General features: G+C 40.5%; 1 protein-coding gene across 9 annotated transcripts; it reads right to left on the reverse strand.

The window, feature by feature from the left end:
- Positions 1-11,889: 11,889 nt before the first annotated feature.
- Positions 11,890-110,897, reverse strand: ZBTB46 (zinc finger and BTB domain containing 46). Of its 9 annotated transcripts, none has more exons than XR_003996565.1 (9): positions 110,748-110,897; positions 109,594-109,816; positions 102,466-102,598; positions 87,807-88,776; positions 50,542-50,817; positions 43,075-43,247; positions 41,802-41,853; positions 40,343-41,718; positions 27,895-27,965 (listed from the first exon to the last, which is right to left on the reverse strand). XR_003996565.1 is itself a non-coding variant. In XM_030533848.1 (9 exons), exons 5-9 carry the CDS (start codon positions 88,741-88,743, stop codon positions 41,126-41,128), a joined length of 2,031 nt encoding a protein of 676 aa, XP_030389708.1. In that variant the 5' UTR covers positions 88,744-88,776; positions 102,466-102,598; positions 108,585-108,674; positions 109,594-109,816; positions 110,748-110,897; the 3' UTR covers positions 35,598-41,125. The 9 variants fall into 9 exon arrangements, 7 of the variants coding, with proteins under 7 accessions (XP_030389713.1, XP_030389708.1, XP_030389712.1 ...); XR_003996566.1 differs by having other exon boundaries at positions 27,925-27,965; positions 41,011-41,718; XM_030533848.1 differs by lacking the exon at positions 27,895-27,965 and adding an exon at positions 108,585-108,674 and having other exon boundaries at positions 35,598-41,718.
- Positions 110,898-112,617: the final 1,720 nt, after the last annotated feature.

The following is a 112,617-nucleotide window of genomic DNA, read 5'->3' on the forward strand; positions in this document are numbered from 1 at the left end:
ATGGGGAAACTGAGGCAGTAAGCTCCAGGGACTTGCCCAAAGCCACGGGAGTCAGTGTGAGAAGCTCTGCCCTTCCCAGCTTCTAGTCTGGTGCTTAGGTCACTGCCTTGTGTTGCTGCTATTTTGTTGTTCTGCTGGCAGCGGCCTAAAGCAGGTCCCGCTCTGCGCTGGCACCCGGCTTAAAAAGCCAAAGGGGAAAGTGATCTTGAGCATTTCAAGGCCCTTCTTGGGCAGGATCCAGCCTCCTTTAACGCCGCTCTCCCTCTGTTGCAACATTGCTTGTCGCAGCAGGGCTGCTGCTGCTTGCGCTGGGTCCGGCCCTGGAAACCTGCAGCGTTCCATTCACGGGTGGGGCAGGTCCCCCGTGGTGAGAACTGGGCTGCAGGGGTGAGCCCCACGCAGCTGCGCTGGCCCCTTGCCAGTGCTTCCTATCTCCAGGATTTTCACAGGGACAGGTGGAAGTTTACATGTCCCACCTGCGTCAGCAGGTTGATTGTTTCCAGGGAGGCGAGAGCTTGGCCTAGTGTAGTGCCGGGCTGGTACTGGGCATTTCGTAACCAGGGAGGATGATCTGATGGGACACACCGATCCAGGTTGTTTTTCTGCCACACCCACGGACTTGCTGCATGGCTTTGGGCAATTAACGTGGGGCGTGATCCTTCTGCATCTGTTTCAGTGGGAGCAGGATCCAGTGCACCTCACCCCTGTGTAAAACAAGGATAATGCTGGCTACCTCCAGGGGACAACAGGAGGCTTAATTCACAGGTGGGTGTCTGGTGCTGGGAGACTTGGTTAGGAGCGTGGCAGGTCAGTGTGTGTCTGTAACTAAGGTGGGGGAAAGGGAGCCCTGAGTTGGGTCTGTAGTGGTGTGAATGCTCGTGGGTGGGGGGAGCTCCTGAATGTGAGAGGTACAGAGCTGTAGGTCGGGAGTGTTAGTCTCGTGTCTGGCTGAGAAGTGACCCCAAGCCTGACTCCATGGAGGAACGCCGTGTCCCAGTTTCCATCCTGCATGGATTTGGGGTGTAGCAATCACCTACACAAACCTGCCCTGTTTGGGTGTGTTTAAAACAAAAACCAGCCATTAATAGAGCTCTGATTGGTGCTAAGCACAGGAAGAAAATGGTGGGAGGGTTGTGGTGTGGGGATTCCTAGCCCAATGATTCCTGACCTGTTGTCGGTGTGGGTGTGGAGGGGTGACTGTGTATGTTTTGGGGGCAGGGGTGAACTGGGGGGATTCTAGTCTGATGATGCTACAGCTACCCATGTGATCAAACGGGGGGTGGGGGAGTTATTTTTAAGTAAAAATGCTGAGAATTTTTTAAAGCATTTTAATGGTTCTCTGACCGTTCAGTGGCATTTTCCCATTGTTGAGAAACATCACCGAAAACTTGGTTGGAAGTTTTGCCGGTTCTGCTGTGCAAGTCTGAGGGGAGGGCTGGGAAAGCAGAGTCCTGGGACACCAATTTCCAGATTGCCGCCATCTTTTACTGCCCCTGAAGAATTCCCCAAGATGGCTGGAGGGACTTCAATGCTGCAACTCCCTCCTGGTTGCTAGGCTGGTGCTGTCCTTGGTTCTTTTCAGGCTCCGCTCATGGGAGCTTTATCTGATCATTCTTGATCTCCTGACTCAGATCTCCAGACCACTGGCTCAGGATGGCTGAGCAATAGCGTAATGGTGGCTTTTTGGGGGGGCGCTCTGACTAGCCATGGGCCTATGCTGAATCCTCCCAGGGGAGAGGGGTTGGGATGCAAACCCCAGATCCAGCTGGTTCCTGCTCTATTTCTCAGCTGATCTGGTGGGATCATAGGAATCTCCTGCCACTTCCAGCATTTCAAAGACCTGAGAATTGAGCAGCATCAAACCTTCCCCTAATTTATCCCCAGCTGGAACCCCTGCCCAGGTGCCACCTTGGCCAGCTCCGGTGCTTGTACTCAGAGCAAGGTGACGTGGGGCTTGGTGCAGAGGGCCCCAGGCAGCGGAGCAGCCAATGGGGTAGTATCCCAGCACGGTTCTATAGAGTGGAGCTCACCTGCCCGCACTCCAGGATGAATCATTCTGAGCTCTAGTGGTCTGGGCTTTTTCCCTCCCTCTCAAGCTCTGTGGATCCATATTTGCGCGTTGCTCCACCGTTCCTGAGCTTCCCAGCCACTCAGAGCTACTGGATCCAGCAGAACCTGCCTTCTGTGGGGGAGCCCCCGGGGGAGGCTGGAGGGTCGCATGCCCCAGGTTTCTTTCAAGGTAGAACACTGCATGATGTAGGAAGGCCCTGCTAGCACTACCCCTTGTCCACTGCCAGGGGCATAGGTTCAGAGCTGGCGCTGGTCTGTAGTCAGCAGAAGTCTCCCTTGGAGGGCTGGCCAGTGGCCTGGGACCCAAGCCCTGCCTGTGGTGTGCCAATTCTGAGGGTAAATCAGGGAGTTTGGGGCCTGGGGCTGGCCCTGCTCACTAGCACACAACTCACTTTTATTAAGAAAGCGAATTTGCACTGTGATTTTCCCCAGGCACAGTGAGGAGGGGAGGGGAGGGGTGCGCCTCTTGCAGCCACAGGAAAGTGGAGAAGCGTAATCCCAGGGAAGGGGCTGCCCAAGCAGCAGGGTCAGTGCTGCTGACACCAGTGGGCCTGGTGCATTAATGACTATGTCTCTGCTTTCTTCAGCATGTTCATCCCCTTTTGCTGTAAGATCTACCCATAAATTCCCAGGACTTCCTCCCACAGGGCTCAGTTCCTGCTTCCCCAGCCCAGATCCTAGCACTGCCCCGGTGCTAGCACTGCAGACTCAAGGATTTCTCCTGGTGTGGGGTGGGGGAGCTTGTCTGGGCCTCGGGCTGGTTCTGGCAGGGTTGCAGTCCTAGTGCATGGTGGGTCTCAGCAATAAGACAATCCTACATCCCCAGTGGCTGGTGTCTTTTAAAGGTCCAACGGGCGTGTCCACTGGATGCTTGAAATAGTATTTATGGGGAAGTGGCAGAAATGTCGCCTAAAGCTGGCAGACTGAGCATGGGACTGGCTGCAGGGGACAGGTGGGACCTGGCTGGAGGGAGCGGGGGCATCCCATGGCTGCTGATCATGCTCTGAAAAGCAGAGGGGAGTCTCTTCCCTGCCCAGTGGGAAAACCCCTCTGTGTTTTGCTGTGCAGGGTCCTGGCTCCTTCTGTGCAGCCTCTGAGGGGTATCAAGTGGAGATGGGGCCCTGCTGGCAGGGCCGTGGGTGCAATGGGGGATTGGGCTGACACACACAGCTGGCTGGAATTGCTGTTGCAGCAGCCGTGGGGGTCCTGCAGTGGCTGCCCAAGGAATCCTGGTGGCCTTTTTCCTTTCTCTGGTGGCACTTGATACAAACGAGCTTGATGCTGGGGGAGAACAGGGCTGCCAGGGCTACCTACCTGGCCGTGGCAAATGCAAGTGACTGAGGCTTCTGCGCCTTCAGTGCTTTGAACGGCTTTGGCTGGCAGTGCCACCCTGGCCCCAGAGATTGGCCACCAGCTCTCTGGCCTGCGGGGACCTTTCACCAATTCCAGCCTCGCTGCTGCTGTTCCCAGAAGTGTCGCCTCCGGCCTTGTGCAGCGAGGGGAGGGAGCATTGCAGCGAGTGCCCTGACAGCTGTGTGCACGCGCGTGTTCTCCTAATGCAACGGATGCGTTCTTTGAGGATTGATGCCAGAGGAACAGGGAATACACAACAGATATTTGGGTGGACCAAAGCTGTGCTACATACTAGCCACACTCCGCATGCCCTCTGTACAGGCCGCCACAAGTCAGGGGACTCGAGCCACCCCCCTCCCTAGAGGTGAATTTAGCTCTGACCTGTGAGAACCTGCTGGTCATCAGCCAATGAATGCAGCTTGTTTCCCTGGGCTGTGTGGTGTTACACGTTCATCTCCCCTGGGGGGACACTGAGGTTCGTGCACTAGGGGTCTTTGTAGGTACTGATGCCTTTTGCAGCTGCACTGAAGCGGGGTTGGGCTGGAGGTCCCTCTGCTTGGATTTCCTGGCCCTTGTCTGGCCCTCGCAGGTTCCTTTAGGAACCTGAGGTCCTGGGTAAGACCACAAAGTTTGGGCAGGAGCAGGTGTCAGACAAGCCCTTTCTCTAGCCCTTGCGTCCACTGGTACCGAGCCTCTGCATTGCACACTAACCCCAGTGCCCCGGCCGGCAGCTGCTCTGCAGTGGAAGACTGCCCCAGGGCCCGTGCATTAGCTAAGCCAGCACTTCCTTCCAAAGATGGCAGAGTGTATCGCAAAGGGGGGGAGGCACCATGTGCCAGGTCCCACGGTGCCCCATTGGCGAAGGGGAAGGCATGATCATGCACTTTGTAGGCGCTCTGCAGCCTAGTCAGTCCTTTGAGCTGTTCAGACTGGAGGGAAAGCAAAGATGAGGGATGCGAGCAGGTGTAGGCCGAGCCTGCGATCCTACCAGCCGTGAGGCTCCTGTGGGATGCACACGTCAGTCAGGACCAGAGCGGGGGGACATGCACTAGGCTGGGCTCGGTTGCTGGGGAAGACAGTAAGAGGCCACGTGCCATCTCCTGCAACTGTGCCAACCCGCCCAGGTTGCTGATTCAAGGCAGCCTGAGACCAAGACGAAATGGCCTGTGGGGATCCCAGGCCGGGGAAAAGTAAGGAAGTCAAACAGCACTTTGAAAAGGAAAACCAAGGTGTGAGAGGGTGGTTTTTAAACGGCCATAAAAAACAAAAGGAACAAGTGGAACCAGCCTTGGAATGACCTGGGCTAGAATGTACCAAACGGCCCCAGAGACTTGCCCTCTGGGACCCAAGATTGTGGCTTTTCCTGGCAGGAGCAGGCAGGGAGGGGCGCAGCTGGGGATGCCCCATTTTCAAATTTTCTTCCAGGTTTTTGCAAGTGGAATTTGGGCCGATGCTATTTGTCGCACGTGTGCTTCGCTCAGGTCCCGCTTGTGCTGGGAATCCTGGGCCCCTGGAAGGGAGGGTTTGTCAGAGACGAGAAATAAAAGATTTGTGTTTTGCAGATTCATTCCTCTGTCTGCCTTTTGTTCGTGGCTCGGGGAGAGTTTGGGTGGGGCGGCTGAGCTGCAGCGCTGGGCAGTGGGGCTGACGGGAGCTGGGTGTATAGTGCCCCATCCCCAGTACTCACCAGTGGGGAATGGAACATGGGAGTGGGTGCCTGCTGGTGTGCTCGAACACAAATACTTCCCTGGATCGGAGCCTAGGGGCTGTGGCCTCTACCCCTGCCACCAATGGAGTGACTCCCGTCAGCTTGCCGAGCAGTAAACTCTTGGACGGAGCTGCCACGGGAGGGCATGTGGTGCAGGGAACCAGCCTGTTTCATTTGCCAGGCCTGGTGCTTTGTTTCCCCACGACCCAGCTGCAGACCGGTGCCGGTCCCTGAGATTTCCCTGACTTTGTAGGAAGGCAGCAAGCCAAGCCAGTCCCTGCTATCAAAAAGGTTGAGAAACACTGAACTTCCTGGTTCCCGGGTAAACTGTACTTGCCGCCCATTGGGTGGTCCCAGCTCCCCTACCGCAGAGCTGCCTCCAGCATCGTCACCCCTTGCAGTCCCAAGGAAAATGGGACAGGAATGGGACAAGTTGGGCTTCCTCCCTGGTCTGATGGAGTTTCCATCCAGCAGGGGTAGGGGCCTGCACCTGACTGTTGGAAGGGTGCAGCCAGGCCCCCCGGCAGACATGCAGCTGCTCAGTTTGAAAACTCAGCTTGCAGCCGGCTGCCCCGAGGCGGAGAACCAAGCCCAGGTCATGAGGAGCGCTCTGCCTGTGTGGCTGAAGCCGTAGCTCTCCAGGCCACGTGCTCCTGGTGTGGACGCAGCTTATACCAACAAAACGTGGCCCACACAGCTTATTCCAAGGAACATGCTCCCACCAGTGCAGCTCTGCTGGGCAAGCTCTGGCTATGATATGGCCTTGTGCTGGCACAGCTCTGTCTGTCACAAATCCCACCTGGGCTGGGCAGAGCTCTGCTAGCTGACACCCCTGGAGCTTGGCCACTTCATAACCTGCCACTTCTTACCGGTGCCACCCCCCTCTTCTGTCTTAATCAGGCCCTGACATCGGTGGATTGTGGCCACATTCTACCTGGGGCAGGATGGAGTTGTAGACAGGCCCCCCTCTTCTGCACTGGGGCGCTGTCAAATTCTCAGTGCCAGGATTATCTCGTGGCTCAAACCATCTTGTATCCCCACCGCCGTCAGGGTCCCCCAACCCCCTGCTTGTAACCACGGCACTAGCTACCAAGGAGAAGTAACCCTAGCAAAGCCTGTACTTCTAGCTACTGGTGTAACTGGAGCTGGGGCCAAGGAAGCGTAGCCAGTGCTGTGGGCCAGCTCTCCAGGGGCTCACCCTTGAGTGGGACCAGCTGCTCAAAGGGCGCTGCTCCCTCCCACCCAGCGCGCTAGCTGGCCCGCAGCGGGCCTGGGAGGAGTGCAGGGTGACAACAGATGTAACTTAGTCAAAGGGAAGTCCTGCCCCACCAGATACCAGGTTAGGGGTCTGCACAGGGGTCCCTGCTAGAGGCCAGAGAGGCTTGTGCTAACCTGCTGAGTGACAATGGCAGCCTGGCTTAGACTGCTGCAAGTCCACATCCGTCTGGGACACAGATCATGCTGCCCCTCAACCAGTGGCCCCCGCATAGGGTCACAGAGGGAGAACCTGGTCCCTCCTGCCCATCTAGGCCAGGCCTCTACGGTGTGGGCTAAAGGAGAATCCTTCTTAGCTCAGGGCCTCTGGTGCACACACCACATGGAGCCACTCTGATTCCAGCCAGGGACATAGGGGTGTAGGTTGCCCCCAACTTCTCCCTTGCTCCCGCCCCAGACAGCTCATTCCAACAGGCCCCGCGTTCAAGGGGTTGTGGGGCAGAAGGCTCAGGGACTTCTCCCCTCCTGCACAGCAGTGCAAGCGTCAGAGGCTCTGGGGAGCAGCAGTCCCTCCTATTGCTTCTTTAACTCATCAGGCACATGCACAGCTTCCCCGCCTCGAACACGCCTCAGCCCATCCCTGGTGCCAGCAGCCAGGACTCTGAGCCATGAGGCGATGAAGCCCAGCAGGTGGCTTGAGCCTCATGGCCTCTTCTAGGGTTGCCAGGCATCCGGTTTTTGATTGGAACGCCCAGCCAAAAAGGGACCCTGGTGATGCTGGTCAGCACTGCGGACTGGGCCGTTAGAAGTCCAGTCGGCGGCGTAGCGGGGCTAAGACAGGCTCCCTGCAGCTCCTGAAAGCAGCCAGTATGTCCCTGTGGCCCCTACGTGCAGGGTTGGCCAGGAAAGCTCTGTCCTCTGTGCCTGCCCCAAGTGTTGGCTCTGCAGCTCCCATTGGCTGGGAACCATGGCCAATGGGAGCTGCGTGGGTGGTGCCTGTGGGCGAGGGCAGCGCATGGAGCCTCCTAGCCACCCTTGCGCTTAGGTGCCGCAGGGACATACTGGCCGCTTCTGGGAGCCGCTTGAGGTAAATGCCAGCTGGTGCCTGCACCCTGAACCCTATCCTGGATCCCAGCCCTGAGCCCCCTCCCAGAGCCTGCACCCCAACCCCTTCCCACACCCAAACTCCTGCCCAAAGCCTACCCCTCCTTCACTCTGAACCCCTTGGCTGAGCCCAGTGCCCCATCCTGCACCCCCTCATTCCCCCCCCCCCCGAGCTCGCACCTGCCAGAGTCTGGTGAAAATGAGTGTGGGGGTGGGGGGGAATGGAGTGAGTGGGGGGAGGTGTGGGGCAAGAGCGTTCGGTTTTTCTGCAAGCAGGAAGTTGGCGACACGAGCTTCTTCGCCCAGTGTAGCGCCTCCCCCTCCCTCTCCCACGAGCAGGGCAGGTCCCGGGCTGGCAGCACCCCGAGCAGAAGTAGGTGGGCACCACTTGTTGCTGGGCACAAGCCAAAGCAAAGTGTCAGGGCTGGGCTGGCTCTGCATGGGGCAGGGCCCAGCACGAGGCCTTAAGTTACGCCCCCCTGCCCCGCCGCCCCAGCACTGCCCCGCCCCAGCCACACAAGGCCTGGTGCTGGGGGGCCAGGTGCCGCTAGGGCTCCCCCTGCTGCCCATCACCCGATACTGCAGCTTGCGGCATGGCAGGCCCCCACCAGCCACTCCTCACCAGAGCAATTCAGGGCATGGTACAAACAGCTCCTGGGTGGAGGCACTGCACAGAAAGGCTGCATCCCTGCCCCCCCCCCCCCGTATGCAGGGATAAGAGTAAACTGCCCCCCCCACCCCGTACGCTTGGGCCAACAGCAGCCTAAGGGGCTCAGCAGGGCTTCTATGTCACTGCACGATCCCAGCCCTGTGGGTGCAGGTCACGCCCCTGCCCAACCACACCGCAGATGACAAGCTCCGGAGGGTGGGCGGTGAGGGCTGTGCACACACATGCTCTGTCTTGCAGCACCTCTGTGGTAGGGCACCTCCTATGTCCTGGTTTGGCCAGGCCAGTCTCTTCTTTAAGCCCTGGCCTGCCTTGCTTGGCAAAACTGGGCATTTGTCCCAACCAACTGCTCACCAGGCGGCAAGAGCAAACTGGACAAATGCCACTTTGCCAAAAAAAAGTGGGGTGCCCCCCCCTGCAATGGGCAATGGAAGACCATGGCAAGGGGAGGGGCAACAAGCAGTAACACTGGCCCTGCACCGGAGCGTGGGCCAAGGAGAGTGGCTTGGGCCAGGCCAGCTGTGCATGGGCAGGCAGCAGGGGGGGTCTTGAGCTGGCCCCATGCAGGTACAGGGGAGAGGGTTGTCGACAGAGGCTTTGGGCCAGTCCTGTGTGGGTGGCAGTGAGGCTTGGGCTGACTGCATGGTTGGGCAGTGGGGCCTCGTGCCAACCTCACATGTGGGGAGAGAATGGGAGGTGTCTGCTAGCCTGAGACCCTTACTGGCAGAAGACAGGATGGGCAGGCTCATTGTGTGTGTGAGGGGGAAGCAGGGGGCTGCAGTTTGGCCCCCGTGTGGTGTCCTGTTTTCCTTTTGGGAAAATAACAGCTCCCTTCTCCGTTGGAGCATTGCTGGTGAACAGGAGCCTGCTAGGACCTTGTGAGCGCGAACGGGTGGTGGTAAGGAGAGATTCATCCTACCCCCTTCTCAGGCTGCTCAATCCCTACGCAGCCCAGCATATACAACCCCAGATAATGTTTTCACCCCTCAGCCATAAGGCCAGGTGAGCAGCTAGGCATGAAAGGAGACAGCGGCCCATGGTTGAGTGGGAAAAGGGATGGGAGTGAATGCCTGGCTGGCCATGGGCCCAGCAGTGCAGCATGCTGTACTCATTTGTTCCCTTACACCGGCAATGCATCCAGGGCTGCACTCCTGCCAAAGCCCCAGCCATCTGTGCCTGGAGCTGCAGCGAGACCCAGGTTACTGCTCACTCCAGGAGCAGGATGTTGGGCCCATTTGCACCATCTGTTCATTCCACATAGAAGATTGTGTACTTCCGCCCAGCTACGGCAGCGAGAGGCCTCCTTTCCCTTGACTCACTTCCACCCCAAAGCTGGAATGGCCACAGCCAAATCTACTAGAGGGCAGCGGGTACCTCTACACCAGGTTACTAACAGGTCAGCGCGTGGGAAGAGCTAGTGGCGTTCTTGCCCATTTTACCAAATACCAGCTCAAGCCCCTCCCCAGAAACCTGGGAAACTAAATGCCTTTCCTGGGCATCTTTAATAGGCAGTACTTCCCCACTCACAAGCATGGAGTCTGAGTATGAAGTATCCAAGGAAAAGGGGATATAGAATCAACTCAGGAACAGTAACAACAGGTGTGTGTATGTATAAAATAAATCACTTACTCCATGGTATCTTTGGCAGAAGATCAGCTCAGTTCCCGAAGGGCTGGTGTGAGCAGGGCCGGCTCCAGGCACCAGCACAGCAAGCAGGTGCTTGGGGTGATCACTGGAAAGAGGCAGCACATCCAACTCTTCAATGGCAATTCAGTGGTGGGTCCCTCAGTCCTTCTCGGAGGGAAGGACCTGCTGCCGAATTGCCGCCAAAGAATGAAGCAGCTGCAGTAGAGCTGCCATCGAAGTGCCACCAATCGTGGCTTTTCCCCCTACCCCGCTGCTTGGGGCAGCAAAAATGCTGCAGCCAGCCCTGCATGTGATACCTGATAAGAAAATGCCCCTTTTAACAATTTCTGTCCTCTTCTTCTTCTTCACTTACAACCTCTCATTGTTGGTTGGTTGTCACAGTCACCTGCTCCCTCTGCTACTGCACTCCACTCACCATTGATTATCCCAGTCCAGAGCTCAACAGGCCCATCTCCAACCCCTAGGGGAAATACTAGGCAGTCTGGCCCGGAGTCCATCATTTAACTCAGCTGTGATTCTTTCAGTATAGTAGGGACAAAACTTGCCCTTTTGGTGTCTGTCCATATTTCACTATCCAACCATGCCAGACAGAGGATATGGTTAGGGTGACCCCTCATCCAGGGCACATTTGGTGCAGTTCTTTTGCCTTCTGTCACCCCACAAGGATAACACCATTTCATTATCCTTTCACCCCAAAAAAGCCTGATTTTCACCACCACCACCACCAAAATTTCACATAACAAAAATGCAAATGAAGTCTGGTTAATTGTCTCTTCTCCCTGATTACCAGTAGATGGCAGCAGAGAGCTGTTTCCCCTACAGAGCTCTGGCATTCTCAAGCAGCTGTGGGCCACTTTCCCTGCTGGCCAATAAATGGTAGCAGCAAGCGCCCTCCACTCTAAATTCCAGGCTACAGGTCTCACACCACATATAAAAAAACAAACAAACAAAAAAAACCACCTATATGAAAAATGTTAAGGCTGTAAACCCAAGGACCCACCATTTAGGGAATGCCAGATTTACAGTTGCTCCCTTAATCCAGACTCCACGTGCCTCCGTCCTGTCCACTAGAGCAGCAGTTCTTAACTGGAGGTCAAAGGCTCAAAGGGGCCTCAGTGCCAGGAGGTACCCCTGAAACAGCAGCTGTCTCCACCCTGGGTAGCACTGAGAACGGAGACAGTTTCCCTGGCCTTCATGCCAGTGCCACAGTGATGTGGTTGGAGGTGGAACAGGCTCCTTGTGGGCGACGTAAAAGAAAAGGCCATACAGAGATGTGCATTTTCTTGCTTCCTCCTCTTTAAATTTACAGGATTTTCAGGCTCCTTTCAGAAACTCCTCCCTGCACCCCCAGTAGGGGCTCACTGAGAAAGCCTGTTCTGAGAACAGCATTCGCTGGGCGGAACACACGTCATGAGGAACCCTCCAAACATGCACACGAAGCACAGCTTTTAAAGCCAGACCTCTTCTCACCTTCTCCCATAGCTCAGTATAGTGCAAAGGGCCATAACCAGGAGTAATGGCGTCGAATTACGAAGGGGAGGCCTTTTGCTTATGATATTAAGGAAAACTTCCCAAGAGGTGGAAAGGCTTCCCAAGAAAGGGAAGCCCCATCGTTTGGGACATTTAAAACTAGACTTGTCAAACAGTCATAAAGGTACAGCTGGAAACATGTGCCTACATTAGTGGGGAGAGGAGTTGGGTTACCTCTGGAATTTCTATTACAATTTTTCCATGAAGCCTAATGGAAAATGGTTTTCAGTTTAGTAAGAAAATCTAAGCTAAGGAAAATATCCATCAAAATGTAGAAATGTTAAAGAAAACTTCAAGCCAGAGTAGCTCAGTCGGACTCCAGATCCACTGATAGGAAAAAAGGAGCTTGAGGAAGAAGGGATTCATGCTTCTTTATAAATCTCCCTGCATGAGCTGGACTTAACATGGTCCCCTCTTATTCCAAAATGAATAGTTTTGATGCTCAGGTGGGCTTCAACAGGGTGTCTCTGTGGAGACAATTTAATGGAGGAAAAGGCCATTCAAGATTCTGAACTAAACTCTCTCAAGTGATATTATGGGACTCCTGGACGTCTATCACGTTTCAATCAGTGTGTGAAAAAACCAAGACAACGTGTTTTAGCAGCAATTTCCCAATTTATTAAAACTGATTGATTTTTGCAAGTATGTCTAAGCTAATCCCGTCACATAAAGTAATCATAATCAATAGGCATACCTTTGGCATGCCTAGGCAGACAAAAAACTGTGAGATCAACTAGAAAATAAGGTAATATTTACCTGAACTACATTTACAGAAAATCAGTACAACACAGCCATGTTCTTCCACTGACTTCTGATTACTAAAATCTCCCCACCTCCCCAAAATATTAAAACACATCTCCAATACAAACACAGGTTTATAATAATTAATATAAAGTCAGTATAATATAGAATATTCCCAGCAAAAAAAATAGTCAACAATCTTCAAACACTGTCTTGGTGTTTTTTTTTGTTATTTTTAGTTTTATTTTTGTAGACAGGTTTAAAGCATGTTGAAAAATAAATATATATGAAAGCATACACACAGCACTCTTACTATGCAGAAATTCTAAAAAAGGCAGAAATTCAAAACACAATATAGAATCTAAAAATAAAAAGAACCATTAAGTATGGCTTTCTTAAGAGTTGCACATGTCACAGAATGAGCTAAAATAAGATTATCTTTCATAATATTGCAAAAAATTCCAGTTTTTGCATTTTCTTGGAGTTTTTTTTTCTTTTTTAAAAGGATGATGTGCAAAATTGGAAGCATTAAGGTGGATCTTTTTCACAGAGGTGCCTATTCAAAGATGGCAGTGTTCTGACCCAACGCTCTACTGCAAATTGAGTCAAAATATATAACTTTATCAGGAACAAGAGTTTGACACATAACCCAAAGTAATAAATTCCCAAACATACATATATATAAAAAGTCAACTGAATGCGATTTTCACTTTGGAGTTGCAGAACATTTAAAGGCATAATTCAAGATACAAAACACAAAATGGGACCTAATGCTAAAGTAGGTTTCCTTTTGATAAGAAAATATTCCTTTGATAGTTCAAACACTATTTATTTTTAAAAAGAGCCAGTCACTTTGAAAATCTTCATGAGACATGTCCCCCTTCTCATTTCCCTGAAAAATCATTCTGTATCTTTGTGAGGTGTTATGGTGACCTTAAACTTTAATATATAAAGAAACAATACTCAAATATATATAAATTAGGATTTTTTAAAAAAAGACTTTTTGAAAGAAACAAAAAGTTGACAGGAAGGAGAAGTCAAGAATCTAAGTTTCCTGTATTGTTCAAGAAAGCTTTTAATGCAGTATTATACAAGGTCTAACCTACTGCATCATTTAGCATTCTCTAGGTATTTATTCTGAGCTGCATAGATAGTGTGTATAAAACTGAAGAAATGCATTCAATCACTGAACTGCAGGAGAAATTAGCAAAGCTGCATTTGAGATGTTCTTTTTAGTCCTGGCCCCGTTTTATATATATATAAAAAGATGAGAATAAGAAAGATTCAGGGTCAGTGATTACACATTACATAGACATTTTTAAAAAAAATTACCTACATTTTCACTGAGATCAAATGTCTTAATTTCATTTTTAACCAAGTTCTTTTCTGAAACTAAATCTGCATTTTATTTTTTAAAGAAAATGAAATTTTAAAAGGGAACCTCAGTAAAATACACACATTCCTGAAGGGAAATATAAGAGTGGATGCTAAAGATTATTTGAGCTAGTGTTGGATAGAACAACATTTAAGCAGAATTTCTTTACACAGAACAGCAAAGATAGAAATTTATATAGGCAGCAAATTACCCAAGTATCTGGACACAGAAAAATGTGAGCAATGGTTGGCAAACTCTAACCTGGTGACCCAAATTTAGAAAGTCAAACATTTGCAGACAGTTGTGCATTTGCTTATGTCTTTGTGGGATGGAGCCTGGGGATGGACCTGGACATTGCTGGTCTCTTTCCATGCTTAATTTCCTGTTTTCAAATTTGATTTCTTTTAATTTTTACATAGATTATCCATGCAGTTAAACACAGTGCAGCTTCAGATTTCAGTTTATAACACAAAAGTGAAGTAACTGGTAAAGTTGTATAAAGAGCCTCCCTTTCCATTTGATGGAAAGTATCACTGTTTTAAAACTCACTGTCTTGCAAAAAGAAAATCCCATGTCTCTCCCCTATGGGGCGTGAAAGTTTAAAAAGAAATTCCTGAAAGGTTTTTAATTTCCAAATCTGCACACCTCCATCAAAAACAAAGCACTTAAAAGTATACATCACATATTAGAATGATTTATTTGGTATATATATTTATTTAGTGTAAATTAGTAATATAGACGCATGTGCTATATTCTAATTTCAACATTATAACAAGTTAGCTTTTTGTGGGGTTTTTTTGTTTTTTCTGAATCCTCAGTTTGAAGAGCACAGAAGTGGCATGAGTAGAAAACATTTAGGAAAGCCATTTGGCTTACTGTCCACCATTTAAAAAAAAAAGGAAAAAAAAAAGGCAATATAAAATATTTCCAAATAAAACACGAAATAAAGCTAAGCACCTGAAAATATTAATACAAAATCAAGTTTGCCCAAAAGGGTGACAAGGACAAGGGAAAAGGTCAACTCAGGATCAATACTTTTTGTTTATCCCTAAAACATACTAGCTGAAGACAGTGAATTCGTATAGTGGAGTCAGGGTAGACAGAAAGTGGAATGTAGAAAATGAAGGTTTGTGGTTTGAGTTTTTTTTTCCTTTCTCCATTTTTAAATAGATTTAATATATAAAAAGCCAAGCTACAGGTATCTTTAAAGTACTGTATGTATTTGTCTACATGTAACAAGTGATTGCTGGAAGTTTAGGGAAAAAACTTAATATTTACAGAATAAATGGCAATAAATCTATAGCCTGCATTCTGCTAGGTGAAAGCAGTCAAGTTCATGAAACAATGGCCTGGTTTTATGATTGGCACAGAGTGGACACAACTGCTGATTTCTTTTGCACTTAGAAAAAGGGATATAAAGGTCCAATGTTAAAATATTGGGTTTTTTTTTTTTTAACATAGTTATAGGGCTTTACAACAAGCTAAAATGCAAAAAGAGCTTTTTACAATTTCATAAAAATGGTTTTATATGACTCTCCCCCACTATTCTTTGAATATATAAAGAATCTGGTTGCCAGTTTTTGTCAGGGAACTTTCTCAATCCTAAAGATTAGTAGCAGTGTAGACAAGTGATCACACAGCTTTGCTTCCAGCTAACAGTAGATTTAAGAACATGGATTGGCTTAGAAAAACATTTTTCCAAATTACTGACAAGTACCAAACTTGAACAGCAAGAATTCTGGTGCTTATGCACAATGTGAAAGTATAAACCACTGTGAATGGAGTCCCAAAATTTGGGGAGGAGGAAAACGTGCAAAGGAAAATTGGTGATTTTTTTTTTTTGTCAAGAAACTGAAGATAATTGCAGAGACAGGAATAAAATACATAACAATGGTGATATGATCCTTCAAATAGAGCAATGCCTAATGGTCCAGGAGGGTAGATTCTTGCATTATCACACTTCACTGGGAAGAGATTCCTGGCACCGAATTGTTGAAAAACCTAAAGATTTGATTACCGGGATTTTGTACAATAAAATCTGCTTTTATTTTACTCCCTGGGTAGAACCACGCTTTCCAATTTTTTAAATGAAACTGCAAGGACTTATATGGTTTTCCCACAAGAAATTGCCTTTCCTACAATTGGGGGGAAAATAGCACCTTTTAATCATTTGACTTCCTAGATTTAACTGGTTGCCTCTTGGCCTTGTTTGTTGCAGGTTTCAAGATCACCATATTCATACAGGTTATATAAAAGTCTGCTCCATAGCAAGAAAACAGTGAGGTCTTCAGCTTTGTTTTTTTTTAAGCACCAAAAGCGTACAGGTGAAAGATACAGCAGAAGCTTTTATTATGAATAGGACACTTTCTCCGAGTTTTTTATTTAAACATTGTCATAGGAAGGCAGCAGTGGCCAATATGAACTGAACTATTTGGAACACACCCGTGTAAACTCTACTTACTGTATAAGAAAGAGGAGACGCTCTAGTGGAGAAATCTGGTTCTCTAAAAGAGAAGGTTTACTTACCTGGAACCAACCTGGCTGAAACAAAGGAAATTTTACTTAGTCAGTTAAACATCCGGACTACACCTACAAATTAAGTAGGAATGTTTTAGCTTGGCAAGGATGAATAATAATATAACTTGGGAGAAATCCTGACTTAGAACCAGGATTTCTCCCCTAATTTCTTGAGTTATCACAATTTGTAATTCATTTTGCTAAATGACTTATATTTACTAAAACTTGCACATAAATATGAAAAAGGCAGTTAGTTGACACCTAAGAGAGAAAGGTGAAAACTTTCATGTAAACCAAGCAACTGAGTACTAAACTATGTGTGTCTTTTATAGCAGAAGAAATCTTATGGAAACACCAACACTTATTTCACATAACGTCCTAACTAAAAAAGGTTGAAAAGTGGATTCTGTTAAGATGCCAGTGGGCCCAAGTAATTTCATGATCTTTAACCTGATGGACTATTTGGGAGTTAAGATCCCATGTTATGAAAGGGGCTCTTAAGGCTGCAGCCTGAATTGCTGTTTGATCTAACAGGCTACATAAAAAAAAAAAAAGAAAGAAAGAAAGAAAAAGATATAAATTAAAAAAATTAAATATTTAAATTAATTCTTTGTGAAAGGCTTGGGTTATATGGAGAAGCCCTCAAACACACAGGTCAGTTTATTTACATGATACTAGTCTGTAAGTAAGTCCACTGCTGCTGTGAATTTAGAACAAACAAAACTTACAAAAAAAATTGTTTGGGACTCAAAACCTCCCTGGTATTTAATTAAGGGTGGGGAAGGTTTAGAAAGGAACATGCTTTACACTGTCTCCTAGTCTCTCCCCCTCACAGTGCTCACATCTTCAGAAACTCTAAGTCACTAGCATGCAATCTGATTTGCTCCCACAGAGAGGCAAAGACAGACAATCATATTTTTCCATGGGGGAGAAGGGGAAGGGGTGTAACTGATGCCACTAAAAGTGACACTTACTAATTCAGTATCTGAATGGTACAGATAAAGGACTTGTTTGTTTAAAAAAAACCACAAACTCCTCTTTTGCACACATGAACAACAACAAGGCTACTTAGTTTTTCCCAGCACACTCTGTCTTCCCTCCCTCCCCCTACAAACAAAACCTTCCCCGTTTCCCTAAGAAATCCAAGTAAAATCCTTGTCATTCTCTCCAGAGTTCTCTTGCTCCTGTGGAGAGTCGACATCTTCTTTGTCATCTTCTAGTATCACATCATCTTGTGAAATTCCTACATCATCTTTCCATTTTATATCATCATCATCCCCCATCTCTTCATCTCCCTCCACCTTCATGTCATCTGGATCCTCCATGTACTGGCCTTCACCAGGATACATTTCATCTGGAGATCCTTCTCCTCCGTTCTGATCTAAGTGGCCTGTTATGCCTCGACCAGAGCAATCGGCACAAACTCCATGGCGGCGGGAACCATGCTTAATTCCCACACTGGCTGCAGACATGAACACTCTGTTGCACACTTTGCAAACATATTTTTTATCTTTGCTGTGGACCTAGGGAAGGAAAAAATAGAAAACAAATTAAGGCAGGGAAGATGAAACAGAGAATTGCAAATGTGGTCCATGAAAGAAGAGATGCTTTCTATTTTGCTGTCAAGGGAAAAAAATAGCGTAGCCAGTAACTGTCACTGGCTGGTATTTGAAACAGAAATGATGTGTCCCAGGTATGACTTTTACTCACTATATTTCTACCAGTATTAGTAGGAAGATATTTTACAATGCAATGGAAAATCTTTTTTCTGAAACACTCCTGACTGTGAAACCAGTAATTTCAGCCTCAGCCTCCTTGCTTCTATTGGCCTATATTTACCACAGGGCACTAAAGTGCATACATTCCCAAAATTCCTACTACATTTTGAAAGTCTGGTACTATCTTAAAATAGCTGTCACCAGATGCTAGTTAAAAGCTACCAAGAAATGTCTCAAAGATACAAGAACAAGAATTTCAGTGTTTGCTATTGGTCAGACAAAGGAACCGTCTACTTTAGGAACATTTTCACTGGTGTAACCAGGTCAGGGTAGCTACACTGTGCAAACTGCTAATGGAGCTACACTGCACTGAAGTAAAGTGAGGTTTACTTTGGCAATTAACCAGATTAAGTTGTGCCTTTGCAAGCCCTCTCTTGGACTGGTGCAGTGCATCTGTGGGAGAGATGTATCCTGCTTTAGTTGCATTGACAGTTACATTGATTAAGTTTTTCAAAAAGGTTCCCCATGAAGACAGGCTCAAAGGTGGTAATTTATCAACAGGTGTCAGGATATTGTAATGCATCAATTTAGCAGTCTGTATTCCATCATTATCACCATCACCACAGGCTAAAGAATAAAAACCTAGCCAATGTATCCACCTAAAAAACCAAACCAAAACAAAAAAACAAACCACCTTCTAATGCACATCAGCTTCAAAATTCATGTCTATTTTGACAGCTGAAGAAGGTTTGTCACAAAAGTTTCTGCTTCTTGAAAGAGTCACACAGCATTGTGTGTCTGAACATGGCATTATGCACAGCTATTACAGTTACAGAGTACGAGCAGCAGTGGAAAAGTCATCTGCAGAATTTATTCAGAGGGAGAACATTGTTCTAACTGACCCAAACTTCACAGTATAATAACCAGAACTAAACACTTGAAGAGTTTGTGTGTTTAAACACAGCTCCATCCAAAGTACACTAATACATGTAATCTCTGCCTTAGTGCATTTTCATTTTAGGTAAAGCAAGGGAGCCTATTTACTCATTAAGCTCATTTGCTACACTCCACTCCTAAAAAAAAGAACGTATCAGTGGGGTCAGGGTTACTGAACTCTACTTCAATGGAGTCACACCAAAAATAATACAGCACACGCAAACACGCTTTTAAAGGTTCTTTCTGTTAAGATGTTACAGTGCCAAGAGGTCTCTGGGAACCGCATTCAAATCGACTGTGACTGTCTTTTCTTTGAATTGATGGGTCTACCGTGTCCATCAGAGAAAAGCTGTTTTCTGTTTGAGGGCTTTAAGGCAATTAAAACTATGCTAGCTATGCCACAAAGTTATTATAGTAAGGAACGGATAAAAAACACAAAATTAATAGTTAGACTTTGACCTGATAATCTGAGTTTAGAACAAATGCTTCCTCACATTCAAGTAAGGTGGTGAGTTGGCTTTTCCACACAAAAAGGAGATACGGGGACAGATGTTAAAGCAGCCCAACTTTCATCAGGCATAACTTGATCCAAAGTTTCTGCATGACTAAATCTGAAATTAATCTGAAACCAGTCAGGAAATGTGCTGCATAGAAAATGTCATTGAGAGAGAAAAAAATGAACAAGTCAAGATATAGCTGTGCAATAAGGCACTTTGAACGGGAGATGGCAGTCTTGTAGCTGAGGCACTGCTCTGGGATTCAGATTTGGGTTGTATTCCCAAATCTGCAGCCGACTGCCTGGGTGAGCTCAGACAATTCACTTCATCCATGTGCCTAAATTACCCATCTGCAAAATGGGGATACTACTTATTTCCTTTCTCCCACCCTTCATCTGCTCTGTTTGCTTCAACTGTAAGCTCTTTGGGGAAGGGACACAGCCTCTCATTACATATTTGTGCAACAGCTAAACCAGCATGGCCCCAGTTCTGGTTAGGGACCCAGGCACTATAACAACTTGTTTGTGGTCCCCAGGCGACATAAATAATTACTAAAAACAGACAGCTGGAAATCAGCTAATTTTAGATAAAAGTAAGAATTCTTGTAGCACAAATCAAGTGTACATAACAGACTTCTTTCTTCTTTTGGTGCTTTCTAAATTAACTGTCTGTAATCAGTACAGCTGGTACCATGGCTAAATGCACACAAGAGGGGGTGAACGGCCCACACTCTTGCTGTCTTCAGGAGATGATGCTAGCTGTGCTGGCAGGATTGAGAACTGTGACTAGGTTTGAATCCCCAAATATATGTAATTTCCTATCTCAGCTCAAAGAAAAGGGGTTTCCTGAATAATTCTCATCCACTGTAATGCAGCTGACCACCACCACTAAGGCATTTGAGCAGACAGAAAACTGTGGGAATGTAACGCCAGACTCAACAAAAACTTCTCTCGAAACTTTATATCTAAGAGCAACACTTCCTCACAGTCAAGCACTCCACTCCAGTGGAACTAAGCTCTCTGATGATTTCTGTTTCTCAAAGTCCAAGGCAGCTGGGAGTACCAAGAACACAATGCTTCTAGTCTCAGAGTTAGGGTGTTTGAACAGACTGTCGTCATTCTCTTTAGCAACACTTATGGATTATGTTAGGTTTCCCGACTTGGGTAAGGTGCATGAGAGGAGCAATGGAGCAATTAAAGCAGGACCAATTTCTCACTGCAAACATGCTGCTAGGGGTAAAGAAGTGGGCAGCCTCTCTGGCCCTGTGATGGGCCCTCATAAAGCTGCCAAGAGATACAGCTCATGGGTGGGGAGTGCAGGCTCAGAAAGCAGCTTGCTGGTCCAATCTGTGTGTGTCGCCCCTCGCAACACACAGCTCAGTTGTGAGAACAGGCGCGTTGGCCACATGAAAGCAGTCAATATTCACCTCCATCACAGGCAGCGTGTAGCTTTCTGGTCATTGATGGAAAAGACAATGGGAACAAGGGGAAGGGAGAGAAAAAACCAAGAGAGCAAAAACTAATAAAAATGGACAGGAAAAAGGAGGAATGGGAGTAACAGGAGGAATATAAAACAGAAACAAACAGACAAAAAAGAAGAGCAAAGTGAGCAAACAGAAAAGTTAGAAGCACAGTAACTCAATCAGAAGATAGCATGGAGACATAGGGAGGAACTGCCCATATACTGTGTGTGCTCTTGACATAGTTGCATATAAGATATAGCTACTGAAAGGGGGACACAGTGGCCCAAAAACTTGTAGCAAGGACAAGCATAATCACACCTTGGGAAGTTGAGATCCCTTGAGAAAAAGTTGGCTGAGGACTATGGATCACTTTTAATTGTCTGCTAGCAGTTCTCACGGTGCTGGCTCCACTTCCTTGCTCCCAAAGGCATTTGGGCTCATCAACGTAAAAAATTGTTTTTACTCAGAAAGGCGGCCAATTAAGCACATTATTAACTGAGTCACAGAAGATCTACATTTCCTGGATCTGATCACCAAACCAGTTGTTCTATGGCAATTCCTATGTTCCTAAAGGTATCTGGAGAGAGAAGAAACTGACCAACTTCACCCACTCAACATACTGCTAACGAAAAGTTAGGGCTTGTCTACACTTTCCGGGGGTTCGATGACCGCTGATCGCTTTCCCATCGACATCGCGTAGTGTGGACCCCGCAGTAAGCAGATCTAAGTTAGTCATCTTCAGCTACATTAGTCACGTAGCTGAATTGCGTAACTTAGCTTGAGCTCTCCCCATAATGTAGACAAGATGTTAGTCATGCTTCTGCTTTGATCAACACTGAGTTCACCAAAGCCGGTGCATTCTTACTCCTATCAAATCACACGTTATTCCATGCTCTGAAATATTTTTCAAGATGGGTTCTTGAAAACTATTTGAAATACTACTGTATTTATTACCATAGGTATATGAAGCAAACTTTTTTTTTTAAAGTTGGATAGTAAACCCCTGCTAAAGAAGGGATCTTAAAAGCCATTTAAAATAATCTATGCTGCATCCATGTATGCCAGTCTGTGTTACTGAAAAGATTTTCAGGAATTAAAACATCAGCACCGTCTCGGGAGAGGGCAAAATAGGTGGATGAGGTCAGGGCCTCGAGGCCAAGAGAGCATGAGTCAGAAGTGACACAATATGCACCAAAAATGAACCATAACTTCAAACAGAAAACTGACCAGCAGCCTAAACTTTTAAATGATTCTTCTTCTCGTTCCCCCACCCCCTTTTCTACATGAGATAGTCCAACTGGAATACTCAAAGTGACCCACCCTAATGGATTTTGCCATCAAAACATACTATTTCCATTCCCCCAGTTAACTCAAAAGATGTACTTTCTAAAACAAAGGCAGATATGCTGTTTGTCTTCACTATTTGAAATTGACCACTTTCCTGATAGACAGACTCTATTCTTATTGTATTTGATAAATTATATTGGAGGAAGGGATAACTCAGTGGTTTGAGCACTGGCCTGCTTAAACCCAGGACTGTGAGTTCAATCCTTGAGGGGGCCACTTAGGGATCTCAGGCAAAAATCAGTACTTGGTCCTGCTAGTGAAGGCAGGGGGCTGGACTTCATGACTTTTCAAGGTCCCTTCCAATTCTATGAGATAGGTATATCTCCATATATTATGATAAGGATATTCACCAATATTTCAAAGGGGAATAACTGCCCTGGCTGCAACTCCACCAAATCCTAGTGTGAAAAAGAAATTTTTTCTCCCACAGAACTAAAAAGATCCAGGGAACCAGCTGGTATGACAGGGTGTCTACAATGGCAAAACTAACAACAGACCTTGAAATCTTTGTGTCTGCAGGGGACAGAGCCAACTGCTTGGATGTACCTACTGAACACCAGAAGACTAATGCCCAAAGGAAATAATAAAGGGACATCTCAGGGAGCAGTTGGTCCCAAGGCCAGATGGCTGGGCACTCATCTGAATGGACACATACTCATGGAAGGAAGTAAAAAATAGCAGGGTTTTTGATACCACAGCAACTGATAACATAAGTCCCTTGATCGTTCTGGTTTAAGTGGTATGGGCTAACTGCCACCCTGTGTATAAACACCACCATTTGGCAAGCTAAGACAGGACACTGGCATCTGCTGTAGACAGACAACTGCCTACCAGCTGACTACATACAACTCTTCCCAGAAAAAGGAACTGAACATCGGTTCACACATGCATTCTGAACCAATCAAGCTGCATTCACAATGTAATTTCTATACTCAAAATGTCAGTTTATATTTTTAAAAAGCTCTAGCTTCTACAAGGAGTTGGGTGCTCAGCAACAAGGGAAACTGTTATTTTTCATTCACAAAGCCACTAGATTTAAGTAATTTCTGGTCACTATGGACACTGCAACTAGCAGGGGTCAGAAAATTTTAGCAAACACGGGGACAATCCAAAGGGAAAAACAACAAAACAAAAATCCCAAGAGCAAACAACAGCAGATCAATACTTTTTGCTGAAGCCGTTTAAAAATATGATTATAGGACTTCACCTTTTCCTTCCAAGGTGGACGTCCATTTTTGGATACACAATGTGCATTGCAACCTCAAGGAAAGCAAGTGATAATGTAATATTAACTGATACCACATTATCCACTGGTTACTTTTGCTATTACATCTAAGCTCTCCAAAGTAAATGGTCGTTTAAAAATAAAATAAATGAACCTCATTTAGAGTATGTATTTCTCAGTACACGTGTAAATCAAATAGAAGAAAGGAAATATCAAAGAGTTATTTGCCATCTGAGGTCATTTGTGTGTTTTTCAGAAGCACAGCTGCTGATTTAACTCCTCTTTAGACAGAAATCACACTGGTAAAACTAACTTTTTATAGACAGTGTTTTAAAGAGACAATATCTGATTTTAAACCATATTTTTAAAAATTAATGTCCTTACCTATGTTAACATTGCACACATTACTAAAACTAGAATCTGTGCTGTTCACACAGTTTGTATTTCTCTCAACCTGGACAATGAAAATATATCTGTCATTTCTGTTTCTAGTTAATTTCACTTTCAGCTTCTTATGCTCTAATACAGGAGTAGGCAACCTATGGCAGGCGTGCCGAAGGCAGCATGTGAGCTGATTTTCAGTGGCACTCACACTGCCCGGGTCCTGGCCATCAATCTGGGGGGCTCTGCATTTTAATTTAATTTTAAATGAAGCTTCTTAAACATTTTAAAAACCTTATTTACTTTACATACAACAATAGTTTAGTTATATATTATAGACTTATAGAAAGAAACCTTCTAAAAACATTAAAATGTATGACTGGCACGTGAAACCTTAAATTAGAGTGAATAAATGAAGACCCGGCACACCACTTCTGAAAGGTTGCCAACTCCTGCTCTAATACAATGGAAAAGTAGCTGAGAACCAAGAAATGAAGGGAAAATCTTATTTGTTTAAAAACTTGCTCTGGATTTTAAAAAGATACAGCATAGAAACATTTCTATAGACCTGAGGTTATGTAAAAGCTTGCTTTTTTTTTTTAAATCTTTTTAAAGCAAAAAATTGGGCTAAACGTAAGCTAACCCAGGCCCTTTAAACCTTGCACATTGATTGAGGAACTGAAAGAAGCAAAGGCTTGGGTGGTTTAAACACATTTCCTTTTCTCTGTTTCAGCTTTTTACTCTGAAATGTATGTCTGGAAGTTATTTTTTAACAGGTGCAGTCTGCCTTTGATGCACATCCACATTCATCTCCACAGTTCTACCTGAAAACTGGCACTAAGAAGCACAAATAGCAGGAAAATAATGTTACAAGACAAATAAGCACAAGGCACAAGATCCCGTGGGTTTCCCTACCCATATTCAATTCACACAACCCACAACATCTCCATGTAAGTGAAGATCAAGATACTGATTGAACTAGTAGCCTGTGGAAAGGATGCTGTGCTAACAGGAAAAAAAAAATCCGATGAACATAAAACTATCCATTTTCTTGAGTCTTCTACACGATCCTTCCCTGTAGGGCTTCCACTTTTGTGAAAATATTCAGTCAGTGGGTTCTTCTATGGAGATTTTTCTCAGTATACCTGATGGGTCCATATTGTAACATCCAAAAAGCAAAGTGCACCTACTTATTGCCTCTTCATAGAAGGAACTATGGTCTGAACACAGAACCAATCATGATTTTTAATTTATTTTAATTGTGATTTTCACTGTCCAGTTCGGGGCACCACACCTTAGGGAAGATATGGATAAACTGGAGAGACTTCAGAGCAGAGCAACAAAAATAATAAAAGGTTTAGAAAACCTGACCTATGATGAAAGGTTAGAAAAACTGGACATGTTTAGTCGTGAGAAAAGACGACTGAGGGGGAACCTGATAAGCTTCAAGTACGTTAAGGGTTGTTCTAAACAGGACAGTGATCAACTGTTCTCCATACCCACTGAAGGTATGACAAGAAGTAAACCGTTTAATCTGTAGTAAGGGAGATTTAGGTTAGATATTAGGATAAACTTCCTAACTATAAATGTAGTTAAATTATGGAATAGGCTTCCAAGCGAGGTTGTGGAATCCCCTTCATTAGAGGTTTTTAAGAACAGGTTGGACAGACACCTGGCGGGGATGGTCTAAGTTTACTTGGTCCTGCCTCAGGCTGGAGGCTGGACTTGACCTCTCGAGGTACCTTGCAGCCCAACATTTCTATGATTGTTAACTCAACCTTTAACTGATTTATAACTAAACTGATAAATTCTTTGGAATAACTTTGGTAAGTAGTAATGTATTTTTATTCCAATGTGACACTTTTTCAGGACTTTATTCCTTGCCCTACAAATCTGCACACACAGTTGGTACTTTCAAAACAAGCCATAACTGAATTCCGAGGGACAGGTTCAACTGCACATGAAGAAAAGTTCTAGATCTCACAGAGATGTCTGATACACCTCCCCACGTATATACTAAAATCATTTTAACACCATTTCAGTACACCATGGTAGTGACCTGCATGGTCCTTCCTTATAGCAAAAATGGCAATCTAGGATGGATTTGTACAAAACTACCCCAATTTCACCTCTGAAAGACAATGTAGTTTGCTTCCTGTGCAAGAGAAAATAAAAATATGCTACATTTAACCTGTTTAAAACTATCCATTACAACAGGAAAAAAAACTTTGCAGGATATTTCAGGATATTCAAATGTGTTATATTTAATTTAAACTATCATTTTAAATCACCTTTTCAAAACTTGGTGATGGGAGAGAAGACTCTTTTGTGGATATCTGCCGTTTGAATTATAACCAGTAAAACATAAATCAGTCTCAATTTATCTTTTGTGATACCTTAATTTACATGTACTTCACATGGAATCCACAACATCCAAAAGGAAAAACTGTCTCCAGCTCCAAGCTGTCAAAACCCATTAAGGTAAGGTCTTTCTTAGCCTGGAAGATTTTAGTCAGGTTTATAGCCCACAGTCAAGAACTGTTGTTTCTGAAGGCAATATATTCCATTGAATTCTCTAGTAGTTCTATCTATTTGCAAATTAAAAATTAAAAAGATGATAAAAGGTAAAAACAAACAAGTTATTGAACAGAGTCTAATAATTTTTTTCAGTGATTTATCAGCCCAGCACTCTTTTTCCCTTTCTCTCCCACAGTGTTACAAACCAGTTGATGTATGAGAAAGTATTACTATGAGGCCGCCACCATTCCTAAAATTAAAGCAGAAACTGGCGTTTGTGCTACAGACCTGATTTAAGAGGGAGAGGGACAGTGCTCGTCTTGGCTGTTGAAACTATTGTGCTAGAAGTTGACATTAAAAAGAACAAATTTTAACTAAAACTGTTTCAAGGGTTTGTTGTTGTTGGAGAAAAATGTGAGTTAGTTTTAGATTCCTTTGTGTCAAATTCTAGCCCATTCTGCTTAAAAATAAAATAAAAAATAAACTTGGCAAGTGTTAGATTCTAGCACTTCTAGTTTGCGTGTACTGAATTTATGATAATAAATAGAAATTGCCAGGATATTAAGGTTTTGAAAAAGTAGCTAGTGATTATGAACAACACTTATTTGCTACAATGATATCTAATTTCACTATCACCAGATGGGACTTCATGTCATCTGTACTATCCCACAATATCACCCCACACCATCAAGGTGAAGGCCTGTCAAGTGCAAGTCTATAGAAATGATGCTAACAAATACATGGAAGGGAAAATACTACCACCTAAGAAGGAAATTTGACAAAAAACCACACAGACAATGTCGTGTGTTATAACCACACTGCAGTTGAGACAAGCCAGCAAGTTATAACAGCACACATTGACCTTCTAGCATAGGGATCGGCAACCTTTGGCACGCGGCTTGCCAGGGCCGGGTCAGTTTGTTTACCTGCTGTGTCCACAGGTTCGGCCGATCGCAGCTCCCACTGGCTGTGGTTCGCTGCTCCAAGCCAACGGGGGCTGCGGGAAGCGGTGCAAGCCGAGGGATGTGCTGGCCACGGCTTCCCGCAGCCCCCATTGGCCTGGAGCAGCGAACCGCTGCTAGTGGGAGCCGCAGTTGGCTGAACCTCTGGATGTCGCAGGTAAACAAACTGGCCTGGCCCACCAGGATGCTTCCCCAGTGAGTCGCGTGTCAATGGTTGCTGATCCCTGTTCTAGCAGCTCTCTGAACAGCAAGCAATTTTTAATGAAATTATGTATTAAATGATAATTAAGCACAACAGGATAGTGGTAGGCCTGGAACAGAATTTCCTTGCTTTTACTGGGTGGAGTATTACTTCAAAAAAAATTGTTCCTAATTATTCAGCCTTTAGGCCAACGATCCTAAAGATAACATTGCCTCTTGTGGCTTGAAGCACCAAAGCCTAATGGGTCCTCCACAGCAGTCTATGTTGCATTAAAAAGTAGTTTAGTGCACTAGGAAGTGAGGTTTGAGATTCCAGCTCAGTCCCTCACCTTGGGGCCAGGAGCACTAAACAGGCCACTTCAAATTGTTCTTCAGCAACTCCTCTGGCTGAGTTGGAGGACCTGTTGTTGAATAACTCCAGAGGAATAATAAGCAAGACACTGGGACTTTTAAAGGTGGAGAAAACCGTAGAGAGATCTTCTGCATTCCATAAAAGACTCAGAAGAGCACCATGGGAAAAACAGAACACAAATTTAAGTCAGGTGAAGTTCCTTTTCTCCTTAATCACAACAAACCATCTTTCTGTTTTCCAACTGCTTCAAATACTCCTACTTACCAAGGTGTGCCGTTTCATGTGCTCCCTGCGTGTGAATTTTTTCCCACAGATTTCACAAGGATAGGGTCTTTCTCCTGTATGGGATCGCATGTGTCTCTTCAGGATACACTGATGCATGGCTGAGAAACTGCAGTATGGGCACTTGAATTTTTTTCTGATGACTGTGAATTCATTTACTGAAAAAGAGCAACCCAAGAAAGCAGGTTACAACTTAAAACATTTCAAATAATCCATTTTCTTGCTTAATTTTCATTAATGTTTTTGCTGTCAGACCACATTCCCACTGTTTTACGCTCTGCATAAGGAAAACATTTAACAAGTTCAATTATGTTACACTGTCTTTCTAATGTCTGCCTTATTAAGCGGCAGATTTTAACTAGGGTACTTATACTGTGTCAACACAGCTGGGAACTTCAAGTATCTTCCCCAGAGAAACTTGTTGATAAGATAGTACACCAGGCTGTCAAATATTTAGCAACAGCAAAAGAATGACCCAATTTCCTTAATGTCTGTTAAAGTACAAAACAAAAGGGGATTATAATCTGGTATAATGCTAAATTATTTTTAGGAATTAGTTGGCCAACAGAGAGAGCTGTGAAATTCAAGCATAGTTCTAGTTAGTGACAATGCCCTGATGTACTGAAACAGCTACATGCAGAATCAGGTCAGAAATAACTAGCTGTGAAGAGAGGATCACAAATGTGACCTGTTGATAGCAGTATGTAGAATTTCTCTTTAAACTCCTAAGTAAAACAAATGAGTGAAATGCAGTTTATAATAAACCAGGTGCCATGGCAGTATTTCCATTGATGTTCAAAGATTGAGGGGCATCTTGAACAAATACAGAGTTCATCATGCAAGCATTTAACAGTAACCATCTTTAAAGTGGTATTACTATAGCTGCAAGTATAGAGAATCACAGAAAGCAAATACAAAATGTTGAATTAAAGCACAGTTCTTGAAAGAGTGTTCACACTCCAAATTGTATAATTTTTGCTAGATTAATCTTCTTATCACATTCTCCTGAATGATTTGGAAGAGAAAGAATTTTTATAAGCTATTCCTGTGCTGCCAATATTTCTCCTTTTGCCATCCTTTTAGAAGTGAAGTGCACTCAAACTGGACTCCAGGGATACATACAGTATTGACAGCCTAAGGGTCTAATTTGCCAGCAGAATGCACACAGAAGCTGTGTTGATGTTTTGCCCTCCCAATAAAAATGAAAGTGGAACGTGCAAAACAAAGCAGGGAAAACAGAAGATCTGCTACTCCTTAATGGAACCCACCCATTATACATTTGGAGGTCTTCGTTCTTGTGTCTGTAGTGTTTGATATCTTCCCACTAGTAATTCTCTTAGTTGCTATTACTATATGTTAAATATTACCCACTTCAATGATTATCTTTGCCCCAATGAGCATCTTTTATTGCTGGCAAGGACCTGGATTCTTAAGGATACTGGTTTGCATTTAATAAAAGTAATTTCTAGTTGACATCTTAAACCTTGGTGGGCTTAAAATATGCTATTGTTCTAGGTAGATGGCAAACCAGTGTTGTGTTTTCAAATGAAGCGCTGCATGTAGGAGAGTGAAGGAAACAAGGGAAGTCTAGTGTCTATTATGGTCTTATGTCATTGAAGGTACAGAGTTAAATTATAAGCTACTAACTCAAATATTACATCCTGCAAAGATCCCACTAGCTATGTCAACATTGAGAGCTCTCAGCATCTTACAGACTCACGCCCTTCAAGTGCAATTGTACTCTGAACAATGATCTATTTTAAAATGCCTTTTTTTTTTAAACTCATCGGCTTACTCTGGTGATCAGTTGTTTTTAAAGATTTACTTTTATTTGCATTGCAGAACAAACGCAACGAGAGGGGGGAACTAGGTTTGACTCCTCATGAAAATACAGTGATGACAATCCCGTGAAACCCCATTGATTAGTATGGGGTTGCACAAGTGTAACTGAAGGCTTAATTTGAAGATTGTGGAGTTGCACAGGAACACATGGGAACAATTTTGGCAGAATTTTTATTACTGGAACTGATACAAAAGAAGAACAGAATTTAACTTGACTGTCTCATTGTTAAATTTCTAGGGCTAGTAATTGGAGAACCAGTCTTCTTAGCTGTAAAGTGTGAAATTCAAAATAAACATCAATTAAACAAACATGGAACCACAGTGGGTTGTTTCCCCCGCCAACAGAGAGACTTTAGGCTAGAACCATACTCACATGCAGATGGTTACTTGTAATCTACATAACTTATTTCTAAGCATATAGATGGAAAATCCTTCACTTTTTTTGGTCCACATTTAACTATTTATGTGCTGTGCCCTTGATGACTGAGGAAGAATCATATATCCAGCAGAACAGCAGCGGTTGTGCTATTCAACATAAAAAGATATGTCTTGATGTTCCATTAATTTCAATGGAATAATTGAAGAGTAATGCAATTTTCTCCTCTTCTTCTTTTTAAAAGCATACACAATAAGATTATAACTGGGCCATTTGTTATATCCTTGTAACTAAATCTGATATGTTATGGTTTCCTATACATTTAAATGTTACTCATTGGTTACATTCTTATCTCTAGGCCTGAAGGTTGTGGATTCAAATAAAACTCAAAGATGGAGGCACCTCCCAGTGTTGCAATACAGAATTAGAGATTAGAGAAGGAAGTACTATTAGAAACATTATCCCTTAGGGGATCATTCAGCAACCCTTTCTAACTTTTGCTGACCGCCCAGGTAGAAGTTAGAACGCACAACACTTTAAATAAAAGAGTAGGAAATGAACATATTTCATCAGATGCCAAAAGCTAAGCAAGGTCACATTTGTCCAATACGTGAACAGGAGACTAAGCAAAATACTGAGTTCTGTAAATTTTGGTGATTCAAAACATTGAACATTTTTTGAAATTAAATGAAAAAATTGGCATTTTTTTTTGATAAAAGGGATTTGGATGAAAAATTTTGTCCCACTTTCGTACTAACTGATGGAGAAACAATCTTCTCTGGGCCAGTACTGAAAAACAATGCCCCAGAAATGTGCTAGGGGAGCTGGGCTACCACATGCCATTTTCCAGATAATGCACAAAAGTGGTTCTAACAAGAACTGGCTGGAACATTTTTGACTAAATGTATTTTCATTATCAGAGACCTAACAGTTTTCTAAGATTTCTAAGGTCCAGGGCTTTCTGGTAATTTCTGATGAGAGAGAGAGAGAGATGCCCAAACTGAAAATCTGATCTCTTCGATAAAAAAAATGGACATTTCAACACAATTCCATTTTGTGGACACATCTGGAAATTTTTCTTTTCATTCTAACATGGAATGAAATCAGATTTCAACAACTCAAATATTGCCATGAAACAGAATTGTCATCCTCTGGCTGGCTCTAGTGCCAACCACTTAGAGAGACGATCCCAAGTATAGTTTCCTGCTCCAGTAAATGGGGCAGTTATTTTTAAATCTACCTCAATCTCCTCAAATCAGCACTTTGAACTTAATAGTCTCCATATCTTGCCCCAAACTCCTGCTCTGTTGTGTTCTACAGCTTGTGTGTTCCACTCTGAAGTTATTTAAAGCAGCTCTGGAAAACTATCATGAAAATTTACCAATCCAAGCACAAAACTTATTCACCTACCTGTACCATGGTGACTATAATAATAATGAAAAAACAAAAGACTATTTTATTCATTTGTCAGAAAAGATTGCCCGCTCCAGTCAAGCAGAATTCCCTAAGGTTAGTTTAAAAGGATTACACACATGCATGCAAACTGCTTTGGGAACCTATGGGACGAAAGGTGCAAAATAAATGAAAGATTAACACCTGAGTTCCCAGCACAATTCATTCTCAATAAAACATGTTCTAGTATCCATTGCTCTACGCCAGCTATTGTTGTTAAAACAATAGCAAGAGCTTGCTTGCACAGTCACTGTGCTACCAGTATTTAACTTCTTACTTGTAAAGCACTGTAGAAATAAACTAGAGAATGAAAAGATATTCTACTCTATTTTATTTTTCCAACTTGCCTGGGAGAACTTAAAGTAGATGAAAAATATTTTGCCTTTGCATCATATCTAACCCATTTCCCAGTCTATTTCTTTTATGAGCAATCTTTAGCAAGTTTGAATATTGTGAAGGACAAAGATATTTATGATAATCTGTTACCAATTTGAACAGGGGATAAGATCTCTCAGCTGCTTGACCACTAACAAGAGGTTATACAAACAAAACATCTGCACGCCACAGGATCACCATAACCCAAATACTACAGAATCTAGACAAGGTAAGCAAGCTATAAGCAGATCAGGTAAGATCAGCTAAGGTCATCTAAGCCTCCCACAGCTCCAAGGCTATTTTCAGTATTGTCTAACAATTTAAACATAACATATATAACTTAATAAAATCCTTATGTAGTTCTCAGCTATGCAGCTCTGTTGGATTCCTTCAGAGGTGGTTATTTACAGGAATCAAAATAGTCAGAGGTGCAGTAAACAAGGCTCCTGCAGGGCCAACTTTGTGAACAGATGTTCCTTCTCATGTACAGTTAACCAAATCAGTTAAAAAAAAATGCTGCCCTAGCATGGCATACTAATTCAAAACAAACTGGGTCCTTTCAATGAAAATGCCTCCAATTAACAGCAAATTTGTGATATTTTGGATTAGCTTTCATCACCACCTAAAAAAATATCATTAATAGTAATCTACTGGTGAAATACACTATAAATAAATGCAGGACTTGATCCTCTCACCAATGGGGTGCAGGAAATTTTCCCCTGTGGGTGTGTGAAGGAGTGATGAAGCTATCCATTTCTGCAGAATTTAAGATGTTCTTAAGAAAAATCAAGTGTAATCCTTGAAGTTGCAAAGAGAATCTTCCAAATGAGAACTGATACAGTACTGCCCTTTCTGAGGACTTGTCTATATTATCCACTGGATCGACGGGCAGCGACCGATCCAGCGGGGGTCAATTTATCATGTCCAGTACAGCTGAGCGTTCTCCCATCGACTCTGGTACTCCACCGGAGCAAGAGGAGTGAAGACACCGCGGTGAGTAGATCTAAGTACGTCGACTTCAGCTATGTTATTCATGTTGCTGAAGTTGCACAACTTAGATTGATCCCCAGCTAGTGTAGACCAGACCTGAGTCTGCAAAGACAGACAGTTCTAAGCACCTTTGCTGCTGCTGCTGCTGGCATTACCAATTTAAGTGGAGACAAGCTGACAAGACTATGGTAAGTTTCACTATTGCTATTCAGAATCCTGACAACAGTAATGAAACTGTATATCAGTTTCACACTGTCGACCAAGAAACCTCTTACCAGCAACAGAAATAGGTACTGGAGCTATTCAGAAGAGGTAACAGAGAACAGAAATTGAAAGACTGGAGTAAGTCACAACAACAGTACGTGGCTGTTTAGAACAGCAAATGAAGAAAAAATTGCTGGTGTTTCAACTACGGAACTTCACGTAAGCAGAATATAGTTAACAGAGTTGCAATTAGCCAGGATGCCACCTATACTTAGTGCCATGGGAGTACTCACAGAAATTAGGTGCCCCCAACGCCATTCTGCAATACGGTTTCAATTCTGATTTGTAGATTACAAAGGCAAGAAAAGAAAGGATTATTGTGATCCTTTTGGCTGACCTCCTGTATAATTCAAACCATAGGGCTTCCCTGAATTAATTCCCATTTGAGCTACAGCAGATCTTTTAGAAAAACATCCAGTCTTGATTTTGAAATTTCCATTGATGGATAATTCATTACAACTCACTAAGTTGCTCCACTGGTTAATTACTCTCACTCTAAAGATTTATGCCTTATTTACAGTTTGATTTTGACTAGCTTCAACATCCAGCCATTGGATTTTGTTATACTTTTTTCTGCTAGACTGAAGAGCCCTCTATAATCCAATTTTTGTTCCCCATGTAGCTACACCTCTACCTTGATATAACGCTGTCCTTGGCAGCCAAAAAATCTTACCACATTATAGATGAAACCGTGTTATATTGAACTTGCTTTGATTCACCGGAGTGCACAGCCCCTCCCCCCCAGAGCACTGCTTTACTGCGTTATATCCAAATTCGTGTTATACCGGGTAGCGTTATATCGAGGTAGTGGTGTACTTATAAACTGTGATTAAGTCACCCTTAATCTTTGCTTTTGTTAAACTAATTGAGCTCCTACAGTCTCTCACTCTAAGGTATATTTTCCAATCCTTTAATCATTCTTGTGGCTCTGTCTTGAAACTTCTACAACTGATCATCATCCTTCTTGAACTGTGGACACCAGAACTGGACACAGTATTCCAGTAATGGATTCATGCGTCCCAGATACAGAGTAATATAACCTCTACTCCTACTTCAGATTTCCCTGTTCAGACATCCAAGACTCTCAGTCTTTTTGGCCACAGCCTCACACTGGGAACTCAAGCCCAGCTGATTATCCACCAGGACCAGCAACACTTTTTCAGAGCCATCATTTCCCATGATAGAGTCCCCTCTCCTGTAAGTGTGGTACATTCCTTGTTCCTAGATATAGGACTTTACATTTGGTCATATTAAAACTGCTCTGTTTCAGTGACTTTTCCCGTTTTACTATTCCCCCAGTCTTTGTACCATCTGCAAACTTTATCAGTGATGATTTTATCTTTCCTTCCAGATCCTTGATAAAAAACTAAATGTTAAGCGCAGTAGGGCTAAGAACCGATCCTTGCATGTCTCCACTAGAAACATACCAACTCAATAATTTCCCTTTTACAATTACATTTCGAGACCTGTCAGTTAGCCAGTTTTTAATCCATTTTATGTGTGCCATATTCAAAAACAACAACAACTAGATGCAAAATTATTGAAATGTTATGTGGTACCAAGTCAAATCTCTTACCAAAATCTAGGGTATATTCCACCAACACTATTATAATCTTTATCAACCAAACTTGTAACCTCTTTTAAAATAAAGATATCAAATTTGACTGGATTTGTTTTCTGTTAACCAAAGCTGACTGACAATTATATTATTCTTCTTTAACTCTTGATTAATCAAGTCCCATAACAGCTATTCCATTAGTTTCTTGGGATAGACATCAAGCTGACAGGCCTATAGCTACCCACATCATCCTGCTTACCCTTGAAAATATTAGCATCACATACGTTTTCTTCCAGTGTTCCAGAACTTCCCCAGTGTTCCAAAAATTATTTTAAAAAATCCATGTGAATGGTTCAGAAAACTCAGAGGTAAGAATACCACTTACTGTACACATTACTTCCTTCAACACTAAGATGCCCCCTGGAGGTCTTCCCTCAACTTATTGTCCAGACAACATATGGTTTAAGTTTGTGAAGCTAAAAAAACTACAGTGAAACGTTGCATGTGTTATTGCAGACATAAAAGTCCCCAATTTGAAAGCCAAGGTATACATTTGCAGGAGTTAACCAGGGAAACCCATGTACAAATGTTCATTTACCCCACTTTGGGTGCACTATCATAGCAAATTGTGTGTGTATTTGGATACCTAAACAGTATGAAAAAATCGGGCACAAAAGCTTTAAAAGAATGGTTAAAAAAGATTAAACTATTTTAACTATTTCTGCTTACCAAGAGAAAGACATGAACGATTTATGTTAAATTCAGATACAAACTCTGTTTTAAACAACAGATACAGAACATTTTATGATAAATGTCCCTCAAATTTACTGCTTTGGGTAGTACAATGAATCTCAGTGTAGATGACATTTTTTCAGCTAAGAAACTCTGTTTACTTAAGTTTGAACAGACACAAGACAATAAATTTGTGCAGTTATAATTTTATTAAAAACTAAATATTTTGTCAAATATCCACATATTTTTATTTCTGCATCTATAAAACTAAAAACTTGAAAAATAAAAGCATCATCAGAAATACAGTTTCATTTTAGTGTTTCACAGCACTATCTGTTAAACACATATGCCTATACGCATGTATATTTAGTCAACAATATATTAACCTTGGTATGGACAGACAAAGCTTTTTTTGTCTAAATGACAAAGTTTAAATGTATAGACTATTTGCCCTAAATAAAAAGGCTAATATTAAACATTTACAACACTTAGAAATAGCAGCATCTGTAAACAAGGAAATGATCATTGACTAGATTACCAAGATCATTACTAGCAGCAATACAGGGCAAATCTCTATATGAGGAATAGCACCAAGAAGTGAAATATGCATTATGAACAGAGCTTTATTTTTAAACAAAAACAAATAATTTTATAAATATATTTATATAAAATGAGTATTTTAAAAAAAAGTATCCAGCAATACTACAAAAACTTTGGCATTACTGTCTTAATTTATCTATCTTGTTTCACTGAGGTAGATTTTAATTGTTTTAGATTTTTAGAATTCTCTCCTTGCTAATACGTCAGCTCCCCTACCGCTTTCCCACCTGAAAAAGTGATGTACAGGTTTAACAGTATGCTAGTTGTACATGCATTTCTTGCATACAATCTTTAAAAAAATCTGTTTGCAAAACTAAATAAATGCCAAACAAATCTGGTCTGTCGACTGTCGCTGTTAAACACTGACAAATGCGTAGATGATTTAGGAAAAAAACCTGTTGTGCAAAGTTATTATGCATTAGTCCTATCATGTAACATATTCACATCAACTGTTATTTCCACGCTAGTTTAGAATATGCACTTCAAGTCAGTGATAAAGGGAACCCATTTCATTTAGCATCACATTGTCTACAGAAGAAATTTTATTATAAGGTTTGTCTGCAGTTTGGAAGATTTGTAGACAACTCCCTCCCCTCACCAACCCCAACAAAAAACCCCACAGCTAAATTTATGCTCTCTTAATATCTTGCTTATCTCGTTTGCAACAATTATTCATAATTATTTCTCTTTTTTGCTGATTGCTACCATCAGGACCCCCAAAAAGATATGTTCATAATTCAAAGCCCAAATTGCAGAGACAGCATTTCTGGAATCCTGAGCAGTAACTAGATCACTTCTGTGCCATATATTGTTTGGCATTCCCCTGCTTCAGTTGTCCACCCAATCTCAGTCTCATTACTGTAAGACTTCACTGTATTATTCCATTTGGTGTGTTATTAGAATTGCCATCCTTAAGACAAGATGTTAAACCAAAAGCCATTAATTTCCATAGAATCAGGAGTAAAGAGAAAACTTGTTTCCTGACCAAAATTCTCCCTCTCAGGGCTTGTCTACATTACCCGCTGGATTGATGGGCAACGATCGATCCAGCAAGGGTCGACTTATCGCGTCTAGTCTAGATGCAATAAATCAGCCGCCGAGCACTTTCCCGTCAGCTACTTCACCAGGGCGAGAGGCGCAGGTGGAGTCGACGGGGGAATGTCAGCTGTCAACTTACCACAGTGAAGACACTGCGGTGAGTAGATCTAAGTATGTCGACTTCAGCTATGTTATTCGCATAGCTGAAGCTGCGTAACTTGGACTGACCCCACCCAAGCGTAGACCAGGCCTCAGAAAAAGTTGCTACATTTCCTATACAATTACATCAATACGAGTAGCTGTTTGTACAACACCGCATAACTATTGCATAAAGGTGCTATATAAAACTACATTTTAGTCTATAAATCTGTAATTTATGCATATGCTGTGTTACTGCATGACAATACTGACTCTTTTGGATGCCAAGAAGTATTTCACAAAATAACTTGAGGCAAGTTTTTTCCCCTTCATTTTACACATTAGATTGCATTTTATATTTTCAAGATCAAACTGCAATTTTATTTATATGGTAAAACCAATCATCCCTATCACATCTTCTCCTACTTCTGAATTTAAAAACACAAGTTTAAGAAAGTTTTCTATTACAACTATATAAACATCTATTATATTGTTCCCTGAAAGTCTAATGTTTGTAGTTTTTTAAATTAATTTGCTCCTATCCGTGAAGACAAGAACTTGCAAGTCACTCAAGAAATTTAATAAGTATTTGCACAGGTGTCAGGAATCAATACCATCGGTATTAACTGTACATATTACAATAAAATGCCTACATAACCTGTCTAATAGAAAATAATTTCTTACACACTTCTGTGATCTCATTTGGATGTTAAATCAATTCAATTAAGTCCCTTAAACACTAGGGAAAGGAGAGGGATAATCTAGTTGAAAGAATATTATCTAGACACTTTCACAAAGAACACCACAAAATAATAAAGGACAAACTTAAAAACCTCAAAACAACAAACTCTGCAGAAAATGCTAACAGAAAACAGTAACAAAATCAGAGAACCAACAGGGGCGTTGGTTAGAATGAGAAAAAAGAGGAAGCAATGATCAAGGGTCCTCTTTCATGATCCACCTACTTCTATTTATAAGATGTATTCAGTGACCTTAACAGTTTCATATGTGTTTCACTACATTTATTATCACTGTGGCAATTTGAGTTCTAATGAATGTTCATAGTAACAGGGAGAAACCCCTAACCCCAATAAATATTTAATATGGCCATTATATCTGTCTGTGGCACATAACAGTCTAACTTCCGATGGGTTGTAATACTTTGGGTTAGTTGGGATTAGCATGAGGGTCACTGCGATAAAGAGGTCAGACCCTTTAGTATCCCCCTGATGCCTTAAAACTCTATAACTATGACTCTGTCATGAGATAACAGTCCTTTCAGGTATGCTGTGGTTACTCATGCTCCCTTTCTGATATGGTCTAGATAAGCACTCATTTGCTGCTTCCGTAATGCCATAGAGAGATTTTTCATGGGGGCAGAGAGATTTTTCACAGTTCCCTCTCACTGCTCAGTTCCTTCCCACCTCCTCTCCCATCTGCCAAAGAGCACAGTAAATTTACTTAGCAATTGCCAAACATCAAATAGGCAGATTAGTCATGTGCATAACAGGAGGAGCAGGTTGATTCCAAGGCATATTCATACATATATCAATAATCAATAAAGGGAAAGCATTATATGGACAAAAGAGTGTTTAATATGACTTTCTTGCTATATCAATTAACAAGATATGTGCCATAATAGTTACATAGGAACAGACTCTCGAACTGTCTGTGATCTGCTCAGACACAGTGGGGGTGGGGGTGAGGTTGGTGGTGTTTGTGGCTTCCTGGCCCTAAGCCACCTAGCTCTGGTGCAAATCAGAGCTGCAGTGAGGCAGATTTATTTTAGACCAAAGGAAGACTGAGTGTAGTGGGTCAGTGCTCAAGTGCCACTTCCCCTCCATGCTGGGGGTGGTAGAGCCACTTCTTCCAGCTTTTCATTGGTAGACGGTTCCTCTGCATGAGAAATTCTCCACTGGCCATCTCCAGCTGTTTTATGCCCACTTTGTGCAGCATGCAAAGTGGATTTAGCAGGCTAAAGAATCTGGCCCTTAATGTTTAATCATCCTAAAAGTATACAATATTGTTTGTGCAAAACTAAGCATTTCCCTGCCTTGTTTTCCTGAGGTATGGGCATGCTACGAGAGAACTACTTTGGCAAAATCACAAGACTACTTCTAAAAGTTTTGTTATTGTTTCCTAGTTATGTTGTCACACACATCAAAAGAACCAATATACAAATTAACCCTAACACAGTACATAACACTTAAGCACCAGACCAAGTTGCTGACAACTTGTGCATTGTGCAGAGTATTTGAAAAACACTACTTACTCTTAAACTACAGCAATTGTTAGAGTAATTAAATTAATATGTATTTGTATGAAAATAAATTGGAAACTGTGAGTTAAACAGTTCACAGCTTTCAAATAATTGAACCAAAGTAATTAAATGAGAACTATAGTTGGATTTCAACCTTCCAGTAACAGTCTGATGGTCAAGCTCCACTGTCTCCACTATATAGTATTAGGCTTTTTGGAGCAAGAGGATATATTTTTATGTACATTCAATTTGGCTAGCTCAACCACAATGTACAGACCAAATTGATGGAGTTAAAAGACTTGAAGAAACTTAGTTTTTGAATGCCACACTCTTACTCATAAATATAGAAAATAACTCCAGGTAACATTCAGCAGCATACTAAATAATCACATGTTCTTAACCCTGCAGCAATTTTTAAAAAATCCTAGTATAGAAAATATGCCCACATTGCTTCTAAATATGATACAGAAAACTGGACTTTATAAATAGCTTGTGGCATTTGGTGATAGCAAAGTACTTTCATTCACTGGTAGTTTGGGCCACAGATGAAACTAGCCACTCAGTCCCACAGTTGTGCAATTGCAAAGCTCAGGTCTTTTGTTGTTCTGTTTCGTTTATAATTTCTTTGATGCAATATAAATGTAAATCTTTGTCCAATAGCATTCCAGAAGTTTTGCGTGGTTTTTAAAACTAGTATAAATGGAGACATCATTAAGCAAAGCAGAAATATTTGTCACAGCGGTTCAATAGAGTTTCTCACCTAATACAGGCAACAATCAGAATATTTTAAGGAAGAGGAGGTGGCTGAGTGCACATACATGATACATTGGCAGGACGCCAGAGGAAGTTTAAAAAAAACCAAACTCAAAATGCCATAGTCAAATTGTATTAAACAGCAGGCCAGCTTCACCTTTTCTAGTAGGACTAAATTCCTCTTCCCATAGGACATCTGCTGGAATTTGTACTTCTCAGAACAGATTCACTTCAGCTGCAGTACAGAACAAGCTTATAGTTTAACTGTGTAATGCCTAACATCAGAGGGGGAAATCTTCAATGACAAAGTTGACACAGAGACACACCCTCTTCCACTCCCAAATGCAGTTATCCTGTATACTTCTCAATAATCCCTTTGAGACTACTTTAAATCAAGGAAATGTTTACAATCACTGATCACTTCCATTCATACAGATCCTCACAGTACATAGGGACAGCAAATAACATATTGCCATAAATTGCTATGTTTACAAAAGAATCTTTGAAAACTGCTTTTAAAAATAAATAAATTAATTATCTTTAAAACCATTATCTCTATATAACAAATTAAATCTTCTCTAAAGGCTTAAGCTTATATTAAAAAAATACACAAGCCAAAAGTTCTTAATCATGACATGTAAAAATGTAAAAGGAATGCAACCTCTAATCATGAGTAACCCAAAATACCATTATATTATCTATCAAAAATATTCTAACACAAAATTGCATCTTGATTCTCATTAGAGTTTTTAGTTTACAAAATCTAGAACTGAAATAATGACTGACCAATCTGTCCAATATCCAGGAATTATTATAGTGTTATACCTTATCCAATGGTAAACCCATTTTCAGCAAGTAACAATGCAGCAATATACGCCTCTTATTTTATGGATTTAATAAAAAATAAATGCCGAAAATGTGATACCATCTCCCTCCAATCTCATGATTTTCTCGTTTCCTTAATACAGCTTTGATAGACCTCCTCAGGTTCCTGATTTTGATCCACACTATCCAGAACTTCACCGTTTGGCTGGGCAGAGACCAGGTAACACACTTTCATATGAGTAGTGAGATTCTTTTGTGTACCAAAACCTTTGCTGCAAAAGAGACACACAAAGGTACGTTCATCTGAGTGCACAGACATTAGATGCCGATTCAGATCTGTCTTGTCTCTAAAGAGTTTTAAGCAGTCAGGACACTGCATCTTCTTGTGGTTAAAATGGATTGTCTTTTCATGCCTATCCATATTTGATTTTAGTGTGAAGCTTGCAGGACACTTAGAACATTGGAAACGGGCAAGCTGATCCTGGGACACATGATCAGTGAGGCCAATGAGCACAGGTCTGGCACAGTCAATTAAGTCAAAAGGAAGAATCATGGAAAAAGCATGCTTGTGTATGTGCTCCTTCAACTTTTCAGTGCACTCAAAAACCCTTCTGCAGAAACCACAAGTCAGTCTCTTGGTTAAGGCTGAATCCAAGAACAGGCCTTCATTTGTTAAGTCCATATCTTCAGATCTTGAAATGTTTATATCTAAAACAGAAACATACACACACACATTAATGACTTTAAGCAGAAAATAATTTTTAATTAAAAGTATTGTTCTCTCCATTTACCTGTGTCAGAGCTGTCAAACTGCCACAGTGCTAAAAATCCATCATAGGAGGCCTGTAAATGAAAAAAGTGTAATTAAGTTAAAATAAAAACACAAAGAAAAATATTTCTCACCCGCTCACCCTCCACTTCTTTAACAGAGATCCAGCATTCTATTCAGCAATACTTAATTTCTCTTCTACAAACTTTTCATTATTAACAACATTTAGAGACTGCGGTCATAATTTTCAAGTTTGGAGCACAAAGAGGGGAACCTAGATAGGAATTTAAAAATTCCTATTTGGGCTCGTAAATAAATGTGGTTCCATTTTCAGAGTTGCCTGGCACACACAGCTCCCTTCAACTTAATGGGAACCAGGGGTGCCGAGCAATTCTGAAAGTCAGGCTACTTTTATTTAGGAGCTGGCATATGGATCCAGGTACCTAACTTTGCCCTTAACTCTTTTCTGCTATTTTTCTTTCCATAGAGAAATATCCATACCAAGCAAAAGCATGCTCTCCTCCGTTTCTTTTATGTTAAGACTACATGATATTACTGATTTGAATTACAAATACAAGCTGATGTTTGCACACGCAGTTTGCACTATGCCATTGCATGGCAGATGGTGACCCTGTTTATGGAACAGAGCGGATGTTGTAGTCTGGGCAGGTTTCTCAGAGACTGGGGACAGGATGGGATGGTTAATTAACCTCTCTTACCATGTGATTTTTTTCTAAGGTGACTGCAAAAGAAGACCTGTATTTTCCTCCATTTGTTTAATAAGGAGGCAAATATCTCATTCAAAAATATTTGAAAATGTAACTCATTACTGAGAGCTACATATTTTAGTTCAGAAACTTTTCCATTATGGAAAGCAATCCATGCTTCTATCCATGTTTAAGTAATGAGTAAAAAAGCACACTGGACACCTGTGTGTTCAAGCATCCGTATATTGTATTATAAAACTCTTTTTAATGGTTTTTAGAATAAAAAGCACACATGCCATTTTTATAAAAAACACTCATTACTTTCGGATGTATGTTCCATTGCGGAAAGAAAGAAAAGGGAAAGGGAGCTGCAAAATTAGGGAAATATTAGCTCTTAACCCAGCTCAGGAGCAAATCTGGATTTTTTTTTCTGAAGTTTTAAATTAACTATATTTTGAAAATGTAATTCTCTAGTGTGACATGGCAAAAGTATAAAATACGATGGTCACTGCACATTTTTCTACTAAGGAGAATGTGTGTTAACCCCCCTAACATTTACAAATTTTTGCAGCTATCTCTTGATCTTACCTGAGCCGAGGAAGACAGCTTTCCTTTTATCATGGTTTCTGGTGACATTTCACCAGAACAGGAGATCACAGGGGGGCTCTGAGTGGCAAGGTGTGATGAAGGCAGCAGGGGAGATGGTGCTTCCACTTTGCCATCAAATTCGCCCCTTGAACGATTCAAGTTGGCACCAGGCCCTGGGGAACACAGGAAACGAGTCTCACCCACGTGAACTAGCACCAGCTGGTGGTTTTAAAAAAGGCCCTGAAAAGGCAGTGAATGAGCACTTGCAGTTTATCTTCTGTCAGTGGGAGGGAACGCAGCAGCGTAGTGATGCCAGGCCTTTTGTGTTTTTAAAACCAGCCTCCCCACCCAAAATGCCAGTTGCCTGCATGTGATGTATGTGGTGGGGGTTATATCTCAGAGCAGCAAAATGATCACTAAAGAGTCACATGGGAGAAAGAAGCAAAAGGTAGCACAAATATTCCAAACAATTACATCTCTGAAATACACTGCTTTAACAAGTACTATTTCAAACATATAGCTCTAAATTTTCCATGAACATATACAAAAATTATTTATCCATTATCCTTATAATTGTCTTTGAGAATTCTGTCAAAGTCTTAAGCCCAACATTTAACCATAATAAATAAATAAATAAAATAATTTGTTTTATATAGTATCCTTAATCCCAGATCTCAAAGTGCTTTACAAAGGTGAGAAAGTATTACCTACATTTTATGATTGGGAAAGCAGAGAGCTTAAGAGACTTGTACAAGATTGAACAATTAAACCCTAAAAAGAGTTACATTCTAAACCTCTACTAAAGTTTAAGGGAAAAGAAAATGACTGGCCACTAAAAGGCCAACTTATTTTTGCTGTGCCAGACAAAAAGTAAAGTGTATCCCTTTGTTCATGTTGTGACAGCAGCTAAGTGGTATACAGTACTCAGAAAGTATGTTCACAATCAATGGTGAAAATATAATGTTTTGACTCAGATAAATTGCTATACAAGTTTTAAATTGTTAATTAAACCTTAACAGTCATCTTAATTGTTGCCTCATTTCAACCTCACAAACAACTGCTTGTGAAAAGAAAGTGGGCAAAATCATCAGGAACAAATACTGTATATGCATTGTTAAATATGGTATTTGTAAACTAAGCTGTAAAAAAAGCACAATTTAAAATACTTTACATCCTTTCAAAGGCTTTTCATTCTTACTACAAGAGTACAATAATTTGCTTGCAAGATAGCAAACAAGCTGTATAAAAACTTAATATAATTTTAATCAAATTATTAAATATGTGCAAATGTTAAGTCACATGGCATGAACAATTATTTCACAAAAGATACAACTTAATCAAAATTACAATGGAGCATTCCACCGAAACTTAAACCACCCACCCAACATTTTATTAAATACCAAAAAAGATTAAAGTGACTTTAAGATGCCTTGTAACAAGGATTCCCCATTACTTCCTCAGTTCATTTAAAACACCACTGCTACTCTTGCACTTCTTACTATCTTCCGGTTTGGTCTCCTCTGTTTTGGTCTTCTGTATTAGAGTTACTCTCACAGTTTAGTGAGTTACGTTCAGGAGCAATGGGAAGAGAATATTTTCAAGCTTGCCTTCTATTTAACAATAAACATTGCAGGGCAGTGGAGAATGCCAAAAAACCCCTAAATATAGGGAGTAATGAGGCAAAATTAAATTATTAAGTTACTATCTCCAGTTATAAACAGGTGGATTTCTTGTCTTAATTTACCATTACAACATATGTGATTTCCTTGTGAATAGGCAATGATCTGTGCCAGGTTCAAGAACACATGGAGAGTACATACAAATGTAAGAACGGCCACACTGGATCAGACCAATGGTCCATCCTGCCCGGTATCCTGTTTTCTGACAGTGGCCAATGCCAGATACCTCAGAGAAAATACACAGAACTGGTAATCATCGAGTGATTCATCCCTGTTGTCCAGTCCCAGCTCTGGCACCCAGATGCTAGGGACATCTAGAGCATGGGGTTGCATCCCTCACCTTCTTGGCTAATAGCCATTGATGGACCTACCCTCTGTGAACTTATCTAATTCTTACTTGAACCCTGTTAGAGGTCTGGCCTTCACAACAGCCCCTGGCAATGAGTTCCACAGGTGACTGTGCACTGTGTGAAGAACTTCCTTATGTTTGGTTTTAAACCTGATGCCTATTAATTTCACTGGGTGACCCAATTCTTGTGGTATGTGAAGGAGTAAACAACACTTCCTTATTCACTTTATCCACACCATTTATTATTTTATAGACCTCCCTCATATCCCTTAGTAATCTCTTTTCCAAGCTGAAAAGTCCCAGTCTTTTTAATCTCTCATCATATGGAAGCTGTTCCATACTATTAATCATTTTTGTTGCCCTTCTCTGTACCTTTTCCAATTCTAATACATCATCTTTGAGATACAGAGTAAAAAAATATTTTCAACATTCAAATTAATCGAGGGGAAAAAAAAAATCAGGTTTATAGTATTACACCACTTTAGGTAATTGCACAATCACTGTCCACCTACACAGATATGAGATTAACTGGTGTTCTGATTAAATCTACAATACTGATGCAGATTGCCCTGTTTACATTGCAGCTCTGTATTGTGACTCTAGAGAATTTACATACGGAGTCCAATTCAGGCTAGATGTAGTCTGAACTTTGGCAAGGTAAGAAACAATGGTTTAGCTTTTGGAATTCCCTTGCTAGGTCCATTAATAAGCTATACTTGGTAATAAATATGACAAACAGCTGCCCACTTATTAAACCAACAGCGAAGGCTGATGGAATGGGCAATTTTTTGGAGCATGAGGGGAAACAATATGCCACTCCTGAAAATGGAATGGAAAGATATGTAGCATAAAATAGATATTAATTGTTGTTATGTATCTACTTGTTTGTTTCCACCAATTGCAAGTATCAAATTAAGGTATATCATTGATGTTTTGTACTATGCATGTAAGTAAATAGTGTCTGAGTTTAGGTTTTAATCCATTCTGATTAATATAATAAGAAATATTAAGATTATTTTTTTCCTTAAATTATTTCATGGAAGCAAGACAATTTTCTTAATCAGAAGTTAAAACTATCAATTGTCCTGTAGTCCACACTGTTCACAGAAAAATATGCACAGAAGATCTCAGTGATAGCTACCTGAAAATAGTATCCTCCATTGTCAAGAACACTAACAGTTTTAACAGTAAACTCCTGTAGAAAACTTAAATTGAAATGCCAAGATCATTATGAGATGCTTAAAATGACATCAACTCTCCTCTAAATCTTGTAAGAAAACATTTGTGCCTACATGAATACCACTTGGGAAAACTGACCATTGTGTAAATGTATTCCTTTAACTTTTTGTTAAAGTATAAATTATTGGATTAAATGAATATCTAAAAATAAAATATTAATTGGTTAGCCCAAGAGAAAAAGGGCCCTTTGTACCATGGAATTTGTTGTGTAACATGCTTCATAGGAATTGCTTCTATAAACAAACAGAGAGTAAACAGGAAGAACCGAACAGACATATGAAAAACTTTATAACAGACTAATCCGAAAACACGAAAGGAGTCTTTTTTTTTTTTTTAAATTAGAGTTGACTTCAAGCACCAGAAAACTGAAAACTTAACTGACTTTTTAACTATGGAAAATATGGATGAAGTAATCAGATCAAGTTATTTCCTATAGCATTACCTGAAGGGCAAGAAATGAAAATTTTATTATTTTTTATTTTTAAGCTGATTTGAATTGGTTAAGTTTAAAAGTACTGTATTACCTTCTGCTCGGTTGTTCTAAACACAATATATGAATATCCACTGAAACAAGAATCATCCTGTATTTCCATTGTCCATTAACTGAGTATTAGGAATTTCATGCCTCTCTTTCAGTGTCATAATTACAAAAGGTACAATGCTTTAAAATTAATGCTCATTTACACAGAACTTTTTACTTTGTTTTGTTAGCTTAATGTTTACAAAACAGAACCACATTAAAGTTGACATGAAACTAACCCTTTTAGTAATCAGCAGTTCCCTTTACTCACCACGCACAAAGATTTCTTAGGTTTAAAATCCATTAGAAAAATCAGCAAAGGTATGATGAGCACCTTTAGGTATTCTCAATTAGCTTCTTACAACAGTATAAACTATGCCAGAGAAAAACTAAAGAAACCCTGTATTTCTACAGCAAACAGGAGTGCAACCAGAAATTTCCTAAGGAGGGAGCCCGAGAGGTGCATTTGTATGTATGCATCCCCCACTCTGCACTGTCATGACCTCTTCCCACTCTCCTCCCACAGGAGAGACTGACTGACTGAAACACTTTCCCCTCCTCGCATCACCCAGTCCTCTCCCCATCTATGGCCGAGGGCAGGGGGGAAACCCTGGGCCCCCTGATTCTCTGCCCTCATTGCATCCCTAACAGTGCCAGAGTTATACCCCCATTAGAAACCTCATGAGTATGTCAAACAAAGAAAATACACTCTTACAACCTGTTCCTCCTTACCTCAACCTTACTCAGAAAATGGACAGCAAATATTACCAACACTATTTAGGTCATCTTCTTACAATACTATTTTCTGGGTCAGGAAGACAACTGAATCAACAGATGGTTAAGATCCAACACACTTTCTTTTCTTTTTTTAAAGCTTCAGGATGAAAACCATTTAGAAATGCTCGGTGTTACTGCATGTCATTTTCAGATTTGACAAAACAGAAAACAAAACTACAATAAATAATTTTTTTAAAAAGAACTTTGTTCATTGCCTTTTTTTTTAAATTTAAGTTCCAAAGATTTAAATTACAAAATCCTTGACTCATGGGTTTAAGAAAGAAAGTAAAGAAGTGAAATAATGGGAAGGGGAAAAAATCCAAAGATCAACTACTAACCTAAATTGCATGTTCTGAATGTATTAGCAGTGCCCTAATCACTTGATACATTATAACTTACGAGTTTAATCCTAAACACGGATATAGAAACAAGTTATCACTTATGGCTTTTTAACAAAAACAATAGGATATAAAGTTTAATGAGAAATTTTAGTGTATAGAGTTAAATATCACTAAAGAATTAACATTAAAAAGACACTCAAATTGAAGGGACCATTATAAAACAAGTACACTCAAAATTATGCCAGCAGCTCCTAGTGATACATTAACAAACAGCAAGGAGCCTAATCAAATATAAAAAGAGGAGATTCCCCCTCTCCCCCAATTCCCTGCTTCAATCAGCTGTAAAATGAGTCTCCCCAGGCTTTTGGGCATAGTTGTGGCAAGAACTATAGACCAATTATCTTTTGCTTGTAACTCCAGAAGAAATTCATTTCACCTGCATGAAGACCAAGTAATTAGGGACTATGTGGGTGAATTTCATGTGCTGGTGAAAGCGCAAGGATGTGAAATCAAATACCTGTCAATCTAGAGCCAAGATGAAGGGCTGCAGTGTGGCATCCTCCCAGAGCTGTTACTCTTGCCCATGAAGGAAGAAACTGCTTCATCACGCTATTACTCCTAGAAGCAGTGGCCATGACATACTGTCCACGTAACACTGATCCCAGGTCCCCTCCCTTCACCTGCCCTATTCCTAGCCTCCACCCACCTGTAGGCCTGGTGAGGAGACCCTTCCTACAGAATGTAAGGAGGGCAAAAACTCCCCTGTGCAAAACACTCTGCCTACAGGTTCCTCCACACAGTTGCAACAAGAGTTTAGGTGGTACAAAGGGCCATGTGCTGCTTCATTGCAATGGGGCCATCTGCATTCTAGGAGTAGTCTGAACAACAGAATATTCTAGCTATTTACTTAGAGAGATTACCAAAGTAAAGAAACTACTCTAGCAATTAAAAAAAAAAGCAAAACGTCACCCCCAAAACAAAAACAAATGAAACACAACTCCAAGTTGCAAACAAACAAATGAACAACAACAAAAAGATTACAACCGCCAACCCCCTTCAGTTTTTTCACTTTTAAAACCAGACTAACTTCAACAAAAAATTAAATTATTTTCATTTTGGGAATGAGAAGGAATATTAAGATTTGCCATTATGTTATTTTTAATTGCATTGCCACTGCACTGTAATTCATCATGCAATTCGGGTGATTGATTGTTAGCTTAAAGGTGACCTAAACATTTTGGCCTTCAAAAATAAAAATAAATAAAAATCAAATGTGCTAAATGTTCTTTTTGCTTTGTTTATTTGAGTCATTCGCTGCCTTAATGATGGTTTTTTTCCCCCCCTTTCTGGAAGTCTGAAGTGCATATACTGCTAATGGCCATCTTTTGCTTTGTACGATGCCCCAGGCAGCGTTCTGCTCCCCAACTACTGAAAATACCATCTCAGTACAGCACATATGGTTGTTATTTCTATTTTCTTCAGCCTACCAAAGTTTTATCTAAAACACTTTACAAAAGACTTATGCATAGAAGAAACTATAGAACTACCTTACAATACAGGCAAGCATATATACTCAAGTTCTTATTAACGGTGTGTACACATCACCAGTAGAGCATAACCTGAAGCAACCAGGAAATCATCCTATGAACTATGATGTTCCCACATACTTCAGACTTGAAGAAAGTATGTTTTAAGTTATGAACAAACAGAATGGTCACTTTTATCCTGAAAATAAGCATGGTGTAAGCTCAAAAGCTTGTCTCTTTCACTAACAAAAGTTGGACCTATAAAAGGTATTATCTCACCTACCTTGTCTCTCTACCATCCAGGGATCAGCGGCTACAGCAACACTGTAAACGCTTTAACCCTGATTATTTGCAGATACTTAGCAAATGTGCAAGTGACTAGTTGCAAGATGCTATCAAGAATTTCCCTTCCTTCCTCAATTCCAGTTTTTGTAATCATCAAATATTTAGTCCAAAAATAAACCCTCCGAAACAAACAAGAAGTATCACTCTTTGTGCCTAAGCATAGTGGAAGTCAGTATGGCTATAGAAACTGTATTCGTTCATTATCAAATACAGAGAATCGAAAGGAAGAAGCAAAAAAGGATTAGGCTTGTTGGGTCTACAAACAACTCTCATTTTATTTTTAAAATTTACTGGAGTGGCAGTTCCTTCCCACCTGGATTTAAGATTGATTCATTTTTTATCCACATCCTACAGAGCATCCCTTCTTTAACTGAAAAAGTCAAATATTCCATATTCTCTAAATACGTAAAACCATGCTAGTGATTTGTCAATAAGCACAATGTCCAAATCAATGTAATAAATATCTCCCTAATACCTTTTGTATTTCCAACAATGGGTACTAGAGCTATGCTGCATAACACTACAGACAACAGGATTCTAAACCTCGTGGGATGTGCATTTATACAGAAGTTAAACATAGATATAAATAGTAAAGGAGTAATAAATTTAGAGTGACCTGAATTTCCTCCTTTTTCCCTAATTAGTTTTTAAATTAATCTTTAAGCAAAAATATAAAAGTATAAAAACTTACGAGATAAAGAATGTGTGCCTTTGGGTAAGTACTCGAATAGCAGAGAACTGTCCTCTCCCAGCATGTCAGCTTTCAGAGATAACAAGCTGTTCTTACTCATGAGGGCTGCGCGCAGATTAGCAACTGTCGCAGCCTGAAGTGCATCATCCTTCTCCGGGGTAAGAGGCTGAGATAGGTAGCTAGCATCACCTCCTAGGAGTGCTTCATCAACATTTGCATAAAGGTCTGATCTCTCCACTTGGCTATCTGAATTGCTGGGTTCTGTCACATCAGCACCTATGTAAATAAAAACCCCATTAGAGAAACATACAAAGAATTCAAACTTTCAAGGTGAGATATCTACCACGCGCATTTCTAATCTTAAAACTAAACAGCTAGGCAACAATAGTACATAGGAAGAGGACCTATTGGTTTTGCTTTCATAAGTAGATGGTACAGAGTTCTGGTTTGGGTCTCAACTTTTATTGTCCGTTACATATTTTTATTTAAAACAGTTACACATTTTACTCAACCCAAAACATGCAACTCACATGCTTCTAATATCCAGACTACACAAAGATTAAAGCAAAAACTCTTAACATTTTCTGTTGCTAATCACTAAAGACTTATTCTAATACATGGTGAGAAACAAATTTAGTGTGAGTAACTCTTCCATCCCTTGAGAAAGCCTGAAGGTGAACTGCAATATTATATGACCCATAATCTTGAAACAGAAATTGTGTACATGCTACAAATTACAAGAGATACATCAGAAGCAGTTCAGTTAAGGTTCTCCACCAGATCCTACCAACTTGGGTTGTAGTCTTCACTGTTGTCCTATGAAGCAGCTGGTTATATCACAGCTATCACAAACAATGTAGATGGATAGGCAAATATAAGATAATAAATGTAACTCACTGGATTATACTGAGCAATTCATATTTTGTACTACAGCAAGAGTTTCACAGACCATGACAGTTAAGATTTTATCATAGCAGGCTAGTACAGAAACTGTTTTCAACCACTTTAAATTGTGGCTTTCCAGCTGAAATTTTCCAGGCTTGGTCTTTTCCCCAAGATGAAGATTTTGGAAAATCTGAGCAACAACAGGTCTACTACAATTCCATGAGGTCCCTGACGTCATTCACATTAAAAGAATACCATAGACTACAGTTGCACATCTATTATAAATGAAGTTTAACATGAGTACTTGTGAAAAAACTCTGACAAAACAGATCACCTGACATAGTTAATTGCCCCAGAATTAAAAAATATAATGGACTATTCCAACAATTAGCAGAAGAACGAAAAGAATATTAGAAAATAATACACACGTATGTAAAGTTGTAACTATTATATTTGCATGTTTTTTATTCTACTAAAAATGACATCCATACCTTTAGGCATCATGATAATTATTTAAAATATTCCACAAAGGAATAATCACCCAACAGAGCAACAGTGACCACACACACAACAAAATTAACTAGCCATCAATTCAAAATAGCCAAACATACCCAACAAACCTAAAACCCAATCTCTCACACACAGCCATTGCCAAAATCCTGAGCAAATGGACAGTCGGTGCAGCATGTCCTAAAAGTCAACAGATTACGGCTATTTTCGAAAGCCAGCAGGACATCACTGAGAATGCCCCATCCAGGGGATTCTATATCTCCGCAGAGTGCACGTGTGGCTGGATCATATAAGTAGACAGGTCCCAAACGATTTATTACTTTATAGGTCAAAACCAATTCTTTAAAATTCACTCAAACCAATAGGCAGCCAATGCAAATCAGAGTGCTGATGCTATGTGCTCCCCTGCAAGATATACCATTTAACAAGTGAGTTGTAGCATTCTACACCAACTTCAGTTTTCAAATGGATTTAATGTGTAGCCCCATAGAGAGCATATTATAATTTATATAGCAATTTCCATCACTACATCTCAAAGTGCTTTACAAAGGAGGTCAATCTTTATCCCCATTTTACAGATAGGGAAACTCAGCACAAAGGTGAAGTGGCTTGCCCAAGGTCACAGAGTAGGCTAACGATAGAGCTAGGAATAGAATCCAGCTCTAGAATTGCAATCTACTGTTCTATCCACTAGACCACACTGCTCTACATTACTGTAATGTAATTTTGAGGTGACAATGCTACGAATAACAGCAGCAAGATCCAAATCGGAGATCAAAGGTTGCAATCTCCCATCTGGGAGAAGACCAGAAAATGACATATTAGTCACTGCTGTAATATGGAGTGTCTAAAAGCCACTGTGTTTTAAATGATGGTCTAAGACCATTCCAAAATTAAGAAACTAAGGACAGATGAATACTGTGACACTGTAACCCTGTAACCCCCATATTCATTTGTACATAATTTTGATGTTGCATACAAGGTATCCCTTGAAAGATATCATGGGAAAAGTTACGATCTGCTGAAACCCATTGTTACATCTAAATATATATTATTAATGCATATGAAGTTATGAGAGTTGTGTTGTATGATTGTCACTAAAATATGCTATGGGTTTGGGAAGTGCCCAGATTCTAGTGCCTCCAAAGACAACAACCAGGGAGACAACCAACACCTAGGCAAGTGTAGAACAACTATCAACAGGCATTGTCCAGCAAGGGAGCTACAATGCAATGACTCACTTGCACAAGGCCACACCAGGGGAATTGCTCAACCTTGCCTGGGGACTCAGCAGTGATCATGAGACATGCCTGGATTTGTCTTCTCCAAGCACATAGGACTAGGGATATAAAACAGAATAGAGTCGCCCCATGCTGGGCCCTTTTTCCTCCCCCACCTACGCTGCAAGCAACAAGGATGTTGAGAAGACGGAAGATTTCAACAGAGGAGACTGGCCCATGTTTAAGGGACAAACCTGTATATTAAGGACTGTAAGAGCCAGTGGAGTGAGAACATCGCTTGATCTAAATACTGCCTAATGTGATAAGGGTTAAGGTTTAGACTGCGTGCTTATATTTTATTTTGGTAACCACTCTGACTTTCTGCCGATCACTTATAATCATTTAAAATCTATCTTCTGTAATCAAGAAACTTGTTTTACTGTTTATCTTTACCAGTGAGTTTGCCTGAAGTGCTTGGTAAATATGCTCAAGTTACCAAGACTCATGTATGTCTACTTTCCATTCATGAAGTGGTGAACCAATAAATAAACTTGCATTGCTCAAGAAAGGGTCCTGAGCAGTGCAAGACGATATATGTCTGAGGTACAAGGCTGGGAGCTCAGGGGATTTGGCCGGTGCCTTTCTGTGTGTGATTCATGAGTGGCTCTGGGAGCATTCATGCAATTTAGCTGGGTGTGGGGCACCACGTGCGGTTGTACTGAGTGGTAACAGCACCTGCAGGGGTTTGCTACTTGCCACTAGTAAGACATTGTGAGAGACAACCCAGAATAGGGAGTAAAGAGGGCACAGCAGTTCCACAGTTCCAGGCTGCATCCCAAGGATTCCGTCACAAATACCTTCAACCAAAGGGGCTTATGTTATTTCTCCATATCATCCTAAACTGGACATCCTACAATTTAGCACCACCTGAGGTTTGTCTAGTTTGAGCTTTAACTCACCTGTCCTCCTCTATCACCTCTCATCTCAACCTGACTAAAACTGGCTAGAAGTGTTCAACAGCATTGTCCAGAGAAGGGGTTCTCAGCCTTTTTCTTTCCGAGCCCTCCCCTCCCCAACATACTATAAAAAAAACTCCATGCCCCACTTATGCCACAACAACTGTTCTTCTGCATATAAAAGCCAGAACCAACATCAGTGGGTAGCAAGCAGGGCAGCTGCTCGGGGCCCCATGTCACAGAGAGTCTTGTGAAGCTAAGTTGCGCAGGCTTCAACTTCAGCCCCAAGTGGCAGGGCTCGGGGCCCCAGGTCACAGCCCCATGCGGTGGGGCTTCAGCTTCTTGTCACGGGTCCCAGAAAGTATAATGCCGTCCCTGCTTGGTGGACCCCTTGAAACCTGCTCAAGGCCCCTCTGGGGCCCTGGACCCCTGTTGAGACCCACTGGTCCAGAACACACAAGACAAAGCTGGCTTTCACCCTCATAAAAAACACTTAAAATACTGTACTCCATGCCATCTTCGTGGCCTTGCTAATGGCCACATGAGTAAGAGGGGTGAAAGAGGAAACTCTGCAATACCCTACACTTGAGAGCCCTATCTGAGAAACACTGTGATCATGAGACTGAAGACTATTCCAAAACATTTGCATAACAATAGCAGAATTAAGGTTAATCATATGGATATCTTGGCTTTTAAATGCTTAACTATGCAACTTGAAGTTTCTCTTAACAGTTTTTTAAACAGAAGTGTATCTGAAGTTAGTTATTTGTGATATGCTCTGATCTTATATTTGCCTCTCAGGGCACTTTAGATTCCTTATCATACTTTGAGGTTTATTCTGTTAAATTGGATTGCATATATGAAGAAAGAACAATGGCCTGCTGTTGTCCCATACCTACCATCTTCCACTTCCTTCAGAAATGACAACTATTCATTACTCTGTAGTACTCAATCAACACTGTTGGAGATTTAGGGGAAATTAAAGGATGGCAATGCAAGTTTTGTAACAAACATGACAGCAGTGTTTAGATTCAGCTGGCAGACATTCTCTCTCTCCCTCTGTAAAGCAGAACTGTTTCTGATTATTCCCTCCCTCCCTCCCCATATTTTATTTCTGGAGAGTCAGCTCAACAGTCTTAGTTTCTTTTAGAAAAAAGTATTTTAAAAATTAGTTTTCCAAATTTAAAATGTTAATATTTAGCCACATTTTTATTAGTGTTTATAATTAGAGGATAAAAGCATTTTTTTAAAACGTCCCTTTAATCAAAATGATTAAAAAATCAAGTATCGCATGAAGAGATAAAGAAATGAAGAGAATTATGGCTAATTAAAAAGGCAATTTAACAAACATCTTTAAAACCTATTACTCCTACCAGCATTGTCTGTAGTGCATTTTGCATGAGGTAGCAAAGAATTCAGGTCTGAAAGGATGTTTGACAACAATGATTGTTGCCAAATATTGGGCAGTAAAACATTTCCAGTTTTCTCACTTCTTTTCCATAGCCAATTACAGATGCTGACTGACAGCTTCCAGAATGTGTTGCTGCATGCTGCACATAAACACTAATTGCCAAAACACAGGCAGATTAATTGTAACCACAAAAAGATATCAAGTATTCATAAAAAGCCAAGATTACAGGCAGCCAATGAAATAGTGACTTTAGGGCATCCAGTATTTATAGTTGAAATGACCTAATCAAATATACATTAAGACAAAATAACTAATCACACTAACGTAATTACTAAAAAAATATAAAATAAAAATACAAAACAAGAAACCCCCCACACACAAAGTCCCTCTTAATTAAGTTTGCAAAATCCCTCTCCCATCTGATGTAACAGTTCTTCTAATCTGCTAGCAAAGAATCATATGAACCTAAAGTATTCATCGCTGCCCAATTAACTAAGGCAGGGGTGGAGAACTTACGGGAGGCAGCCCAGATCCGGCAAGCTGCTGCATTTCATCTAGCCCGCGGCTAGTCTCCACGCTGCAGGCCAGAAGCCTTGGGTCTCGGTGCCCCCCCAGGGGTCTGGAGCAACGAGCACCAGCTCACCCAGCTGCATGGGGAAGCTGGGGTTGCCAGGCCATTAAAAGTACGGTCGGCTCCGCACAGCTCCCAGAATGTCCCTGCGACCCCTAGGAGCAGGGGCGATCAGGGAAGCTCCACATGCTGCCCCCGCCCCCAGTGCTGGCTCTGCAACTCCCATTGGCTGGGAACTGTGACCAATAGGAGCTGTGGGAGCTACGCCTGCAGACAGCACGCACAGCTCCCTGGCCCCTCCGCCTAAGGTCTGGACTTGGCGGCTACTTCTGGGAGAATCACGGAGGCAGGAAGCCTGCCTTAGCCCTGCTGCACCGCCATAAACATCTGCACCCTGAACCCCCTGCCCCAGGTCTGAACCCCCTCCCACACCCTGATTCCCTCCCAGACCCTGCACCCCCACCTGCACCCCTACCCCGTCCTGAGCCATCTCCTGCACCCAAAGTCCCCCTGTAGCCCACACCCCAACCTCCTGCCCCAACCCTGAGCCTGCTCCCGCACTTCAAACCCCTTGACCCCAGCTCTACCCAAGCCCACATCCCCAGCCGGAGCCCTCACCCCCTCCCACACTCTGGGCTCCTCATTTCTGGGCCCACCCCTGAGCCCAGGGGAAGCCACAAGCCTCTGCACCCCCCGCAAGGCTGGAACTGCAAGCACCGGCTTGCCCTGCTACAGAGGAAAGCCCTGAGCCTCCATGACCCCTCCCCTTCCTTCCCCCCTCCCCTGCAGGGCTGTGTGTGGCCCACAACTGATTTTTCCTGTGTGTCAGTGGCCCTGACAGAAAAAGAGTTCCCAGCCCCTGAACTAATGAGTTCATCAGGGCCCTTCAAATTCAAGTCAACCAAATTCCAGTAAATGTTTGTTGGTTTTTTTTAATTATCCAAGGAGAGGAGGAATGTAATAAGCCTTAATTCACCTAATATTTATGGGATGTGTATGCTGCCGGTGAAGGTGTGACTAAGCATACCACGCTAGCTTTTATCTAGCTAGTACTGCTGATAATAGTCATGTAGATGTGGCAGCAAGGACTTCAGCATAGGCTAACAACCTGACTACAACACATCAGGAAACCTGGGTACATACCTGGGTTAGTAGCTTGAATTGCCATGTCTTCACTATTATGGTTATCCATGCAAGCGAGATTAAATCTAGCACAGATATGCCTACTCATGCTACATTCACACCTTCACTTATAACGTAGACACTCCCTCAATGAGAGCTTAAATGACATTTGCGTGCCAAAGAGAGGCATTTCTCTGCATCTTTTTGTATTATTCACAGGAAATCCTGGTTAGCACTAGCAAATTACACATGGAATTAAAATGCTATTCTGAAAAACTGAGCTCATTAGTATCTGCTAATAATTCTCCCACAATTATTCCACTGCCCCACCCTCGTTTCCAGACACTAAAGCTTTCAGAAAATCTTTATTAGGAAATTCAGTCTGCTCAAAGATTTTTTTTAAGCATAAGGTTCCTTTTAACAGCTTCTGCTATACTGTAGATCATACACTCCTGAAATTCCAAAAGCAGTGTTTAACTGGGAAAATCCTTATTTACACAGGAAGCCCAATTACATGCATCTTGTTGGAGACAAGACCACACATTCTAGCTGAATAGTGCACGACACACACACTTCATCCCTAATTATGCTGACCACGGTAAGCATTAGGACAATTCTAGAAATAGTGTTTAAGAAGTTTAACAGAGCGGCTGGAGTAGCAGTTTCCTAAACCAACACAGACAAAGCCCTCTGCACATACATTTCTACTTGGATAGAAGTGAACTGGACACTATTTTTGCTGAGGAGTACAAGTGACAGGAAACCAGTTTTTTGTTCTTTGGTAGGTACATACTGCACACTGAGTGGATGTTTTTAGAGAACTATCCCCAATGACTCCAAGATCTCTTTGAGTGTTAACAGTTAATTTAGACCTCATACTTTTATATGTATAGTTGGTATTATGTTTTCCAATATGCATTACTCTACATTTATCAGGGACGCCCAAAGGATTCAGGGGGTTGGGGGGCAAAGCAATTTCGGGGGCCCCTTCCATAAAAAAAAAGTTGCAATACTATATTTTTTATATTTCCAAATACATGATACTAACCAGTGAAATACATTCAAAAATTAATTTTAATCATTTGAAAATACACAAAATACGTTATTTAAAAGATTAAATGCTTTATTGGTATGTATACATTTGCAATTACATAATGGGCTGTCGCTGGGTGATGGTTGGTGCCAATGGGCTGTCGCTGCCTGGGGGTGGCAATGTTGTTGCCCAGGGCTGGGTGGGGAGCTGGGGGTCAGGGTTGGTGGGGAGGTGCCTGGTTCAGAAGGGCTGGGCTCAGAGCTGGGGGTCAGGGTTGGTGGGGAGGTGCCTGGTTCAGAAGGGCTGGACTCAGAGCTGGGGGTCAGGAAAGTGTCCAGCTCAGAGGGGCTTACCATGCTGCTTACTCTCAACTCCCCACTCTCCCGGCGCCTCAGCATGCTGCGTCCAGAAGTGGCCCTGGACAGAGCTAAAGTGGTGTGGCTTCATAGGACTTGAGCTCCCACCACTCAGCTGCAGCTCGCAGCCCACATGGCTCCGAGTGGGAGGAGCCCAGGCCCCAGGGAAGCCATGCTGTTTTAGTTCTGTCCAGGGCTGCTTCTGGTGCCGCCGGCACGCTGAGACACCAGGGGATGGGGGAAGGCAGAGGCAGGCGGGAGCCTCCGACATTCTCGTGGGGGCCCCTGCAGGGCCTGGGGCAAATTGCCCCCACCCCCACGCACCCCTGACATTTATCAACACTGAATTTCATCTGCCATTTTGTTGCCCAGTGACCCAGTTTTGTAAGATCCCTTTGTAACTCTTCGCAGTGATCTTTGGATTTAACTGTCTTGAGATACAGCGCCCTAGGGGTACTGTATCTCAGCAGCATGCCACTGCTGTAACAAGGGTTTTATTTGAAACTACTACTAAACTGGAAATTCCTACAAAACTTAGGGAGGACAAAAAATTAAAACAAAAGAAGATGGAGAAGTTACAAATACAAACACAAATTAAATACCCAAAACAGAAAAACATAAGGCAACCTTCTGTGTGCGGAAAATAATCCAAAATTGTTATGTGAGTGACATACTTGGAAGGCATGAATGCAGCAAACTACATAAAACTATAATAAAAACATACTAGCCCTGGCAATATAACCATTTATCCACTCTTTACACCATGACAATTAATTATAATTTAAAAAAACCTGTATTTTATTCATCTGCCATAAAGCTTCTCTAAGTCAAGAAGAATTTGTCATAGTTGGCTAAAACACATCTGGGGAGGAGGTAGAAGTCTACAGGCAGATAGATATTAATTTGTTCTGTGGCATGTGACAATTTTAGGTTGTATAACCAGAAACAACATACACTAAGAAAATAATCCTTCTATATTGCATTATTTACACTAGGAAACATACCAGTCACTGACATTATGTGTCACCAATGGGGGTAATTAAACTAGAGCTGAAAATAACTACAAATCTACACAGAACAAAAAAACCACATTCATCACTGTTTCATAAACAGTGGTTGAGCACCACTTGGTGCAAAGTTCAGCTACTATTTCTGAAACTGTTATGACACATTTGGTTCTGTTGTTGGTTACTAATTTGGAAGTCCATGTCTGAAGTCTGACTGTTTACCAACTCCAGGTAAATCACAGAATGATACGAATGTTGGGCTGGAAACAATCTTAAGAGGTCACCTGTCCATCTCCCACACTGAGGCAGGATTACATATACCTAAGAAATCCCTGACAGATGATTGTCTAACTTGTTCTTTAAAACTTCCAGTGACAGGATTCCAACACCTCCACAGGTAACCTGTTCCAGTGGTTAACTAACCTTATAATTAGAAAGGTTTTTTTTCTAATATCTAACCTAAACCTCCCTTGCTACAAACTAAGCCAATTACTTCTTGTCCTACCCTTGGTGGACATGGAGAACAATTGATCACTGTCCTCTTTATAACAATCTTTTCTGAGGAGTTGTGTCACAGCCACGTGATTCAAGATGCCATATAACTGAGATCTCAGAATATTTTGAGTGTATTATGCAAAAGGATACCACAAGAACAACAAATGCTGTAGTGACTATTAGGTTATAATTCTCAGTATGGTTGTTGCAAATATCTTCTAGCTGTTCTTTCAGCATTCCAGCCAAGTAGATCTGAGCTCTTTGGACTGAGCTATGTCTAGAAGGGCTGTAATGTAACGTTTCAAAGGAGCAAGCTTATACTTTGAATAACTTCCCTAGAAAACCTAGTGTCGCTACTGAATCCTTTTCCACAATGATATTTGATCAGCTAATCTCCAGATAGAACACACTATTCTCATTCTGTGCAGCTTATATAGTTATCTTGAACACTTAGCATGACATGTTCTTGATAACTGTAGCATGAAAAAAGCAAAAGCCATGTCAGAACACATTACTCAGGGGTCACATCAGGTCAGACTGAGGACACTATTGGGATTTGGTACCTCAAGAAAATGTAGCTGATGCAAAATGGAGTATGGTCTTAACAATCACTAAGGCTGTGTCTACACTGCCACTTTCAGCGCTAAAACTTTAGTAGTTCAGGGGTGTGAAAGACGACACACCTCTGAGTGACAAAAGTTTTAGCTCTGAAAAGCGCCAGTATAGACAGTGCTTGCTCCCAACGATAAAGCTACCACCCCTCATTCAGGGTGATTTTTAATCGCCGGGAGAGCTCTCCCCCCGGTGATAAAGCGTGATGACACGTCACAGTGTGGCCATGTGTACAGTGTAGACATACCCTAAACCTCTCCCTATATCCTGCATAAGTCCAACCACCAAACTGAAGGTTTAGAGCCATAATGGAATGGCACTGAAATGCAGCTGATACGTTTGACTTGAAAGGCAAGGAGCTCAGTGACCACTTCAAAACTCTCAAGTTGCTAATTTGGGACCCAATGCAAAAGATCCTACACTAAAAGAGGATGATTCCAATGGAGAAAGTCTAAATACAGTCACTAACCTTTAAGAATTTCTTTGCAGACTTGCATGTTAACTTCAGAATCAGTCTAATGGGAAGCTATGGAGGATGACAGGTATAACTTAACTAAAGCCTCCTGGGACCTGATAGCTTGAGTGACATCTGTGAGCAGACAGTAATGCATTTACGTCAATCATGCTACTTTGAAAGAAGACAGCTAGTGCTCATGTCTGTCCATGATTGACATCAAGATGACACTTGGGTTAGAGCACGTAGCTGTTGGGTTGCTTCAAGTCTTCGGACAGCTTATAATAATTGTAATTAATAAAATATACAGGTTTAGAACCCTTAAAAAACGCAAATTCCAAATATCACATCAATTTTTAAAGGATCAGAAACTTAGCATTAAACACTGCAGACCACACGCGAGAGGCAAATTTATTTAAAACATTTTGCTCCAAAAAAAATAGCAACTTGACCTTGGACATGCATTTCTCACTCAAGCCATATAAAAAGTCATTACTTTTCGCCCCTCTCTTTGTTTTATAATCACTGCCTCATATTTGGATTAGAAAATGGTATTACTATGCTCCATGCCAAAAAAAAAAGGGGGGGGGAGTATGCTAATATTTCTGGACCATATACAAAAGAATGCTACAGGAGAACAGAATATATTTAGTTTAGTTATCCTGTCTCAATAATCATCCATCAAACCTATGTCGTCATGTAACCAATGAACCAAAAACTGTTCTGTCCTTGATTAAAATTTACTGCTGCAATAAGTAGAAGAGCAAGTCCATGAACTATGTTACAATGCTGATAGAAGTTGACATAGATAAATGAAAAATTTAATTAAACTGTGGGAGCGGTATCTGTGAGAGCGAGCATTTAAAACCCACCTCCATCAACTAAAACATATTAGCATCATGGACAATTATTTGAAGCAGAAGTCAGATTTAATAAGTTTTTTAGATAAGGCTCTATTTATAAAAAGAATGTACTGTCCAGAAAAACATGAAGTATTTACCCCTTGAAGTTTCCAGTGAAGAATTAAAACAAAAATAAGATGTGATAAAGTGACCCTAAAAATATCAGAACAAAAAACAAGAAGGATATGTAATTCCAATCTTCAAGAGCCTGAAAAATGTACCTGATGCTTTTAAAATAACTAAACCTATTACCCTGGATGAAAAATACTTGTGCCACCACCTCTCAGATGCAGATCATATGCCCTAAGAAACAGCTCCTGCAATTTAAAGGTTGAATACAAATCGTGTACTGTAATGAACTAACTTATTTCATTTAAGACATTTTAAAAAATCCAGTTCTTGCTTTTGTTATACATTTATCTTGTCATGGCTTCACTCCACTTTTTGTTTTTCTTTCCTATCATGGTTCAAGGTATATCAGTATCATGTTCTATTCAGCACCTGTTTCTTCTTTTTCTTCTCTCTATACCAATTTCTCTCTTCCCTACACTGTGTTCTTTAACTCCTCCTAAACATTTTTCTATCACGCTTTTCTTTTTTCCCAGGCTCCTAGTACCATTCTTCTCTCTCTTTTTTGAATTTGCTCCATCAATTTCTTCCCTCTCCCTCCTGAATATTGACTTTCTGGAAAATTATCAAGCCTTGTGTGTGAGAAGGCAGGATATTGATATACTAGGAACCAGCAAAAGGGAGTTTGATCCCTCTCCTGTAAGTCCCTCTTTGGCTGCCTGAATGAGAAAGAATAACTGTTTCCCCATCTCAGTCTTCAAAGACTCCTGGATGATGAGACTGAAGACAGACTGAAGACAAAACTCCACTGGAAGCTGAAGCTAGACAAAATTCAGGCTGGAAATAAGGTGTAAATTTTTAACAGGAGGGTAACTAACCATTGGAACAGCTGATCAAGGACTGTGCTGAATTCTCCATCACTAACCATTTTTAAATCAATATTGGATATTGTTCTAAAAGATATGTTCTAGGAATTATTTTGGAGAAGTTCTATGGCCTGTGTAATGCAGGTCAGACTAAATTATCACAATGGTCCCTTCTAGTCCTGGAAACTATAAATCTGTGAATAAATTACCTGATCATTTTCTCTGCCTGATTTTTGGGTTCCTAAGTCAGTAACTCCAGTGCCTCAGCTTTTACACCAAAACTTTAGGTGCCGCGGCAGAACGAAAACATCCCATCACCTTGGCAATTTTATTGCTACTCTTAGGGTTCTGATAAGTAACATAAAAACTGACATGACTTTGGTCACTTTCATTCTGCTGAGGTCTGGCAAAGCTATAACCAACACCAAAGTCACTGGAACTGCCTGCAGACTCAGTAAGATGGAACTGCATCACTTCATACTCTGTTCATATTTGGAAGGTATTCTTCAGCATAAGAGCTAGAAACTACATTTCTTTTAATTTAAAGTTTTGATTCTCCAGAAGCTGGAGGCTAATCACCCAAGTAAATTAATTTATCAACTTCTATGTATCATATGCATTTGTAACACAGCCACTACCATAATATCTGGACATCTAATAAAGATATTCAGAAGAACCTTTAATAACTGATTGTGAATGGACAACTAATCCCACTTCTCCTAATAAAGAAAGAGCGTCTTATAAAATGTGTAATGTGGGAGGGAGTCTAGGAATTTTGATTTTGTGGGACTGGGTGTGCCTCTGAACCATACAAAACAAATGGTGAAAATAGCTTTTTGTTCAGAAGTTGCTGGAGTCAATATTTCTGTGGTATCATATTTTATTCAAATGTCTTTTTTCTAGGTACAATCATGTTTTAGAAAAGTATAAGAAAGTCTAACGTACAAGATGACAGGAGTGTATAGTCTAATCTGTGGAAACTAGCTGTAATTACATGTGCAGTTTTATATAAAGAGGCTAGATGAGTACCTAGCACACAGTGGGTACTACTGGAAATAAATATTTGGCACAGCAACAAAACAGGCATCTGATTTGTATTTTACAGTTAATTTCTAATGTAGATATTTATCATTTAAAAATCCATTGTTACATTTAAGAGTTAACTGAGTTATTCATAAATGTTGCTGTGTGCTGTAACAGTGAATAATTTATAGAGTACCTCTCTTACATCTATATGTGATCCACAGATAACATATTAAGTGGCATATTATACCTTGGAGGGGAGGTGGGAACCCACAGGTGGGTAGGTATTTTAAAAAAATATTCTAGAAACACTATCAATAATATTTAACTTTGCATTTTAAATGCAAGTCACATTTATAAATTACTGTTGTGTTGTGTGTGTGTAACCCAAAAATAAGTATATAACCATCCAGTGCTAAGGGGACATTAACTTCACAAGCATGCATTGCAGCTGCCACAATTGCCTGCATCCACCCACCTTCAGAACAAAATAAACCAAAGCTTTTATATTTATCGTGTTCTAGTGGATCCTGGCCTTCTACTTCGTCTCCCACTCAGAGTGCAGGAGCTCAGGTTTGCACATTGGGGAAACAAGTATTAGAAAGCTGTCAGTGCCGCATCAAAAGATATAAACACAAACCCTTCTCTAATGAACATTTTAAAACAAGACTGAAGGAAATTATTGTTTAAAATGGGGCTGTTAAAAGCACATTACCTCCAGACAAGTTTAAGTGGTCAGAGTAGACATGGAATATTTTAGTTACCAGCATATATATTCTTGGGCGCTTTATATCTGGTAGAATACGAGACCTATAGACAACTTAAGACAAATAAGCTTACAGAACTTTAAAGAAAAAAGGGGGAAAAAGATAAAGGTGGGCACTTTAAATAAACGGAAGGTACTGAAACACTAAGTTATAATTCACTGCAAAAAAAAAAAAGTCATGTATTTATATAGCACTCCCCCCACAGAAAGACCGAAGCTACTTTAGAGCTATAGAGCAGTATTAAGATAGGGCCCATATGCACATTCTCGAATAAATAAATAAGAGTTCAATATAAACTTAACTTTTGTGTCAACCTCTGTTTTAACACTTATGTAAGAAAATAACTTGGACAGTCTACAACTCTTATCTTCAGCCCACAGCTGAATAATAATAATAAAAAAAAGATAGGATTCCATAATCAAAAAGGTCCAAAATCCAAGACATTTTCTTTCAAATACTTTCCCTAACAAGATGCACCATTATCATAGTATTATATTAAGTTCCATACCTAGTATTCATGGCCAGCCTATTGTTGCTGGAAAGTCAAGCAAGTTCTAAAATATTTAAGCCCCAAGTCTGTGAACACATACATGTTTAACATTATGAAAGTGAAGTCAATGAATGGGATTGATGTCAGGGAGTCTACTAATGCGCATAAAACTCTACCACATGCACAAATATTTGCAGGATTGAAGCCTTCTGATTTTATGGTTCATTATTTGTAATACAACATTTTTTACACTGTTATAACATGTTATTTATAAAACATATTCTTACCATTTTATTGCATGTTCTTTAAAACAGACAAGTCTAGAAGAACTACTAGAGAACTTAGATGGTAAATGCTAGTTTAAAGATAGGTGACATTAACAGATGACAGTTTAACAGATGACATCGGATTGATATTTAGAGTACAAGCCTTATTGTATCTTGAGAAATTCATCTCATTTTGGGGTTTTCTGATATGTAAGCCAATTTACAGAAAGGGACATGTCCTTTCCATACTAGCAAACCTAAATTTGGGATTTATATTGGCGTCATGTCCCTTTAAAAGCATCAGAACATATATTTTGGGGGTGTATTTATGTTGTTATCTCAACCAAATTCAAGAAGCAGAAGAAACCCCCTTTAATTGTTCCAAAATGCACTTAACTGCTTATTTTTAATCTGTCAAGTTTTAGGAGAACAGACTGTCCAGAACTGGTGAAAATCTGCAAGATACTAGACTTATTCAAGGCGCCGAAGATGAAGCAGGTCTGGAAAAACATGCACTCACATTTCCACTTTTAATCTACTCAAGAAGAACAAACTGCAAAAAGAGCTAAATTGATATAAGGCAAGACTGATTTGCAAACAGCCAGAAATCAGATTTTGATTTGCAAGTGCTTTTTGTTTCTTTGACTCCCCACCGCACCTTTTTTAAAGGGGATTGGGCAGGGTGTGTGTGTGTGTTGGGGGGGGGGGGGGGGATGACACAGTAACTCCTCACTTAAAGTCATCTGGGTTGATCAATTAGGGACCATGCTCATTTCAAGTTGTGCAATGCTCCCTTCTAATGTTGTTTGACAGCTGCCTGCCTCCCTGCTCCCCTAAGTTCCATGTGCTGCAGCCGCCAGGAGGCTAGCAATTGAAGCTATCCCTCCCCCCACTGCCATGTGCTGCTCCTGCCCTCTGCCTTGGAGCTGCTCCCTGAGCCTCCTGCTTGCTGTGTGCAGGGAGGGGAGAGGTGGGCTAATGTCAGGTTGTCCCCCTCCCCCCTGCTCGTACACCCCACTTACCCCTTCTTCTCCATGTACAGCAGGGTGGGGACAGGGATGGAGAGAGACAGAGAGAGCCTGAGGCAGCAGCCGCTGTCTCAACTTCCTGATCCACTTAAAAAGCCAATGTACTTAAGAGTGAGTCAACTTCCTTAAAGGGGCAGTGTGCATTTCTCTCTCTCTTCCACACAAAAGGTGTCTCTGTCTGATATGCTATCTCCCTCCCTCCATTCCTGCTGCCTTGTAGAGTGAGAGGCTACATTAATGTGTTAACTCTTGAGGGCTCAGCCCAGAGCTAGTTCATCATTTAGCACAGGGGTACTCAAACTGGGGGTCGGGACCCCTCAGGGGGTCACGAGGTTATTACATGGGTGGTCACGAGCTCTCAGCCTCCACCTCAAACCCTGCTTTGCCTCTAGCATTTATAATGGTGTTAAATATATAAAGAATAATTTTTAATTTATAAGGGGGAGGGCTGCACTCAGAGGCTTGCTATGTGAAAGGTGTCACCAGTACAAAAGTTTAAGAACCACTGATTTAGCAGCAAGGCATTCCCAGGGAAATATCCCACCTGCTTCCATCCTCTAACTTCACCACCTCAACCAAGTTTCACAATCATCATAGCGGTGAACAGTATTAAATTGTTTGTTTAAAATGCATACTGTGCGTATATCTATATAATATATAGGTTTTTGTCTGATGAAAATTTTTTTCCTGGAACCTAACCCCCCCTAATTTACATTAATTCTTATGGGGAAATTGGATTTGCTTAATATCATTGCGCTTAAAGTCGCATTTTCCAGGAATATAACAACAACATTAAGTGAGGAGTTACTGTATTTCACCTCAGGATGGCTCTCCAGGGTGAGGCAGCAAATAATCCTTAGTTGGCAAAAATGAAAACTCCTAGCAGACATAACTTTTCTACAGGTCACTATTTATTAAGCAAAGCTACTAATTTCATTTACTGCAGTTAATTTGTGTGACAGAATTCAGGCACATCCTTATGCTGGATTCTTGGTTATCACACTTTTGAGTTTTGTTGGCTTAAAGTGTGTGTGTGTGTGTATGTATATATGTACACACACACACACACACACACACACAAAGAGCTGTGAATAGGATAAAAATGTGCAATATGTTCTATAAAGATATATTCCTGGTTATTAAAGGAAAGCAACAAAAGCCTATTTGCATATCAATTCACAGCTTTATTACAGAAAGGCCCAAGCCAACATGAATATTCAAGCACAAATTTATTCTACGAACCTCTTTTAAACATGATATATCTTCTGAAGTACAACTACATTTAACTGAAAGAGTAATTTGACCAAGTTATCTCCTTGGGGCTGTACTTCACTTTTCACTAGGTTATGGGTTCTACAGAAACTTTTTACTGTGGTCTATGCTGGGATGTGGAGCACTCTCTCATCTGCACTGCAGGCTGGCTTTGGATAATCCACTAAGTATCATTTTGGAAAACGTAGCTAATAGCTTTTGAAATCTGCCATCTATTGTTGGGGACCCAGAGGGAAAACGTCAAAGCTTGCTAGGCCAGCTACTCCATTTATTTTGTCTTCGCTAGAAATTTCTAGAGTGTCCTTTGAATAAATTGAGAATGCACTGTAGTACCATCTCCCTGAGTATTTGAACAACTGAACTTCTAGAATACAAGTAGTTCGAAGTGCATGTGTCATTTGAAAGGTAAAGTTCTGCTATATTTGCAATAAGGTCTTGAATATGGTCTATGAATTGGTTGCCATAGGTCATTAATTTCCGTATTACCTATGCAACAAATATATTTTTATTAGAAAATCTAAAATCCTATTCAATTTCTAAAATGAAAGGTGTTCATGTGGAATATACTTATTATTTCAATACACAACTCCAGATGTCTGAATGAACACAAAAGCAAGACAAGACAATTTCAACAACTCTCCAAAATCTAGATTTGTAGAGTATCTGAAAACAGTAATTCAAATTCTAACAAATTTTAACACTAAGCCTTTTTGAAGCATGCTAAAAAGATTTGAGTTTGCCCCTAGACTGGGCATGTTCTAGCAGAACTTTAGTTTTTAAAGGATATTCATTTTAATATAAGATGCATATTTTAGGACAGATCACTTAAATACCAACTACTTTAGCCCATCTGAGGATAAGCTGATTCCCCCTATTGACACATTACAGAGCAGCTCAAATATTGGCAAGAATTATATTTTCACATGCAGAATCACATAACCTCTTGAGGTCCCTTCCAGCCCAACATTTATCTTCTAGTCCAGGGGTAGGAAACTTATGGCACGGATGCTGAAGGCAGCACACGAGCTGACTTTCAGTGGCACTCAAACTGCCCGGGTCCTGGCTACCAGTCTGGAGGTCTCTGCATTTTAATTTAATTTCAAATGAAGCTTCTTAAACATTTTAAAAGCCTTTTTTACTATAAATACAACAATAGTTTAGTTATATATTATAGACTTATAGGAAGAAACCTTCCAAAAAAGTTAAAATGTATGACTGGCACACGAAACCTTAAATTAGAGTGAATAAATGAAGATTCGGCACACTACTTCTGAAAGGTTGCCGATCTCTGCCATCTCCCTACACTGAGGAAGGATTAAGTAAACCTAGACCTAGATATTTATCTAACCAGTTCTTAAAAATCTTTAATGGTGGAATTCCAGCACCTCCCTTAGAAGCCCATTCCAGTGCTTAACTACACTTATAGTTAGATAGTTTTTCCTAATATCTAACCTAAATCTCACTTGGTGCAAACTAAGAAGCTTACTTCTTTTCCTACCCTTCGGTAGCCAAGAAGAACAGGTTACTCTGCTCTTTACAACAACCCTTTACATATTTGAAGAAATCTCCCCTTAATCTTCTCTAGACTAAACATGACCATTTCTTTCACTCTTTCCTCAGATGTCCTGTTTTCTAAACCTTTTATTTTTGTTGCTATTCTCTAGGCTCTCTCCAATTTCTTCAAGGGTAGTGCTCAAAACTGGACACAATACTGCAGCTGAGGCATCACCAGTGCCAATTAGAGCAGAACAATTACCTCCTGTGTCTTACAATACAACACTCCTGTTAAAACGTCTCATAAACACTAATCTTTTTTGCAAAAGCACCATACTGTTAACTCTCATTCAATATGAGATCCACTAAAACAGATAGATCATCTTGTTGATTTCAGACTAATTCTCCAATTTATCAAGATCACTCTGAATTATACTCCCAGACACCAAAGCATTTGCAACTCCTTCCAGATTGGTATCATCCGCAAATTTTACAAGTCAAGTATCAGAGGGGTGGCCATGTTATTCTGGATCGGTAAAAGCAGCAGAGTGTCCTGTGGCACCTTATAGACTAAGTTCATGCTCCAGTACGTCTGTTAGTCTATAAGGTGCCACAGAACTCTTTGCTGCTTTTACAAATTTTACAAGTGTACTTTCTACTCCATCATCCAAGTTATTAATGAAAATATTGAATAGGATTGGACACAGGACAGCCCCGGTGGGACCTCTCTTGGTATGTCCTCACAGTTTGAAAGAGAACCATTGATAACTACTCTCTGATTATGTCTTTTCAGCCGGTTGCACATTCACTTTATAGTACCGTATATATTCACTCATAAGCCCAATTTTTTTAGTGAAAAAGGGAAGCACCGGAGAAGGGGGTCGGCTTATAAAAAGGTCTAGAGAGGGAGAGGTGGGTCACAGCCTCTCCCCGCAACAAAGGGAGCAAGGAGAGGCAGCACAGCCAGCAGAGACAGAAGGGAAGAGGCGGGGCCAGAGTCTCTCCACTTCTGGCCATGCTGCTCTGCCCCTAGCCTCCAAAACAGCTGCAGCTCCGAGGCTGGCAGGCTGCAACCATGCCAGTCAGCCCCACCCCCCAGAGCAGGCTGTGGCCATGCCACCTGTCCCGCTGGAGCACGCTGCGGCCGTGCCTCCTGGCCCGGCCCACTGAAACATGCTGCGACTGCACCACTTGGTCTGGCCCACTGAAGCAGGCTGCGGCTGTGCTGCCCAGCGTGCCGAAGCAGCTCCAGCCAGGTCAGAGGCATCCTCCCCTGACCCTCCCCAGATAAGGTAGGAAGGGATGGGATGGGGAGAGTGTGGGGGTCCTGGGCTAGAGGTGGGGTCATGTGGGCGGTGGTCACAGGGGTTACTCCCCTGACTCCCAGCTTCTCCCCCCCCCAAAATTTCCCCACCAGTTGCTGTCCCGGCCCATCAGGGAAAGCAGCTGGTGTGCTGGGTCACTTCGTTTACTTGGGATGCTCAAGGTAAACAAACCATCTTGGCCCCCCACCGGCTTACCCTGATGGCCCAAGAGCCAAAGTTTGCTGACCCCTGAATTATAGGGTCATCTTATGAAAGGGTTATAAAAAATTTCCAGTTTTACTTATCTATCTTTGGGGGGGGGGGTCATATTATAAATGAACTGGCTTATGATCAAGTATATACAGTATTTAATCTGGACCATGTCTCCCTAATTTGTTTATGAGAATGTCATGTGTAAAAGCTAATGTCTTTTAACACAGTCCATGATTATTATTACATATAATAATCTATTATAATTACATGTTTCGTACATATAATATCTGAAAAATAAATTATTTGGTCAGACACACAAGTCTCTTTCCACACTACAAAACTAAATTATGAAAAAAAATTACCGGTAAAGTACCAATGATAGCTTGATTGGCTTTCAAAAGGAAGACTCCACGTTACAGACCACAGACCTTTTCACCAAATTAGAAAACTTCCTTCAAGACTCTCACAAGATGGAAATAATTTAAATTCAGGTTTAACAGATTAACAAATAATCCATAGGAATTTAATGATAATTCACCCTCCTTTAACATGATATGGTACCATTCTGCAATATTGCAAATGCTAGTTTCCTACTGTATGTTTATTTAATCCCTTGACTCTTAAATATTTCCTAAAATTCTAGAGAAAGTGTATTATATTATAAGTTTCTCAGTGTTGAGACCTTATCTGCCTTTATTTTTGCACAGGACCGCACAAAGCTATGATAAAATATAAATAAATGATATTACCACTGAATGACAGATGCACTAGGGCTAGTGGCCCCCACTGGATTAGGATTTTATCTCAGAATGTTGAGATTTTCAAAATCCTTTTTAAAATAATTATTTTGTTTTAAGAAGTGATCAAATTTCAGAAAAAGCAGTAGTAACTACACTGTACTTTTAGATGTCAGATTTTTTTCAGATTGCAGACCACTGAATTGAAAAAATGAACTCCTACATATCATAAATAAATGCAAAATTGCCCCTTCCATTATAAAGATGAAAATACTGAACAGTTTACAGGAATGTGTGATTCACAAAACACGAGAAAATACTTTAACAGTCTTAACATTTGACTCACATTTTAAAATATTCTCTATTCATTCAATATTCAAAAAAGGTTATAACTAAGAGAAAAGGCTGGATTCAAAGATTAAAATTGTAATATAATTTTTGTTTAAAAGCTGGATAAGTATAGATTAGGGAATGGTATAGCCTCAACTCAAGAGGCAAATACATTAAAGTTGCAATAAAGACACTCAGAAGGGAAGTGCTCTCTGAGCTGTGGAGTTAAAGCAGATTAGCAGAAACATGGCTGTTATTATAGGGGGAAGGAGGAGAGCTTTGGAGCCTGGGGAAAAAAGAATGCAGGGAGGGGAAGGGAAATGGACAGACCTTTGAACTAAAGCTGGTTTAGGGTGGAGCCATTTTAAAGCCAGGGTGTAGCCAGGGAAAGAAAGTCTGAGTTTAACAGTTTCCAGACACTTGAAAATAACCTGACCTAACCCTTTAATAATGGAAACTTGAAACTTCTATTCCTGTAAAAAGATTGAATCTCATTAATTTCATAAATTTATAACTATAGTTAAGTGAAGTATCTGAACTTTTCCCTGAACATTCTACGATGAACTAGTCATTGAACATTCTTCAGACCAATACAGGATTCATTGTATTTCCTTTGTTTTGCTGCTACTAGCAGCTATTTAAAGCCAATTTCCTTGCATACATTAACATTATACATTTTATACATTTAAAACAGAGAGTGTAACAAAAGAATTTAAAAATCTGGGCATTTTCCTAACCCAGTGGAATGCAGAACATGGACTAAACTGATTTAGATTTCAGGAAAAGAATTCTGGGAGTGGTACTGGAGCACTTAAACTGTAATCCCTACAGGTCTGGTTTTAAAGAGAGCCTAGCTCTCCAGTGTATCGCCACCTATCCTCTGGTGTCACAAAATGCACAATTGTTTCACAAGTTGATTAATCGTATTGCCAAACACATCTAAATAGTAGCAAGGTAACCATAATACCCTGTATTATAACCCTGGCTTAACTGCTAAATTGCCAATCTGTTTTTAATTAAGTTACTTTTTTGAGGCGGCATCTTGTTTGAAGCTCAAACTGGAGCAAAACTATTACTTTGTTCTTCAATATAAATATACACACAACCCCGAAAAAAGTCTGATATCTTTGTAAGATTCTTAACCTCTTAAGTTTCCCAAGAACCACCTTGCACCATAATTCTGTCTATCCGACTTAAAACAAGAAATGTTGTGATCTTTCACAAATTGAGTGTAAAAGCAGCATAAAAGCAGTCTAAATAATGAGGCTCTAATCTACTTAAAATTTGAGCCCAAATGTTGCTTTTATAATCTAAAACATTCCAGATTACTCTAACAGCTCAACTTTTCACTAAACCAGTTTTAAATTCACGAATGTAGCAATACTCAAACACTAATGTTCAATTTTATATTTAACACTGGAACTAAAAAAATAAAAAGGAAACTGATGGGTTACAGCTTCATCCTGCTCCAGTAACACTGAGCATCACTGTTGCAGATACTTGTGTCTTGGACCAGTTATTTTCTGTCCTCCTTTTCCACATCTGTGCAACAGCAGTGCTAAACAAAAATAATGGATCTACAAAAGAAAGTATACAACCTACAACAACTGTAAGGGGTGCAAAAACCTCAAAATACTATATTAGAAATTTTATTAAAAATTTTAATAAAACCTGTTCTCCATCTCATTAGACACAATGTCCTTTGACATTCATTGGACAGATAATTGTACATCAAAGTCTACTTAATAAAATCTACAACAGAATGACTGAGGCTTTGGTTTCCTTTAAGGAGTCCACACAAAATACAAAAAGGATAGAGTCTTAGGATCTTTTCAAACAAAACTTGACAGAACTAACAGCATAAACCTCTTTTGTTAGCTAATTTATATAGAAAATTACTCTGGAAAGCAATCAATCAATCAGTCTCTTCCAAATTTCAGTTGGTTCGACTGAATAGAATTGTATTTTATAAACCTCCTTGTAAAAATTTATCTACATAAAAAATACATTATACAAACCTAGAAGACTTCACTGAAACTTATGGGCCCACTCAAAACCCACCACAACTGCCATCTTGATAGTTAGAAAGAGAGACCAAAAACAAAGGTCCAAAGGGTCCCCTTGAGCATAAATATATATTTCAAAAGCCCCTTTCATACAAAGACTTTATTAGGCCAATACTTAAAAAAGTAAGTGACAAGAGGATGGGAATTCACAACTCCATTAACTGCAGAAACCTCATGGGGCCATTGGTACAAACAAACCCTGTCTACACTACAGAGTTAGGTGGACATAAGGTAATTTAACTGTGTAAGTGTCTACACTAAAATGTAGCTCCCATCAATGTAACTAGAATAGTTCAGTGTTTTGAGCATTGGCCTGCTAAACCCAGAGTTGTGAGTTTGATCCTTGGGGGGACGATTTAGGGATCTGGGGCAAAAATCTGTCTGGGGATTGGTCCTGCTTTGAGCAGTGGTTGGACTAGATGACCTCCTGAGGTCCCTTCCAACCCTGTTATTCTATGAAATGTAGTGAACTAGCCCACTACATTGACTTAATAACTCTACCTTCACAAGAGGAGTAGCATAAGGCTTAGGTTGATATAGTTAAGTCAACACAGTGTTAGTGTGACACTGTGTTGCTTACATCAACTGTTGCTGCCTTTCTGAGCTGTCCCACAATGCCCCTTCCTTATAGTTAAATGAGTGGAAGTTCTCCAGGAAAGGATGCAAACCATCAACACAAGAAGCGTAGTGTGGACATGAAAAACAATTTAATTACTGTGGAGGCAATACTTCACCATAACTTAAGTTGACTTAATTTTGTAGGGTAGACTTGCTGTAAGTAACGGGTGAGACGCTAGTACCTCTACAATTACAACGTCAGTGAAACAAAACACTACTATCTGCCTGTGACATAACGAGGCCTCAGCTGATGATGGCTTGCACCTTCTTTTTCTACATTTTACATACTACTGTGTATTTTGGTGGCTTGCTGGAAAATATGTATTTTTGGGAGAACCAACGTTTAAAATTTTATAAGAATTCAAAATAGATACTTACCAGCAGCAAACAGGCAATCTCCTCCACTCACTAATTTTTAAGTTAATCCAGATATATTCAGGAGGACTGATTCAGTTTACTTCTGCCAAGCAACATCCAAGGAGCACAGACTCTTCTGTAATTGTCCTTGAATACCAAATATGAACTACTGAACCCGTAAGTATTCCTGTTAAATGGCCCTCCACCCTCAAATTTGTTTCCCCAGAGCAGACTCTAGAGAAGCTTCACTCTCCATGATGATATGTGCCAGTTAGACTACCAGTTCTGCAGACAGATGCCCGCCATCCACATTCTACAAGGGAAGTGTCCCTTTGGTGTCCCACTCACTAAACAGAATGTTCTGCTGACTAAGGTTAACGATCCATATTATGAAGGGTTAGATGAAGTGCATCCCACTCAGATATACAGAAGACAGGAAATCATATAAAGGAAAATTATCTTACACAAAGATCTCAAAATAAACTTTCTTGCAGAAGAATTTCATATACAAGGCCTACTTAATTTGCAATACTGCAGATCCACAATATTAGGCTTCCACTGCAATTTGATTTTAATAAGCTTACTTTGCACAATTTAAATACATTTTAAGGTTTGCAACACACTTTTTTCCCTATTAGTACAGTAGAACCCCATTTCTCTGAGCTGACAGAGGCAGGGGCTCCCGCTGCCAACCCTGCACATAGCCAGGGCTCCTGTTGTCAGCCCCTGGCTCTAAGGACTGTAATATAGTTGCAGCAAAATGTCTGGTTATCAAAAAAAAAAATTAGCAGGCATAACATAATACTTGAGTGTTTGTATTGTTTCAGCAAATTTTTCTTAAACAAATAGGTCTTCTCTGGCTTTTCCAAATTACTGCAATTCGTAAAGGTCCATTATTACTTCTCCACGATTTTTCATGTCTTGTCCACACAGTTCATAGGATGGATCACTACACACAACAGAGCAAGATTTTCTAAACAGCATGCCTGCAAATGTCAATGTGTTCAGTGATCACACACTATTCTTATGTACTTTTTAACCTGAAAACAATGTTTATGGCTGTACACACTTGTCTTGCTTCTGATGTCATGATTCCCTATTTGTGATGGAGAACTCCAACATTTTTCCTCATGTTGTGAATATCTATAGCTCAATGGGACAATCTGATGGATAAGGGCCTGACAAGCTGAAAAACCTTCAAAAAGTGCATCAGAAAGTTGCATCATCATGCTTGGCTGACCCATGGATGGCAGTGGAAGTCCACAAATAGCAGACTATGAATAGCCTGGAACGCAGAGAGAGCTATGAAAATTTGAAAATGGTTTAGTAGCTGGGAGCCATTACATTTAAAACCAGACTGAAGATTTCAATGTGGGAGACAAATGTATAAAATGCTGAAAGTGGAAACCAATATGGCTCATTTGTAATGGCTCCCAGCTACCAAATGAATGTACATTTTATTGTACCCACCACCTCATTGTTCTTTTCTGTATATAAACCTGCTGACCACTTAGTTTAGCTCCACTGAGGCACATAGGACTCAAGAATTGCCTATATACAGTGTTTGGCTAGGCAAGGAAGTTTCTTTACCCATTAACTGATATGGTCTTCATTTTGCACAGGCAAAAACTGACAAATTAGCAATAAATTGTCTGGTGATTGCCGCAAATTTGGTTTATTTACCTCCTTTTCAGGCTCAGAAGCAACATATCCCTCTTTTAGATAGCAGAACTTCTGCAAAGATCATTCAATTTTATTGTTAAATTCTAATACCATTGTCTCACTCACCAGATCTTTCCAAAGGCAGAGCTGAAAGAAAAGACATTGCCATTTAGAAAGAGGAAGAACAGGGAAAGATATTTTCACTAACAGAAGCAACATACGAAGGTGCCTCCATGAAGACTATACTAATTATGAGTCAACAGGAGTGTGTTCTTTTGTGCCAAATATATGGCGGATATGCCCACCACTTGAGGAGCTGCAACATATGGCATCTGGGTTGCAGAAAATGAAATAACAACCAACTTTTTTGGGAAGCTCAGTGTCAGTTAGCTGTCTCTGATGTACAACTTAGTCTATGCCATCTAGGCTCTTATACCATACCCATCACCTTCCACAATTAAGATTTTAACCATATGTTCTGTATTTCTATTTGATATAAAAATCTCTAGTAGGAAGATATAAACCCCATCCCAGCCAGTGATTTGTTAAAACTTGCCTTAGACAAGTCTGCTGAGAGACACACACTACCCTGCACAAAAGCTCAGTAATGATACAAAATATAGTGGAAAAGGGTACTTTGAAAATATTATATGTTTGGAGTGGCAAACACTTTAAATAAAGTGATCAAAATTTAGATGCTATAACTTTGTGCTTTAAAACTACAATTCCCACCAAGGGCACCTTTTTTTGGTGGTGGCGGTGGTAATAATGGAGCCAACCAGGCTGCTATAAAGACAGACAAGTTGGGAGGTCAATACGAACCATGATGGACAAAAGATTGAATGACTCTGGCAGACTGAAATACCATTGCAGCCTGTAGGAGACAAAGATTTTGCCTCCCATGCTATATGCAGCATTTCAATACTTTGTCATGTATGTTCTGGTCTCATATCTTTAGGGTATTTTTAGTATCCAAGGCATAGCTCAGTGGTTTGAGCCTCGGCCTACTAAACCCAGGATTGTAAGCTCAATCCTTGAGGGGGCCATTTAGGGATCTGGGGCAAAAATCTGTCTGGGGACTGGCCCTGCTTTGAGCAGGGGGTTGGACTAGATGACCACCTGAGGCGCCTTCCAACCCTATGATTATTAGATACATTATTTTCCTCCTTTAAAATCTGCACTTTTCTCTCTACAAGTTGCCAATAATTCTTATTTTAGACAACTCGACTAGGTTATGACATGATGTTTGGGACAAACACTGATAGGTGCCTCAAAATAATTTCTAACCTTCAAGGAGGCAGGGACAGAAGGCTTAAGTAGCAGCTTTAACACTAGGTCAAAAAAGGTTGCTTATTCCCTTACCTAACCTAGGCAAGAGGTTAGAAAAGGGATAGGGGGGCATTATTATTTTTCAAACTTCTGCAGTACTGTACAAATTTTTAAGTTGATCTGCAAATATTTCAGAAAGAGTGGAAGCTTATTTATGATGGAGAGTACATGGAATAAGGTTAATTTTTCTGCTGTAAAACCTCATACTTTTGAAGTTTGCATCTCGATCAAAAGGAAAAAGTATCTTAGCCATCTCATCCACGTATAGACTGAATCTCTCTGGTTCATTTGCAAAAATTTCAGACACTTTGAAAACATTATCTAAAATGGGATTTTAATGCATATTACTAGCTCTTCTTCCTTACAGATACACTTCTTATATTCTAGGGTGATGGATTAAGTTATTACAGAAGGGTTGCATACCCATTTGTGTGGCTGTAACAGGATGTGGGACTACAGAAAAATTTAGTAGCAGAGTTGGAAAGAGGGATAGCTGTTCGGAAGGATGGGCAAGTAATAGCTTGGAGAGATTTTGAAAGGCTAGCATGCCTGGGCATTTTTAGTAGAGCTGCTGTTACTGTGGAGGGGTAAGAATAGCTTGCAGGTAGGACACTTCATATCTGGGAAGAGGGAAAATAATGAACAGAAAAAGATTTCAGTGGGGTTTTTTTGTACTATAACAGCTGTTAGGGTAAGTATACACTACAATCAGAAGTGTGACTGCACATGTGTGATGAAGCTATCTTGAACAACTATAGCAACAAAGAAGAAACAGCTGTAAATGCCTATCTAAGGACCTTGGGCGGGTACATATTCTGGCAAAGAACAGAGACCATTTGTTCTTCGTAGCAAAAAGGTCCATCACAGAAAGCTCCATTTGCTGGAATATAAGCTTGAGAACACAAGTCCTTCTAGGACCACTCATGGTTGGCAGTTTACCTCAGCGAATAGTATTCGGCCAGATCATTGTTCCTGAAAGGTCACTAGAAATGACCTGTTGCCATATTCATCACTGGTCACAGACTCCCTAAGGCAGCAGTTTTCAAACTGTGGGTTGTGACCCCAAAGTGAGCTGTGACGCCATTTTAATAGGGTCGACAGGGCCAGTGTTAGACTTGGTGATGCCCAAGGGCTCCAGCCTGGGGCAGCAGTACTTGGGCTCCACTCCAGCTTCGTCCATCCTCCCCCCCGGCCCAGTCACAGTCACTTTTGTTGTCAGAAAGGGGTCATAGTGCAATGAAGTTTGAGAACCGCTGCAAGTGAAGAAAACCAAATATTAAATTCCACTTGGACTTGCAGTGTAAGTGCAGTTGGTACATAGGCTATCATCAGCCAAGGCCTCATCTGTGAAGGGAAAAATTGTGGCTTCCACCCCAGCAGAGGTAGACACTTGATGGGGTACACTCAGAAACCAGAAAGGAGACAGAGGTGCATCTATCCTTGTAACTATGACAGACCTGTCTGTCAGGATCTGAAGGCTTTGGATATCAAGGTCAACGTGTGATGGGAATCCTGACAACTTGTAGAAAGACATTCTTGCAAGCCCCGAAAAATACTGAGAAAATGTTGTGAACTAGGAACCTAAGCGGGGTTTAAACAAGGTTGCTCTGTATTATGACAAAGTATTTTAATTTTCAGAGATCTCATTCCTTCACGCCTCTAGTGTACTATCAAAGGTATTCAAGTTTTATTCTTCAGTTCAGCCAGACCACCCTTCACTCCAACGTCATGGAACAGAACCCTATACATTGCTCTATTCACTCTCTTTCTACTCCTATAGCTGTCTAAAAATATCTTCAGTAGTGTTCAAGGTAATGTGCAAAATAAGAAAGTTAGTACGGTACTGCCCTTCCAATTATTAAAATCTTTTAGGTAAATAAGTTGGACATCTGTATTCAATAGCAGTTTTGCACAGAAGTGCCACACTAATTTTTTGTTGTTAGCTTGATAAAGAAATACTTCTTGAGTTTTTTTTAAACATACTCAAACGCTCTGAACAACATTTAATAGACTATTTTGCAGTTATACATACCACTCCCCACAGAGACCAAACTGAACATTTACTTCAGAATCAAGGTTGTCTTTGTTTAGTAAATATTACCTTAGTAGCTTAAATGAATTAAAGCTGTTTTTTCCTAGTGTTTCTCTTTTCACTTTATGTGAAAATGGAAATAGTTTGTTGACATTTTGACACTTTAGTTTGAAAACACACCAAATTCTTGCACTGCTCTGGTAGCCTACAGGCACTTTCTCCTCCACTCTTTAAAGAAACATATTTAAATAGTGAAGTTGATGCTCTATGCTTAGAGATAAAATATTGTATGAAAATATTAGAGAATGAAGAGGCGGCATGTTTTCTCTTGCTTTTATTCTTGTTCAATTTTACAAACACCTCTTTGAATCTTTTAGCATTCTTGCTTTCTCTTCAAAATAGAGCGTGCAGCCAGCTGAATTCTCCACCAGGATTACAGACGACAGTCCTCCAATAGCAGGCAGCAGGATTGTGTGGAGTTCTAATCAAACTATGTGGCTGAGCCTTCCATGCCATTGGCAACAGTTGATGTTTCACAGCATAAAGGGTTTTGACTGGAGAGTGTTTGGGTTTCTCAGGTCCCAACCATTTTAAGGCATTTTAATATTAATTAGATAATAAATGCACAACATACATCTTGAAAATATGACTCAGTTCTGATGGTAGATTACTTTGGCCACAAAAGGTAGCAATATCCTTTTAAACCCCCATAAAATTAACATAACAACCAGAGCCTCTCATTCAAAACACAGCTATTACTTGTGCTAGCTGCTGAAACTTTGTTATAAGTTCCACAGACTCTGTATCTTGGAAAATGAATGTATTCAGTTTTGGTTTGAAAAATTATCTAATGCTACATGACTTACTTATTTTAAACTATTAACAATCATTCCAAGCTTTTGGGAGCAAAGATTCAAAAGATGAGTGGGAGTGTTTCCTTAGAAATAAATTTCTGAACCAGAATTACTGTGCTTGAGTTGACATGTATTAGCAAAACCGTTAATAAATTTCTCAAACACACACACAAAGAGTGGCAGAAGTTTCAATTATATGAGAAAAGGAACACATCTGTTTTATAAGGCTAACAGCATTTCCTGTGAAGATAACTGACCTCTGTGAGGCCAACCTTTAATACCATCAAATCCTACAGTCCAGAGTCTTTAATCCTGTAAAGGGAATATTCCTAACACTAACTGAATAGTCTAAAAAATAAACAAGACCTTGTCTGAAACTTCAGATGCTTTTTTTATTATTCAGAATAATCCAAGAAGCAGCATTTTAATTCTTTACTAATGCTAAAGGGTTTATAACAAGAAGTTGAAAAATAAGCCAGCCAAATTCTTAAGCTAAATCTCTGTAAAAAGCTTCTTCTTGTTTAAACAATTGTACAAAAAAGTTGCAATGTGAAAATACATTTCTCAATTTACCTTTTAAAAGTTGCGATTCTAGTAAATTTTGTCAGAAAAGACTTAAAGGAGCGTACATCTTTCCACAAGTCTCAATACTTTCTTAAAGGAAGAGCGGAGTACTTTATTTCTAATAAATGACTTGCAGAAAAGAAACTAGAGGATTAACCAAGTGAAGATCTAGTAATCATGTGAAGGTGGTTGCTCCTATTAGATATCCTATACAGATATGAATACAGTGTAGAGATGTCAGTAAACAAGAACATCCTTTGAACCTTACCACCTTTGCTCTGCCTAGCTACAAGAACAACTAGAACAACTAAATAGCATACACTTGAAAACACAGAGCAAATAGTATAGTGTTTTTTTCCCCAAACCAAAAAAAGGAGGGGTGCATTGACAGGCACCTCATAGGAAAGCAACTGACAGGTAAGGCAATTAAAGTATCCTAAATTATGAGAAAAAAATCCAACATATCCCAGATATGAGGAAAGGGAAAGAGACTGGCAAGACAGTAATCCAAATAGCAATGGGATAAGAAACACAGCAAAAGCACTAAAGAAATCTGCATGAAAGACCCTTTCAGCTAAATAAAGTGTCCACAGGTGCCAGGAAACAAAAACTGGACCACACAACTGACCTAGCATACTTCACCAAGCTAGAACCTTTTTCATCCCTTGGATACCACCAAAGAGCTCCATGAGAGGGGATGCACAAACATTTTGTGCAATTAAGGCCATCCTTCAGAAACTGCAACTTATCTGATTCTGACTACGACACAGTTGTCACATTCTCAGCAGTCTAGAAACTCAATTTACTCCAGATTCTTTTACAAATCCTGCTTCTGCATTCCTTCCTGGAGAAAGTGGATCCAGACTTCACTGCAAACAGTAAGAATCCCTTTCCCATTTGCTATTTCTATGGTAACCAAGTACCATGGTGCCGTGGCCAATACAATGGTATCACAATTACTCCACACCTTTGCTTTATTTATTTAACTGGCCTGCGGTGTAGTGGAATTCAGGGAATCAAAGCAGTGTCTCTATTCACCTCTGGGATCAGGAGCCAACAGATCCATGAATAATTCTCTTAGCCTTTTCACCAAGAAACTGAATATTTTGGGGTTTGAGGCTCCACTCAATGGGTTTAAATACAGCCCGCTATGGTATTTAGGACCCTTCTAATATGCAGCGCCTGTATTGACAAAATGTATGTTTCCCACTGAAATAAGCTCCATTACCCTGAAGGACTGGTATCTCTTTTACAGTTCAATTGTGTACACTAGCAAAGAATTTCAGAAAATAACTTACTATATAATCAACTCCATAACAGCATCCAAGTTTTAATACATGAATTATTTCTGCAAAACACAGGAGGGGTTTCTGGGCTAGCACTTATTACTTCAAGTCCTAACAAGAAAGACAATTACTTTCATTCTTTTCCTATGTCAACCCAGCAACTCTAAAATACCAACCTGTCAAAAGTTACCAATAAATTAAGGGGACTTAGCGATGACAATGGAACCCTGTATTACTCTCCTCCCACTCCAAAATCCACATAAAATCATGCTTCTTTCTATTTCTATAGGGTCTAGAGAAAATTCTAGGGAAGAACACGTGCAAGGTATCAACACTTTCAGACTATAAACCTGTAATGGCCTTCAGGGAATCATCATTTTAGGCTGCCAGAAGGTCTACACTAACCCGTGGCTTGATATTATTTGCAAATATTGTTCTAAAAGACCTGATTCCAGGACAAATCAGATGTCTCAAGATACTTACAGTCAGATTTCAACAAGATGAAGAGGAGATGGGGCCTCAAAATCTGTAGCAAGTTTACAATTTTTTTTTCTTCTAGGTATCCCAAACACACACACGACGATGGTATATCAAGCACCAATTCCCTCAATATTGAGGTAGTACTTTTTCCACCTTGGCTATGGACTGAATGGGTAAGACCACTTGCAGATCAGCGAAGAGGACAGAGAACCTTACATAAAAAGTTAGGGATAGTTGGAAAAGATTTTCATTAGGGTGGAGACTATTAAATTCACAGTAAGGAGGGGGCTGGAATTTGTTAAAAGGTAATGGTAACAAAACAAGCTAAACATGACCTCTAACACTTTGCTTGCATATGGCATGCATTTGCCATCATCATTTCTTTTTAATCTATTTAGATGATCAGTTCTCTGGGGCTGGGGCATATCTATTACAGCTTTGTGAGGTGCTGAGCATATTTTTGGACACTAAATAAATAGGTAATTAAGAAGCTAAAGAAACCAAAAAATATCAGTGACTAACCTAAGCTCAGCTCTGAAGCCTAGCAGTTTATTAAGTTTAGTAGCTAGCAAGAGGGTTGCTTCCACCTGCTGGAGATGGAAAAAATTAATTTGAGGCAGAAAGCCCTATTACTCATAGGAGTGGAGGAAGTGGTCAACTAAACTCTGATTTTTTCCTATCTCCACCCACTGGAATGGTGAAGTGAACTCACATGCATAGCCTATTTAATTAGATTTCATTTCATCTAATGTACCTGCAGAGTTGGGCACAGGAAGGAAATTTGCAACTGGCAAGCATCCTAAGTATCAAATATTAAATTGTAACCAGAAACAGAAAGCAAATACACAAGGTGTGAAACAGAAAAACAGTATCTCTCAGTCACTTAAAACACTTTTTGGGAATGATTCTGACACTATGGCGGATCACAGAGTGCTCTTGCAGAAGTGTGCCAAGCAGCATTCAATACAAGCCCACTCTTGTGGCAGGGAACAGAGTCTTGTGGAGAGGTGGTACATATGCTGCAAAGGAGCAACATCACTCTGCAACAGTAAAGGAGAGGAGAATTCTGTCTCTGATCAATTCTCCAGCTGGCTTAAGTAGGAATACCACAAGCTGGCCAGCCTTCAGATACCTCCCTTCTTCAGTAGGATTGCTTGTATTCAGGACCATAGTGTTTGTGGTGCAGCAGACAGATCTCTGTAGGTCCCTATCTGTGCTGGCATCACTTCGTTTGTTTATTTTGGTATTTCACTCAATTTCAACAGTGAACAATAAGTAAGATTGTTTCTAAATAGTTTCTCTTTCTGATCTACTGGCATTACTGGAATGTTTAGGTTTTTTTTAAAAAAAGATTTAATGAAACAAGTTCTAGTGATTAGGGTCTGTGTGTGTTTTAACTAGGGCTGTCAGTTAATCACAGTTAACTGATGCGATTAACTCAAAAAAATTAAATGTGATTAAAAACTAATTGTGACTAATCACACTGTTAACAATACCTACTGAAATTTATTAAATATTTTTGATGTTTTTCTACATTTTTAAATATATTGATTTCTATAACATAGAATACAAAGTGCACACTTTATATTTTTTATTACAAATATTTGCACTGTAAATAGCATTTTTCAATTCACCTCATACAAATACTGTTGTACAATTTCTTTATCTTGAAAGAGGAAAACACAACAAAAAAAAATCTACACTGTAAGTTTCTCTTCATTGTGAAAGAGATTGCACAACAGTACCTGTATGAGGTGAACTGAAAAATACTATTTCTTTTACCATTTTTACAGTGCAAATATTTGTAATAAAAATAAAGTGAGCACTGGGTACACTTCGTATTCTGTGTTGTAACTGAAATCAATATATTTGAAAATGTAAAAAACATCCACAAATATTTAAATAAGTAGTATTCTATTATTGTTTTATAGCATGATTAATTGTGATTTAAAAAAATTAATCACTTGACAGCCCTAGTTTTAACACACAAAATGTAGATTTAAGGCCATCCTAAACTATTTGATAGTGTCCACTGAAGCAGATGTCTGAAGACTGCACTGAATCAATGCTGGAAATCTCTTTTGGGTGGGAGTAGGGTGTTTTTGTGACCATTTTCAAGTTAATACTGTGCAGTACCTTAATAATTAGGAACTCAGTGACAAGATCCTATTAATTCCAACAGCAGAATCTCCTGTATTATGCCACTGAATATCTCTGACATATGTTTTAAGAAACTATACTTTTAAAACAATCCTCGAACATATCCCTGCAATTAGTTTTGCAGTTCCATTTTTGCAGCCATTCCAGCATACTTGTATTTTACTCTATAAACCAGTCCAAAAATGTCCGCAGTGTGAATAATATAAATGCTTGAGTGGTTTTTATGGGGTGGTGTGCAAGTCAGAAATACTTATGCTTGAACAACATCACTTAACTGGGAACAACAGGCTTTATTCAAGTATACTCTGAAGTTTGAGAACTATAAACCCAAAATTCATTATAAGCCATTATCATCATTTGGCATTGTTGGTTTTATATTAAAATTGTTTAGGTTTTTATCATTAACTAATATGGATGATCAAAATTATATGCAAGCTTTTTGCTACACACAACAAATTAAATCCAAATATTTCTAGACTGTTACTCTTTCCATCTAATTTGACTTTCCATACATTTAACATTCAAATTCCAGACCACAAATATTTCACTAATACTGCCCTTCAACTTCAAATAGTATCAATTATGTAGCACTTTTTCCTCACATTATAGTTCTGTTTCTTACAAGATAAATGAAAACATATAATAGTATTTACTTTATACATTACACCTCTCTCTCACACACATCCCCCTCCCCCTTTCCTGCCTTTATGTACCAGCATACAGTAACGTACATTTGGTTAATAACTCATGACAGGCTGGGATTTCCAAAGAAGGCCAAGGGAGTTGAGCACCTTGTACTCACTGAAATTCAATGGCAGTTGGCACTTAACACACTCAGGCTCCTTTGAAAATCTCAGGCATAATTTTGACAGGCAAATATTTATTCTTGAACCTAAATAATTGGTGGATAAAGTGAATATAGCTAGACAATTTTCATATTATTTTAAAAATAAACACTGATGAAGATTCAAAAGAGTTGAAGAATGTGTTTGTCTCCCTTGAAATGCATTTAAAGCTGCTCATCTGAAAGACTGCAGATATTCATAATAAACTAATAGAGGGTCTAAACCATAAAACTACATGAGGACTTTCATTCTTAAAGCCACTAAACACTTGGCTGACAGTTGATTAAGGAGGAACGTGGATGCTACATTGTCCTTAATTGCCCCCTCTGTCAACACCATAGCTGTTCCTCCATTGAGGAGTGATTTAAGTAGGCCAAAGCAGTGAAACTGGTGCTCCTGTAGGTACTAGAAAGGAGTGTTAAAAACAGTAGTCTCATTAAGATGCAGCGATTAGAGCACATGCAGTAGCAAGTAAAAGACTCCTTTCTCTATATAACCAGTGCTCCTCAGCCCTGACCTGAAATGATTATTCTAGCACAGTGGTTCCCAAACTGGGGTTCATGAACCCCTGGGGATTCACAAAATGTCACAGGGGGTTCTTGGGGAAAAAATTCTCTAATGGCGGACAGAGCTGTCCCTAGGGATCGCAGGCACCACAGGGCCAGCCCAGAGCCCCAGGGACTTCCAAGACCTATGCAGATCAAAGCAAGCATATCTATCACACTCAGGAGATTTAAACTTCAAGACTCCTTATAAGAAACTGAAAGGGAGGTGGATTTTTTTTTTGCGGTTTTTAAAATTAAATAGGCTGCTCGTATTGTTTTTTTAATTATGATGAAGAACAAGTTTAAGCTTTGCGTAACTTGTGTTGTGTGCCTGGACTGCTCAAGACCTGAATGTTGTGTAGGAGGAACTCTGAGCTGGCTTTTTAAATACCTTCATGCTGTTTCACTCTAATACTCCTTGATGAAACCTAGAAGCCTTGTCTAATAATAGGCTTAATCAAAGTGATACAAGCTGTCAAAGTGACATCTTAGAAGAGTGTCGCCATTTTCATAATGTAATAAAATACTGTAATGATAAATAATAAATAATAGTGTGTAATAAGCATATCATAAAAACAAATTTTATACTTCCAAGATCACTGCTTTTATACTTTATTCTCAGGTAATGGAGAAAATCCCTGAAAATATTTTCATTTTTAGGAGGGGATTCACGAGACTGACATTTTAGTGAAAGGGGTTCACGGGTGGTTAAAGTTTGGGAACCACTGTTCTAGCAGATGGTCAAGTCCAATTTCAATCCTTTACCAACACTGCTAGTAAGAATGGCAGTTTTGGTGGCAGACAATTGTACATCAAGGACCTGACTTAAGCCACTATTTTATTCACAAATTAATATCTATCAGATGACTATGACTTCAGTGCTCTACTATCCAGAGATAAGTTTGGATAAATGACCTAAAGATATAAGGTTCTATTTTCCATTATCAATCCCCAGAAGTTCTTAATATTTTTATTTCAGTTAATGACAGTGTGCTATAAGTAAAATACTGTCTATATTTGCATTACTACAGCTACTCATTGCTGAAAATCAAAAGACAAAAAAAAAAACCTTACTTGGGTCACGACTGTTGTATGGCCACCCTGAGGCAGATAAAAAAGATGGTACTGGAGAGCTTGCCCTGCTGTCAGTCTCTACTTGCTGTGTAATATGACGCACAGTTTCTTTATTTTTTCTGTTCTTTCTGCGTCCAGTGGGTTGCCAGCCATCCCCTGCTCCTTGTTCTGAGAAAGTGTTCTGTATTGCACTATCCTTGGCAGAACGCAATTCATTCCCTCCATAGTGAGATGGTGAAATTTGCTCCTCTTTGATACGCAAAGACCCATAGCTCATGTCACTGGACCAAAGAGACTGGGATGAAATGTCATCGTGGCTATCTGGTTTTGGTTCTTGATCCTCTTTTCCATAACTGCTCCCTCCTTCATGACAGCTAGCAATGGCCGAATCTCCAGAAGAGTTCGCTGGACTTGTTCGTCGAGCTAACCATGGAGAAATACTCCTACCAGCCACCACTGCTGAAATCAAAGCATCTGTACTACTGCTGGAAGCGGCCCCAAGTTCATAATCAACTAGATCATCTGAGGCATCAGACTTTATACTTATGTCAAGAGCCGCTTTTATGAAATTGTGACAAGCTTGTACAATATCAGTCATTTGAAGATAGCTAGCAGCTGACATCACTTCAATGACATTTCTGCTCGTCAACGCTAAGTGTGCAGAATACATAAAGTCAATGATGGCTTTAAAGCCCTGTGCAGTTACAATGTCTAAATGAGTGACTGTGGCCTGGTCAGATGTCTTCTGCACCTGGCAGTAAAGAGTCTTGAAGTAGCGGCTGCTCCCAAGCAGAACATTTTTGTGAGCCTTAAAGATCTTCCCCTCCACTATAATGCAAACATCACAGAGGATGCCATGCTGTCTCTGCTCATTGAGCTCACGAAGCAGATGACGGTAATGGGAGGCAATCTCCATATCTTCCTTTCGGTTATTCATTTGGGAATCTTTGTGTTTTCTCGTACACAGACTCTGGAGGAAGAAAGGAAAAAAAGTGTTACCTCAAAATGCAAAACAAACATAAAATTGTATTTTGTCAATAGCACTGGTGAAATGAAATGAAGCTGCACCACACTAAATGCTCTTCTAGGATTATCTTGTCACCATAAAACAGAAATTATTGCCTAGCACAGACCGTGTGTTCCTTATGTGATTAATCTTATTCATAATGCTAGTATTCAAATAATTCACAATATTAAGAGAAATCAGAGTGGAAGTTCAATCTCAAATATAAAGGAACATCTCAGACATAATTTTACATGTACCATTGATTATACTTTAAATTAACACAGGATTATGGTGGAAAAGCTTGTCAATAGGGGCTTGTCTACACAGTGGGATAATGCACACTATGAGAGGTGTGATTTCTGAAGTGCAGTAACATGTTGTGCATAAACTATTGCATGAATACCCTGCTGGTGTGCACTAAAGGTTCCCTATTGTGCTTTAACATAGTACTGTTTCAAGCAGCACTGAGTCAGAGAACACTAGGGTATCTTTAGTGCACACCAGCAGTCAATATGGTCCAATTAATGTGAAACACATTAGTGTTGTAGACAAGCTTTGTTTTATTAAAATGGTCCGGATAAAATACCTGTCAGTTTTTCATCATTTAAGTTTTGATAAATAAGAAGAAGAGTTGAAACTATGCTAATGGATGCAAACCACTGAATAGTATCCTGTAGCATTAATATTTCCTCGGGGGAGGGGGGTTGGAAACTTATGTATAGCACACTAAATACTCTAAATCCTCAAACAGTAAAAGTCAATTGAAAGTAGCCATTTACTTTGCTATATTGTTGCTTTGGGGCTATAATGCTGTTACGGTGTCAGAGAAAAATCACACACAGATCTGAAACGACATTTCGGAAAATTTTAAATCCCCACTCAATCAAGTTGTAATGTATGAAGACTATCAAGTTAATTTCACCTGAACTTGAACTCCTTTTCTATTTACGATCAAAACATTTTTAGTGACATGATAAATAGTATCATATACAATTTATCTGCCAAGCATACTTCTTGAACTAATGGATTTGATTTATTCTCTATATTTAACCACCCTTTTTTCAATCAAGGGCCCCTAAAACACTATTTGTCTCCAAAAATACTGTGGATGTATGCATAATAAGGGTTCTCCGACTCCCAAAACAGTATCTTTTGCGTCAGACTTGGACTTTTACCCACCAATTCAGAAGACCCTCACAGCAGATTCCTGCCAAGACTGGATGACGTTACTAGCTTCGCCAACATCAGTATATTTTCCCTGACCATCTTTAATTTAAAAAAAACCAAAAACAACTAACTGCCAGCAGAAGTCTCCCCTCAAAGCCGCTAAATGTTCAAGCTTGTTTCTTCTAAAGAAATTCTTAAAACAAGGTTTGTTAAGGTTAACATTTTATCCATAATGCAAGAAGGATCAAATTCACAAGTGAAGTGATAAACTACTATTTAATTTTCCAATATCAGCATGAACATAGTCCATATACGATTTCCATATTGCATTAAATAAGTCACTTCTGTCTTATAGTCTGATTGATTTTTCTTCTGTGATGCCAGGAATTAAACTCATTATCCATTTAGCTTCTATCAGATGTGCGTGTTGTCCTTCCAGGGTCTTGAGAGAATTATTTCTGTTGACATTATCTTTGTCTCTCAGGTGAAGTAATTCCATCTTCAGAAAAATTATTCTGAATGCATGAAGCTGACAGAGCCAAGACAATCTCCTGAAGCACTCCTCTCCAATACCATACCTCATAATTCACTAGTTTTTCCAAAATCTCAATTGTATGTGTAATTAGTTCCATGATTATTTGAAGGCTTCTCCATCTCATGAAAGCAGCTAGTAGGTAAAACGAAGCCATCTCCAATTACTTTCAGAAATTGGGATGTGGAGGTATTCTAGATCAATAGATGTATAGTATGCTATAAGACCTCTCCATTTCAGGGACCTCTCTAATGACTTCAAACTTCAGCAGGTGAGCTACTGTTTCACACATTGCTTTGTCTGCAGAGGTTCCTTGAGGTCTGCAAGAATATAACTGTCTCCTCAGGAATATGAAAATACCATGGTGTAGTATCTTCTGGTACCAGTCAGATGATCTTTGACCAGTGATGCTTGAAAATAGTAGCCTCTTCCAAGGGCAGAGGAATCCTTGGACAGGTAAAACTGGTAGCCATGTGTTATTTTCTGTGTTTAAATTCCAGATGGAGTAAGCCCTAGATTTTCCTCCTTGGGAATATCTATCCTCTTCCTTGGGAGTAGCCAGAAGCTCTTTTAAAGAAGCACCGAGGAAAACAAGACCTACAAGAGGGCTAGCCTTTCTGGCATGAATTAGAAGAGGCTGATGCTATGTACCTGCAGAATATCTGGTTGACATCACTGTAGATAGATTTCCAGGTTCAACCAGTAGTTCTCAGATATAGGGGTTCTGGAGATTGCACTGGAAGCCATTACCTATGCCACAAATCTTAGCCGATGTCTACACTACCATGGTAAGTCAACTTAAATTACACAACTCCAGCTACGTGAACAACATAGCTGGAGTCGATATAGCTTAAGTCGATGTAGGGGTTGACAGAAGACACTCTCCCATCGACTTACCTTGCTCCTCTTGTTCCCGGTAGAGTACCGGGTCAACCAGAGAGCGCTCTGCTATCGATCTAGCGGGTGCATTTATCGCCAGACCCCCGGTGCATTGATCGCCAGACCATCAATCTGGCTGTAGTGCAGACATAGCCTTAGAGACCCTATACAAGAATTAGACAGAGTCCTCTCATCAAAGTGAGAGAACATTTGAAAATCAGTTCTTCCAATGTTTGGACTTGGAAGGAAAAAAACTGTTAGATCTGTCTAGGCTAGAAATACTATGATTGATGATTTGAACATGACTGCCACAGCTTCATATTTTTGTACCAGTAGGCTCCTGAAACCCCCCTTCTGAAATGGAAGGACAGTATTTTTGATTAAAGAGGCCACTGCTGCATCTACTTTTAGAGGCTGTAGAAGTCACTTTGCCTTTTAGGAAATTGGAACAAGCATATAGGATCAGATGAGTGGTCCATCATCCATCTATTCATTCAAAGGAAGATGCAAGAAATCTCTGTTATGAAGTGAACAGGGTTTTTTGTTTTTTGTTTGTTTTTTTTTGTTTTTTAATGTGTATCTTCTTTCCTTTTGGTGTTCCCATTCCAACCTGAAAGTTCACATGAAAGGGAACAACTTCTTGGACTTCGTTGGAAACAGGCTCCCCTTGGAGTTATTATCCATAGCAAAATGAGAAAAAGTATCGAGAGTATTTAGCAACATTTTCACCCATCTTGAAGAATTTAGGCAGCAGCAGCAGCCTTTCTTGGGTTTCTTCTTCAATGCCTTCAATCTGAAGTTCAGATAATTTCCCTAACATTTGATACGGAAGACCTCTGCCACTACTTGTGTTTCCTTCAGCTTATTTTGGCTATATGTATGTTTTTCTGTGTGTGTTGTCTGTCTTCTGGATATACATCTCATTACTAGTTATCTTACATCAGAGAAAAGCCATTTGTACCACAGTGATGAAATCAGTGTAAGGGTCTAGATTGAAGATGGCTAGGATAAAGGAAACTGTGCTAGCTTGTGATGTGAATCTCCTGCTGCTTTTCTTCATTTTGTTTGTTTGTTTTAAATTCAAGCAGGACTTCTTTGACTAGACCCTTTTGAGGCTGAGCCCCTGGAGATAACCTGAATCAATCTTTACTAGCCTTGTACTTACAGACAGAGCACTTGCCAGTCTCACTGGATGAGCAGAGCTTCTCATCTCACTGGATTTGGCTATTTCCTGTTCAGTATATTCTTACCAGATTCTAGAGTCTAGCAAGAAAGGACCAAGTATTGCCTTCCCTCCCACTCACCAAGACCTTGGCAGAAGATACAGCCTCTGGGCAGGATGAAAGAATCTCTAACCAAAGAAGGGCAGGAGTTGAATGATCCTAGTTTGCTTGCCCATATTTCTAAGGGCACTAAAGAGGAAGAAGATTGAAGGATACATGGGGGCAGGGGGGAATGAAACGCTGGACTCTCCCCCAAAATATTTCCCTACGGGGCAGGGTCTTTGGAGTGTAGGCCATGCAAATCTGCCAGGAATCCTGAGGCACAGGGCTGACAGTAAGTAGCTGTGGTATTGTCAGACAAGATAGATGCAGACTGCATGAGAACTAAAGCCAGTTTGGAGTGAGGATTGGCCCAGAGAAAGTTGGGGAGCTCAATTATTCTGCTCTGAGTTCAGGCTCTACTAAAATATTAAGTACAAGAGTGGTAAGAGTACTGGAAATCAGGCTTTGCAGCGCCATGAAAAGTGGCTTACTGCAAAAGCACTGTAGTTGTATTACTGTAGCACCTAAAAGCCTTAGTCATGGACCAACATCCCACTATGGTAGAACAAACGAACAAAAAGACAGCCCTGTCCCACAAAGCTTACAATCTAAGGATAACCCAAGAGACAAAACAGAGTAAAAGTAAACAATGAGACAATATTGGTCAGCATAACAGACAATGGTCTCAGCACTTAGACCACTGCTGTGCTATCAACTTTTTCTAGGTATCATGGAAAAATAAAATTTAAGGATCGTTTGAAGGAGCATCTTTCGATAACTTTGCAGATGTTTGGGGGGAGGGGGCGGGCTCCTCCCAAATGTGATGGACAGCATAGGAGAAAACATAAAAGTGCTTGTTTAAAAGTTTAATAAGTAGGAAATGGAGGGTGGCATCAGTAACCAATCAGAGGCGGGAGTCAACTGCCCGATAGACAACGACATAACAAGTAGGGTGGAGATAGGCCCTGAAGGGCCTTGAAAGTGAAGACAAGTTTGATGCAAAGAGATGTGCTGCATGCTGAGAATTTTCTCATCTTTGGGTTCTGAGATTCATCTACTTTAGGGAAGGGGAGGAAGCTAGCTCTGAGACTAACAAAAATCACTCAACAGTAAATCTGAATCTGGCAGAATAGCTGCAAAAGAAAAGTGGAAAAACTGATAACACCTCACTACTGGAAAGAAAGACTGAATTTCTCATTCCTCTCTCCCTAAATTGAAGAAAGTCTGGAGACTGGTATCTTAAGTCTTTGGAAAGACCCACAAGAAGTTTCTCCAGATGGAGTGATAGGCAGGAGCACTCTTTCTAACATCAATTTGCAAGGTGGTGAAAATATTTGTGAGAACTAGTGGCCATCGCACCAAGAGAATTCCACATTATCTGTCACCTTCAAATTTGTTGGCAATAATAAGAACATTGTGTTCAGTTTGACTAGTAAAGTTTAACATCTTCCAATTTGAGAGAAACAGTTATAAAATTACTTGATCTGTGTCACAGAACCAGTCACCTTATATACTTTGTTCCACATTCACCACGTTTGTAACATCATTGTACTTTTTATATAAGAGGTCTTTGGGGGAGAAAATTAAATATGACTCAAATTCAGAAGAATTCGTTAGTTTTTTGTCTACCTATGTCAAACTAAAGCATCTGTTTTATGTCAAGGATCACTAGGGGATTAGCACAAGTTAAAATTAAGGCAATTTGCTAGTAGTTAATTCAGTAAGCTCCAAAATCCTCCTCTCCCGTGTTCCAGTTTTACACACTGCTTTATGGTTTTAAGATTTTGGGTTTCTACCCTCCTTTGTGATTAAATATAGCTATTTATGAGAAATAATGGGAGTTCTATAGAAATGTAGCCCCTCAAATGACTAATGAAAGCACCTCAGACTAAAGAAATATAAATTGTGGAGCAGAATTCAATTTTAGAAAAACGGATCATCACATAGACAAAACTATTAAACTGTGAGCTTATCAAAGCTCTTGTTAATACTCTGAACAAGATCTCAATTAACTCAGATTGGATTATTTAGGCCTGAGTTCTATTTAGTATTTAAATGCAACGTGGCTCCTGAAAGACTTAAACAGAACTATTTAATAAGAGTCCTAGTTTTGAAGAAAATAGCATTTTTTAAAAAATGAAAATATTTACCAGAGGAAGTCATACATGTCCCCAACACAGTTCTACTAACCCAGATGAAAGATTTCAAAAAATAAAATAATCAATAACTGACAACTTCCAGAATGATTTCATTAACAATAATAGGGTCATTAATAGATGAACAAAACTAAATGAACATCGCATTAGAGTATTAAAATTCAGTTCTCAATTAAATTAACAAATTTTGAAGTTTTACTATAAAGTGTATGGATTAGCATTACTCTAACTTTGCACCATGAGCAGTTTTAGTTTTATATTTTGAAACATCTACTGTATGGTCTCTGTGTGTGTGTGTGTCTCACACACACACACACACACACACACACACCCCTACCGATCTCTCTGACATGCTTTAATTCTCCAAACTCTAATGTTAGTAAGACTCTTGAAAATGTATCCACAGCTTCGTTTATTCTTCACTAAGCCTTTACTTGTATCCTGCATATTTCAAAGATGCCTTACTACTTTTAAATTTGTCCCAAATTTGGAATACATGCATGTGTGCATAACTTTACACGTGGTTAGCAGTCCCATTACAGTCAATATGTAACCAAGTTACCCGCACACACAGTCTTTGGTTATCAGAGATTAAGGCCTCATTTTACAAACAGGATCAATCTATAACCAAACTTTAGTATAGCTACCTTCCTATCAAGATACCCATAAACACATAAGGAAGCAGCCTTTGAAGAAAGCATGTGAAAAGTACAAAGAGTTGCTGAGTTTGGAGAGAATACATGATTTAAGATTTAGCCTGTATCTCAGACAAAAAATAGAATACCAAGAACAGACAAGTTCCAGTTTTGGATCAGAACAGTCTGCACAGTTATTAAAAGCAAAATGTAAGTAAGAGCTGTATTGGCTTTTTTGGCAGATATTCTGTTACCAATATTTCACTCATCACAAAACAGTATTATCTACTTATATAATTACTGATGTCATTAGAAATATTTTCTGAAGCTATATTTAGGAAGTTAACCTCTTTACAAATCCTTGCTATGTAAATATCAGGAGACAAAACAATCATTACAACAATGAGCTTTAGAGAAACTTAAGGTAATAAAATAAAGATCTGATGATTAAATAAGGTGTTACCATATTACAGAGTGAGCATCTTCATACTACCATAACATGTCATCTTGGTGATTTTATAAAACTGAGTGAAACTTCTGATTACACATTTAACAAGTCAAGCAGGTCTATCAGTTGTTAATATTCAAAGAAGTGCTTTTCTTTTTTCTTCTTTTGGGGGGGGGGGGGGGCAGAGGCGAGTATACTCTGAGTACTGAATAATTCACAGCCAAATAGCTAAGTAATTAGAGTATTTGTCCTCTGTCTATAGTGTTGGGTACACAATTGGTGCATCAAATTTTACGTAACAGCTTCTCACATTTTTGAATGATTCCTCTAGTGTCGGACTATTTATCTTTTTCCAAGGCTACCAGTAACCTTGCAACTACTAGCAGATGAGAGATTAACTCTTTACTTCCTTGTGTGTGACCATTTCTGATAGAAAGTCCAGGAGGATTAGCAAAGGATTATTTGGTTATAAATATCCAACAATTGTGGTATTTGGTAATAAGATGCATCCTAATACTCTCTAATGAGTGGATATGTCCACCATATATGCATAAATCTTCTCTCACTCCACAATTTCTTCCAATATGAGGTACCCTTGAAAAAACATCTTCGTCTAAATCTCAGATTGAGAATGCTGGTCCTCTTTTCCAGATCAAATCCCATTTTTCTTGGGTAACGTGTCTATCCAGCTCCTTTCACCCATATATCATATGTGATGTCACTAAATTTTTAGTTTAATAAATTCTACCTTTGCGCTGCTATGTATTCCTCCTTAATTCCACAGAATTTTACTTTACGAAACCCGTTTCCAATACACAACTATCACATGCAAACTTCCAGCCTTTAGGAAAAACTTCAAATAGAATGTATCCAAGTTTAAAGTGTTGTATATTTTCCTACTTGGAAAGTATTCATTGGGGTCACAACAGAAACAGAGCTTCCTCAAAAAAAAAAAAAAAAGATATTAGCAACACATTTATAAAATATCCAACAATGTGATATGAATCGAGGTTGAAAAAGTAGGGCACCACCAACCCAGACCTCCATCTACAACAGTCTGCCTGATTTCCTATGGTAGTTACATAAATACTAACAACCAACCCACTGCTTACCTTCACTGTAGTGTTAGCTTGCGTTAACTGCACTCAAGTTAGCCTAGTTCACATGGCAGCGGTCACACCACAAAATATTTGAGCTGCACAGAGTGTATTAGCAGCACAGAATAGCTGAGCTCCCACTCCATTATTAGCTAAACCCACACCTCCTGCCCCGACTGGCCAGCTAGCTACAGTTTAAAGCACCACTTCACTCAGTCTAGTGCAGGGGTCGGCAACCTTTCAGAAGTGGTGTGCCGAGTCTTCATTTATTCATGCTAATGAAAGGTTTCGCGTGCTAGTAATACATTTTAACATTTTTAGATGGTCTCTTTCTATAAGTCTTTAATATATAACTAAACTATTGTTGTATGTAAAGTAAATAAGGTTTTCAAAATGTTTAAGAAGCTTCATTTAAAATTAAATTAAAATGAAATTGTCTACCACTTTGACAGTGTTATATAACAGATACTATGGCGATCAGGCTATTTATAGTTTTTTAATACCACTTTTATTGTACAAGTGAATAAATTATTCTGCTACCCAATCTCAGCAGAGAATATTTTAATTGATAAAAACAGCTAACAAACCTTGGAGAGTTCATTTCCAATGGTTTAGAAAATGTACGTTAGATATACCATTCAAAGGCTTTAGTATTTTACCAGGTTGAACTTTGAAATATGGTCAATTCCCCCATTGCTCTGCATTACTATGCCCAATTACCACATTAGTTTCCCAAGTACAGCCTCTCACTTTCCAGGGAACAAAGGAATAAGGACCCTGCAGAGACAGCATCCCCAGTCTCTGACACAGAAAAGTCTCTCTAGTCTACAGGATCTTTCTGATTGATCTATCAGTTATTATAACACCCTCCAGAGGGAGGAAACATCTGTACTCTGGTGAAGGAAGGTTGCCACAACATTGCCTTCCAAGAGGCCAGTGAACCATGAAAGCTCATCTGTAGGGACACTGACAAATCCTCCCCCACCCAAACAAACTGTAGTCTGAACATATTTTCTCCACAAGCTAATGTGCAAATATAGTAATTTGATTCTACTGAAAGCATATTGATTAACGGACTGCAAAAATAGTATAGAAATTGTTTCTAAACAAAAATGCACTTACACATAGTAGTAAAACTAACTATTTAGTTTTCAGACTGAATTAGTATCTGAAATTTAGAACCTTAAGGGCACAACCCTGCATTAATCTTATCTCCACTGCGCTAAGTACTCTAAGCAATTCAGAAATTGTTGATTTTACACCATCAATACCTAGGCATACAGGTATGCCCTCAGGACAGAGTAGCAGCCTTACCAAAACTCAAGAATCATCAGTTAAGTTAGAACAGTCCTTTAAAATAGGAAATGGTTATAGGATTATCCTGTCAATATTACATGAGTAGTCCCAAGATTAAGATTTAACCCAACTAAAATTAAAGTGTTCCAAACAAAAAAAACCCAGCTACATCATATTTTAGTCATGAATAAAATGAAAGGCAGAAAACGCACTTCATGGTTGCAAGGTAAGTCTACAGAACTGTCCCTCATAAAAATCTTGGAGACAAACAACAATTCTAAGATATTTTGTTTCTTTTGCTCAGAAGGAAAATAGCAACAAAAACACAGATTATAAAATTCTTTGATCAATCCAAAGCATCATCCAAGAGAAAGATTTTTTTTAGGATAAAAACCAACCAAAAAAGTGTACAAATAATTTAGCTTGTGTAAAATTAAGTAGTACATAGCCTTGAGAGTGAAAAAAACAAACAAACTAAGGACATATTTTATAGTAGCCTATTATTTATAAGAAAACAACATAAGAACGGCCATACTGGGTCAGATCAAAGGTCTGTCTAGCCCAGTATCCTGTCTTCCGACAGTGGTCTATGCCAGCTGCCCCAAAGGGAATGAACAGAACAGATAATCATCAAGTGATCTAACCCCTATCGTCCATTCCGAACCTTCATCTCGTATTCATGTATGTATTATATGCCATACTAAGAACAACCTACCATTCCATACTACCCTGGGGGAAAAGCTTAACTGGACTATAGACAAAAAAATTCAAGTGTTGCTCACAGATATCAAGATAAAACAGATTCAGCTAACAGATTAAGGAAGAACTGAAACTCAGTCCAAAAGTTTACCATGTAAAATTAAATGAATGCATCCCATGTTTCTCTTTCCCTTATCACCTGCCCATGTCCTCACACACACACCCCCATCCCCCAGCATTCCAACATTTTTAAAATTCCAGTGCAGACGAACTTTGCTAGGTTGGGTCACACTTTCAACTCTGCTGCTTGCAGAATAGGACACAGGATGCTTGTCAATTTCACTTGGCTCTAGCTGAGAACACTGGAAAAATAAAATGTACAGGAAGGCAGGCATAGGTGTGTTCTTACACTACTACAAATTAATCGGAAAACAGAAAAACAGAAGAGCATTGTGTCTGCGCTTGGATTACTCCACCTACTTAATGGGTCTGAAAAAGCAGCAGAAGGAAAGCGCTGATGGATGATGATTCCCAGTAATCACTCTCTGTTACTCATGCTTGCAATGGAAGAGCTCACTCTCCAGAAGCAGAGCCTATTTCTGTAAGGATGTATTTCGGGGGGGGGAATGTACGGAAGGGATTTGTATTGATTGCTCCAACTTATTTCAGTTCTGGCTGTTGGGGTTTTAATGTGTTTTTGTTTATCTCCAGCACTGCAGTATCATGGTCTAAAGAATATAAGTATTTCTGGCCCATCAGACACCTTCAGCTCTCCTCCTAGAAGAGGTCATCTTCTAACTGAAGACTCCACTGATGTCTAAGATCTCATCTTCTACTATATTTTGAGTTTCCTGACTTAATCTGCACCATACAGGTTGAGAGTTTGAACCTGTTCTCTGAGGTAGAGTGCTTGGAAATAGCCTGAGTGAATCAGTTGACTCCCTCCCTCATCCATTGATCTGTTAGAGCATGTAAATATGCCAAGAGTGTAGTTGCCAACCATTCTTGTATTGATTGAATTGGGTGTCTTTCTGTGTTCTTGGACACCCTCTATCATAACAATCTCTAAAAGGAAGAAATTTTCCCGCAGTTTGAAATTAGTCTCAACCCGGTGCCAGAATTCAGTTGCATATTCCTCAACCAGATTATGCTAATTATAGTTGCAGGCTCATTACACCATGACTATTGAGAAGAAGTGGTCTTAATGGACATGATCAACATGGAGAGGCTCAGGGCTGTGACATTATCTGTTTGTTTTCCTAATTATTATTTTACAAAGCAGTAGTTTCGAAACGTTTCACAGGTGTTCACTTTGTCATTGTCCCATTAAGTATAAAATGCCCTGAATGCTACTTGCTATAGTTACCTTTCCTTGGAGTTTGGTAGAGTTTGCGATAGTGAAGATCCCTAAGCACAAAGCTTCCAGATGTGAGATGCTCTTGGAAAGTAGATTTATCAATCAGTGATGTTTACATTCAGATTACATACTAGATATTCACAGCCAAATTTAACTTTAGGTCTCAGTTCTACAAAGATCAGCTTTTAATTTACTGACTCAATTGAAATAAAGGCATGTGCTGGTCTTTGCAGGATCAGGCCTAAACTTATGAAGGAAGGAATGTTTGCCTCATCACCAGTGAGAGCCTCAGTATCTTAAAGTTAGAGCTTGCAGATTCACAGAGAGACAAAGAATACCTCTTGTAGTCTGTGCGCGCAGAGGAAGCAGTTCTCTCTTTAAAAAGAAATTAGAAACTGATAAAGGAAAAAGGGACAAAAGACAGGCTGAAATCCTTCTGATGAATGTCTCTCAATCCTACACGTCCTAAGGATCCCCTAGTTATGAAAAGTTGCTATGTCAAAGACTTACACTTTTGTTTCATCACTGCTATTACTTGTTCTTGATACTTAAGTGACTTAGCTGAACATTCTCTGCTTATGTAAAAATCTAATAAAAGTAAAGATCTCTGCCTTATCCATAATGTTTCTCAGATTAGAAGACAGTGCTTTCTAGGGGTAGAGATTGCAGGAGTAAAAAGAAGGGCAAGTACCCATTCTGGTCCTTAACTAAATGTCTTCATTCTCTATTATCTACAGGGACAAGATGGTATATTGGAGTGCCTTCATCATAAGTCATGTCTAGTTCTCAGTGACACCACAGGTCCAAAGATCCAGTGGGTCCTTACCACAGATATTGGTCTATATTTGAAGGAATCTGGAATTCACAATTTTGATTTTTTTTCCTGGCCAAAAGGACTTGTTTCTTGAATCAAATTAAGGGTGCTTACTTCTGTCTGATAACTGTTTACTCAAGCTGTGCTTTTAAACATTGTGCAAACCGAGTGTGTCTATGAACATCCAGTACAAAAACATAGGTCCTGATCCTGCAAAGACTAATCACACACATGAGTAACTATATAGTGTGAGTACTCCCACTGAAGCCAATGGAGTACAGCTTCCAGGATCAGGAATTTAGTTTATAGATGATGAAGAGGTGACTTTCAGCCAATTTTTTTTCGGGGGGGGGTGGGGGGGACGGGACAACAAGAGGTTAACGATATGAGGTGTTAAATCTTATATATGACAGTATATTTATTTGTTATGACTTCGTCTTCTTAAATAATGTGATTCACTGTTATATTTTACCTATCTCCCTTCTATAAAACATTATGAAGAAAATATGTTATTCATTACTCTTAAGACATTTAAATTTTAATTATAATTCTTCACTCTACCTTGTTCTAAGTTTAGTTTGTGTGCTGTAACTCCATCATAACAAGATATTTTTCAGTATATTCCTCAGTCCCAGGTGTACTCTCTTTTAAAAGGGCTAGCCACTTTCTGAAACTCACATATCTACATTCTAATAGCTGTGTTCTGTACAGTTATTAGTCACAGACTAGCTCCCTAAAGGAAGGGTATCAATTTTCAGATCAACAGTACCAGTTTTTTTTTTAATGACATGGCATTAAAGCCATACTATTTCAGCAAGTCTAAGGAAGTTTGAGGAACCACAGCTGTTTTTTCTAAATACAAAAGAACTACAAATGTCCATTCTGTTGTTAAGGTCCATCACTGCTAACTCTTGTTTGCACCTGATCATGGCTAGGCTTCATAGAACTGAGGCTGAGCTAGAATAGGAACAGTAAGAGCAGTGAAGCTCCTGCCTTTCCTGCTTTTGCATCACCACTAGTTTTTCTTCTTTTTTTGAGTCCTGTGATAGTCTCTCTTCCGGCTTCTCATCTACTCAGAGAGAACAACAGACTGATCAGGATTAATGAAGGTGCCCACACCAGAAGTTAGGAACAGTACAGTAGCCAAAGAAATTTGCGTCAGATTTTAATTCTGTGTTAAGTTTTTAAATTAACCTTCATTATCAATGTTAAGTTAAAATTTAAAGACAATTCAAAGTCCTCACGGTAATGCTTTCTCCCCACCACACACAAACTAAAAAGCAACTTTCTTAAGTGTTCAGAACTTACCAGTAGTTGATAATTGTTTTCTTTAGTAAAGATAAATGCCACGAGGTGTCATGGTACACCATACATGTTTTAATGAACAGAGGGAAAGCGTTTCTGGTAACAGGCTTTGGAAGGTTCATCAACTGTCCTGTAACTGGGAAGGAAGAAGAGAAGAAAATCTTAATTTTAAGCTATTTAAAAGTCAGTAAGTTTTAAGTCAGATATTACATATTATGACTTGCACGTTCTTAAAGGCACCAATTAAAAAAAGCCAAGCCTGGAAGTTGTCTAAGTAGTAAACTAAAAGTTATTATTTAATAATAAGAAGAATGCATGTGCTTTAAACTGGTATACCTGTTAAATCATGCAAAATACTATTATATTTACCATATCACAAAGATAAATATTCCTGAACAATTGCATAAAAATGTTAATGTCTAAAATCAGCTGCATAGAAAGCAAACTTTATTAAGTTTGCAGATGATTTTAAAAATATTGATTCCAGTCTTAATTAACTAAGGATTGCATACTATTAATAGACATGTGGTCAGCAGAACTCATTATGAAAGAAATCCTGAACCCAATGCTTCCAAGCCCCTTTCAATACAGGGGCTGAATCTTTAAAGAAGTGGCCGCACAGCTTTCACAAGAGACCAAAAGAATCTCTCTGTTATACAGAAGTTCCTTCTATCTGAAGTGTGACACACTGCCAAAGAAAGGTATTTAAAAATACATTGATATTATAACAATAAAACAGAATACAGTTACTACAGTGATCAGGCAAAGGAAAAATTTACAGTACAAAAACCTCACACTTCCAGCACACAGGAGTACAGCGAAGGAAGCTGCCTAATGATCTCAGGCTACGTCCAGACTACCCGCCCTATCGGTGGGTTAATATCCATTGCTCGGGGATAGATATATCGCGTCTAATCTAGACACGATATATCAATCCCCGAGCGCGCTTATATCGATTCTGGAACTCCATCAACCCCAACGGAGTTCCAGAATCGACAGGGAGAGCCGCAAACATCGATCCCACGCGGTGTGGACGGGTGAGTAATCCGATCTTAGATATTCGACTTCAGCTACGTTATTCACGTAGCTGAAGTTGCGTATCTAAGATAGATTTCCCCCCCGTAGTGTGGACCAGCCCTCAATAAACAATATGTCCCAAAAGTAAGTAATGTGAAAAAAAAATTAAATGCATTGTGAAGTGTTTACTTTGGTGGTGTTACACTTTGCATTTCCATTACACCATCCATCCAAGCGCCTCAATAGTCTTAATAAACAAACATTCCCCCCCCCCCCAATGAGATCTCTCTAAAATGGATTTTGCTAAGGCAACTCAGTTTGACAAAGATTAAAATGATCTGTCCAGTACAATACAGGAAGTCTGTAGGAGACATGGTTCTATTCCCAGCCCTATTGAATCCATCTTCCATTTAGACCAAATCACGGTTACAGAAAAGCACTGCACAAGGCCCACTAAATGAACTGTTGCCCTTCAGCAATCTGAGAAACTTCTGAAAAAACAGCAAGGATACAAAAGGAAGTACAACTAGATACTTAACTGAACTTAAAGAAGCAGTGTTTTTTTACACCAACACAAACAAAAATTAGCAAGAACCTCCCTATTCCACTTGATAACATTGCTGATACTTATGGCTGGATGGCATCCTCCCTCATAGGCCACTAATTAAATCAGTCTTTTGTGATATTAGAAGTTACCATGATCTATAAACCTCTCGACTTCAAAAAGCTTCAGTGTGGGAATACAATGTAGAACATAATATTCTCATTATTTCTCCTCTCATCCCCTCTCTCGGCGTTCCCTTTGTACTTGACTTCTAATTCATTTCCTCATATCCTCCCACCTCTATTCATTCCCCTCCTTTCTCTCCATCTCCTTCCCTCACCCCCATGCCACAGAAACACTGCTTATCTGCCACATCTCTGCTCCCTCAGTCTGTAACCTATGTAGCAAAGACAGAACAACAGCTCCAACAGTGTCTCACACCACTGGGGCTTGCATCACAGAAGTAAAAACAGGAATTAGCAAATAAAGCATCTGAAAAGCAGGATACCTTAGTTAGAGGATGCTTGAGAAGTATGTCAAGCCCCCAAAGGCAGGTCAAAGAACAGCAAGTACCCTAGAAGGAATCCCAACGTTAGAGACTATATCTCATCCGATATTGCGCCTAAAGAGAGAGATCTCCTCACCCTTCTTACTGTTTTTTGGCTGTTTCGTTTAGTACACTCGCTATGGGATGTCTGACAAAGTTTCCAAGTTCAATGTGAAAAGGGGTGGGTGAAAGAAAGAGGAAGAATTCTGAGACATTAGAGAAGAGAAGTATTGACTTGAGAAGTATTTTGCAGGAGACAAGGGAGAAACAAAATGTAAAAGTTGAGGTAGAGAATTTAACATAAGTAAAGAAAGTCAATGATGATAAAAGAAAGAGAGAACACTAAAACACTGCAGAATTATATACACCATGTTTGGTGTTTTGTGGACAGTCTGTTTTTGTTATTTACGGTAATTTAGCATGGTAGACAGACATCCTTTTCTATTTTTTTTTTGGTATAAATAAAATTTAAATCCAGTAATCTATCAAAAAAATAAAAGGAAATGGAATGAAACCAAGAAGGATATGGTGATAGTAAATTAAGATTTTTTTTTAATCGTAAATAGAAAACTGTTTGACAATATGTTACAAATAAAAACAATTCACACCCATTTCATTATTTAAAACATCGGGGGCATAGTTCTGACGGGAGTGGCAGCACAGGTATTTTTCATCCAGGCTGTCTGTCTTAGTCCCCAAATTAGCTGGTATTGGGAACGCTTTTTCCAACTACCAGACAGACATACACACTAATCAATCCTCATGCTTCAGCCAGGCAGGGTCAGGAAGAAGTTTCTCCCAATGCTACAGTAATGCTTGCAGAGAAGATGCAAAATCTTAATTGTGCATCTCCTCTGCAAGCAATTGATATCAAGTGCCAAGAGCAGTTAATAGACATTAGGATCAACTGCCTTTTCTGATATGTTTTCCTGACTCTACATTGCTTAACTTGTGACAAAGAGAAGACTGGCTTGGATGGAACACAGCAGGTCATTTATATCCAAAGAGCTTTAGTAATAACATAAGAAAAAATTGTGAAAGGTAACTGGGTAAGTGTGGAACTACTCTCAATTTTAACTATTCCTCAGTATGTGAGCCCCTGCTCAGTTTGCTAAATACAGTCAGCAGCTAAATTCTTGGCACATATACCCTGCTATTCTAGTTACTAAGTATATTTCAGCACATACACCAGTAACTGTATGTGTAGAATGTTTTAGACTTCTTTGCTGCCCCATATCTGGAAACTCCCACCCCAACCTCATTATATAAGTGAATTTTAGATAACTAATATGAATAGTTAGTATATAAATGTACAAGTTAATAAAATAATTGAACAGGAACAAACTCCATAATAATATGGGAACGGAGTGCAAGTATGCATCTATTTAAAGGGAAACTGTACCAGTTACTTTTCAGCTAGCTACTGCACATATCTACAGACATATTGCTCATTCCTGTGCATGCGCGTGCACACACACACACGTACGTGTATCAAACTTTAACATCAAGCAGATCATGGTTCCATCTAACTAGAGTTCTGTCAATGATCCCATCTTCAGCAAAGAATTCAAGAGTAATGAAAAATCCACACTTCAATTTAAAAAATGAATGTTTCCTTAAAGTGTGCTTAGGTAAGAAAATTACAACTGTAATTTCCTCTAACTATATTGTTGAGGACTTTACGGAATAATGAAATACAAACCTCTTACAGAAATATATCATAATGTTTGACAAATGTACCCAAAATTTCAGACTATTTTGCATTAATTAATTAAGACAAAAGCATGTTGTGTGCTAATAGAACACATCATCTATGAATTTGGAAGCTCTTTAAAGAGGTGGGTAAGTATTAGTATCAGCATTTTACAGATGACCAAAGATATACATAGAGATTATGTGACTCGTACACTGAGTCATAAGCAGAGGTGGGATCAGAACCCAAATCTCCCAATTGCTGTGCATTCAGAAACATCAAGGCAGCATCAGATAAATAATTTAATACTTTGGGCTGTGGGAGTCAAAATTCCTCTCTCCCCTGCCCCAAGACTGATGGAACACCAGTGACAACTAATCCAGTAGAAGGTCTGGGGAAATCAAGTAAATTGGGAAATAAGAACTAGCCAAGACCATCAGAGAATATTATTTTGATACAACCCCCCCTAAAATAATGGTTCGTTAAAAAATTAACACTTGAAAAATGTCCATGTCTATATCTTAAGGTAAGCAGCATGAAATATCACAGGCATCATTAAAGAACCAGTATCATCATTGCACTCTAAGCAAAAATTATGTATCCCACAACCTTGTTAGGTCCTTTTTATTGTATCTGCAATTTACAGACAACCACACAGGACATTTTCCATTATCATTATTGAACTGTAAGATACGTAAGTGTTAAGAGACATATTGTATAAGTACACTGCACATTCGGAAAGTTTAAGATAGGTCAGCAGTACACCGACGACAAAATAAAAATTATATTAATCCTTTTGTGTAAAGTGTCAGAATTTTCTACTGCAGTTTGTTGCCAGTAATGGACAAAAACTGCTGGCTCCAGGGAATTACAATGAGTATAAGGAATAACCATTAGAACAGCAGGTAGCTGATTCAAAGATTTCAACTAAGCCCTCTCTTTACCCCTTTGTTTGCCCATTCAACTAAGCATGTAGGAGCAAGGAAAACCCATGTGAGTGCTTCACACCAGAGCAAGACAGTTCAGAATACATCATGGAGTGCTCCAGAGTAGCTAGCTAACACAGGCAAAAATAGTCACTAAAGAAGCCTTAGAAAAAGTTGGGCTGTTGTAGGAAATACTAACTAAGAACAAAAGTGTGGATTGGGTGGTAGCCTTCAGCTGGCAAGACAGGAAACATTGTTAAAAACTTTAAGCATGTGTATATAATAGATCAAAATGGGTGTTATTAGGAGAAACTTCAACTGGGAAGCGAAGGCAAGGCAAAACCAGTTTCAAAATATACCCCATCTCACATCAATGCAACACCATGCCAGAGCATGAATGAATATAAAAACAGTAAGTAACAGGCTAAAGACCTTTCCTTTTTGCAGGGGGAGGGTGGAAGGCTACTTGCCAAACTGGTTTTCCTCTAAGCTTTCCAATTATAAAAGCCTCTTGCATAGAACATATCCACTGCTGTACAACTGTCCCAGAAAAAACACAGACCACGGGGAGAAAGTGGCCCATTTTCTTTAGTCTCTAAGAATCATGTGTACAGGTCATATTTTCAAAGGTTCAACTTATTAAAATATATATCATCACATTAACAGAAATTACATTAGATAGCTTTTAAAATATGAAATTGTCATGTTCACTCTTACAGTCTGTAAAATTTACTCCCAGTTTTGCACATAGCACTATAAAATATAAAACTTTATTTCCATCACTTACATGAAAACTAACAAAGTAAGTGAAAGTGACTGGCATCTAAAAAGATGCTATTTTACTATAATAGTGAAGTTGGAATATGAGGAAATGTCCCATCAGAAAAACAAAAGTCTATAATTTTCTCTTTAAACTGCAATTATCCCATTAGTCTATCAAACCAAATCATAATTTTCAGGAATATGTGTATGAGAATTCCAGCAAACACAAATATGATGTAGTTCCCAGCGTGGCCCATGGGGCAATCTTCTCTATCAGCTTCTGTTAGCTCCCAAAAACACCTCAAAGTGATAATTCTTCACCACATGCTGAAAATGTTGTGACTAATAATACACTCCTCCACCCATTTTTTCCATCACTAAAATGATTTAAAAATAGAGAACTTGACAAACAATGGCTAAATTCCATTTCTTTTAATTCAAATCAGTAAAGCCAAATTTAATCCACAATAAAATAGAACTTGCCACTAGAAGTAAATGCATTTTCGCTAGCTCTTGCAATAATAGTTATGAAGATATACAGTAAAATATACAAGTGGAAAAAATATCCAGTAACTGTTAGCTTCTTTTCTAAAATTATACCCTCATTTTTGTCTGTTTTTAAAATCACCTTACCTTGTTCTTTCTTTCTGTTCCCCCTTCTCCCTGCACCATTCTCTCTTTGGAAAAAGTCCCTTTAAGGTAGGTAATTTAACAAAAATGGAACTAGACAGAAAATTTGAACATGTAATAAATATTTTGTTGAGGACAACTGGGAGCTAGTAAAAAACAATACAAGTGAGGCAATTAAAATGCATGTAAGAACTTCGGTACAGGTGTCTGCAATAGCACTGTTGGCAAAACACATTTGCTAATTAGCATATCTTTAAACAATGCTGATAATAATCTTGTCCCTATAATCCATGCTGAATGAATCGCTGAGATTGTAAAATAGAAAGCATGTGGAAAGTCATTAAAAGTCTCTGTTACACCTTTCTTTGTTTATATTTTCCTTGCCAGGTGTAAAAAATATTGTTCTACTTATTTCAATTCCTTCAGAATGTTCAATTACGCATTTTAACACAGGTTCTTTAGTGGTGCATTAAGTATCAACAATTTTTTTTCCATCAAAAAGAAATCCTCCCACTATTACAATCTCGAAAATCTGCTCCATTCTCTATTTGTCATCTGGGATTGAGTTATCAGACACTACTTGTATTACTTTGTGAAACTGACATGTCTATTTACAGGCACACAAAGGCAAGCCAGTACCACAACCCCCTATTTTACAAACACCTTCCTAAACACCTCTTCTCTCCCCCCTATTTTTACAAATACTTTGTTTTTTTTCAGTGGGGAGGAGAACGTTATGTACATTAGTTTTTCACCCTGACAAAACAATTTCAGTCACTTTTGCACTTGTTACAAGTATATTAAAAATCACCTACATCTCCAAAGAGGAAAGACATTCTTTGGAGGTTGTTATTTTTTTTTAATAGGGTCACTTCCCCCATTTCAGCCTGCAATTAAAATGGAGGCAAGGCCAGGCGATCTGTGTCTGGCTTTAGGGGGAGACAATAACCCAAAATAGGCCTGGCTTTAAAAAGAGAGAAAGAAATACAACATGCTTCACCAGTATTATTACCTCATCCCTTTTTCCAAGCAGTTTTGAACCACACTCTTGACAAACTCTTGGTCCAACTTGCACAGATGCTGATTTTTTGGGGGTGGAAAGGTTTTTAATTCTGGAGCCAGAATTCAGGCTTGTTATTTGCAAGTGGAGCTGCTGTTAAAATGCCCCCTTGTCTCCTCTCCTCTCCCTTGAGCTGGGTGTTGACGCAGCAGAAATTACCAGCTGGAAAATTCCCCTTTTGGAGGTTACAGGGAGGGGGGAGAGGGAGGAGGGGGAACGAGTCATGGGGGAGGGGGGGGTTAAACCCTGCCACTCACCTAATTAACCCATCCACCCACGCAAAGTCAGTCACGCGTGCCCAAGGGGGCTCCATACCCCTTCCACAAAGGGAAAATTTCCCCATTGCCCCCCCCCCGAGTGCAATGGGCTTTGCCCAGCGCCCCTCAGGGGGCTCAGAGAGATTCAGGGATAGGGAAGGGTGTTTTCAGGGCAGAGGAGACATTTGGGCTCAGACAAACCCCAACTGTCAGGACCCCAGCACCTGGGATCGCGCACTGACCCCCCCCCGTTACCCCACTCCTGGGGGGTGGGGGGAGCAGCTCTCCCCCGAGGCAGCCAGGGAGGGGGTGTCTTCGGCACCGGGTGAATCAGGCTTCCAGCACCGCCCCCAGCCGGCACCCCGGGGGGCGAGGCGGGTACCTGCCTCCCTCAGCTCCTGGGGCGGGGGGCGCCTCCGCCAGGCCAGCGCCGCCCACCCCCGAAGCGCCGCGCGACTCCCGTGCTCAACCCCACGCCCCGCTCCGCTCCGCTCCGCCCGAGGGACTGGGGGCAGCTACGTCCCTAACGACCCCCCCGGACCACGGGCGGCAGCTGGACCCCCTCCCTAGCGGGACGCGTGGCCGCGCTGCCCCGGGACCCAGCGCTCAGCCGGGGGTGGGGGGGAGCGGCCAGTGCCCGCGGACAGCCCGGAGCCCCGGACCAGGCTGGGGAGGGCAGCTCGGTCCGGGTGGCGGGCTGGATCCCTCTCCCCTGAGGGGCCGCGAGAAGCGGAGAGCGGGCTGGGGCAGTCAGGCCCCCTCCCCTACCGGGCCGGAGAGGAGCCCCGCCAGCCCCTCTCCTCAGGGGAGGGGGCGCCGGGAGAGCCTGGCTGGGGGGGTCTCGCTTACCTGGGCCCCAGGCGGGGGAGCGGGGTCTCGGAGCGGCCGGAGCTTTGGCTCCTTCGGTCACTCAATGTCTCTCCTCACGGGTGGGGATGAGGGGGGGAAAGCTAGAGGGGGGCGGGGCGCGCTCCCGCTGCTCCCCCTGGCGCGCGCTCCCAGGCGGGGGGCGCGCGGGCGCGGGCCCGAGACCGGTGTGGGGGCGTGGCCAACGAGGCTCGTGCGGCCTCCCTCCCTCCTCTGCTGCGCTCCCACTGGGTGACGCCTGACACGGGCCTCCGTAAGCCCCGCCCCCAGCCCCGCCCCCTCCGTCTCCCTTGCGCCAGGGGATCGGGGGCGCAGTCAGCAGCTGCCACTGCCGGACACCGGAAGTGAGGGGAGTGCGCGGAGCATCATGGGAGACACCCCCAGAAGGGGGTGGGGTGCGCGGTTGAGCGTTGGCCTTGAGGAGGGGCTGTTCCCCCCCCCGGGAGGCCCCTTTGCCGGGCCCCTGAGGTGCCTTCTCGGGAGCAGCTCACCGCCCACCTGGCCGCAGGTGCCTCAGTCTCCCCCCGCCCGCAGCCAGGCTCTGCGCCCGGCCGGGCAAGCGGGGAACTAACTGGGGGGGTTAGCTGCTAGCCCCCGCGGCGGGTTTGGAGGTTTACTGGTAAATGTCAGCAAAGGTCACTTTCACCCCCACGCTCACAGCCCGCGAGGAAATGTCTCCGTCGCCGGTGATCGAAATTTGCAAGGAAAATGCCGGCTGAGAACTTACTTCGTTACCCTTTGGTTGAAGGAGATTTACTTGGATATTTGTAGCTGTGATGTTGACCCCGTCCCCCACCGTGCTGTAAAAATTTAAATGGATAAAAAATGCTTTAAAATAAATATTAATGTTGTATAAAAAATTAATTCCTCTATTTGCAGTGTTGTTGTAGCTGTGGGCTGTTAGGATCCCTGGATATTAGCGAGACAAGCTGGGTGAGGTAATATCTTTTATTGGATGAGCTTCTGTATATACACATAGGGAGATTCTGCAAGCTACTCTCTGTAGGTTAGTTATACATGAAGGAGGGACGGCTCTTAGAAAGGATAAGCTGCTCCCCCAAGAACAATACAGCCATGCTCACTTCAGAGACCCCTGACTTCGATGGGATTGCAAGTGGGCAGCTGTGGGTCTAACAGATCATGGAAGTCAGGAGAATTGGATTCTATCACTCTGTCACAGTAAAATGGAGATCATGCTTCCTTGCTTATGTCGGATGCCTTGAGGTCTACAGCTGAAAAACATTATTTAAGTGCAAAGTGTAATGCCCTGTGACTATAACACCAAAAGATCAAAACTGTGCTATATGTCATGGGATGGAGCTAACAGCTCTGGAACCTGCAGGACATCACACTCTTGAGATGGCTTTAACAGGCAAGACAATGGGTCTCTGAAGCCCATGTAGTTGTACAGTTGTAACGGGGCAGAATTTAGCTGGAAAGATTAGGACCAAATATTCCAAGTATTGAAGTACATGCACTTATTGTGATTATGAACACAAATTGGGTAATTATGTATGTAAATAACTGGAAGTGGCTGTTTATGTGCAGTTATCTGATTTATGTGTGTAACCTCAGTATTGCACAGACAGTTGTGTGCCTAAGCTCTGAGAATCTGCTCCCTAATTTCCTTTTCCTCAAATCATGGTACATATAAGGTCACTTATTTAGATAGAATATTTTCCCCCATGCAAACAGATATTGGATCAAATGGAACCCTGGAATAAAGAGAACCTACTCCACTGAAATCAGTCAAATTACACTACTGCTCCTTACTTAAGTGCATTCCTAAAAGGATCTTTTGATCCCTAGTAAGTTTTAAAGTGGATGAACAGGTGTTCCAGCATGTCTTTCT

The sequence above is a fragment of the Gopherus evgoodei genome, chromosome 14 (assembly GCF_007399415.2).
Source record: "Gopherus evgoodei ecotype Sinaloan lineage chromosome 14, rGopEvg1_v1.p, whole genome shotgun sequence".
Classification (NCBI taxonomy): Eukaryota; Metazoa; Chordata; order Testudines; family Testudinidae; genus Gopherus; species Gopherus evgoodei.

What these genes read in the sequence shown, in the direction of transcription:
- ZBTB46 (XM_030533849.1), bottom strand. Translation starts at nt 88,743, where the DNA reads ATGAATAACCGAAAGGAAGATATGGAGATTGCCTCCCATTACCGTCAT. An exon ending in ATACAACAGTCGTGACCCAA is followed by an intron (nt 50,818 to 87,806) that starts GTAAGGTTTTTT and finishes TTATTTACATAG; the next exon opens with GTGCTGATGTGACAGAACCC. An exon ending in AGCTGTCTTCCTCGGCTCAG is followed by an intron (nt 41,854 to 43,074) that starts GTAAGATCAAGA and finishes TTTCATTTACAG; the next exon opens with GCCTCCTATGATGGATTTTT.